Raw genomic sequence first — 144,179 nt, 5'->3', positions numbered from 1 at the left:
TTTATTTTTGTTTTGTTAGCACTGTACATTTAGTGCTTCTTGACAGTGTTTTAAGGTGTGCTACTTTCTCTGTCACCTAGCGCTTCAATGCACACGCTGTACATATCTACTGCCACTGTGTCTACTTTGGTTTATAACAATGATCTTGTTTTTTGTCTCTATCTCTAACATATGTTGATGTGGGCTCCACTATGTACTCTCAGTTGTTTGATCTTCATTTAAGCGCTGGAACGAGCTTGAATACTTATTCAGATTACTTTGGGTCACAAAAGAATTGGTTCCCTTGTCTTTCACCATTATTGGGGCATATTTACAAGGCCCTATCATCACAGGAACATCACTTTTTACTTCATTCTTGTGGCGATAGGGGCTGTACCATATTTACAAGGCAGTGTTAAGCCACTTAGCATGCTTAATGAAACCTTGTAAATGAGGCCCCCTTTAAAGCTATGCTTAGCGAGAAAAGGGAGGGCAATGAGTGTTGCGGTGGGCGTTCCGCCGCAACACCCATTGATTCTGATGCTGCCCCCTATTTACAAGGGAGGCATAAATATGAGTCAGCACCAGAATTAAGACCAGGGAAAACGTGGTCTTACCCTGGCACAATGAGGAGAAATATTTAATTTCTCCTAGTTTTTGCTGTTTTCATGTGTGCTGCGTTGTGCAGTACACATGGAAATAGCAAAAGGCCAATGAATGTTTATGTACAGGAAGTTCCCCCATCCTGTACATAAACAATCAGTTTAAAAAAATGCTATTTTACAACTTCTGGGTGTGCTTCAATAAGCAGCTCAGACAAAAGTTACAAATCAACATTTAAAGATGTTCTCCTGCACGCAGACACCCTTGCATTATATTGCAAGGGTTCCTGTGGTGGTGCTAGGCTACTAAGTGTAGCACCAGTGCAGGGGAAAATGCAGGGATACACCATTGTCCTGTAAATATGGTGCTGCCCTGCATTTATGAAGAGGCACAGTGAGGTGATAAGCCAGGAAGGCTAACGCCTCACTCCGCCACTTCCCTTGTAAATATGCCCCATTATGTTTTCACTATTGTGCGCCCAGTAAGATATTCTCACCTGCCATTTGTGATATTCACATTCGATGGTCTATAATAACAGAAAGTTCCCCCATCCTGTACATAAACAATCAGTTTAAAAAAATGCTATTTTACAACTTCTGGGTGTGCTTCAATAAGCAGCTCAGACAAAAGTTACAAATCAACATTTAAAGATGTTCTCCTGCACGCAGACACCCTTGCATTATATTGCAAGGGTCCCTGTGGTGGTGCTAGGCTACTAAGTGTAGCACCAGTGCAGGGGAAAATGCAGGGATACACCATTGTCCTGTAAATATGGTCCTGCCCTGCATTTATGAAGAGGCACAGTGAGGTGATAAGCCAGGAAGGCTAACGCCTCACTCCGCCACTTCCCTTGTAAATATGCCCCATTATGTTTTCACTATTGTGCGCCCAGTAAGATATTCTCACCTGCCATTTGTGATATTCACATTCGATGGTCTATAATAACAGAAAGTTCATGTAACATGTAAATGCGTTGAGTTCCGCCTCTTAATATCTTTGAAATGCACAATCTATATAGCAGTGTGGTCCTTGCCACTATATTAAATGTTTTCTGTGTTGCCTCTATTCCCTTCTTTGTGTTGGTGCTTCCTATTGCTCAGCTCATCTCTTAGGATGTGTTTCACATGCCTTGTCATGTAAAGAGTATTACACTAGTAATTTTTCACTTCAAGACTATAGTATTCTGTACTAAGTGGGGGGGGGGTCTGACTTGCTGTCCTGCTATAGAGGAGTGCTTGGTGACCCCGTGGGCTCGCACCCCGTGCTATGCTATTCAGTGATGCATTCTCCCCACTCAGTACCCAGAGTATGTCATTTATTTTGTGCAAAACCAATTCTTCATTCTGTGTACGTTCACGTACCTCACGTTGTACATCCATCCACATATCAAAAGCAAGGCGGCCATCTTCAGGTGAAGTGGGGTGTCTTTTTCCAGTTCAGTTTTTAACTCCTGAATATGCTGACAATAGGGATATTATATATGTATGCATACAGAAGAATTTCACGTTTCACCATGTTCATAGTTTCAAACATAGGAGCATATTTACAAGAGGCGTTACGCTAAACAAACATTTCTAACACCACATTTCTCCATTCTGAAAGTTCAGGGATGTGCCGTATGCACAAGAATACGGTGCACCCCTGGGTTTCCCCTAGCTGGAAAAGGCAAAAATTAGGAGAAATAAAGCATTTCACCATGTTTCGCCTGTTTAAAACCAGGTTTTCCTGGTCCTACGTTTGGCACTGCCTCCTATTTACGCCACTCTACAAAATCAATGGATGTTGCTGTGGAATGCCCACTGCAACACCCATTTCCTTCCCCTTTTACGCTCAGTACAGCATGAAAGGGTGCCTTATTTACAAGGAAGCATTAACCAACGTTAAGGGGCTTAATGCTGCCTTGTAAATAAGGTGACGCCCCCTTAAGCCAACACAACATCACTACAAGTGGCATTGTGGTGGCAACAAAGGCTTGTAAATATGCCCCTTAGATGGGTAGCTTGGATTGGACACTTCCAGGATTTTTGGCAGTTGTCCAGGGACCCAAGAGAGTCCAAGTATTTACACGGTCTCTGCTATCCAGGCCTCCCCCAGATTTTTTATATTTAGCTCCAAACTGCCAAAGTTTTTCTAAATGATGTTTAGGGTGCAATATTTATGTGAGATGATATTCTGACTATGATATTCTGATACATCGCATACATCACAAACCTGCTCCAAAGACTGGGCCTCATTTACAAGAAAGTGATGCAGCGCGGCGCCACAAGCCCAGCACTTTCAAAGCACAGGAATGCAACTTATTTACAATAATATGTCGCATTTGTTTGCTATGCCCTGTGCTGGCGCACAATGGGCTACCATGCGCAGACGCAGGCACCTGTGCACCATGGTGAAAGGATGTCTGCGTCAGGGGGCTTATTGTTCAAGTGCAAGAAGGATTCTCTTCCTGCACATATTCAATCTGAAATGGCTTTTTTCACCATCTATGTGTGCTGCATTAGCACACATAGAACTTGCAAAGTGTCATTTTTTTAATGAATGATTGTTTGTCCCTTCCTGTATATAAACAATCAGTAGAGGTGATATTATTTTTTCTATGTGTGCTGCTGAATGCAGCACGCCTAGAAAGAGGAAAGCAACTTGGAGAAATTAATACAGTTCTCCTCGTTGTGCCTCCCTACGCCCCCTCAGGGGAGGCATAGCATTCAGATGCATTTCCAGGTTTACAATTCCAGTAAATCTGGAAATGTGTCAGGTTCCATGGCCATTGTGTGGGAAGACCCATATCAACACCCATAGAACACCCCTTTCAGGTAGATGCATGAAAGGTGGTTTTTAAGGCAAAGATTCCCCCAACCCTGTTCTATGAGATTGGATCAATCCCTGTTAAGGATTGGAGTTTTTTAGATAGAATTGAAGGTCAAATACTACGTACAATAAGTAATTTTAACACGTCAGTTCCAACAGCAGCAATTAGACTGCAAAACCCTAGACCGTAAACTGTATCATCAGTTTCGGGTAGGTACTCTGCCTATCAACTCCTTTACTGCGAAGTGGGCGAAGAAAGCAAGTAATAAATATTTTTTTTGTCCTGACCAGGTAGAAAGCATTGGTCATCTGTTTTTTGCATGCCCAGCATATCGATCTCCTCGATTGAAATGGCTGATACCTATATGTATAACCTTGAATTGTGGGGGACATCGTGAAGCCCTGCTGAAATTACGTGATATACGAACGGAAACGTCTGTGATCTGCGTAGCCAAATTTCTGGGGTGGGTGTGGCTGATCCGTACAATGAAATTGAAAACCCTTTTAAATTAATTGTCATAAAATGTTTGTATGTTGATTGTTGATACATTCTTTTTCTAAAATTTGGGGGCATGCTTGTAGTAGCTTTTAAATATTATGTAATGTATGTCGTCTTTTATGAATTTTATTCGAAATAAAGACAAAATGAACTGAACTGACTGGAATTCAGCTTGACAAGCTCCTATATCCAAGGTCTAACTACGGTACTATGCTGGGGATATCAGTTAAAAGAGTCCTCATGTGTCATGAAATCTTCAATGTTAAGGCTGGTAATTACTCTTTTTATCATTATTTCCCATTTGCACTAACAATCTTTGGTATACAAGAAGAATCTGTGTTCCCACTCCCACCATTAGGATGTAAATCAATCCTAAAAACCTTAAGTGGAAAAATTAGCTTTAAATTTTTTTGTAATTCTAAAGAAATGTTAAAGCTAAGAGGCAGGACAAACTCACCGAGAATTGCACAAAAATGCTTTTTTGGGAATTTAGAACACAGAATTTGATGTTTGCTCATTTTATGTTGCATTAATCTTTTACCTCTAAACGACTTAATAGCAAACTGGCCCCAGAATTTGAATAATGGAAAAACTTGTAACTTGTGTAAGCTGAGCATTTAGACCCTGAACCATGGTTTGTTTGTTTGTCCAGTAATGGCTTGGAGTCGTCATCATTGGCTTCGGCCGAGGTTCTCACAAAATTGCGTTAAAAATATTGCATCAGCCCGAGATTAAAAAAGCATTTAAATTATTTTAAGCATTTTATGTATATATTTTACATCTTTTACATATCTTTTAATGGGGTAGTCAACCCCCTTGTTTGTCAACTTTTTACAACGTATTAGTATTAGTATTTCGTCCTTTCTCAAATTGCATTTTGCACACTGATTGGCTGCTATTCATTCTATTATGCACAATAGGGATGTGTTGCGTTTGTTTCCCACTATGTTCTTGTTGTTAATTTCAAAACTTAATCGAAGTGGGAATTCGGATGTATTTTGCATAACCCTGGGCGAAGGACTTCCCTACGCCCACAGAGTGGGCGTAGTGTTGCCTACTTCGCCCTTTGCAAAGTAGGCATAGCAGGCAACACTACGCCCACCCCGTGGGCCTAGCGAAGTTGCCTGCCACCCGCCTCCCTCAACCCTCCCCTTCATACCTAATTTTTAAAAATAATGAAAGAAAAGTAAATAAAAAGGCACTTACCTTGTGCGCTGCATCCCGGGGCTCCCTCTGCTCGTTCGCGCCGCCGTCGCCGATACCAATGCGCAGGCGCGGCAGCCCGCGCATGCGCATTTCTCGCAAGAAATGCACATGCGCGGGCGGCCGCGCATGTGCATTGGTATTCAAGATGGCGGCGACGGCGGCGCAAACGAGCAGAGGGAGCCCCGGGACGCAGGGCACCAGGTAAGTGCCTTTTTATTTACTTTTCTTTCAATATTTTCAAAAATTAGGTATGGGGGAGGGGGCAGGCGCGTAGTGGGGCTACGCGAAGTGCGAAGGGGGGCGTAGTTTCTCGCCCACTTTGTGTAGCTCCACGTAGCCCCACTACGCATACTACGCCCAGGGTTAATTTTGCATATGAACTAGCTGCTACTGAATTGCTTATTGCACAGGTTGGGATATACTTAGTTATTCCCTTTTCTTGCTGCTTATTCCAAATCAAGATTTTTAGCCGAAATTGAACTTTGGACTCTGTTTTGCATATGAACTGGCAGATACATACTGCCCTTTGCACATTTTAGGAGATGTTCTGTTATTCCCTTCTTCTTGCCACTAACTCCAAAGTGATCTTCTAGCCAAAACTGAACTTTGAATTTATTTTGTATATGAACTGGCAGCTACTGTACTGTTATGTTTTATTATGTGTAATAATATGCATCGATTTTTTAAGTGGACCTCCTTGGAGTTCCAAATCTTTAATAAAATATTTAATTGAAAACAACCACAGCAACACCCATGGAACCCTGGGATGCTTCAGCTCCTAGTGATGTGAACAACGGCTCTGCGGATCACTTATGGGTAACAACACCTCTCTCAGTGGCTGCTCTATGAATTAGATGGTATCACCTTTGTGCCATAAGCCTGCTCTCAAGGTGCGCCACTTGGATCTTCATCTGTAGTTGTGGGCAACAGCGATGTTGCATCTACCACTCAGAACCAATAAAACAAAATTTGCTTTTCCATGTGAGAAGACTTTGGCCTGTTTTTAAACAAAATAAACCAAAGCAGCTTTTGTTTTTCCTCTCTTCTAAGCCCCTGTGGCTTTCTAAGTGCTTGGTATTACAAATAGGATATTACCATTTAAGGCTATTAAGAAATATTTTTGAGGGAAGCTTGCTTTTAGATGGTTTTATACCAGTTTTAAGGTTTTTCTTTTTAGCTTACATATTATCATGGCTTGCAGACTTCTTGGAATGAATCTAGATAGTTTTTAAATGTTCTAAATGGTAGTTTTTAAAAAAATGTAAATTTCCTGCTGGCTTTATAGATTTTATGTATCAACCCTTAGTATGAGGAGTGGGTGTTGTATTCCCGTGTTAGGCCCATGTAACGAAGCAGCATATTTCATACATTGTCCTTTTTTTCAGCAGTTACCTTTTCCACATATTTGGTGTGCGACAATGTTGGATTAGTTTCCCTGAAACAAAACTTGTTAACACATCTAGCTTCGCACAACATTATCACAATACCCCGAACATCCTGTACAAGGTCTCTTTTCACACTATGTACAAATGCCATCTCTATCTTCATCCACCGGATGAGAGAGCTAGCTACATATCCATAACACCCCTAACCTATACCCACATTGCAAGGCTCCTTTTTATTATTAAAGATGAGCATCCAGATAGGTTAGCAGACGAGGCACTTCAGCTGACACCAGAGGTCCATGCATGCTGAGTATTCACCGCACAACAATCTGATATCTCGTGAGGGTGTCCAGTTTTTGACCTAGATGGGGTCCTTCATTCTCTTACACCCCACCAGGTAGTGGGGTAGGATCGTTCCATGGGGGGGGGGCTCTTGGCTCAACACCCACACACACTCTAAGTACAGTTAGAGTAGTGTTTGTGTAATGGGGTAACTTTTGATTACTGTCCTGTTTAATATGCCAGCATATATACCTTGTCTAAGCACCATGGTAGAACTATATTTTGTTATTCAGGCTTTTGTTGATTGTAATCACTTTTATCTGTTTCTCTCTCTTAATCATTGCAGCACATGTTTTCTATACAAGAATAACGATAACGATAATTCATTTGCTCCCTAGTAGATTTTGGGGGGCTTACGGTGGCTCTGTGAGCTAGCTGGTCTATAGGCCAACATATCCTGCTGAGGTGTCCGGAATCAGTCTTAGCACCACGCCCCTAGTTTCTGTTGTCTAAACAATGTGCAGATCCTACGGATTAGTAAGAACTACACAACAGTCCATGTGGCCTCATCCACCCATCCTCCCACAAGTGTTTGTGTTGCCCCCATCCACCTGCCCTCCCTCAGTTGTCCATGGTTCCCCTTTCCTCAGTTGTCTGTGTTGAACCATCCAAGCATTGTCCCTCCATTGTCCATGCTGCCCCATCCGATGTCCGTGTTGGCCCTCTCACCCAGCTTCCATCAGTTGCCTGTGTTGTATCCCACCCTGCATAACATTATGCACCATGGTGCAAACACCGCTGGCTGTTTCATAAGGTTTTCATCTGGCCTCCCCCCTATTTTCCTTGTTGTCCATACTGCTCCTCCCACACTCCATAGTAAAAAAAGTGATGTGACTACCTTATATGGAGAATCTTTCTTTTGTACACCTCCTGAACCACTATTTGTTTGTGCCTAGTGGCTTTTTCACTGAAGCCTGTGACTCTTCTCTCAGACACCCGCTGTGAAAAAGTTCACATTTTCGTATTGACCATGGTGGCTTCCAAAGGTATCACACATACCTTAGAGAGGTATGGTTAAAGCTTAAAGAATCATAGTTACCAAGCTGAGACAGGTACGTCCAATGCTGATCTCTCCTGCTTGCGCGATGCAGTGCAGTAAATGTGGATGCTGCACTGAGGTGCTCTATATTTTAGTAAACCTATGACAAAGGGGTTAGAGAGTATGGCAGGACCATATTTATTAAATATGTCCTTCTGATGATTTCTTCTGATGGTGCACAAATAGGCTGCCTATTCACAGTGGTGTAAAAGTGAGTGTGTGATATCTAATATAGGTTTTGTACTGGAAGTATACACGTCCAGTACAAAATCACAGGGCTAGACAATGTTAAATGTGTAAGATAACAAGGACAGCCCTATATGCCCACGGGGACTAGGGTAATAATATTTTATCAAGACAATTGCCCAGTGCAACTCATTACGATCATGGATTTTGGTGTAGCTCTAAAGTAATGTAATCAATCACTGTTGCTCTTTCTGATATGTAACATTCAGTTATGAAATGTCACAGCATGATGCTGCTTTTCTTTCTGATTCAGGTCAAATAATGTATCTGCCTCTGGGTTCATGCATTTGTAGATGTGCTAGAGTATGATAACACTCACTAGAAGTAGTTTCCTTGCACTACATGACTGTCCCTTGTCCCTCAACAGTTACAGGGTTGATACACTAGCACCCACTGGAATATGGTGCAAGCGTAATATAGCACACCCTGGATGCAGTATTTGAGTAACAAGTAATCACAGTTGACTAAATGATACTACATTGTGAATAATTTTAGAAGAGATTTGACAGCATGGACTCGGACATGTTACATATATCCTGGACCAGACTAGCAGACTTGTAATTTCATTGACAGGTCATTACAGTCGTTTTTGAAGCAAGAGATGATAATGAGCACGTATCTTGACTGAGTTCCATTTTCTCTTTGCTCTTTAGGTGCATGGGACAGATAATTAGGGGCACCATTACAATGGCAAGCGGACACCGTAACGGGGCCGCCCGCCAGCGGTGCGGCGATCCTGCTGTGCCGATTACGATGTGCCAGTCACACTGGCAGGTGCATCACGCATATTTTACATTGCGGTGAGCAGTGCTGCAAGCAGTACCTGACGCAATGTAAAAACTGCATGTGGTGCATTTGTATGCACAACGTGACAGACACTGCGTGGTGCCTGCCACCTTGTGCATACAAATGTCGGGGGTACCATGGGTACCCCCAAAGCAGCCACCCACTCACCCAACCCCCTGGGGGCCTGCAATGGGCCCCCAAAGAAAAGACTGCATGCCTTTCCATGGCGCAATCTCCGTCATGGAAAGGCAGTTCACCGCCATCATCCTAAGGCACCGCCACCATATTGCTGGCCTTTTCCGCCCGGTAGACAATTGGGCGGATTGCCTACCGACGGAAAACCAGCAGATGGTCTTTCTGTCTGCCTGGGTCCCCACCACCATCGTAATGTGGCGGGGGAAATGTTAGGCAGGCGGTGGAGAATGGCAGGCAGATCCCCACCGCCATACGGGCGGTGACGTTTGGCCCGCCATCCTAATGGGCCCCATGGTTTTGAAGATACTCAACAAATAGTCTTTGGTTGAAACGACAACACTCCCTCCCTTAGATGTGATGTAAAGGAATTGACTGAGAGAATATATATACACTGTGAGCTACAGTCTCCTTAAGACAATTGTTCATCTAAATTACAACCTTAAGCCTTGTACAGTATTAGTTTAATGTTTATATTTATATGTTCAACTATTGTAAGAGCACTGTATTGTCTGCACTATGTTTTTGCTATATGTATTGTACTGTTTGTGGATCAGATAAATTGGTATTCAGACAAAATATTGAGTTAAAATATTGAGGCACAAAAATATCGAGTTTTTAATATTGTGTTATACAAATATCATATGGAGGAATATAATTGACAAAAATATAGATTTTTAAGGTAAGTAATATAGATGTTAAAATATCTATGTTGTTAATATACTTCATAAAAAATTGTTGTGAGGAATATCATTTTTTAATTATCTTTATGTATTTTAGTGTATTTTTTACTTGTGTATGTTATAAATTGTTCATATAATTGCTATTAATGTTTATAAATATATGTTGTATATTGTAGTTGTTTTGAAAATAAATGATTTTGTAATGTTTTTGTGTTGTGGGGTTTTAAGTTGTAAATTAGGTTTGAGTTGTGGGATTTGGAAGGGTAAAGGGTGGGAAGTTAATTAATTTCAATATATTAACAATTAACCTGAATTATTATTATTGTTTAATTAATAACAAATTATGTAAATTGTGTAATTCATTTGTTTTTTTCTCAGATGTAATTTAGGTGCAGGTTTGTCTGATTTGTAGGGGTAAAGGGTGGGAAAATTATTAGCTGTAATTACTTAATAATTTTAATTAATATTCATTATTCATTTGATAATTATGTAATTTGTTTTTTAAAGTTTTAATTTAGGTGTGGGTTTTGAGGTTTGTCTGGGTACAGGGTGGGAATGTAATTATTTTAATTAATTGATAATATTTAACTAATATTAATTATTTCGTTGAAATTTATGTTAATTGTGGTATTGATTTGTTTTTTAAGATGTCATTGTAGGTGCTGGTTGTGTGATTTGCAGGGTGGGAAGTTAAATATTTTAATTAGTAAACATTTTTAAATTAGTATTAATTAGTAAACATTTTTAAATTAGTATTAATTATTTAATTGATAATTATGTTATTAAGATATTTGTAAAATTATATTTCAGGTGTGTGTAGGTGGGTATTTAGGAGTACAGGGTGGAGAGTTTATTAAGAAATAATTTATTGATAATTATTTGATTAATAATTATGTAAATTGTGAAATTATCATATTTGGGGTTCGTAGGGTTACAGGGTGGGCATCTATTTATTTTAATTAATTGATAACATTTAACTAATATTAATTATTTAGTTGAAAATTATGTTAATTGTGTAATGTATTTGTTTTTTAAGATGTCATTTTAGGTGCTGGTTGTGTGGTTTACAGGGTTGGAAGTTAAATAATGTTAATTAGGTAATCATTTTAAATTAGTATTCATTATTTAATTGATAATCATTTAAATTATGTTATTAAGATGTTTGAAAAATTATATTTCAGGTGTGGGTAGGTGGATATTTAGGGGTACAGGGTGGAGAGTTAAATAAGTAATAATTTATTGATAATTATTTGATAATTATGTAAATTTTGAAATTATCATATTTGTTAAGTTATATTTTAGGTCAGAGTTGTTTAGTTGTTAGAGGAATAGGGTGAGAAAATATTCAAGTAATAATGAATTCTAAAAGATTTATTAATTAATTAAAATGTGTTTTATTTATTACTTAATGTGTTAATTGTGTTACACCTTTTTATTTCAGTTGCATTTTTGTTGTTGGCTATTATGTTTGCGGAAGTCTAGGGGCCAATTACCATGACGGACGGATGCATGACCGCTGGGCTGGTAGCGGCGGAAAATGCACCTCATCGTCCGCCAGCAGCGGGCCTTCCATCCGCCATATTAGGAAGGGGAACTGGGCACACTTACCGTCCGCCGCGTATAAAGGTGAACCGCCGCGGGAACACACCAGACATCACGGTGGACAGAGCCAATCCAGGCTCACCACCATGCAGAATGACGTCCCGACTGTCCGCAATATTACGATGTCGCAAACAAACCAGAACACCGCAGCGGATACACCTCCATCTCATAGATGGCAGAAGCACCACAATGGAGAGGGAAAGCTTTGCCATGAGACCCACCACACGGACCCGACCGCCATGGACCCAGCCCTACACGCCTTCCTGGCCCTGTTCCTACTTCACTACCAGTAAGTCATGCACCGTCGTGGACGCCGCCGCAGGTACGCAAGCATGCAATACACACATACCACTCCACAGCATGCATGAACACTGGTACCTGTCCACACTAGACACCCTGGTGGCGACAGGAACACACACAAGTGCACCCACACCAGTCGCACCTCACCACAATTACCCCACGCATCAGGCATATGCCACCCACGCAACACCACAACCTGCCCAAGGACGGACTCCGCTGCTCTGTCGGCGGGTGGGCCTGTAACTGCAGCCACTCTGTCCGCTGTCAGCGGTCTTTGGAGACATCCGTCTGCCACAGTCGGGTTTTGCTGGAGGGGAATCCTAATAGCACAGATAGTTTCCCCACGGTGCGGTCGGACGTTCATTTCCCACGAGACTGGCGGCCTGGACGCTTTCCATCCGCCATCCTAATCGGCCCCATAGTGTGGTATTTAAACTTACTTAATACTATTATTCTTAATTTACAATCAATGTTTAAAAAATAAATATTTAATTTGCTTAATTTTTGTTAAAATTTTAAGATATTATTGTTACATTTTGAATTTTATATTTTTGTGTATTTAATAGACAAATTAAAATATGTTATTTCTACAGTTGCAGAGTCTGGAGTGGGAATAGTTCATTTTACCACTTTGCTGACAAGTGCTTACCCTATTGTTGCACTGAATGAATTAGTAATAGTATATTTTACCCCTCCTTAGTCCAACATGCTCCCTACTGTTGCACAGACTGAGGTGGAAATAGTAAATTATACCCTCTACTGAGACCAATACTTTCCTTACTGCTGCACAGACTGGAGTGGGAATAGTATATTGTACCCCTCCTGAGTCCAACGCTTTGTCTACTGTTTCACAGACAGGAGTGGGAATTGTAAATTGTGCACCTCCTGAGTCTGATGCCTTCAATACTGTTGCACAGCCTGGAGTGGGAATAGTACATTTTACCCCTCCTGAGTCCAACGTTTTCCCTACTGTTGAACAGAATGGAGTGGGATCAGTAAATGTCACCTCTCCTGAGTCCAAAGCTTTCCCCGCTGTTGCAAAGCATATGTGGGCATAGTAAATGGTACTCCTCCTGAGTCTAATGCTTTCTCTACTGTTGCACAGACTGAAGTGGAAATATTAATATTTCACCCCTATGAGTCCAATGCTTTCACTACTGTTTTACATATTGGAGGGGGAATAGTTTATTTATTATTCCTAGTGTTTAGTACTTTTGCTAAAATAGTTTAAGTACATATTATTATGTGCTTATGTATTTTATTGTATATTTTATATAAAGATGCATTTATGTAAATATTGGGATAGTTTTAGTAAAACATATTTTTGTTTATTGTTTTTCTGTATAATTGAATTGGCAATATTTACATTTTTTTGCATTTTATTTATTACATTTTGAATTTAGTTTGTGTGTGTTTGTAAATATATATCTTGAAACAGAATCCTTAGTGCAAATCACGGAAAGAACACCAGCACGTACTCCTTCATTTGTGGTGCAAAATTCTTCTTGTTTATTAAATTGTGCTGCCATGACGAGTTTCGGCCACGTCCTGTGGCCTTGATCACATGATCACGCTACGTTCTACATATTCTTTAATAGGCTTTCAAACACCATGTGACTAGTGACATCATCAAATTCACTAGAAAACATACTACATGTGTGCACATTGCAACCAAGATCACATTATCGTACTGCATTACATTCTAGGCTGTGCTGGGGAAATAGAATAGATCAACATTCTGATGCATAAATACCAAATAATAAATACGATACAAACATCAATAAAATCTGACATGTATTATATATGCACGCTTTTGCAATTTGATAAATATCAATCTAAGTGCAAATATCATTAAGAGCACCCTTTTAAATGCTTTTAAGAGAAAAGTAAAAATTGAGCACATGCTTAAATAGTCCCTGTTCTTAGAGAAAAAAGATACACCCTATTTCATATGTCATATTGGAAAATATATAAAAAGCAGTGAATGCAACTATCATTTCTATATGAATTGAAAGGAAGTCTCTTATCTGTAAACTGTGAGATACAGCATGCGCATACCGCTCAAACTTCTGTGGGACCAAGTACTCAAAAAGATAGTTGATATTTTTCCCAAATAGCGAAACTAAAATAACAGCAGTTAAAACCTCGCTAAAACTATCATACTTGGATTGGTAGACCGCCACAATCATATTTTTTAAATGTTGCCAACACTGTGAAGCAAATAAATAACAAACAGATACTATTATTAATTTATATACATGTACAAATACTGCCATATTTAAACATATTATAGTTAGTGCATTATTTGATATTTTCAAATAGTCTAAGCCTTTTAGCTAGTCCAACTAATCATAAGGGTGTATGGAAAATGACCCAAATCGAAAGTGAGGCAATTACGAAATACTGCCAATAAAGGTAATGCATTTTTATTTGGGTAATCAAGAAGTCTCCCTTATTTGTTATTTTAAAGTGCAGAATGATAGACCATGTCAAAAATGCTATTGTGCTTGAAGTGCAACCTGTGTAAAGTGCATAGCTCTAAAGTGCTTACAAGGTGTAATGCTATGGCGCCTATAATAAGGGGTCCAACATATTATAAATAGCAGGATAATAGATGAAAATAGGGAATGTAACAGCTAGGGAAATTATATATATATATACATATATATATATATACATATATATATATATATATATATATATATATATATATATATATATATATATATATATATATATATATATATATATATATATATATATATATATATATATATATATATATATATATATTACCTACTGGCGGTCGCCGGTAGGTATATATAGTTAGGATTTTTTTCCTATGGGATTTCTGAAAATTCTATGTCGAATAACTTTGGTGTTTGTGGATGGAATTGGCTGTAATTTTCAGGAAAATGGCACATTTTGTTTCTGACCCGCCCATAAAAATTTGGGGGGGTTTCGTCAAGGGGGGTTGAGAAAAAAGGGGGGTCCCAAAACGCGTTTTTCCCATTCATTTTTCCATAGGGCGGTTGGACTCACTTTTAGCTCGAACGGCTGAATGGATTTACACAAAACTTGGCAAAATTGTTTTTTAAAACGATAATTTCTCAAAATCCACTGGAGCACATATATTGAGACATAGCAAAGGCACGTCGGGCAAACCATATCTACAATTTTGCCAAGTTTTGTGTAAATCCATTCGGCCGTTCGAGCTAAAAGTGAGTCCAACCGCCCTATGGAAAACTCAATGTTAAAAACACGTTTTGGGACCCCCCTTTTTTCTCGGCCCCCGCTTGATGAAACCCCCCAAACTTTCAGAGAACGCTCAGAAACAAAATGTGCCATTTTCCTGAAAATTTCAGCCAATTCCGTCCACAAACGCCAAAGTTATTCCACATAGAATTTTCAGAAATCCCATAAGAAAAAAATCCTAACTATATATACCTACTGGCGACCGCCAGTAGGTAATATGGTACACAGACAAAATATCGATTTTTAAATATCGATATACAAAAATATCGAAGTTTAAATATCGATGGGACAAAATATCGAAGGTAAGTAATATCGACAGTCTTAATATCGATATTAGTATGATATCAGTAATATCGAAGTTGTAAATATCGATGTCAATAATATCGAAATTAATAACTTCGATGTTACTAATATCAATTTTTAAATAAATTTAGTGTATATTATATTGTATTTATTATGTTTTATTATTTATTTTTAATGTAATTTAATTAAATATTGTCTTTTACTACTGTAGCGGGTTGTGGGTTTATAGGGGAATAGGGTGGGAAGTAATTTAATTATGTTAAATTAATTATTAATTAGTAGGAATTATTAATTAATTAATTGAGAAATAATTTTTAATTATTTTTAATTAATTGATTAATTGATAAATATGTTCTGTAGTGGGTTTTGGGTTTATAGGGGAATAGGGTGGGAAGTAATTTAATAATAATTAATTAATTAATATATGTTTGTACATATTTTAATTAATAATTAATTGGTAATTAATTTTTATTGATTAGTTAATTAATTAATATAATTTTGTACATATTTATAATTATTAATTAGTTGGTAATTAATTAATATTAATTATCTAATTACATTAATTTTAGTAATTTTTATATATATTTTTTATTGTTATTCTTAATTAATTAATTGGGAAAAATAATATTAATTATTAAATTAAATTAATTATAGCAAATGTGCTAATATATTTACTTTATTGTTATTGTTAATTAATAATTAATTGGTAATTAAATAATATTAATTCATTTTGGATAAAGGAGTATTTTTAGGGTTCAGGGTCAGTTTTCAGTTTTTGGGTAAAGGGGTATTTTTAGGGTTCTGGGTCAGTTTTCAGTTTTTGGGTAAAGGGGTATTTTTAGGGTTCAGGGTCAGTTTTCAGTTCATGGGTAAAGGGGTATTTTTAGGGTTCAGGGTCAGTTTTCAGTTTTTGGGTAAAGGGGTATTTTTAGGGTTCAGGGTCAGTTTTCAGTTTTTGGGTAAAGGGGTATTTTTAGGGTTCTGGGTCAGTTTTCAGTTTTTGGGTAAAGGGGTATTTTTAGGGTTCTGGGTCAGTTTTCAGTTCATGGGTAAAGGGGTATTTTTAGGGTTCAGGCTCAGTTTTCAGTTTTTGGGTAAAAGGGTATTTTTAGGTTTCAGGGTCAGTTTTGGTTTTTTGGGGTACAGGGATATTTATAGGGTTCAGGGTCAGTTTTGGGTTTTTGGGGTACAGGCGTACAGGGTAAAAACAAAATAATATTACATTAAATCAAATAAATTACATGAAAAAAATTAAAATTACATTAAATTATTAAGTGTTTTATTTATTTTAAATGTATATGTATTAGTTTTAATTTTGTTTCAATATTTTTATTTAATATTTGTAAAATTATATGTATTTTAAAATTATTTTTACATTATTATTAATACATTTAAAAAAACGATATTTTTGATTCCGATATTTTTGTACTACGATATTATTTTTTCGATATTTTTGTACTTACCTTAATGAAGATAGGATTCCGATATTTTTGCTGTCGATATTTTTGCTCCGATATTTTTGCATTTCGATATTCTGTCTGTCGATATTATGTCAGACATTCAGGTAATATACATGTGATCAAGACAGTGGATACTGTCGAAACGCGTAATGGCGGGCATGCTGAGCAAAAACAAGCTTGAATAAACTCACTTTGTTTGGCACCAAGAAAACGGGTTCCTCTCTTCATCTTTCCAGTCCGGTGAAACGTGGCAGGGCTGGGATTGTTTGGCGAGTTCTTCATATATATATATATATATATATATATTCCTCCAGGTGCTCCAGAACATGAAGACGCCACTCCGCGAAGGATGGTTTACAAACCTTTATTGCAAACCACGAAAGGCAGCCCATCTATTTCCTGTCCCTGACGCGTTTCGGTGTTAACAAACACCTTAATCATAGGGGGAGGGGGAGCTTGGCAAGACACGGTAAAGTACTTCATACATATTTGTCCCAAAAGAGCAGTCACTTCCCAGTAAGTGGCATGCTGGGTGTTGAAGTTCAATTCAGCCTTCCAGTAGGTTCCGTTTTCCTGCCAAAATGTCGTGTCTTGCCAAGCTCCCCCTCCCCCTATGATTAAGGTGTTTGTTAACACCGAAACGTGTCAGGGACAGGAAATAGATGGGCTGCCTTTCGTGGTTTGCAATAAAGGTTTGTAAACCATCCTTCGCGGAGTGGCGTCTTCATGTTCTGGAGCACCTGGAGGAATGTAGCACGCGGCAGGCTCCACGCCGCGGAAGATGCACCACCTGAAAATGTCAGGACTGCGAGGCTGTGTACTTTCATCGCCTGCCAGCACGAGGGACGCATAAATTAAACCAGGAAAGCAGTCCACAAGCCCACTGGAGGGCTATGAAAAAGTGACTTTAAATTGGGGAATTAAAACATTTTGGCAGGAAAACGGAACCTACTGGAAGGCTGAATTGAACTTCAACACCCAGCATGCCACTTACTGGGAAGTGACTGCTCTTTTGGGACAAATATGTATGAAGTACTTTACCGTGTCTTGCCAAGCTCCCCCTCCCCCTATGATTAAGGTGTTTGTTAACACCGAAACGCGTCAGGGACAGGAAATAGATGGGCTGCCTTTCGTGGTTTGCAATAAAGGTTTGTAAACCATCCTTCGCGGAGTGGCGTCTTCATGTTCTGGAGCACCTGGAGGAATGTAGCACGCGGCAGGCTCCACGCCGCGGAAGATGCACCACCTGAAAATGTCAGGACTGCGAGGCTGTGTACTTTCATCGCCTGCCAGCACGAGGGACGCATAAATTAAACCAGGAAAGCAGTCCACAAGCCCACTGGAGGGCTATGAAAAAGTGACTTTAAATTGGGGAATTAAAACATTTTGGCAGGAAAACGGAACCTACTGGAAGGCTGAATTGAACTTCAACACCCAGCATGCCACTTACTGGGAAGTGACTGCTCTTTTGGGACAAATATGTATGAAGTACTTTACCGTGTCTTGCCAAGCTCCCCCTCCCCCTATGATTAAGGTGTTTGTTAACACCGAAACGCGTCAGGGACAGGAAATAGATGGGCTGCCTTTCGTGGTTTGCAATAAAGGTTTGTAAACCATCCTTCGCGGAGTGGCGTCTTCATGTTCTGGAGCACCTGGAGGAATATATATATATATATATATATATATATATATATATATATATATATATATATATATATATATAAAGAACTCTCAGGTAACTCCAACAAATTCCTCATACCACGAGAAAGAAAGAGCGCGGACCACAATAGCTTCTTTTAGCAAATTACTTTATTGCTGTGCGAGGTTTCTGTAGAAGCCAAGACGCGTTTTGTCCCTCCTGGGGGACTTGATCACATGACACGCTCATGGTAGCACAGTTGCTTTAAATATTTTTGACTTTTTTTCTGCAGGTACCATGTGATTACAACCATTAACCCCTTCCATGCTGGTGACGAACCCCAGCCGTCATGCACTACGGTGCTCGTGTGCTGATGACGGCTGGGGTTCGTCATGGCCCGCCCCTGTTCGTTTGTTTACCGCGCGGGGGCGGAAACGGGCCAGCAGGGAAGGGGTTAATGTGACAGTGCAAAAACAATTGTTTCAATGAAATTTAAAGTGCCAGTGCAATATATACAATTCTTACAATGATCCCCGAAAAATAGGTTGCAGTATTTACAACAAACTCATTACTGATGTTAGCAGACATCCATGCTTAAATGCAAGGTTGTACAGGCCTCCTCAAGTTGATTATTGCAGAAAGGGCTATATAGCTGGACACATACATATAATGTTTCTGTGAATGAATGAATGAATGAATTAATGAATGAATGAATGAATAACTTTTTATTGTTTGGTTACTCAAAACCATTACATTAAAACAAACGTATAAAAAAGGAATTACAAAAGTTAAAACAGGGAATGTGTTAGCGAAATAGTCTATGCATTTACTGAGTCTCTATTCATTTAAGCCCTGAGTGGCCATCAACTTAGACGGTGTCTCTTGGATGAACTTCCCAAATGAGGCCATGTCTTTTACTGTAGACAGTGTATATAATTGATGGACCGCCTCCTTTACAGTGCGGGTCCCCGCTTGTCTTAGAATGGGCCTAAGGTAGAGACTGCGTGCTGCACGCAGGGCCGGGCAGCAAAATAGCAGATGAGCGTGGGACTCACGTTTGTAATTGCAGAGCCTGCATTCCAATGCACAGAGCTCTGCCCGTTCAACAGCATATAGTTCTTTAAGGGGCAGAGGGGGTAGTCTGTAGGCTAGAATCTTATGGAGAGCTGTGCGGCCCACAGCCTGCGTGAGATGGTGCTTGGGATTGTACACAATATGCGGCAGGCATAGGGTCTCGTGTAGGTCTCTTATCGCTAGTGACTCCAAGTCCAATTTGCGGGAGCGAACCTGAACTTGTTTCTTGATTGCGTTTTTGATCGCCATGTAGTTGACTAGTTCGGGGTCCCAAAGCTCAGTGGCCAGATTGAGGCGTACTTTTGCCGCAGTAAGGGTAACTGACCAAGGATTCCCGGGTTCCATAAAGATATATTTCAAAACTGCCTTAAGTGTCTTATCTTTTGCCGTTGAAGCAAGGTAGTAGTATTTACTTAAGGCTGCCATCTCTTCCAGAATTTGTTGGTTGAGCGAGAATTCTAAGCGGATAAGGGTGTTTCTAGTGCACTTCGGTAAGTGAAATATTCTCTTGTATGCTCTGCAATGAATTTTTTCAAGTTCCTTGTTGAGTTTGCCCGGGTACGCTTGCTGAGCATAGTTGAGGGCCGCATTAGTTTAGCCTTTAATACTCTTCGAATGGCCATTGTAGTTGGACTATGTAAGGAAGCTTGTAATTTGCAGGGTGCATAAGTGATGGTTTTTCCTTTGCCTTGGATTTTCTTTAACTGGGCGCCGGAGAGACCTGACTCGTGGTAGCAGACTCCCAGGTAGGTATATCGTTGTGTGATTTCCAAGGAGAGATGACCAAGATTCCATTTTACTCGTTTTTTATGTGGGTAGTGCCCAAAAATAACTATTTTTGATTTAGAAGGATTTGCCACCAGCCTGTTTTCGTTGTTATATGTTGCCAGGGTAGTTAGCATCTTTTGTAGTCCTATTTTAGTGTGATCCAGGAGTACCAAGTCGTCAGCGTACTGCATAAACTGGATTTTGAACCACCCAATCCTTGGGGTTGCTAGGGCTGCCCCCAACAGGGCTGACTCCATATCTGCTGTGTACAAATTGAACAGCAGTGGCGCTAACACGCACCCTTGCTTTAGGCCTTGGTCCGTGTTGATCTTCTCAGATGCTGAAACACTCGAGAGTTTAATTCTAACCCAAGTTTTTTGATAGAGTGACTGAATTGCTCTTAGCAGAGTCGGATTGATGTTCCATTGTGCCAGCTTTCTCCATAAAATTGCGCGATCTACCCCATCGAAAGTGCCAGAGTAATCGATGAAGCAGGCGAATAGAGGGAGGGTTTTACGTAATCGTGCTTGATAGGCCAAAAAGGAGAGTGCAGTGATGTTGTCCACGGTCGAAGACCCGGGTCTGAAACCAGTTTGACAGAAAGGCAAAAGACCTTCTTCACGTGCCCAATCTGCGAGGTCCGTCAGTATTGCACTGGCATAGGCTTTGCCCTCGATGTCCAAGAGGGCAATCAGTCTGTAGTTGGACTGCTCTGATTTAGGCCCCTCCTTATGGATTGGGTGTAAAAGCGAGCCTATCCAGGAATCAGGCACATCCCCCAAGAGCCAGCATTCGTCATATAGATGGGACAGATTTTCGGACCAGAATTCGATGTTCGCTTTAAACAATTGGCCAGGAAGGCCATTTGGGCCTGGTGCGCCATTTTTCCTGATTTGTTTTAGGATTTTTGAGACTAGCAATTTACAAGGCGAGGCCTTCTTGTCGGTGGTGGAGTATGGCTCGTCTCTTACTATCAGTCCGTTATTTTCCGGGGAGAACGGTTTGCCTTCGTTGTATAGAGATTTTACGTGGGCTACCCAGGTTGAGGCCTCAAGGGAGTTTTCTCTGTGATTAGTGCCTCGGCCAAGATTACTTAGGTAGCTCCAGAACTCTTGCGTTTTCCCGGGGCTCAGCAGGTCAAAAATCTTCAGCCATTGTCCATCGCAATATTTGCGTTTTGCAGCCCATACTTTCTTGGAATGGTTTTTTACAGCCTCTTGTAGTTGTTTTTTGTCTGAGGCTGTGCCATTTTTACAAAAAGCTTTTCGTTTCATGTTCAGGTGTTTAGCACTATTTTTGATTACCTGGTTGAATCCCAATGCAGCTGGTAGATCCCAGTGGGGAGTCCTGTTTGAGTCCTCTCGAAGTATCGCTGCTAATGTCCCAGTGATGCCATGCCATGTTGTTATAGCGCCCTTCTTCTGTTCACACGATGGCCAGCCCGCCCACGAGTTTATCCAGTTATTAAATTTGGAGGTCGCTACGTGCCCCCATTTAATTCTTCTAGGGAGCTTCATCAGTTCATCTCCGTTAGCAGCCCCCATGCATTGCAGCCTGTGACACGTTTCTGCTGTCAAGTTCAGAGTGATTGTTATGGCGGCGTGGTCGCTGTCACTGCGCGGATGGACTGTGTAATCTGACATTAGGGGTTGCAATTTGTCGCTTAAAATTATATAATCGATTGTCGTCTGGTTATTTTACGCGGGGGAGACAAAAACCCCTGGATTGTTCTTTATATGGATTGAATGTGCTGAGGCCAGTTTGTACGATTTTAGTAGTTCGTTCATTGCCTTTAGTAGCACCAGACTTGTGGTTTGTGTACTCAAGACCCCTATATTATGAATGTTGAGGTCTCCAAGGATAATGCAATCTAATGCTGGGAATTGTAGCAACAAAGACTCTAGATGGTTTATTAGCATGGGCAGGTTTGCTGTGTGCCCATGCTGGTTATGGTAGATGTTTATTACTAGGATTGAAGTTGTTCCATGTGACGGGTAGAAGCCTTTCAAGATACCCGCCTGGAGCATGTTTGGTAGGTTGTTTATTTCCGTAAATTCTAGTTTAAGCGTGTGCTTTATATAGATACATGGCCCACCTGATGGTCTTCCTAATATGTTGGTCTTTGTTGGTGCTTTGCCGTATTCTGCGTATCCTCTTAATGAGAGTGGGTTAATCAGCCAAGATTCTTGTATGCAGATTATATCCGCCTCCTCCAAAAAAGTCACCGCAGCTTGGTTATGTAACAGCTTTTTGAAACCTGCAATGCTCCAAGTCATGATTTTCAGGGTGTTTATGGTTCCTGCTTTGTTTAAGAAATTCACCTGCTCGTTGGACGTGCGTTGGTGTGCATGACCTGTGTCTTCAGGGAGGTGCCTGTTAGGAGCGGGGGTTTAATATTAGTGGCAGCCAGGACCAGTCCTTGTTCGTACAACCCCTCGATACGCATGAGTGTTTTCCTTGACTCAGGTTTGCAGTTATCTTGATTGGAGTGCCATTGATTAGGCCTGTGTTCGTACAGCCCTTGGGCCCTTGAAGAATTGATGCTGCATCTTGGGCTTGGGCAGGGGTAGTGTTCGAGCGTGGATGCCCCCCAGTGTGCTGTTCATAAGTTTCCAAGTAGCAGAGTGAATGATGAGCTTTTAATATTGAGGGGTAGTTTTGTACTGGCTGCAGCTTTATTTTTATGCCCCAGTTTTCCAATAGCGTTTGTTTGCTCTTTAGTGTCTCCACCTGTCAGAACCGTAAAGGATACACTGGTTCGGCCCCCTCAGGAACAGAAGCTTATTCCTCAGTCCCCCTCAAGCCAAGACTAGAGACCGCTTAGATATTACAGTCTCTAGTCCTAACCCGACAGGGAAAGGGGAAGTGGACAGACAAAACAAGAGAGACTTCTTCCTCGTCTGGTCTGCTTCGGAAGCCCTCAGATTGGACTCGCTGAAAAGGAAAAAACAATTCTTTAGCCCTCTCTACTTAACATTTTAAGTTACTCTGCTCTAAACTATTTTCTATGGACTCTATGCCTTACCTAAGCAGACTAGGAAGATTGCCACTCTCTTATAGGTAATGTCTGGAGTGTTACTACTGGTTCACTGGAAGAACACTCTTTGGTCTTTGGAATTTTCTTGACTAGATTTGACGCTTCGAACACTCTCTGACCTGTGATACTCAAAGTCTTAAACTCAGAATTGCAATGTCTCTTAACTCTGGGACTCTTCCGAAAACTCCTTGAGGAGTAGATCTCTCACAACAATTCTTATCTGGACATTCTCTGAAGCTTCAAAGTTTTTGATCAAAGTTTCTCCACAAGGGTCTCTGACAGGCTCTAGACGCAAACGCTCTTCAGCTTCCTTGCCAAAGTGAGTCCACTGCGTCTTTAGTTCATTGCCTTGAGACTTCTCTTTGATAACCCAAATTCAACACGCTTACTTGAAAGTCTTTGAGGGAACTACTCTTGACTGAAGTATTCCCAAACTCCAACTCCTCCACACGGCAACTTCTCTTGGCTCCGACGACGTGATACTTCCAGGTCATTAAGATACTGAGGGAAAAAAGGCGAATTAGGAAATGTATTTTTCTTATTCTACAAATCGTAACTTGTTACTTTCCTTAAGGTTTCAGTTCGGAAGCCTTTTCTGACTAAACTCTGGTCGCAAGAACTTTCTCTGAGGAGAGCGTGAAGGAAACACACTTCTCCGGTAATTTCTTCAGTTGAAGTGCGCAGCACGATTTGTGCGCGTGCGCGAAATACAGACACTCTAGGATCAACTGCAAAGTAAACCGCCACGCAGGAAACGGAATTACTTCCGCATTCCCAAGATGGCGGACCTCCGCAGCGCTGTCACTAGCAATCGCAATGAAGTTTTCCAGCAAGGGTTTCTTAGCTTGCACCTTCTTCTTGGTCCACCCTTCTGGCGAGGAGATGGACGGATCCTGACACCACCATATGTGGGCTGATGAAAGTTATCTCCGTGGTTTCATTTTTTTCCTCCGGGTCTGGCGGAAGGAAGGAGATGGACTCAATGTCTGTGGTTTTTGTCCCTTCCAGCCCTGGGATATTTGCGCAGAGTATCAAGAAGTTGCTGCAGTTAAGAATATCCCATTTGCCCTGAGAGGCATAATCGGGATACAGCCTTATTTTCCGATCTTGAGTTGTTATTTGAGTTGAGTGGAGTACAGGGTCCACGTCCTTCTGCTTCTTAGCCTGAATGCGAGTAAATGATGACTGAACCATGCCGGGCCAATGAAGGGTTGCCTGGTTTAATGGCCTTGTGGTTTGCTGGGCTACAGCCTCGCGGGATGGGGGCTAAGCGGCTTGTTGTTGAATAGCCTGTTCTCTGCATGGTCGAGCGTGGGGGCCAAAGTCCCATTAGAAGGGCGCTGGGAAGTTTCCGTGATTGCAATAGTCATTCTGGGTTTTTTGGCATCTGGTGACACTTGGGTCACTCTGCTCAATATGGCCTTTGTGTAAGTGGATTGCTGAAGGCTTGCTGGGCAGGGATCGTGGTCGCTTAAAAGGGGCATGATTTACTTCCCCATTAATATGACCTTGCAGCTCGATTACTTGGTTTTCTGTTTTCAGTGCAGGAGTATGCTGGAGTGCTGCCAATTGAACCGGCGTCATCAGATCTGTTGCTGCGTTGGTTGTATACTGAGCTTCTGAGACTGTCGCCTTTTTTTCTTCTATTTTAGTGATAGCTACCAGTTGGGTTGTTTCCTGGATCTCAGTGTGACCGGGAGTCTGTGTGTCAGGACATAGCCAATGCCTAACAGAGCAGGTAGCAAGTGATTTGTTCTTGTTCATCTTGTTGAGTTTTCTTAGCTTTTTTTTGTTCTTCCGGGATAGATTTTGACATGCTGGGCTATTCAGTTTAGAAATATGTTGAGTAAGGGTGGGCGTAGTTCGCGAAGTAGCGCTACGCGAAGCTACGCGAAGTGCACTTCGCACTACGCGATCTTCACGTAGCACTACGCGAGCTGCGTAGTTTCATGTTCGCACTGTGCAAGATGCGATTTCAATGATTGCACAGTGCAAACAAGCATCCGGCACTGTGCAATCATTGAAAACGGCATCTTGCACAGTGCGAGCTGTAGTTTTCTGCTGCTCGAGTAGATTTTTACTCGAACGGCAGCTTTCTCAACGCGAACTGGTAGTTTCTAATCGCAAGCGGTTGCGAGCATGCACAACCACTAGCAATGAGAAACCTGACCTCCTCGCATTGAGAATCTCGCCGGGATGGCATTTTGCTTGCTCACGGTCGCAAACATGACGTTGAGGACAAGCAAAAAATGACAGCTGCACTACGCTACGCTAACTATGCGTGTTCGCACTGTGCTACGCGCAGCTCGCGTAGTGCGAAGTTGCGCAAACTTTGCAAACTACGCGAGCTTAGCGTAGTGCTTTGCCCAGGGTTAATGTTGAGGGTCATGATTTTTTTCCCGATCCGTGCTAGCATTTGTTCCGCTCTCAGGGAACATCGCTGGGGGCACCGTGCAGGCGGTTTTTTCACTTTTGTAGGATTCCGTGCTACAAATTTGATGTGTTGTAATACCTTTTATTTTTGAAGGTGCCTGGATGGTGTCCTGTGCGAGTGGTTTCTGATGCTTGCTTGCTTTGTTCTTTAGATCCTCGACTAATGTGGTCATGATCTTTGGTAAATTTTCTAGACTGTGCAGGATTGGGCTGCAACCACAAGGCTCTAATTTTTAAGTTTGTTCTATTCTGTGCTCTTCGAATCAGTGAATTCAAATTGTCCAATTTAGAATCTATCCCGGCTATCAAACTTGCAACAATTTGCAGAATGTTGATCTGGGCGTCAAGCTTGTCTGCGTGCATTATGGCTGCGCCTGTCATTGAAATGAGGGTCTCATTGATCAGTGATAGATGATTAGAGATCACTGGTATCTTCTCCCCCTTATCCGCGCAGCTGCTCGCGGACATTGGAGACTGGACCGTTTTGTTGTGTTCTGGGGTGCTCCATCGTAACAAGTTCAAGGGCTGTTTTGTATTAGGCCAGGTGAATTTGGATTTCCTCCTTCGATTGCCGTGTAGATGCTATCAGGCACATCGGATATGATTGCTCTGTTTGCTGAGGGTCTTCCTTCTCTGGCAGCATGTGTGCTATCAAGCTCATCAGTTGTAGGTACTCCGTTTGGGGTAGGGCACAGCTGAAGGCCCTCCAGTTGTTGATGGGTCAGGACTGTGGTAATTGTATGGGTAGGCTTAAGTAAAGCTGTGTTCAAAACTGCTGATTTGGAGAGTGTTCCGCTTCGAACGTGGTTATTATTGGTGAAAGAGGGATGCCAAGTGCCCGAGAGGCTGTAGGTTTTAAAGGCTGCCCGTCCTCTGTTGCCCTATCGGAGGGTGGGCTATTTGGAGTCCGGTGGGATTCTGCAGGGTTGGATGGTTTAAGGTTGAGAAAATCTTTTATGTCTCTATTGCCTGCGGTCCCATTAGGAGTGTCTTTCACACTGGGACCGGGCTTGTGAACAGGTGGCTTAGGAGTACTCCATGGTGAGGCTGTTAGGCCCGGAACTGAGAGTTCTCACAGTGCACCCGGGGACGTGGGCGTAGCTCTGGTTGCTCCGGCTATGCCTGTATATACCCGGTCCAGGGGCCCTGGCCCTAACCCTTGTTAGGAGCTCCCTGTTCCTGGGGGGTAGAATAGCTTTGCCTTCTGTCTCCTGGCTGATCTGTGGGGACGGGGCCTATCCTGCAGTTGTACTAAATTAGAGTTTCTGGTCCTCATGGTTTGCCAAGTTGATTGACTTGCCCAATTCAGCTGGGCGCAATGCCTTCTACTTAGTGTGGTGGGGCAGTGGGAGCAGTGGTGTGGTAATGAGGCCTAAATAATCAAGTTAATCTCCCCTCCAGTGGTGCCAAGGTCTGAGTGTTTCTCCTTGCTGCGACCAGCGCTGGTGGGCAAGGGGAGGGGGAAGGGGGAAGGGGTCTCACTCTGCGTGAGTGATAGAACTTTCGCACCCCTCCTGTAACTTGCCTGACGCTGCTGCTGCTGCCGCTGCTGGTATGCTGGTGTCAATGTTGTTCTCTCCTATGGATGGGCAGGATGTAATATCTCCAGAGTTTTGCCTGCGTTAATTGTCTTGCCCCTGCTCACAAATCCCTATGAAGGTGTATCTTATTTTAGTGAAAGTGAAGTTGGCGATCAGCTCCTGCCGTCAAATTGCCCCATGCCTCCACAATGGGTTGTCTTTGTTGCCTTGGTGCCAGGTACCAGCAGCTCCGGACCACTGCTGGAAGTAACTGGTGATTTCACTTTATCCTTGCTTTTGTCCTCTAATTCTTTTAATTCTTTTGTACTGTAGGCTACCACTGCAGCCTTCTGCCGCTACAGCTCCCCTCGCTTAAACCGGGCTTAAGCAATCCGATGCATTCCGCTGCAGCGCCCGGGGCCCTTTTCCCAGAAGTAGGCAGTGGGCAGTGGTGCCGGCCCTCCGAGCTCCCCAGATCCTCCGAGCCCCAAAACCGCGGGACACCTCTGCCTCTGCCTCTGCCTCTGGAAAGCAGTCAAGTGCGGCAGAGTGCAGCCGGGAGCCGGGCAAAAACGTGGCAGTTGTTCGTTTATTTGATTTAATTACTCAGCCCTCCCCGCCTTCTCCGCCGTTGCCACCGTACCATCAAAGGCCGAGTTCTCCTCACCTGCGATCCAGGGAATCGAGATGCAGCAGGGAGGGGTGACCGGCCGGACGAAGGCTGTAAAAGTTCTCCTCGTCACAGGGCTCACAGGGCTCACAGGGCTCACAGGGCTCCCAGGACTCGCAGCAGCCCAGTTGATGGTCTCGGGGGTCTCGGCTGGCTGGCTTGGCACAGCTCAGCTCAGATGGCTCGTGTTATGGCTCATTGTGGTTCTCAAGCAGAGAGCCGGCAGCCTGTGTCTGTAGTTACCAGCTTGTAATGGAGTCTCAGGCGCTCTGGCGGTCTGGCGTGCTGGAGCTCTAGCGACCTCTAATGTGTGTATATGTATTCTCCTGCCCCCATATCAACTATTTTTGAGTGACCCTTTGAAATTCTGCCCAATAATATACCATTAATAATGCAATTTCATACTCCAAGGATTCATCATATTCACATGTAATGCAAGTGGTATGTTAACATCTCAACTGTGTAAAACCCAATAAAAACAGAGCGATACATGTAGCAGCTGAACGGGCAATTTTTGGGTTCAAAAATTCTTGTTGTCACATTCTTGAGGAAGAGAGAAGGAGAACATAAAAAATTAATATAAATATAAACTAATTTTTGTATATATCTACAAAGTATTGACCTCATTTGAGGTGGAGGTTTCTAGGATTGTAGGCGTAGGGAAAGAATGAGGGCATGTGCAAACTGTGCAATCGTATAGATATATATATATAAATATATAAATACAATCATTAATATGAATATGAACATAAATATGAATGTGAATATAACTATAAATATAAATACATGTAAAATCCAAGTGGTTAATATAAAATATAAATATATTAAATATAATCAATACGGATTATAGCCCAATAAATATCTAAAATCTAACACCTATACACAAAATAGAAATCAAATCTTCCTGCCCTGACTAGTAGTTACCATTTTTCCAACCTTGTCTATTCAATCAAAAAATTAGCAGAATCAATATCTCCAAAACAGTATGTTGCTATTGTGCTTCAAGACTCGACCAAAGTTCCTCGGTTGCATTGAGGCCCCCCGGGGATTTGGTGTCTAGGTTTAGAATGTACAGCATTTCGAGTTTGCTCAGAGCCTTTGTACGGTCCCCTCACCTTTTGGAGTTTGGGACAGTATCTACCAAATAATATTTCAGCTCCTCTGGATCCCCTTTATGTTTTTTATTAAAGTGGCGTGCCACCGGATAGGAGGGGTCATTGTTTTTGATGGCTCTAATGTGCTGTAGCACTCTTTTGTGGCCCTGTAGCACAGTGCTCCCAACATATCTCAGTTTGCAAGGACATTCCAATATGTAAATCACATGATCAGTTTTACAATTTAGAACATTATCAATGACCCACTCTTTTTCGCTGAATGGGGTTTTATATTTGGTCATTGATACCCCGTGTTGACAAGCCTTGCAAGTCTTACACTTGAGGAAGCCTTTCTGCTGGGATAACCATGTGCCCTTTGTTACTGGTCCACTTGGATCATTTTTTACCAGTGTATCTTTCATAGACTTCCCTCGGTGGTATGTCATTGCCGGTTGTTTGGACACTAGTTTCCCAATAATGGGATCCTGTTTAATGAGATGTAAATTTCTCTTAATAATCTTTCGGACTGCACCTTCATGTTGGTTATATCGTAAGATAAACCTGAATTTGTCTCTATTCTGGCTTTTAGTGGGAACCTCTGTTTGGTTTTTACTAGGATTTCCCTGGTCATTGAATTACTCTTGTTATGGGCTTCATCAAGACACTTTTGACTATAGCCTCTTTCTAGAAATCTTGTTATACGCTGTCCTTGAGCTGTCACTAGGTCCTGTTCATTACTGCAAATGCGCTTTAGACGTAAAAGTTCCCCATAGGGGGTACTGTGAATTAAATATATATATATATGCTTGCTATATTATTACATTTACATTTTTTCTAAATCATAATATAAATTAAAAATAATAGATTTTTAAAATGGTTTTATATGATATATGTGTATATAAACATACATACATAGATATATATGCGTGTGTTTGTTTAAAATACATATTTTGACATTATATTAATATATATATATTACCTACTGGCGGTCGCCAGTAGGTATATATAGTTAGGATTTTTTCCCTATGGGATTTCTGAAAATTCTATGTCTAATAACTTTGGCGTTTGTGGACGGAATTGGCTGAAATTTTCAGGAAAATGGCACATTTTGTTTCTGAGCAGCCCTTGAAAATTTGGGGGGGTTTCATCAAGGGGGGGCCGAGAAAAAAGGGGGGTCCCAAAACGCGTTTTTCCCATGTTAATTTCCATAGGGCGGTTGGACTCACTTTTAGCCCGAACGGCTGAATGGATTTGCACGAAACTTGGCAAAATTGTAGGGACTGTTAGGCCGATGTGCCTTTGCTAGGTCTCAATATATGTGCTTCAGTGGATTTTGAGAAATTAACGTTTAAATCAAGATATATATCTGTAACAGCGGTCCGGGCAGCGATCCGGTTCGCGTACTTTTCGCTTATCGGAACTTTGCGCACGGAAAGCTGATTGGCTCTTCGGTGTTTGTCAACATTCTAAACAGTCCGGTGCAGCCGCCATCTTCTCTCTCGGTAGGATCGAGAGACAAGAGGAGGCCAAAACAAAGAGGGAAATTTCCATAAGGGGGCATAGTAGATCCTCCCTGACCCCCTAGGTTTTATGTGGTGTTTTTAAAAGGGCCCAGCAGGGTCCAAAAAAATATATTTTTTTTTTTTTTTCGCGATGAGCGTCTAGTACGCGAACCGGAAAGCGTTCTGGGCAGCGTACTATAAGGATAATAGAATGATACACTTTTCAAAGACTGTATGTTAATTGTTTGGTTTTTTTTCTTTTTTTTTTTTGTTGTCTTTATTTTTAAAGTTATTTTTGTTATTTTCATTGTTTTTCATACTTTATTAAATTTTCTAACATTTCATTGTCAGAAATGTCATAATTTATTATAGGGTGTAATTGTTTTTCATTTTCAAGCAAGTTGTCTACTGCTTCAACACATTGTAGAAGTTCGTGGTCTCTACTGTCATCCATAAAGTCATCAAGTTTGTCTTGGCTGCTCTCCTTCAGTTCAATCGAAAATGAAATTTGTTGTTCGCCTTCCATTTTGCCTGAAATTTTGAATAAGAAAATATATATTAGTAGAGATAGGGCACTGTTGGGATTAATTTTAGATAGTCATTTTTTATCAGTGAATTTATCTTTTGGCAGTGTATAGTATCAGAGTGGAAATAGGACTATAAAAAAGTGTATGTGATTTAACCAAGACAAGCCTAACTCCATTCATAACTATAACAGAGAAGTCTATCTAAATACATTACTACTACAGAGGGATAGTGTATACGTAGCAGAAAAATTCTATTATATTAAGTTATAGTGCACAATATATTTCGTTTTTAAAAATTATATCTTACCTTCACAAAGAAGTTGAAGTTTTTGGAAGCTATTAAAAGGTGTTGTACAACAAGAAGTAGTAGTCAAAATGGCTGTGTTTTCTTCTCTTCCTTTATATATATTCAAGTATATAACCAATCAAATGTCAGGTAATAAAAGTAGAAAATGAAAGTAACATTTTCATTGGTTGTCAATTCCAACAGTTCAGATGTGTTTTGTGAAGTAATTTACCTCACGGTATTTGGAGAGGTCTAAAGGCTAAATGGCTAAATGAAATTTCAATCAAATTTGTGAGAATGAAAGGGATTGTTATGTAGTATGAGCTAATTTATATTTGGTGAGAGTGTCTCTAGTCGTTTTTCTGTAAATTATTTTCCCGCCTTTTTTTTGGATCGCTTCCCGGATAGCGGTCCGGTCCGCGTACTTGGAGCGTAACGGGAGTCCACCATTTTGTGTTACGGTCGAATCAAGGAATAAAATGGAGGGTAAATAATGTTCTGAATGGGTAGAAGGGGGCATGGTACAAGTATTTTGCCCCCCTACGTTTTCTGAGGGTGGCTGAGGAGGACTATATTTGCGAAGAAAAAACTTTTTTTTGAAATTTTGCGCGGTTAGCTTCCAGTTCGCGTACCGGATAGCGCTCTTTAAGCGTAGTTTGTTGAAAATTACAGAAAAAAGTTAGAAAAAAAATAATAAAAGTGTGTGATCAGATGAAGGGTAGCTCTGAGAAGAGCTTTTGGGTTTATGGTACATTTAGGTACTTATAAGTAGGTACCAATGCACAGTCTTAAATTCAGAATGAAAATTCTGTTGCCCTCATCTGAGAAGTGAACTCCATCTCCTCTGTAGATATCTTGCATGTAGTAACGCAAGTTATTGTTGTACAGAGAGCCCATTCCATGGTCTCTCATGAAAGCTGACACAGATTTGTTTACATGCTTCCTCGCTTTCTCAATTTGTGGACAAAATTGGTTGGACCACCTCCATTTCTGTCTTTGGCATATATTGGAATATACCAAGGCAGTTTGAGGAAAAAGTGCCATTAATTGCTCAAAGGTGTCCTTTAAAAGCATTTCCAGACCTACCCCTGTCAAAGTGCCCAAATCATTACCTCCACAGTGCACTATTAACAGGTCAGGTTTTGGCAAATGCATAAAGGTTTTCACCAATGGTATCAATTGGTGACATTTTAATCCTCTTTGGCCCAACCACTTAATTTCCACATCTTGTAAATTGAGGTTAGGTAAATTTCTGCTCTCAGCATACCTTTGAGCCCAGTGGATGTAACTATGTCCAACAATCCAGACGTTAAACATGGTGGCTGAAGGTTGTTCTGCAGTCAGATGAAGTGTGGTAATGAAAGGGCAGTTGAAACAGTAGGAGTTTCTAAAGAAAAAAAACTGTGGATTTACAATGCTAATGATTCATTAGCAGTGATTGGTGCATTTACATTTCTGAAAACAGAAAGTTAGGGTGCATGGATGTGTTCTTTGAAAGATGTAATTTGAATGGTCAAGGAAGAAACATTTAATGAAAGATTGCACTGGATACGCAGGTGCACTGAGAGTTCAGAGTTCAATTGAAACATTGTTGTGTGAATTTGCAAACATGAGAGGTCTTCCAGGAGGTGGTTGCTATGGATACAAGGCAGACAGGGCAGAGGGGGGAAGGATTTTGATTTGAAAAAAGTGAGGGAAGAGGTATGATTGGCTAATATGAGAGATATGTGGAAAGAATATCTGTATTTCTGTGCTTTCAATAGCTGCAGCCTTTGGAGTGCATCCTTTTTCTTCTGCTGAAGACAATTTGGTGTATTTCTGAGACTGTTTTCAAAACTCAAAAAATATTTGCTAAGGTGAGAAAAGATTTATTTAATTTAGATAGAGAATAGTATGATTTAAGGAGAAAATGATGAAGAAAGCTGTGTTTTTAAAATGTGGTTTTGTCTCTAGTGATATACTAATAGAATTAGTTTCAAAGAGAAATTATAATTGCATATTTGGTGTAACATTCTGGCATGCAGTTACACAAGATATTGTAATACATGGAGGCCATTTCATGGTCTGTTATGTAAGCTGAAACAGATATGTTGCTTTTAAAAACGATTTAAGAAATCAATTACATTTCTAGATATGTACTGCTAGAGCTTCATAGGTTGTTTTGGGCCATATTTATAAGGTATTTGAGTGTCTAAGATGTTGTGTTCGCCTTTTAAAATGTAAAGTGTTCCTCATGGGACAAGTGTCTTGTAAATACGCTCCCACTTGTGCTTGGCAAATTTAGATTTTGATTATGGGAGTTACCTAGCCATGTTAATAGTGTCCCAAAAATGGTGCTAGGGCATTCCAGAAAACACTTTCATGTGTCTCAAGGACATTTTTAGTCATTTCTTCATGAATGCAGGTATACAATTGATTTATATGCTGTGTTTAAAAACGAATTTTGAAATGAATTAAATTTCAGGATATGTACTGTTAGAGCTTCATAGGTTGTTTGGGGTCATATTTAGAAGGCATTTTAGTGTCTTTGAAGTTATTTTTCCCTTTTTAAATGGAAAGCGTTCCTCATGGGGCCCTGAGCAGTTCTTAGCCATGTTATTTAATAGGAAGTGGATAACATGGCTAAGAGCATTTGCTGGGAAATGCATGAATATCGTTGATTTTTCTGCTATATTCATGCATTGTGGCCGTTTTTTTTCACATTGCTTCATAGGTTGTTTGGGTTCATATTTAGAAGGCATTTTAGTGTCTTTGATGTTATTTTTCCCTTTTTAAATGGAAAGCGTTCATCATGGGGCCCTGAGCAGTTCTTAGCCATGTTATTTAATAGGAAGTGGATAACATGGCTAAGAGCATTTGCTGGGAAATGCATGAATATCGCTGATTTTTTTGCTATATTCATGCATTGTGGCCGTTTTTTTTCACATTGCTTCATAGGTTGTTTGGGTTCATATTTAGAAGGCATTTTAGTGTCTTTGATGTTATTTTTCCCTTTTTAAATGGAAAGCGTTCCTCATGGGGCCCTGAGCAGTTCTTAGCCATGTTATTTAATAGGAAGTGGATCACATGGCTAAGAGCATTTGCTGGAAAATGCATGAATATCGCTGATTTTTCTGCTATATTCATGCATTGTGGCCGTTTTTTTCACATTGCTTCATAGGTTGTTTGGGTTCATATTTAGAAGGCATTTTAGTGTCTTTGATGTTATTTTTCCCTTTTTAAATGGAAAGCGTTCCTCATGGGGCCCTGAGCAGTTCTTAGCCATGTTATTTAATTGGAAGTGGATAACATGGCTAAGAGCATTTGCTGGGAAATGCATGAATATCGCTGATTTTTCTGCTATATTCATGCATTGCGGCAGTTTTTTTTCACATTGCTTCATAGGTTGTTTGGGTTCATATTTAGAAGGCATTTTAGTGTCTTTGATGTTATTTTTCCCTTTTTAAATGGAAAGCGTTCCTCATGGTGCCCTGAGCAGTTCTTAGCCATGTTATTTAATAGGAAGTGGATAACATGGCTAAGAGCATTTGTTGGAAAATGCATGAATATCGCTGATTTTTCTGCGTTATTCATGCATTGCAGGCCTTTTTTTATCACATTTGCAAGCACTTCTTAGCCATGTTATCCAATGGGAGGTGGATAACATGGCTAAGAGCATTTGCTTCAAAGGTTGTTTGGGGTTATATACCATTTTTGGGAAATTATTAACATGCCTATCTAACTCCCATAATCAAAATCTAAATTTGCCAACCGCAGGTGGGAGCGTATTTACAATAAATTTGCACCATGAAGAATGTAAAATAGCATACTAGATACTCAAATAACTTATAAATATGATCCAAAACATCTTATGAAGCACTAGTAGTGCATATTTCTAGAAATGTATTGGTTTTCATTTAATGATTTACTTCATTGGTAGGCCTTCACATGTTTTTTTACCTTGGTTTTTTTTCAGTGAAAATCTTATCTGCAACCATGTGTTGGCCTCACCTCAAATAAACAAAACAGGTGATGGACTGAATGTGGATCAATGACACACATTCACCCCAGTCCAAAGATCTGGGCCTAAACAAACCTTTAGATAGGCTACATCTTATCGTCATCCTGAATTAATGATTTAAAATATTAGGGAGTGATTTATGAGTGTTGTATGCCTGTTTTGTACCATTGAGTGTCATTTTTGTGATGCAGTGCTGGTGGAAAATATTTGCTATGTTAAATAATTAGTACGGCATTAAGTTTTAGATGACTGTCATTTATTTACTGTTTGGTAATAGTGGTTAATAACATTTTATATTATATTTTTTCACAGATTCAACTGCAGATTCTTTCATAGTTTGGAAAATGCCTTCCAGAAGTCGAATACGAAAGGCTAGAAAACGTCAAAGACAGCAGGATGATGTTTTATTGCAGCAGTCCTCTTCCCCAAATACTTGTCAAAACACCAAGAAAGGTCCGGGTAAGAGCATGAAATCATTCTTAAGAAATATTTGTAGTAAAAAAAATTTTGCTCAAAAAAATGTGTCTCTTAACAAAAAGAGAAGTAATTTAAATGGAAAGGAGAGACCCATCACAAATGTTACTGGTAGAGGAAGAGATAACTCTGTGCATGATAGTAGAAGGAAACAACAGTTTAGGGACATTCGACAACGAATGTTCCGTAATAGGATATTAGTTAATTTATTGAAAAATATTAAAAAGAAAGGCCAACAGAAAGCGGCATTTTATAGGAGGAAGAAAAATGTAGAGAAAATTATTGATCATGCTTTTGAAATCAAGCGAAAGTTGTTTATTTTGGTAATCAATAGAATTAGGAAACTAAGCAAGGTAATTTCTGATTTCAAAACAAAAAGTAGATGGAAGAGAGTAGTAAATCGTACTAACTTTTGTGAAGTTTTTTCTGGAGAATGGATGCATAGTTCAAGTTCTGAGGCATTTTTTAATGAGGAGAGTTATTTTCAGGATAATGATTTGGTGCATGCAGTTGACATCAGTGGTCGAGCTTATGAAGTGAAGGATGGTTGTCCAGTTGAAAAAGAACAACTTGTGACAACAGAGACAGAAGAGGCGCTAAGTGATGAGGTTTTAGGAAGACGTCCTAAGGGTCCTGTGTACATTTGGAAGTGTAGTTCTATTTGCAGTGTGCGACAGGTTTCCATCAATTTGCTATGTGATTTTATACGGACATTTAATAAGAAAAGTTTGAAGCAGAAAATGAAGTTGTTGCAAGATTTAGATCCTTGCAGAGTGAGACAAATGACAGGTTTGCGTGGTCATTCACTGGCTTGTCTTTCCAGGAGAGTATGCCAGAGTGTTTTTCATCATTTCAGGATGCTAGCAGTGCATCATAATAAAGTGAGAAAATTAGTGAGAATGTTGTATTATGCTAAGAGTCCAGCAATTATGCTTAAACAGTTATGTGCTGCTCTTTTGCATGGTTCTGAAATAGATGTGAAGAATCTTTGTGAAGAAATTGAGTTTTGTTACTTTGGTAGTAAAGATGAGAATGTTCAAATTGACCCTGAAGTAGAGGGTAATGTGGAAGATAATGTACAGGTTTCCAGTACAGATAATTTTCAGAAGGAAATTGCCACGTTTCAGATGAAATCAAGTGAGAGGCCTAATTTCACTTGTGTATGTTGTCGACGCACTTATTATAAGAATCAGACTAAGGTAGTGGATTTATATGCAAAAAGTGAAAGGGAAAATAATAGTGAATGGAAGGATTTAGCCACATACTTGATGGTAGAAAATTATTTTGATTTGGGATCGGATCAACGTGTGTGTACTTATTGTTGTAATAAATTAAACCAAAACCAGATGCCTGCTAGGGCAGTTCATAATAATCTGGAATTGGTTGAGATTCCTTCTGAATTGAAGGATTTAAATACTTATGAATCTATTTTGATTCAAAGTATCCATCCCTTTCAGGCTATTGTAAGAATGGAGCCAAAGACAGGGAAATTGCCTCCAGCAGATTTACAGAGAGGATTAAAGGGAAGAGTTGTTTATTTGCCTCTAGATTTGAACAAAAACATTAACACAATTGGAATAGAAAAAGTGGAAGAGGAACCTCTGGTTATCTTGGTTAATGGGGTTCCGACAAAGAATAAGAAAATATGGCAAGATTTAGTGGATGTTAGGAAAGTCAAAAAGGCAACAGTGTATTTGAAGAAAAATAATAAGTACTATAAGAATGTATATGTTGCAGAAGAGGAAGTAAGTGATGAAGAGGATAGCGATTTGTGTGCTGGCCAAATTGAGAAAGTAGAGGCCTCTAAAAGTGAAGAAATATATGAACATTATAGTGTTCATCCTTTGCATTCGAAGGAAGTGATGGGGGATGCTATTGAGTTGTTTCAAATGAAACAAGCCAAAGGGAGTCCCATTAGTGTTTGGGAGGAAAGTTTGGAAGCTCGGTGTTTCCCACAGCTATTTCCCACAGGTCAAGGAGGAAGATATGATGAGCGACCTCGTGAAATTCCTGCGTCTGAATACCGGACTTTACGATTGTATGCAGAAGATCCTAGGTTTCGGCAATGCATTCCCTATTTGTTTCATCTCCTGTTTGAAAGCGATCTGTCTGGACTGTCATATGCAGTGAACCACATCTTAAAAAGTGGTATACAGATGCGAAACATCTCGGCAAGTGACTTTATGCATAAAGTCAATGTCCAAGACAGTATTTTGGATTCTCACTTAATTAATCTCATGGCGTGTCAGCGTGGTACTAATGAGTACTGGTACCGTCGTCATGGTGACTTAAAATGTATGCTGAGGAACTTAGGAACTCCGACATGGTTCCTCACTCTGAGCTGTGCCGAGTATGGCTGGGATGACTTACTTGAATTTCTACGAGAGGCAAATGGAAATATTGAAAACATTGAATTCAAGACACCTGGAGAACTGTGTTCTTTGGATCCTGTGAATGTATGCAGGTACTTCAATCATAGATTTGAAGCTATGATGTCTTTCATCACAAATAAAAAGAATCCACCTCTTGGAGAGGTGTTGGATTTCTTCTGGAGAAAGGAGTACCAAGCAAGAGGTGCCCCTCATATACATATGTTGCTGTGGATCAAGGATGCACCTAAATTTGGAACAGATCCGGATGACTTAGTGATGAATTTCATCGAACAGTATTCTACGTGTGCTGTTCCAAACGCAACGGAGAAGAAAAGTCTAAGAGAACAAGTTCTACGTTTCCAAAGCCATCGTTGTGGAAAGTACTGTCGTCGTAAATTCAGAAACAAGGACAAGTTCTACACCAAATGTCGTTTCAACTTTCCACGACCGGTGATTTCTAAAGGAAGAGTGAACAGTTTGATGTCTTCGCTGCGACATAATGTGACGAGGAAATCACCCAAGAATACATACAATTTGAAAAGGAACGAAGAGTCCAAGTACATCAATGACTACAACCCAGTGATTTTGTCCATGTGGAATGCCAACATGGATATACAGTTTGTGGCTGACAACTGTATGGCTGTGGCTCGGTATGTGACATCTTACATCACCAAAAAAGAAAAGACCGAACTGAAGGATATGTGGGAGGACATTTCCCATGAAAAGAGCCTCAGCAAGAAGTTGTACAGTTTCAGTCTGAAGATGTTGTCGCATCGAGAAATCGGAGCTTACGAATGTTCTGATCGATTGTCTTCAGCAAGTCTCTATGCCAAATCCAGGAGTCTCGTTTGGGCGAGTCTTGGTCTTGCTGCAACGCGAAATCGAGTTCTAAAACCTGTTCGGGAAATTGAGTATTTGGCAGAAAAGGAACCAAACAGTACCGACATTTTGAAGACCAACATGTTGGATACATATTATCCAAATCGAAGCAGTCACCTTGAGAATGTTTGTCTATATGAGGTTCTCCAAAATTATATATTCAAGAGGAACATCAAAGAAGATATTGAGAAAGGAGTGTATGCTGTAATTGGAAGTGAGGGATGCCTGGTCAAGCAAAGAAAATGCCAATTAGTAAACCATCGAAAATTAAGTGGCGAATCTCCAGAAAAAAAGGAGTTTTTCTATTTAGCACTTTTGCAACTTTTCAAGCCTTGGCGTGCAGAAGAGGAACTGCTTGGAGATTTCCTCTGTTACGAAGACTCTTTCAATGCAGCCAAGGAGTCCATAGAATGTCCTGCTTTTTCTAAATATCAAGAAATGCTAACTTTGGAAATTGAGCAGGAAGCAACGATTGCAGCCGAGATTGCCAGAGACAGTTCTCAGGACAGTCAGAGTTCTGTTTCATTGAGTCAAGATCCACTTGGAGGACCTATTATCGAAAATGAAGCTGCCACTGCTATGAATGAAGTAGAAAGAGCCATGGCACATGCTCAGGAGGATTCAGTTAACTTACAAGACTTGGAAAAACAACTCAACGTTGAGCAGAGGAAAATATATGATGAAGTTACCAAGGAAATTGAGCACGGATTAAGTCATGAGAAGAAAGAGTGCTCGTGTACGTCGTTGAAGCCTGTCCGACTGTACGTGAGTGGAGAAGCGGGAACTGGAAAAAGTTTCCTCATTAAAGCAATCTCTTGTTATTTGCAGGAAAGGACTGAGTCATCGCTGTCTTGTGTTGTCACCGCTCCTACTGGACTGGCAGCACATAATATTAAAGGTATTACTTTGCATCGTCTATTGATGCTGCCGGTGGAGCATGACAACAAATTACAATACAACAAGTTATCTGGAGATGCTTGCTGTGAAGTTTCAAGAGTCTTGAGGAAAATGAAACTACTTATCATTGACGAAGTAAGCATGGTTTCCAATGTCATGCTTGCCTTTGTGCATTTGAGAATGCAAGAAGTACTTAAAACTGAATATGATGTGTTATTTGGTGGGAAACACATCATTGTTTTCGGAGATCTTCTGCAGCTGACACCAGTAAAAGGTCAACCTGTGTTCAAAATACTCACGCATGAAGATACCAGGAAGTGCCTAGGGAGCATTGGCAACGTCAATATATGGTTAAACTTCAATTATGCAGAACTGCATCAAAATATGCGTCAGGCAAAGGATGAAGATTACAAGAATATTCTACAAGATATTAGAATTGGAAAAGTGACCGAGCATGGGAAAGAAGCTTTAAATGCACGATTACTGTCAAAATTATATCCCAAACAAGAGATTGTGCCTGAGAATATTTTTCGGAAAATTACTGAGAAGAAATCCGGGATATGTCTCATGCCAACTCTTGCAGAATGTGCCATCTTTAACAACAAAATGTTGAATTTAGAAAAGCAAGAGATTGTGAAACTTGAAGCTATCGACAAATTAGAGCATATGGGATCAACAATTATTTTGTCAGACAATTTGAAATCAAAATTGGATTCATTAGAGAAGACTATATCTAAAACAGCGGGTTTTGAAAAGACTTTGAATGTGTGTTTAAATTGCCGAATTATTTTGAGAAGGAATTTACATGTAGAAAGAGGTCTGGTAAATGGATCAATGGGTAATGTTGTTGATTTTGAGAAATACAGAAATAGAGATGGAATAGAATTTTTAAAAATTAAATTTGATGGCATTGAGGAAGTACAGCAAATTGGTCGTTGTTCTGCTAGGTTTTTGCTTGTTAAAGATTTATATGTTCGCCGTAAACAGTTTCCTGTTTGCTTGGCATATGCGGTGACAATCCATAAATCGCAAGGTTTAAGTGTAGACTGTGCATTGGTGAATATTGGCAGTTCTGTGTTCAAGGAGGGTATGGCATATGTGGCATTGTCACGAGTTAGAACTTTATCGGGATTGTACTTGATTGACTGTGATGTCACAAACATTTGTGCGGATCTAGATTGTGTTAAGGAATACAATAGGTTAAGAAGAGAGTATGCGCCACATTTGCCTCAATATCCTTTGTTTGAGAAACGTGTGGTAGGCCGCAAACGTAGAAATAGCAGTAATAGTAGGGAGGTTGTTGCAAAAAGACTAAAAGTCAATGAACCGAAAATTGTTAGCAGAAAGAAAGTGGATTCTGTTGAAGATGTTGTCGGTTTTCAATTTGAAAACAGTTCTGGTGTCAACTGCTATGCAAATGTAGTGGTTAATGTTCTCTTTTCACTAGAGAGTTTAAAAGAACAGATTCTGTTGAATTCTGAACAAATTTTATGCTGTTTGTTGAATTCTGTTTTCGAGAAATGTAGCACTGATCGAACAAAAGTAGAAAGTGTGTCTGAAGTTCGTTATCTGTTAGATGAATGTTCAGGTCAAACAGACTTCTCTGAAAATAATCAGCAAGATTGTCAGGAGTTTTTAATGTATATGCTTGATATATTGCAAGTTGAGGGTGTAGATGTAGATCACCTGTTTGGGCTTTCTTATCAATGGCAGCATGACTGCGAGAACTGTATGGTATCAAGTACTACTAGTGTAGACTCAGAAAGATTTATATATTTAACTTTGCCAGACAGTAAATCAGTCTCCTTTAATAAGCTAGTAAATGCAGCGGATCACAACATGGAGTGTAGCCAATGTAAATGTGATATGATGTCAACATTATTTATACGTAGATATGGCCAGTATGTCATTTTAATGATCCAACGTTGTAGGCCTGATGGATCAAAATTGTCAACTTTAATAAAAAATTTTGTGGCTTCTCAGCTGTCAATATCAGGGAGGACTTTTGTTACTGTAGCAATTATCTATCACGATGGTCCATCAACAACATCAGGACATTATACAGCTTACTTAAAGTCTGGAAACGGCTGGTCATTCTGTAATGATTCCGTTGTAACGTTCAAAAAAAAATTGCCGTTTGACCTTAAAAATTCTTACCTGGTGTTTTTAAAACCAAAATTTTAAGTAGAGGGAATGTAAGTCTGCAATGCTGTCTAGATTAAAAATCCAACTATATAAACCTAATGCAAGTAAGTCTGCTTCATAGTAAGCAGTATCAGTGTCATAGGAAAAGGAGAACATGAGTGACAAAGAAGAGTAAGTTATTAGTAGTCCAGGATTGTGAAAATAATCTCAAATATTTTATTTTTGAAAGTTGCGAAAATAGAAAATGTCGGGATTTGATTGGAAGAATAACAAGACTTGCGAATCGCGGCAACATGATTTGGCCTAGTGGAAACATGTGATATAATGAGAGAAGTCTTTTTTTCTATGTAACATATTTCACGTATCGATGGAGGTTTTCTTTCAGAAAGTGGCGGGCTGAAAATATTTGTAGCACAACAGAGTGGATGCTGTTCATAGGAGATCGTTCGACGTCATTGAAAGTAAGTTAATTTTAAGGAGTTTTGAAATCAGATTTCGAAGGTTGTATGGGTTTTTTAAACACAATCATTTTGATTGTGTTTTTTTTTTCCCGCTGTTACATGATGAATACCTTCAAGTCACTGATTTAAGTGAAATTTGATACATTCTGAGAACAGCAAAAATAAACCATTTAACATGTATAATTAATGTTATGCTTTTTGAAATTATGATATATATTTAGAAATGTGAGGTAGATATGGAGAAGCAGAGTCTTCTGTAAGTGTCAATTTTAATGCTTACAGTGCTGTACTTCTAGGTATTGTTTTTTTTTAAAAAAAAGAAATAGGCCTCACCTCAAAGAAAGCTCTTGAAAGCACACATCTTATTTGCATCCTAAAACAATCATTTAAAATGTTTGACACAATTTTATGATGGCTTTACATCTTTTTTGCGCTGTTATTGCATCACTATTGTGAGACATAAGCAATGCAAAAGAAGCATCATGTTTCAAAATAGGCCTCATTTCATCAGCATGAAGATACTGTTTTTTTAAAATAAATATCTTTAGGATTGTGTAGGGGTCGTAGGGAAGTAGAGGTTTCTGTAAATGTCAAAGTTGTTTAAAAACTGTTTCTTCTTGAACCTTTTCCCTTCTTTTTTCTAATTTATAAATACATGTTTTAATATTTTTGGAAATGTTTGTTCTCTCTTTTACAGATTGAATGTATGAAAAATTTGCTTGAAAAGTTAACATGAATTATAAGGTAAATGTTTTCTACTTTTTTAACCTACATTCCACTACTGATGATGTTACTGACTATGTTATGATTGATGTAATAAATGGGCATGTTTTACTGCAATGGTAGGTCTTCACATCTATTATCTCGTCTGTATTCTTCAACAAGCATAAATTTGATATGCAACCCAGAGTACGGTTCACCTTAAACAAACTTTTAGAGAGGACACACCTTATCGTCACCCTCACTCAATCATTTAATCTATCACATTTAACATCTATTAGTTCTACTGCTTCATTTCTTTAATCTTTACTTTCCTGTGTTTGCTACTTCTCTCCTTCCTTTCTCTATTACTTAATTTTTCTATTCCTTCCAGTATTTTTCTCAGTCCCTCTCTTCTCATACTTCTTCATTATTATTCACTAATTCTGTCTCTATTAATGTTACTGTTTCTGAATGATCTCCAAAAATTTTAAAAACAAGAACAGTAAGTATAAGGATAGGAAAAGACATTTATGTTACAAGAAAGACAACTATAGGAAGTAAACAGAAAAAACTGTTACTCGCAATCCACTGCTGATGATCTCACTGACCATGTAAAAAATTATGTAATATATGACATGATCAGAAGTGAATTGCGGGTAACAGTATCTTTTCTTTACTCCCTATAGCTGTCTTTTTTTGTAACATAACTGTCTGTTTCCTTTCCTTATACTTACTGTTCCTTTTTTTAAAAAAATTTTTTTGGTACGCTCAAAGTACGCGTACCGGAGTGCGAACTGGTAGCGAACTAATAGAAATAGAGCTTGGCAGAGTTCAAAGAATTCTACCAATTTTTTTAATAATGGGGAGGTAGTTCTGAAAAGAACTGTTTTTTTTTGTTTTTGTTGTTTTAAATTTTTTTTATTAGTTTTCTGAACATTTTTTATATTTTTTTGTTTTTTTCTGAACATTTTGTATTTTTTTTTATTTTTGGGGGGGAGGGGGGAAACAAAAATGATTCATCGAAGACGGCTCAACAGGAGCAACAAAAAAAAAAAGAATTTACTTTTTGGGGCGTTTTGGGCACACATGATTGGTGATGGCTCTCATTATCAGGGTAATGCTACTTTCGCGGTAGCAAAGTGTCTGGTTGCACCACACACAGACTTGCTTCACTTCTCCCATGTTGATTTGGATGTTCGGGATCACCTCCCTCGCCTCCGGTCCCGATACCTCCTGAACAACAGATCTTCTTGCCATTTCTGGCGGATTTTGTTGTTGGTCGCGAAGTTGTGCATTGCTGTAATTGTTAGGGTGCCATCGACTCATGTGCCTGTGCATTGTATGATTGCCAAAACTGTACTTTTTGTCTGTGCCCCTTGAAAGACGATCGCCGCAAATGCGACAAAAGACGTATCTGGCATTTACTTTCTTTTGGTCAGCAGGAAATTTAAAAAATTGCCAGATATAATTTTCTTTTCTATTATATCTTCTGGGCTCCTCTGGCAAAAACTCGTCATTTTCTTGCTGTTCTTCCTCTTCTTGATTTTCCTCCTCTTCTATAATTAGTGAAGCAGGTAGTCTTTTCTTCCCATGAGGAGGTGGAGGAGGTGGTGGGGGCACACTGGCAGAAGCAACCATTGAAGCCATTGCTGATGAATCAAAAAAGGTCTTTCTCTCACCAAGATGAAAGTCAGAGTGAGGAAAGAAGGAGGGGTTTTCATCATTTGGGAGAAGGAAAAATTCTAAACCAATGAAAAGTGTTAATTTTATATCACATGACCAAGTATTACATCATTAGGAAACCAAAAGTGAAATGAACCAATGAAAAGTGTTATTTTCGAGTCACATGACCTGCTGTGTTTACGTTTCGCGCTTTGCTCCGCTTTCCGGTACACTTCCGGGTCCGCTAACTTGGCGCGTCCAACGACGTATTACGCGATAACGCAAAACGTCATGCAAACGTAACAGTTACGCTAAAGGAACGTTGACCGGTTCGCGTACTAAGCCGCGGCTTTAAATTGAGCTAACGGGAAGCAGTCCGGTTCGCGGACTGGGAGCGGAACAAAAAAAAATGTTTTAAAAAAATTGTCTAAAGAACATGAAAAATATATTTCAAAATTTAAAGAACAATACATTGTACAGCTATAGATATTAGCTTTTAAAAAACCATTGAAATTCAATGAAAAAACCATAGGTTATACTCCATATATAGTTAGGAATTAGCATTTACAAAACCTTATTTTACTCGCATAAAACCATTGAAATTCCATATATAGTTAGATGCGCTAACTATATATCGCGCACCCGCAATCCACTGCTGATGATGTCACATATTACATCATTCATGACATGGTCAGTGACATCACTGATGACATCACTGATGACAACATCCAGTGACTGTATGTTTCTGTAAAGTTAAAATATGTCTTACATATTGAAGAATGAGTGGATGTATAAGTGTCTGGATGAAGGATTTAGTAGGTGCATGAGTGACTGTATGAGTGAGTGATTAAATGTGTCTCACTGAGTGCATGGGTTAGTGACTAAACTGTCTTAATTTGTGCATCATTATGTCTGTTGTTCTGTAAACTGTTGCATGTGTGGATAAGTAGCTATATGAGTAACTATATGGGTTATTGATTGGTTGCCCAAGTATTTGTATGGGAGACTGAGTGTGTGTGTGGGTGGCTGGGAGGTGTATGACTCTGTGCATAGATGTGTGAGCAGTTGATTCACTAGATGTATGAGTTCAAAAGTGCATGTGGAAACAGCTGTTTGGGCGGTTGACTGTGTGCATGAGTGTATTGGTGAGTGAATGGATATCTCAGTGCTACATGTCAAAGTAAGTACATATGTAAAACACAGTACATGTGAGAGTTGAGATATATAAATAACTGAACATAAGAGCCAGTGAATGTGTGAGTGGCTGTATGGATCATTGTGAACTTGTATCAGGGATTGTATAAGAGAGTAAATATGTGTTAGTATATGTTTGAATAAGTAAAGTTTGTATAACTGTATAGTTGAGGAAATGGAGGTGTGATTGATTCTTTGCATGACTGACTAGGTGTGTGAGTAACTCCATGGATGAGTGACAGTCTGTGAGTGTCTGTTTACACTGATTGTATCTAAGGTTATATTAGAGTCTGAAGAGGTTCATCGTATTATCACATGAATGATATCATCAGTGATGTGATCAGTAATGTCAAATGAGATGTCATCAGTGATGTCATCAGTGATGTCATTTGAGATGTCATCAGTAATGTCAAATGAGATGTCATCAGTGATGTCATCAGTGATGTCACTGACCATGTCATGAATGATGTAATATGTGACATCATCAGCAGTGGATTGCGGGTGCGCGATATATAGTTAGCGCATCTAACTATATATGGAATTTCAATGGTTTTATGCGAGTAAAATAAGGTTTTGTAAATGCTAATTCCTAACTATATATGGAGTATAACCTATGGTTTTTTCATTGAATATATATATATATATATATATATATATATATATATATATATATATATATATATATATATGTTAAAAAACTTATGTATGACTATATTTTTGCGATATTATTGTAAAATAATATTTTTTGCAATATTTTTGTGCTTATCTGTATATGTATAGCAAAACTATTTTCTTGTGGCATGATATTTCTGGTTTCGATATTATGTCAGTGAACTGATAAGTTACCAAATCTGAAACAGAGAAAAAAAGGTGTTGTTTAGGCTATTCAGGGTCCATTTGTAAAGTCACCAACGCTGTCAAATCCTCCTGGGTAGATGCTGGCACATTGCATGATGGGATCAATTAAAGGGGGAAGGTGCTATGATTCATGCAACCCAAATATTTGGGTCACCAGCTAAATTCCATCCTCCTACTTGACTTTTAGTATATTTTTCATTGGTTGGTTATGGGTCTCACTTCAATGGTGGTACTTAAGCTATCAGGTGACTTTCAAGATGGGGCTTCTGGGCCAAGGCTCATAGGCGAGGTCACTTACAGCTCAGGACTTCCATGTCACAATCAATGAGTGGCAATGTTTATGGGTCATGGTGTGCGAGTGATGGTACTTCCGGGGCAGGTTGTGGAAAAAGGGTGTGACACTTGCCACATTATTGAAACCACAGCACTTTTTCGTTTGAAGAAAGGTCTTCATTTTTATGACTATTGTCAACTGTTGAATATGACAGCTTTCCTGAAGACTCCACTTATCTAAATGATGTTTCTTTTCCTGTCCCTAATTTTCCATGCACATCAAAAAGAGGGAGATTTCGTAAACAGTCAAAGTGTCTGTAGGAAAGTTGATACAAAAACTAAGCAGACATTGACATCTTGGATTAAAGAGAAAACTATCATCTGTACAACAGGAGTCAACATTTTGTCGAACTCCATTTCCCTTTCCACAAATTATTGCTGTGTCTTTTGTCTCTCACAGCTGAGCCCACAGTGGTGTTTGTCCGTAAGTCCTATTGCTTGACCACATTCTCTAAAACCTCTCAATCGATACATTTCGGAATACTGTTGTGCCTTTATTCATTTAATCGATCTCGCGTGTTTGTTGACAGTGTCACTGTGTGTTTACCATTCTCTTTGTATTATGATGTCCCAGCATGAGCAACATGGCCTACCTTCTACACTGAAGTCAGTTCAGATCTTAGTGCAGCATTGCTAGTTCACAATTGAAACGGAGTAAGATTCCAGCTGCTGAGCAGGTCATTTCAAATATATTTTTCATGAATCTGACATTCAGAATTACCTGTGGTGGTGACCCATTGGTACGTTTCTCTAGACACAATTTAATTGCTGAATCCCACCCAGCGACATGTTGCACTTCATTTATAACTAAACACGTTTTTTATGTTTTATGGATGTGTGTCTAAATAGACGAGTATGACTGCTGTGTCTCAAAGCCAGGCATATAAAAAAGAGAACACCATGGTGCAACCCAGCTGTAGCAGCCGAGCTTCTTGTCAATAAACGTGTTTACTTGGGCAAAGCGTATTCCTGTATACCTTCTTTGTCAACTTAACATACACAGAAAGAAAGCCTGGCACCTCAGGCAGGTATCAGTAAAGGTTTTGGCTGGGAGCTGACATTGCATCAAATGTTCTTTTTGCACAAAAGCACAGTGGGAAAAAGATCGAAACAAGTCAAAAGACGAAAATATTAGGTAGCAGTGATAAAAAGAAAAAATCAATCAAGAAATCAAAGGTGCTGTGCACTCTTCGCCTCTTCCACCCTCTCCCTTTGCAACAAAATATTTTGTGTGTTCTGAGGAACTCCTGCCCTATTTTTCACATGTCTTTATTGACAAGTATTACCAATAAAAAAATAAAAAATCATAATATTAGGATGCATGGATTTCCTCATCAGTAAGCATAACATGCCCTGGAAAACTGACCCCCAACTAGTCCTCTTGTCCAAAATGATAAAGAAATAACATGTTGTGTTTATTATTTTTTTACCTATAGCCTTAATTATTTAAGGGTACCTTGGTCGTGCAGCACTGTCTCTAAAGCTGGAACTCATCACAAGACTGTCACCTCACCATCAATAGTGATGGCACCCTGGCAGAGCCTCTTTACAGGCCTCCTCCCACAATAAATGATTATGAAACCAATGGGCAAGAATTTAGCATTCAATGTCTCGTCACATCTCCACTCCCTGCAGCCATTTTAGGGTTATGATGAGAACTCTCTCTCTAGGTTTAGTAAGATAAATCACCTAGCAACTCTAGAAATGTGTTATCCATCAAATACAAAGCCTCGCTGAGAAGGTTACTTAGTTAAATATTGCCCAAGTCAGATTCAGGCCACAGATGTTCACTGACTTTGTAGTATCATCTGCAGTGGGTGTGTTAGGCTGATAGTGGATTGTGACGATGTTAGCATAGTGATTTTATTGGACCTTTCTGCTGCATTTCACAAACTCTGCCACACACTTTTTATAGAATTTCTAGAAGGTCAATGTATTCAGTGTTTTAGGGGCTCATTAGGATGGGGGGCGGAGGCACAACTGCGGTGCTGGCGGAAAATGACCTTTTCCGCACTCCAGCAGCAGTCTTCGCGGCTGCCACATTACAATGGGCAAACATAGCCCATTTTCCATCCACCGCGGAGCAAAATGAATCGCCAGATATTTGCACCCGCCATTGCGGCGGAATGAGCCAATAGAGATCCACTGCCATGCAGAATGACGTCCCGGCCACCGTACAAATCACGATGCCCCAAACAGCCCATCACACCGCAAAGGAGAAACCACCCACCCAGAGACGGTGGAAGCACAACAGCAGAGCAGGGATTCCCTAAACCCTGAGGATATCGACGGACCTTCTGCTTTGGGAGAGAGGAGAGAGCTGAGGGTGCTTACTGCTGCCTGCGTCGCCTGTTGCCTGCTCCCGCCGCTGCCCCTCGCCGGACCCGCTTCGCGGGTCCCGCTTCGCGGCCAGGAGTGTGCTTAAGGCTGCAAGGGTTTGCTCACCGACCGGCAGGGCTGCGAGCCAGAGGCGGGGGACTCCAAGTTCCAGGAGCCCCAGCGCGCCCGTGGTCATCTGGGCAGCTCTCCCTGCCGGCTCCGCCCCCACCTGGACGGTCAAAGCGGCGTCCCTCAACACTTTCTGTGGATTCCCTAAACCCTGAGGATATCGACGGACCTTCTGCTTTGGGAGAGAGGAGAGAGCTGAGGGTGCTTACTGCTGCCTGCGTCGCCTGTTGCCTGCTCCCGCCGCTGCCCCTCGCCGGACCCGCTTCGCGGGTCCCGCTTCGCGGCCAGGAGTGTGCTTAAGGCTGCAAGGGTTTGCTCACCGACCGGCAGGGCTGCGAGCCAGAGGCGGGGGACTCCAAGTTCCAGGAGCCCCCGCGCGCCCGTGGTCATCTGGGCTGCTCTCCCTGCCGGCTCCGCCCCTAGAGACCAATCAGCCAGTAATAAAAGAGGAGTACCATCCCCGCTGCGCGGGAGCGTGCGGGAGGGCGCCGGGAGAAGCCCGGGACAAGGGCGGGACCGTCTGTGGCCGTCCGGGGCCGAAGGAGGCCGGGCAGGGCCATCCCCCTTGATCGTGTGATACGCCACCTAACTTAGTAAGTGACACAGATTCCTTTGTATTACCTTGTATTTATTATGGCGACTGCTACTAATACTAGTCCTACAACCAGTCACTTGATGTCTCTTCCAATGGAGTCTGGCCCTTTGGCCATTGGTCCCTTAGATAAATTCTTTTTCAATCGCTCACTGGCAATAGATAAAGAACTAACTTTGGCAGAGAAGCGCGCCGAGCGTAGACTATCCATCGAAATACTTAAGAACTCTATGGACAAGTCTTCAAATGTTGTCTACCCCACTTTGGTAACCCCTCTTTCATCAGTGAGCCTTCCAGTTACAAACGAAGGCTCTGAGGCCCTGGGTGACAACACAATCAAGACTGCCGCGACGGATTCAAACACTACTTGTGGTAGTACATCTCACCCATTATCGCTCTCTGATTTGGGCCACCAAGTTATACCTGCCAATTCCAAAACTGGGGCTAAAAGGAAACGTCCAGCTGCTGTAAAAAACTGCAAAAAAATGGCTCGACCACCATCAAAAAGTAGGAAGTTACATACATCTTTGAACATTGGGAATACAGTTAATGAGCCAGTACAAAGAACAGGATGTGTAATACCAACCACTTCTACTTCTCAGGATAATGAAGACAAAGTGGACGATTCTTGTTCCGTTCCAAAAGTACCAAGTAAAGACAATGATGTATTATTTGCAAATGTGCTTCCTGAACTGGAAAAAATGTTTAGACTGGTACTCACTCCCATAGAGGACAGAATTGCTAAACTCATTGATAGGTTAAACCACTTTGAGCAAAAAACTTTAGACAATTTCTATTCTACAAAATCCCTGATCAAAGCAAGCAGGGTGGAAACAAACTCAAACCCCCAGGTCGTGAATACCCCCCACACTCAGGACAAGGGTAGAAATCCTAGAAATGGCTCCCCTTTACCTTCCAAACAAAACAAACCCCCAACAAAAGTCACTGCAAAACCTACACCTAGGGCCGATAAAGCGACATCGGGTTCTGAACCTTCACAGTCGAATCTGACACATCCCATACAGTCCTCATTACCCCAGCCACAAAAACAACTGGCCAACGTAAACGTTGTGGCTAACTTGTGCAAACAAGTGGGTAAAGCACCAACATCTGCAAGCGCCACTACCAACACACGTATACCCCCAAACACCAAGGGGGTAGGAAATAAGGTTAATGTTGATCAGCCGGCTGTTAAAGCCCCAACAGCGCCCCTAGCTAATAGCAAACAGGTGCAGAAACCTGCCCTTCAACCTGTTCCCCAAGTTCCCAAATCAATCCCAACGCCCTTGCCAAAGCCACCTCATAGAAAACCCCCAATCAATCTAACTCCAGACTCCTTCCCCTATGTGGCAGTTCTCATCAATGTACCACCTTTACCCCCAGGACAGAGAGAAAACTTCCAGATGCTCAAAAACAAGACCATGCACTGGTTAAAGGAAAATCGTCCTCTGCCGGGTGGTATAGATGGGCTAATAATAGGGGCTAGGAGAATTGACTGGATGGGCTACACACCAAAAACCCTGGGGGGGGAATGTATAGTGGTTAACTTTCAAGATCCTAGGGTGGTGGGATGGATAACAAGGCAGGGATGGGGAACAAATAAGGGCGGTATTGGTATTGTGGACCTCACCTTCTTTTACCCCAGACCAACAAGTGTAGCTACAAGCCTACTAAACGAGCCCATAATCCCCCCCATTGCGCAATGGCCAGTTGTTTCTTTACCACCTTCCCATGCTAGTTTTAATTATACTTCACATACACACAACAATCCCCACGTAGGATGGCAGGACTCGGGCTGGGGATATTGACACACTGGTACTGACAGCATGGGCGGAATTTCAAAAGAAGTAGAGGCGTTGGGTGATGTCTGTGGTAATATCATTGCTACAAATATAAAGGAGAACAACATCGAGGCTGGGTGTGTGGCCGAAGAAGGTGGCTTTAGACTAGGAACATCAAATTCAAATGCCTTATACCCTGTAATGGACGACTCAGTTGTGGGCTTAATGGATGACTCAGATAGGCTGGCTAGTTTAGTGGGAATTTCTATGTCATCCCACGAATCTCCGCTTGCCAGCTTGGGAGGGAACAAATGCAGATATTGGCACCCTTTTGTCTTGGAATATCGCAGGGTTGGCCAGCAAGTTGGACTCCCAGCTTTGGGTAGATTTTATAAGTGGCTTTGACATTTGTTGTTTCCAAGAAACCTGGGCTTGCGATCCACTCTTTTGCTTAGGTTACTTGAATTATTATATACCAGCCATCAAAGGGGTAAGAGGGCGGCCAAAGGGTGGCCTAACAGTGTGGGTCAGACTGGGTTTGCATATTGACATAAAAATCCTTGACCTGGGAAATAGTGATTTACAAGCCCTTAGAATCTCTGTCGCAAAAGGCCAACCAATAGATCTATATAATATCTATGTGAGAGGTGGCAAAGTAACAAATCTATCCACCATCGAGTTGTTGTCTGATGTTATGGAGGCCAATTCCCAGGGAAATGCAAAGATAATAGCAGGGGATTTAAACAGGACCTTCGAACCCTTGAACTGTACAAACGACCTTAATGAGTGTGAAGAGGATAATCTCTGGGGAGTACCATCTTTAAACTTACAACCTGTGAAGCGATGGACAAAAGAGATTTTACTGTTAAATGGAATATGTTTGGAATATGGTATAAGAGCCCTCAATGGTAGGACATCTGGTGATAGGGAGGGCAGTTTCACTTTCGACAATGGTATTAATAGGAGCCGAATTGACTACATATTGTGTAGTCTCCAGCTGTGGAATGGGGTTGTAGACATGGCAGTTAGACCCCGGGTTGAAAGTGACCACAACCCCCTATGTGTGTCACATAAGTGGTGGAATGCAGGTTTAGGAAACCCTATTGAGACACACGATGAAACCCCTCATTTAAGTAACGATGAGCGAAGGCTAAAATGGCCCAAGGTGTTAGCAAACGAAGTCACTATGACATATATCATTAATAAGGTTGATGGTGCAATTTCCGAGATTGAACCTGCCGTCCCAGTGGCTCCCGGGGACAATGTTATCACTGAAATCCACAATAAGTTATTCTCCTCTTTAAGACCATGTTTTTTTATAAAGAAAAGAAAAGGGAAGAAAACTAAAGAAGTGGGTAGGTGGTTCGATAATCATTGCAGAGCAGCACGTCTAGATCTGGGGCAGGCAATAAGGAACAGGGATCGTGCTGCAGTGATTAAGCATAGGAAATTGTACAAAGCAGCCATCTATCGTGCAAAAAAGAAATGGGACGAAGACCATTGGGCCCAATTAAAAGAAGCCTCCGATAATAAAGATTCACTGTTATTTTGGAAAATCATCAAGTGGGGTAGTGGTGCGGGCCCAGCAAAACCTGATAATAATGTACCAGTGGATTCCTGGGTCGATTATTTCGGGCCCCAGTACGCGGAAAGTAATATATCCGTGACAGCTGAAGATATAATCCCGGCCTATGCAATCGAAGATCTATTCTCCCTCAGTGAAGCAGAAATTGCCATCAGTTCTGCTAAATGTGGGAGGGCGCCTGGCCCAGATGGTATCCCCCCTGATATTTTTAAACATGATGTGGCTAGATGGGCGAGATACATCCTACTTGTAGCAAATGCCCTAGCAAAGGGGGCAGTGGTTCCAGATATTTGGAAAGGTGCAACCATTATCCCCATCCACAAGAAGGGCGATCGCTCACTGCCTGCAAATTATAGGCCCATAAGCTTAATAGCCACTGTACAGAAAATAGTCGGAAGAATGGTAACAAACCAGCTAATGGACTGGGTAGAAGACAACAGCGCCCTCTCCCCATATCAAGCGGGATTTAGGCGAGCTACTAGTACCATTGACCAGGTCTTTCGCTTCACAATATTGAGGTGGAAAACCGTTGAGCTGGGAAGGGGCAGCCTGTACGTCGCGTTTGTCGATCTGCGGGCTGCGTTCGATCTAGTCCCCAGGTACAAGCTATGGTCGGTGCTCCAAAAGCTGGGGATTCCTGCAGAACTGCTAACATTAATTATGCGACTGCACGAATCCAACTTTGCCAGAGTCCAATGGGGAGGAAGTAGCGAGACAACAGTGGACTTCCCTGTGGAAAGGGGTGTTAGGCAAGGCTGTTCTATGGCCCCTCTACTTTTCTCGTTATTTATTAACGGGATAGTTGAGAGAATGCTGAGGGCTAGTGTCGATGCCCCTTTGTTGGCGGACACCAGGGTTCCGATCCTGATGTTCGCTGACGACACTCTTATTTTGTCCAAGACTCCCATGGGGCTGCAGCGTGCAATAAGCATTTTTGATGCTTTTTGCACGGAGCACGGGCTAGAGGTAAACGTAGGGAAAACTAAACTAATGGCCTTCTCTGCTGGAAGCAGAAGCTATCCTAAGATAACCCTAAATAACAGCAGGCTCGACATAGTCAATGAATTTACATACTTGGGAGTGCAGATTGCGGGGGGGACTGGCTGGACGCATCACGTGAACAAAGTAGTCCTAAAGCACCAGCAGCTATCAGGTGCCTTAAGGGGGGAACACCGTAAATCAAAAACAAAACCTATAAAACCCGCACTGACAGTGTATGATGCGAAGGTTTTGGGTGCCACCTTATATGGCGCTGAACTATGGGCTTGGAATAGTCTGATGGCTCTTCAGACCTCCGAGAACAAGTTCATGCGCGGGATTACTGGACTTCCGCAGAGCACCCCTCTGATCCCATTGTTTATGGAGCTTGGTAGACGCACGATCACCGACAGAGCTCGATTGCGACCAGTTCTTTACTGGAGACGCCTCTGGACGACTCCAGAAATAAGACAGTACGCGGAGGGCTTTTCGTGGATAATCAAGGAAGATATCTTCCATAAGATAAAATGGTTAAAACATCTGAAGACCATGTTGGTAAATCTAGGGTTTTCCAATCTTTGGAATAACCCTGAGGGAGAAACCTTCCCAAGCAAAGAAGCCCTCAAAGAGCAATACTGGGATTGGGTGGGAGGCAAGATGCTGAATGACACTAAGCATGAGCGGATTTTGCGGATTGGCAATCCGCGAATTTGCGGATTTGCAAACTCGCAATCCGCAAAATCCGCGAATTCCCGCGAATTTGCGGATTTTTTTTTTTTTTTGTGTTCGCCCGTGTTTCTGCCAGTTCGCGAGGGTTTTTACAATTTCGCAATTTGCGAACTTACCTGTCGGGTCGCAAGTTTTGCGAACTTGTTGTTTCTACGTGTCCAACCTGTTTGGGACACTCTTCTTCATCACTGCCACTCTCTGTCACCACTGCCACTCTCTGACTACTCATGCCACCCTCTGGCCCACCCATGCCACCCTCTGTTTCATCACCACACCCTCTGGTTGTCCAGTGTACATTATTTTTGCAAAGCAAAGCACACCTTCCCTGCCTCAAGTGACCTGAATTAATTTGGGGCTGATTAATGTGTCACAGAATATTTTTTTAGCTGGCACCTGCTTCCTTAGTGCGCCCTGATTAGTGATCTTTTGCACTTGCTAAGTGCTTTCATTGTTGCAAAATTAGTTACAACACCTGCCCTGCCCCAACTGACAATAATGAATTAGGGGCTGATTAATGGATTTTAACTTCCAGCCTGGCTCCTGCTTGTCTCCCTTAGCTGTAATTCAGGACCTTTGTGGCATATGTGTAACTATTCTGAGGTTCAGAGCAGGGTCACATAATAGTTGCAACTGGCAACTGAACTCTGGAGGGGCCCCTCAGGAAGCACTACAGGAAATGGCTACTAATGATGAGCCTGAACTTTTGAACCTGGTAAGTAGTTACTTTCAGTTTTGCTAAAATCGTATTTCTGCAATTTCGCACTTATTCGCGGGGCGCGAACTCACGCGAACAGTGCGAGCAGTGCGAGCAAAATCCGCTGCTCGCGGATTTGCGGATTTTTCAGGAAATTCGCAAATCTCGCGGATTGCGGATTTCCCGAAAATCCGCAAAATCCGCGAGCGGAACGGATTTTCCGCCCATGCCTAAATGACACCAGGGCAGATTCAATGTCTGGTCGTTTCCTGGAGACAAAAATTTTACCTGTCCTAGAAAATTATTGGGATAACATCACGGTACCAATGGACAGGAAACTCATTTTCCAGTTAAGGTCAGAATCTATCCCCCTTAAGAAATTGACATCTGGTTGGCACAGACCCACTAATAGCCTATGTCCTGCCTGTGAAAATGCCGAGGAGAGCCTAGGACATTTTCTCTTTTCATGTGAAGCCTATGTGAATCCAAGGAGGAAATGGCTCTCGCCGGTATGCAAAAACTTGGGGACACGCGATAGTTCCGTGGCCCTAAGAATCCTATGCACAACATATCAGGATTCGATAGTCATGGGTGTCGCCAAATACATGGGTTGGGCTTGGGCGATAAGACGACGGTCCTTAGGGGATTGCAGGTAATTTAGGGATTCCTTTTAATAAATTAATAAACTTTTATGTATTGGTATAAATTGTTTTATCTGTAATGTTGTATGAGCTGCACTGTGTTTAATGAATTTTTACTCTGTATTATGTATTTTGTGTAACTGTTCTGATTTTATGTGCTTTTATGAGAATTGTCTCGAATAAAGCTTATACAAACAAACAAACAGCAGAGCGATAAACCAGACTCCCGGTCCCCTCCACCCTGTCCTGACCACAATGGATCCAGCTCTTCAAGCCTTTCTGGTGCTATACCTCATCCACTTCCAGCAAATAATGCACCATTGTGGATAACGCCCCATGTACGCAATAACACAACCCAGCACACAACCACAAGACACAACTCCAGGGGTGATATATGGTTCCTGTCCAAATCAGACAGTCTGGTGGTGACAGGAACATATCCTCTAGCATACCCACAAATGTCCTACCTGTCAGAAAATCACCCCTCGGCATCCGGGCCACACATCAACTGCAAAATCACTGCAATCTCACAGAAGCTCTGGGGTTGGATAACCCTCCTCCTCACACCTACCTTCCACTCATGTGAAGCAAACTAAGTATAATCACAAAATATAGACTCACACTGCACATGAACATCCAATGAACAGTTCACAGTGCCTGTCAAGTCACCCACAAACACCCCACACCGACACTGTGCCACATACTCATACCATAGGTCATCAGCAAAGGAGGATAATGATTGGGCCAGACAAAAGAGAGGTGGACACTGCTGGAAAACCATGGAGCAGGCTACATTGCGTGTGTACATCACATGCTAGAGAAGTAACATATCACACCACCCTTAGGCAATCAAATCAAACATGGGTTGCACAGTGAGTGAAATCAAACGAAAGTGACCTCTGTGCAACAACTCAGGGAGACAGCAAGGCAAGGCATGCATAGGCACAGGGATGACAGGAAGTGTCTGAAGTCAAACTGTGACAAGCCACACATTTGTGCCAACTTACTTGACAAGTGTATGGTATCAGCACTACACATATGACTCAATGTCACACTCCATAACTTTCAAACACAAGTAGGACCTTCACACATACTCCTCCTCCACCCACCACACACCTGCAACACTCAACACCAGTGTTAAACACACAGAATGGTGAAAATGATGTCCTTTGAGTTCACTAACAACCAATCACACTCCCTGGGATGCATTCACAAACATCACACTCAGACTCAGGGATGCGTGAACCAATGCTGACACAAAAACAATAGCCAAACCAAAGCTCACAAACATCATACACATAATTCCAACAGGCCCGCACATGGCCAGCCAAACAGTGGAAAGGCAATGGGACCCCAGACAGAACATGAGTACACAACATTGCCACTCAGGGCCAATGCACAGACGCCATACCTCAACACAAACAAGAATTGCATAATCAAAAATGATGCATGAACACTAACTGGGATCAATGGGACAATCAGCTAACACAGACAGAGACACCACACCACCCATCAAGCCAACATGGTGTCATAGTGTACCACAAGCATGCACATGCACAATCCTGACAAGTGTCATCTTAAAAACAGGAGGACACACCACCAATGTGCACCCAAAACGAGATCAGGAGCAAGAATCCACCTTGCTGGATGTGACAGATACACAGGTAATGCACACTACACTTGCAACACACATCATAATATATCACAATGCACAAACTACCCACACACAATGTCATGCAAATAGAACATCACACACACAGATCATCTGTCAGTTGAAAGAGCCAACACAGGCCAAACACTGCATACATCCACAACAAATAAACAACAGGTGCACAGACCAATCCATCACATTGCAAACTCAGCTGGACATCAGGGGAATGCACAACAAGCAAGTGCAAGGCCACATACACTGCCAACACTGCATGCACAACAAGCAGTGTGTGCACACCAACTAAATCAGTAGCACCAACATCTGAGTGCCACACCATGTACTCACACAACACAAATCATCACAGCACACAGAGAACATCACACTCAGGAAGGGTAGTTGTACCTCAGCAAACACACAAACAGCTCAGCCATCACCCACAGATGCACAACTCAGGGACCCCCAGGTGCAAACAACATGACCAGAGGACTGTGCTACACAAACATTTGCACTGCACATGAGCAACCATGACTGCAAACCAGTACAAGAAAATAACACATAACCAATTGGAAAACTGTCCTAAGTAGCACATTAGTCCTGTGCACTGATCAGCACCACAAAACATATTGTAACAAATGAAGTGGTGGGGAGGCACACAAACTGACAAGCCAAGGGGTGGGAGACATGAAATTGAGGTGGTGTGTACTCTGTAGTGGACAGGTGAGTAGTGTACTGTACACAAACGCATGGAGGAGTCACTCACAATGTGTATGCATCAGAAGCACAGAGAGGAGATGGTATGACTCCACATCCCACATCCCATACTGGAGTCAAATATGGTTCAAGTGGCAGCAGTGCATGAGAAAAATCAGAAATATTTTCAGTGCGGTTGAGTAGGTCTGCACAGTGGGCACAGACTGTAACAAGACACATGGCTGATCAAAAAAACACAACACAGACTTGGCAGTCACACACTCTTCATACTCACAACTGGCTGAAACAACAAGTAGGTGCCCTCCAGGGGCACACCAACATACAGCCCAGTGCTCAATCCACAACTCCTACATGTGCCCACAATCAGAAGCACATGGTTGACAATTCAAACAAACAGGCACTCATTTATTGGATCATACATGTGTGCAGTTGGCATTGCAGGGGCATACTCACATCAACACAACTGACCAAGTCACCCCCTTTACACTTCATGACCACTCAAGTGCAGACATACAAATGTACACATGTGACTAGGAATACAGGCCATCACTAGATGACCACCCATCAACACTGCTGTTCACATATCAAGTATGATCACACAGATCTGATGGACCCTGGCCACCACACAAGTTATCCCGTGGATAGAATTCAACCCTGCTCTGTTTGTGCATCCTAACATGACATGTGTACAATTTAGCAAACCTGACCATAGAGTGATTAGGATAATAGTGGATCATCACAAACACCCATCATTGCACTCTCAAGTCTCAGAGTCAAGAAGAACCTAAGTGCCTGTCACCTCTGGCAAACCCTGAAAAATCGAAACAAGCAATTGGCTTTGTTAAAGTGGCATACAGAGCATGTGTCACATGAAACCATACCCAAACAGACAACTTTTTATTTAGCAAGGACATTGACAAAGCAGACAACAGGAGTAACTGTTTGTATTACATAATACACAGATAGGCCTCACAAGTAGACAAGAGCAAGGCCAGTGGCCAGTCCATAGTTCAAAGGAGGTACATGTATGCATGAGAACCTGCACAGGGAATGGGCACTCAAAGTTACAAACAGCAAGGGCAGTGGTCAGTCCATAGTTCAAAGGAGGTACATGTGTGCATGAGAACCTGCACAGGGAAAGGGCACCCAAAGTTAAAAACAGAAAGGCCAGTGCCCACTCCATAGTTCAAAGGAGACACATGTGTGCATGAGAACATGCACAGGGAATGGGCACACAAAGTTAAAAACAGCAAGGCCAGTGGCCAGTTCATAGTTCAAAGGAGGCACATGAGAACATGCACAGGGAATGGGCACCCACAGTTACAAAAAGCAAGGACAGTGGCCAGTCCATAGTTCAAAGGAGGTATATGTGTGCATGAGAACATGCACAGGGACTGGGCACCCAAAGGTACAAACAGCAAGGCCAGTGGCCAGTCCATAGTTCAAAGGAGGCACATGTTTGCATGGGAACCTGCACAGAGACTGGGCACCCAAAGTTACAAACAGCAAGGGCAGTGGCCAGCCCGTAGCTCAAAGGAGGTACATGTGTGCATGAGAACCTGCAAAGGGAATGGGTGACACTGTACACTGCCATGGTAAGCAACACAGCAAGTGGGATAACATTGGGCAGTCTGGGCACCGCTGTGGGAGAGACAGGTTTGGGAGGGGGACTTTGCTTCAGACCTGGCTTTCAGACAAACTGGGAGGTGCTGATTGTCTGGGCCAGTTGGTGGACTGGACCTGGGAGAGAGAGGACCAGCTGAAGTAGAGGCATCGGTGGCTTTGGAAGCCAGGGGGCTTCTTGGACAGGGTAGCGTGGTGGCACGGGGAGGTGGAGACATGCTGCTGTGAGACACAGTGTGTGAGGGTAAATATGGAGGGCTGCCTCTCCTCTTCTTGGGGATTTGATAGCCCAGAACCATCTTGGGCGGAGTCAGAAGTAGTGCGGGCACAACAAGCACACTCTCCATCAAAGGTGCATCAGGGGAAGGTGGTGGCCCTCCCTCTGGGGATCCGTTGGATCTGGATGTATGCAAGGTCCTGGCCTTGCCTTTTCTCCTCAATCCCCTGTTGACGAGGTGAACTCCCCACAGTGCCCTCCTGTCCTAGCTTCACAGGGGATGTGGGTGGGAGTTGAGGTTCAGGTTGAATCTGCCTTAGAGTGCTTTTCCTGTGGAGTCTTTGGAGGCACCAGCTTCACAGCAGGCACAGCAACTGTTTCTCTGTCTTTGGGATCCACTTTTGGGATGGGAGTGTCCTGGGATGGGGCTGATTTTGAGGCAGGTGAGCCTGAGGCCTGCTTCTTGGCTTGATGTCCCTGAGTGTCATCTGAAGGGCTTCTGCCATTGCGCTCCTGTGTTACTTTTGTTTGTTTGGGGGATGGTGTCTCGCTCTGTGCCGCTTGGGGTGCTGCTGTTATGTGCTGCTTGTGGAGTACCTGGAGCCTGAGGGCTGCGGTGTGTGGTCACTCTCATCCGATGTTGCCACTGGCAGGGAGGTTGCCAAAGGGACTGGAGCAGGACTCTAGGCCTGTGACAGCCGAATGGCTGCTGTCACTGTGAAGGACAAAGACTGGACAGTTCTGTTTAGCCCACCCTCGTCAGAATGAATCTCCTCCATGAAGGCAACTACCTGTGCCAACTTCTTGCCATGGTCTTGGAAGGCATTCAGGAGAGTTGTCATAGTCACACACAGCTGGCACAAAAGGTCCACAGCCTCAACACTGAGGGCAGCAGGGGAGACAGGGGCAGCCATGCCTGGGTGGAAGGACTTTCTAGTACATCTCCTACTTTTCTATATAGATTGCACCCTGCCCATAGGACTGCCTAGGGCCTAATGTAGGAGTTACATGTATGTAGTAAAAGGGATGGTTTAGGGCTGGTAAGAAGGTTACTACAATTAACAAGGAAGGGAGGTAGAGTACAAAAGTAGGATTCCTACTCCACGGGCACTGATAAATAAACAAGAAGAATCCTACTACCAGTGTGCATCACAGGGAGGGGGAACACTCAGTGTTGTGTAAAATACCCCTCACACACCAACAGGCCCCTTGGTGTCATGCTTCATCATCGGGGTCTTCGCATCCCGCTAAGGGGATGCGGCACGCTGCGACCTGCGACTACGCGGGAGCGTTGACAAGTTGGACTATGTGTGGTGTGTGTTGAGTGCAGGTGAAGGGATTTATGTGAGTGAAGGGTGTGGTGAAAAGTTAAAAAGTACCTGGCTAGTGGGTGGTGTGAAAAAAACTTTATTTCGTACCCCTAGCTGGTGCTATTAAAAAGGTGTGCAAAAGAGCGAGGTTTTATTGTCTTAATTAGGGACAGAACCTCTGGTGTGCGTCGACATGTTTCGGTACTGGTGTACCTTCTTCAGGACGGGGCACAACTTCCCAACCCTACTCACGTTTTTCTATAAAAAATGTTATCTTAATTCCCTAAAAAGTGATAACAATTTAAAGGAGGCTACAGTGTGCCTACAGCGGTTCTTTTGGATCATGCAGTTGCATGCCCTGCAAAAAAAAGAAAAAATCCATAAGGTTTGGTTGCCATATAGGATTGGCTCAGACAGGTGCAGTCACCTGGAGCCCCAAACAGTTAAATAAACCTGTAAAAAAAGGGGACACACAAGACACACAACATATAAGACACACTTAAGGTTTTTTGTTTATACTCATTTTCTTAGGACATACTCATGGTCTTTGTGGTATGTTGCCTCATGAGCAAATCCTGGGCATCAAGGTAGGTAGGTGGATCCACAATCTAAGTAGGGAGATAAGTGGATTCAGTGTTGTTCCTTTTACTCACTGTTTAACTCCACGCTACACCTGGACAAACTGGAGTTGCGTTTTCTGTAATATACTCACGAGATCCGCCTAAATTGGCCTCCTTCTACCACCCTGTGCTGCTCCGCTGTGAATACATTGGGAAACAGCTAGGCGGTATATATAGAGGATGAGGGTGTAAGCTCATTGGTTAATTGGTGGTAATTGAAGGCGACCTTGTAAGGAACATCCGTGTTACCGGCTCTCGTATACATGTGTTTTGACCACATGTAACATGTATCCCTCTTTCATTCGTTAATTACCGGGTTTTTTGGTTGTCCAAATATGGACTATCCGCTTTCCAGCCACTCACGGGCTCGGGCTCCGACTCCCGTTGTCAGAGGAACCTTCTGCGCAGGTTCGGCTCGCGTGTCTCTCTGGCGCGCGTGCGCACAAGTATCTTTACCGCGTCTCCCTCAAATGATTCACGGCGCATGCGTGATCATGTCTCTGGGTAGCGCTGGTCACTGGGGCTGTATAGTCCAACAGTTTATCCTAAGAGATCGCTTTGGTATTCCATTGTCACTCAGGGTGTGCCTGGGTGTGAATTGTTAATCCGTTTTTCTTTTGAACAGAGGCATAGAGACAATTATTAAATACACAATATCCTCATCCTTTACAGTGTTAGTCTTTGACTACAAGGATTTTATACACTTCATTGCAAACCCTGTTTGGAGAAAAGACCATCCAGATTTATTCAGTGTTTTTTTGTTTTTCACATAGGAAAATCTTTTGTTGTAGACGTACTCATATCCCAAGCATGGTTTAGGTGATTTGGCTCCATGGGATGTCGTCGTTGAGACCTGTGATATGGGTTCCTAAGCGGAACACCCATCGTTGTTCCTTCTGGAACAAGCCTGTTTCAGAGGGTAGACGTTCGATGACCGTCCAGCGTAAATCATTGATGCAATGCTGGTGTGTCAAAAAATGTGATGCCATCTTAGTCGTTGTTTTCTTGCAGCGTATATTGCTTTTATGCTCCCCTATCCTTACTTTCACGGGTCGGGTGGTCATACCTATATATTCCAGTCCACATGGGCATGTTATCATATAGACCACGTTTCTTGTATTACAATTGGAAAATTGGCGTTGTTCCCATGATGTGCCATTCCTAAAGGTTAGGGTTTTGCTTTTTTGAGTTTGGTGACAGCAGCTGCAATCCCCACAAGGGAAGTGACCTTGCACACCTGTATTATTTTGTCTTGCAGTGGGGTTTTCACGTGGTCTAGTGTGTACCACAATGCCTTTTATGTTTTTACCCCTCCGATGTGCATGCATTGGTTTCTCAAAATCGAGGTCTCCACAGTTCAATATCCCCCAGTGCTTGTTAATGACTTTTGATACCTGGTTTGATATGGAAGTGTAAGTTGTCACACAGATTGGTCTTTTGTTTGTTTCTTTATCTTTTGAGTTATTCTCTATGAGTGCCTCCCTGTGATTGTTTTTTGCGCGTTTCATCGCTTTGTCGATGGTTTTGACAGGATATTGTCTTTGTATAAGTTTAGATTTTAAGTCTTTTGCCTGTTTGCTGAATTCGCTCAGTTCTGTACAGTTCCTTCGGAGTCTTAAAAATTGACCATACAGCATATTCTCCCTTAGGTGTCTGGGATGAAAACTGTCGTAGCGCAATAGACAGTTCCTGGAGGTGGGTTTGAAGTGGGTCGTGCTTTTTAGCCTTCCATCCTCAGTGTAAATATTCAAATCCAAGAAAACCATTGATCTGTTTGAAATGGTGCTGGTAAACTTCAGATACGCATTCTGGTTATTTAACCAGGCTACGAAATTCGTGGCGCTGGTGACATCCCCGTTCCAAATGATGAAAATATCATCTATGTACCGTTTCCAGGTGTCAATCTGGGAACGGTATGGGTTACTTTCATGTAGGATTTTGTGTTCCTCCAAATGGTGGACATATAGTCCCGCTAGACTTGGGGCAAAAGTACTACCCATGCTCGTTCCATGGGTCTGTAGGTATAGTATCTCCTTGTACTTGAAGAAGTTGTCTTTCAAAGCCATGGTGATACATTCAAGGACCAAGTTCCTTGGTGTCTGATACTTCCATGCATTACTGAAGAGCACTTCCTCTATGATCTGTAGAGTCTCTTCATGAGGCAGGTTCGTATATAAGCTCTCCACGTCGAGGCTTACAAGGAGTTGTGCAGCTGGGTCAAATACCTTTTCTTCCAAAAGTTGTAGGACTGATTTGGTGTCCTTCAGGTATGTGCTTGTTGCTTGTACCATTGGTCTGAGGAATGCATCAGAGAACTTCGATAGAGGCTCCAAAATTGACCCAATCCCTGAAACAATGGGTCTTCACGGTGGATTTTCGATGTTCTTATGTATCTTCGGGATACAGTAGAAGTATGGTATTTTCGGAGTGGGTTGTTGTAGGAAATCCGCTTCCTTTTTACTGAGCCAGTCATGGGCTAGGCCTTCCTCAACCAAGCCGCCGATCCGGGTCCGAAGTCTTTCCGTTGGATCTCTCTCCAACACTTTGTAGTTCCGTTCATCCGATAGTAGACGTTGGCACTCTTTGTCATATGCCTCAAGGGTTTGCAACACTATGGCTCCCCCTTTGTCTGCTGGTTTTATAACAAGCTCGCTGTTGGCCGTCAGTTCTCGCAGGGCTTGTTGTTCCTCACCACTCGTATTAAAGAAGACGTTTCTCCCTTGTGTATTCAACTTGTTGACCTCTGTGATCACCGCTTTTTCAAAGGTAAGGATTTCTACGGGAATGGTAGAGTCGGTTGGGGTGAAGGTAGATTTTAACCTCAAACCCGTATCTGTCTTCCAAAATCACCACCAAATCAGTCCTACAACTTTTGGAAGAAAAGGTATTTGACCCAGCTGCACAACTCCTTGTAAGCCTCGACGTGGAGAGCTTATATACGAGCCTGCCTCATGAAGAGACTCTACAGATCATAGAGGAAGTGCTCTTCAGTAATGCATGGAAGTATCAGACACCAAGGAACTTGGTCCTTGAATGTATCACCATGGCTTTGAAAGACAACTTCTTCAAGTACAAGGAGATACTATACCTACAGACCCATGGAACGAGCATGGGTAGTACTTTTGCCCCAAGTCTAGCGGGACTATATGTCCACCATTTGGAGGAACACAAAATCCTACATGAAAGTAACCCATACCGTTCCCAGATTGACACCTGGAAACGGTACATAGATGATATTTTCATCATTTGGAACGGGGATGTCACCAGCGCCACGAATTTCGTAGCCTGGTTAAATAACCAGAATGCGTATCTGAAGTTTACCAGCACCATTTCAAACAGATCAATGGTTTTCTTGGATTTGAATATTTACACTGAGGATGGAAGGCTAAAAAGCACGACCCACTTCAAACCCACCTCCAGGAACTGTCTATTGCGCTACGACAGTTTTCATCCCAGACACCTAAGGGAGAATATGCCGTATGGTCAATTTTTAAGACTCCGAAGGAACTGTACAGAACTGAGCGAATTCAGCAAACAGGCAAAAGACTTAAAATCTAAACTTATACAAAGACAATATCCTGTCAAAACCATCGACAAAGCGATGAAACGCGCAAAAAACAATCACAGGGAGGCACTCATAGAGAATAACTCAAAAGATAAAGAAACAAACAAAAGACCAATCTGTGTGACAACTTACACTTCCATATCAAACCAGGTATCAAAAGTCATTAACAAGCACTGGGGGATATTGAACTGTGGAGACCTCGATTTTGAGAAACCAATGCATGCACATCGGAGGGGTAAAAACATAAAAGACATTGTGGTACACACTAGACCACGTGAAAACCCCACTGCAAGACAAAATAATACAGGTGTGCAAGGTCACTTCCCTTGTGGGGATTGCAGCTGCTGTCACCAAACTCAAAAAAGCAAAACCCTAACCTTTAGGAATGGCACATCATGGGAACAACGCCAATTTTCCAATTGTAATACAAGAAACGTGGTCTATATGATAACATGCCCATGTGGACTGGAATATATAGGTATGACCACCCGACCCGTGAAAGTAAGGATAGGGGAGCATAAAAGCAATATACGCTGCAAGAAAACAACGACTAAGATGGCATCACATTTTTTGACACACCAGCATTGCATCAATGATTTACGCTGGACGGTCATCGAACGTCTACCCTCTGAAACAGGCTTGTTCCAGAAGGAACAACGATGGGTGTTCCGCTTAGGAACCCATATCACAGGTCTCAACGACGACATCCCATGGAGCCAAATCACCTAAACCATGCTTGGGATATGAGTACGTCTACAACAAAAGATTTTCCTATGTGAAAAACAAAAAAACACTGAATAAATCTGGATGGTCTTTTCTCCAAACAGGGTTTGCAATGAAGTGTATAAAATCCTTGTAGTCAAAGACTAACACTGTAAAGGATGAGGATATTGTGTATTTAATAATTGTCTCTATGCCTCTGTTCAAAAGAAAAACGGATTAACAATTCACACCCAGGCACACCCTGAGTGACAATGGAATACCAAAGCGATCTCTTAGGATAAACTGTTGGACTATACAGCCCCAGTGACCAGCGCTACCCAGAGACATGATCACGCATGCGCCGTGAATCATTTGAGGGAGACGCGGTAAAGATACTTGTGCGCACACGCGCCAGAGAGACACGCGAGCCGAACCTGCGCAGAAGGTTCCTCTGACAACGGGAGTCGGAGCCCGAGCCCGTGAGTGGCTGGAAAGCGGATAGTCCCTATTTGGACAACCAAAAAACCCGGTAATTAACGAATGAAAGAGGGATACATGTTACATGTGGTCAAAACACATGTATACGAGAGGCGGTAACACGGATGTTCCTTACAAGGTCGCCTTCAATTACCACCAATTAACCAATGAGCTTACACCCTCATCCTCTATATATACCGCCTAGCTGTTTCCCAATGTATTCACAGCGGAGCAGCACAGGGTGGTAGAAGGAGGCCAATTTAGGCGGATCTCGTGAGTATATTACAGAAAACGCAACTCCAGTTTGTCCAGGTGTAGCGTGGAGTTAAACAGTGAGTAAAAGGAACAACACTGAATCCACTTATCTCCCTACTTAGATTGTGGATCCACCTACCTACCTTGATGCCCAGGATTTGCTCATGAGGCAACATACCACAAAGACCATGAGTATGTCCTAAGAAAATGAGTATAAACAAAAAACCTTAAGTGTGTCTTATATGTTGTGTGTCTTGTGTGTCCCCTTTTTTTACAGGTTTATTTAACTGTTTGGGGCTCCAGGTGACTGCACCTGTCTGAGCCAATCCTATATGGCAACCAAACCTTATGGATTTTTTCTTTTTTTTGCAGGGCATGCAACTGCATGATCCAAAAGAACCGCTGTAGGCACACTGTAGCCTCCTTTAAATTGTTATCACTTTTTAGGGAATTAAGATAACATTTTTTATAGAAAAACGTGAGTAGGGTTGGGAAGTTGTGCCCCGTCCTGAAGAAGGTACACCAGTACCGAAACATGTCGACGCACACCAGAGGTTCTGTCCCTAATTAAGACAATAAAACCTCGCTCTTTTGCACACCTTTTTAATAGCACCAGCTAGGGGTACGAAATAAAGTTTTTTTCACACCACCCACTAGCAAGGTACTTTTTAACTTTTCACCACACCCTTCACTCACATAAACCCCTTCACCTGCACTCAACACACACCACACATAGTCCAACTTGTCAACGCTCCCGCGTAGTCGCAGGTCGCAGCGTGCCGCATCCCCTTAGCGGGATGCGAAGACCCCGATGATGAAGCATGACACCAAGGGGCCTGTTGGTGTGTGAGGGGTATTTTACACAACACTGAGTGTTCCCCCTCCCTGTGATGCACACTGGTAGTAGGATTCTTCTGGTAAGAAGGTTAGCCTGCCAGGTCAAAATGGCAGTTTAACTCCGCACATAGGCTCTGCAGTGGCAGGTCTGAGCCATGTTTAAAGGGCTACTGAAGTCGGTTGCACAATCAGTGCTGCAGGCCTACTAGTAGCATTTAATTTACAGGCCCTAGCACACTTTACTACGGACTTATAAGTAAATCATATATGCCAATTGTAGATAAGTTAATGTTACCTGTTTTGAGAACAGAGAATATGCACTTTAGCACTGGTTGGCAGTGGTAAAGTCCTCAGAATCCTAAAGCCAGAAAATAAGAAGTGAGCAAAGCAGGAGGTCAGAAGGCAAAAAGTCTGGGGAACCAAAGCAGGATGCCAGGTCTAACACTCATTAAACTGGAATTCATTGAGTGAGCTGTTGTATTATCTTACTTTAACCCCTTCAGTGTGGGGGTAATTCCCCCGCTGTGCTCGGGCGCCCGCATGCTCATGACGAGCAGGTGCACCGGCTCCCGTGGAACGCTCAGCACAGCAGGGGAATTATCCCCGCACCTGACCGTTCCACGTCTCATGTCGAGCTGAGCTTGTCATGAGCACCGGAGCACCGTGCCTCATGACGAGCACAGCTCATCATGAGCATGGAAAGTGTTAAGGAGTTTCTGACATTTCACTACACCACCACACTGTTTCCAACACAAAAAATCTTTATCTGGCTTTGATGTGAACAAAGACATCCTTATGGCAAGAGCTTCTACATGTAAATTCTAATCTGACACTGACCAGGGCTGACCAACAACCTGTCATTGACAAGCTGATGAGTTTGTCTGCCTCAGAGGCACAAGGAAAGCCATTCTGGTGCCAGTCTAATGAATAAGCTTCTACGTCTGTCAAACTTACTACATGATTCCCCTTTGAAGAAATGGAGTTCGAAAAATAATTGGCAAAACTTTTCCTTCAAGGAAATGAGCACTGCCATATCAGAGGAAGCAGCAACATGTGAGATTTCAATAGTATGGAACCCGCTTTTTGGTGACGTCACCTTGTAGGAAAGCTGAATGTAGAGTCATGTAGAGACTGCAGGGCATCCACCAAAAAACCTATGCATGTCATGTATGCCAATCTCGTGGTACCCAACACACATTTTAAAATAGTGGGAGCTGCAGGACTCCCTACAGCAGAGCCTCGCCTGGCTCCATGACCATAAAGACTTAACCTGACCGCCTTTCCCCCTCTAGCTTACCCAGTCAAAGTTACGGTCGCCTCACCATCAGCCTTTTCCCTGCCCTGGTGCAGAGAAAACTTAAAATGGCCCAAAGTGCAGCGAGAAAACTCCATGTGAGTCAGTGCCATTGTGAGGATTTTCTTTTTGACTGAAACAATCATGCATTTGGAAAAGTATATTTCACTCCTATATCAAATATATCAGTGGGCATATTTGATGATGCCCCTGTCAAATGAATGTCAAAATACGGAGCTGGTAGTGCAACTTATGAGATCGGCGCTTCAGGTATAAGCATTTGTATTATTGAGCTGTGTATTATTTAATTTGGCAGGGCACTTGTTTTGACACTTTTAAACACTGGAACTCAAATGTATTAGAAGGGATGCTTTTTAAAAATGCCTGGATGACTAATGGTTGTTTTTCTGATTCATGATCATAAAGAACCATTACCTGGAGTCTGCTGAGTAAATTAGTGTCGTTGTCAAGGAACGGGAGGTGTAAATGAAGATTTATTTTCAATGGAATTAGAACAGGAGTTTAAAGTACTGTGGTGAAAACAGTGTTGACGATCCAGCCTTTGTCTCATTTGCATGTCCTCTGTGTGCCAACAGATTGCACAGGAGCAGTGTAGTTCATAATTGCCATTAGTGATCCCCAATTGAACCCATCTCTACTCGACAAAAATCTCATACATGAGAATGAAGCTGTAAACATTCTCAATGAGAAGGACAGACAAGGATTACAGTTTAAAAGTTTACTTATAGAAGGTAAGTACGGAAATATGAAAGTGTGACTATCAATCAATTAAGAATACAAGCATAATAATCATAAGATTAAGAATCTCAGAAAAAGGTTCTACAGAAAAATCCAGTTTACGTTCTCTTTTTAAGAAAGGTAAGAGGTGATCCTGCTAACATAGAGAAATCACGTCCTTTTATAAGACTTTAGACAAATGATTGCATACATTTAAAACACAGGGTATGCACCAATGATGAACAAGCAAGAAGAAACATTGTGCTGCAGTATACATTCAAGGATTTTCTGACGATTCTACTACATAAGACTCAGGCGCTCTCAGAGCTTATTTACATGACATGACTATGTTATTTGCCCTGAGACAGTTAGGTTGTCCTTTATTAGGTAATTTGTGTTTCGTATGACTGGAAAAGTTTTTATCCAGTATTGGGGTATCTTTCATAGATTCACATGCCGGAATCATTCCCCGTCGCTGAGGCAGGAGTCCCACGGTAAATAAAAAAGCAGTGCCAAAGGTAAATAACAGTAGTAGGCCCAAAAGAAAAGGCCTGAGGCCTAGATCTTAGTAGCCTATCTTCATCATTATGCTAAAAGAACCAACATTTTGGTCACAACCAATTAGCTATCAGCACCCTCTAGAACCCTCTCTGCAGAGCCAGTTCTCCTCAGATTTTCACCGCACGTCGTGTGTGAAGGGAGTCTCCCTGAGCTCTGCTCAGTTTCTTCTTTTTGGATCATGCAAGATCATACTTCTTTCCTCTGACCCTATTAAAGCAGTAATATGGCAGATTGGCAGAAAACAAGGTAATAGACTACGAAATATGTCTAACCTTTTCCTCAATAACTCTCACGTTTCTGAGATATGAGACTATTATTGGGACTACAGAAACTTTTATCTGCCACTTCTGATGAGGACAACGAGGATTCTGTCACCTCATAGGAGAGGTCAAAGGGAGAAGTCGCGCCAGGAGCCTCCAGAGGGCGCGCATAATAGCCTTAAAGACTCACCTTGAGTACTTATAAGGCACTTCTCACAGAGAGAGGCAATTTGAAAAAACTTCCTCATAGGCCGATCCTACAACTCCCTTTTCATCCCTGACACTACATTAGGGAAGTCCTCTTAACCTGACATTAGGAGTCTAAAACAAAACTCTGTGTCTACTATTACTGCCTCATCTACGATGGTCTCGTCTACGATGGTCTCCTATGACGGTCGTCTACTATGGTAGTCTATGAAGGCGTCATCTACGACGGTCGTCGACGACGGCCTTATCTATGACGGTCGTCGACGACTGCCTCATCTATGATGGTCGTCAACGACGGCCTCATCTACGACGGTCTTCGATGACGTTTTTTCTATGACGGTCGTCGACGATGGCCTCATCTACGATGGTCATCGACGACAGCCTCATCTACGACGGTCGTCGACGACGGCTTCGTCTACGACGGTCGTCTACGATGGCCTCATCTACAATGGTCTTCGACGACGGTCGTCGTCGACGATCTCGTCTATAACCGTCTCATCTAGGGCTGTCGTCGACGACGGTCTCGTCTACGATGGTCGTCGATGACGGTCTCATCTACGACGGCCTCGTCTATGATGGTCTCATCTACGACGGTCGTAGACGACGGCCTCGTCTATGATGGTCTCATCTACAGTGGCATTGCCTAGGACCTCCTCAGCTCGAAGACAAGCTCATCTACTATGGTCATCTAGGACGGTTGTCTATGACAGCCTTATCAATGAAACCTCATCTACTTATGGCCTTATCTATGTAGAGCCTCATGTACGGATGGCCAGAACTACAAAATGGCCCCATCCATGAGTGGCCTCATTCACGGATGGCCATCATACGATAGCCTCATCTATGATTGCCTCCTCTACGTATGGCATCACCTATAATTGCCTCATCTATGATGGTATTATCTATGATAATCGCCTGACGGCCTCATCATCTATGTATGGCTTCCTCTACCAATGGCCTTCTCCACGAATGGCCTCATCCACAAATGGCCTCATACACGAATGCCCCCATCTACGAATGGCCCCATGCACGAGTGGCCTCATCCATGAATGGCCTCATCCACAAATGGCCTCATCCACGGATAGCTATCATAGGACTGCCTCATCTATAATTGCCTCATCTACGGATGGCCTCACCTGTGATTGCCTCATCTTTGATGGCATTGTCTATGACTGTCGTCTATGACAGCCTCATCTATGGCGGTTGTTCATGACAGTTATCTATGACGATGGTCTTGTCAGCAATGACCTCGCCTACACAACCATGTCTATGACAGCACAGTATACGTTGAGATCGTCTACGATGGCCTCATCTATGACAGCATCCTGTACACAATTTAATGCAGCAGGCAGCAGCTTCGATTTCAACTGCCAGTTACAGTCGAACAGACAAAATATTTCTTTTATGATTTCAAGGAAGAATCCAGGAAGATCACGAGAGTAGTACCTATAATAGACTACGTCTATTCCAGCAGTGCTTCCGCGCATAGAAAAGAAATGCTGTACACCTTCTAACAGCCCATCCGGTCTGATAGGCCACCCTTCGCCCATATTCAGTAATTTCACAGGCCGCCCAACAACAATCTAAAATCCTGCAACGCCTATTACCACACCGCCTGACAAGAAAGGATGTCATCTAGACCTTATAGGCACTAAATAAATAAATACATTTCTCTACTTTGGCAGCGGCCTCTATTAGCACTGCCAATCCTCTAGTCATAATCAGCTGTTATGACCGTCAAATGTGGTCTGACATGACATGTCTAATTGACCTCGTTCCTGAGGACCGAAGGCAGGAAGCAAGAAAGATTATGTTGGAAGGAGAACGTGCCGCATCTGAAACTATAGATTGCGCCCTGGACATTAGTTAACTAGCAGGGACTGCAATCCTTTAACGCCAGGGACGGCTTAAAGCCACTACTTTCAGACCTGAGATGCAAACAAAGATTCTAGACATGTCCTATGATGGAGTGTTTTTGGTTTGGTAAACATATTGATGAAGCCCTCTGAGCTATAAAACTGACACGGTTACTGCACGATCATTAGGCACCCTACAATACTGGCGCGGATCTTTCAGAGGAGCGAGAGGACGTGATTTTTCATCAAGAGGAGGATACCAAAACCTACAAAATAAGCATTGATTTCCACAGGGCGGCAACCATTTTACCCTCCTTACCCAGGGGCTCGAAGATTTCAGCTTTTGTTCACAAGTGGCAGGATAATACATTAGACCATGGGTTCTAGACCTAGTAACCAATGGCCACATCCGGGATTTCATTAAACAGACATCTACTACTCCCACCAGGGCTCCCCCAACCCCTCGGCTTCAAAAGATTTTGAGTGTTTAAACAAAGGAGATTTTATGGCTTCTCTGGATATGGAAGATGCGTATTTCCACATACCAGTCCACCCCAAAAAAGCGCAAATATCTTCGCTTTCAAGTGGCAGGTGCCCATTATAAGTTCAAAGTGTTCCCGTTTGGGCTGAAATAGGCACCCAGAACCATCACGAAGTGCTTTGCACCTGTGGCAGCAGTATTGAGATCTTGAGCAATATATATAGTATTCCCTTATCTAGACGAGTGCTGCTCAAAGGTCCTTCAGAGCACGAAACCTTGATTGCCACAGCAGAATGTGCCCATCTCTTCTCTTCGGCTGATTCTCAACAACAGCAAATCAGTTGCGTCCTCTTCAAGTCATGTCTTTTCTCGGAGAAAGGTTAGGCACGGTCCAGTGCAACACATTCTGGTCACACGGCCGCCAGCTGCGTCTTTAAAAAATTGGCAAGGTTAATTTAAAAAGATGGTCAGTCTCAGTCCGAATGTTTTCTTCGTTCCTGAGGATGTGCTCTTCAGCGACACATCTCATACCCTTGGCACGGCTGAAAGTGAGACCTCGTCAGGAAGAACTGCAACTTCAATGGCAACAAGCCATGGGTTCGTTCGACGACACCATCAAGGTAACGCCGCGCATGATAAGTTCTCTGCATTTATAGTTCCAGACAAAGAATCTACCCAGGGTCTCACGTTCCTACAGACCATTCCAAATTTCGTTTTGATGACTGATGCGTCCATGGAATGTTGGGGAGGTCATCTGCAGGATTTGCAGATTCAAGGAAGAGGGTCTCAAAGACAAAAACAACGACAGATCGACAGGCTGAAGCTCCGCGCCACTTTTTCTGTCTCCCCAAGCATTCTTTCCGAGGATTGCGGGTTCCTCTGTGCCAGTCCGGACCGACAATACCATCAGCATGTATTATATCAATAAACAAGGAGGAACTAAATCAGCTACGTGTAGCATTCTCTATTGGAATTGTTATGGTACATTCTTGCTGTAACATTCTCTATGTGGTCAGTGTAACTGTTATAACCTGTCTTCTGCTGGAGGTGGTTGTTTAAGCTGTCTCTCTACAATAAACTTCCTACCAACTACCCTGTCTGCTTATTTGGATTACAACATAAATTTGGCGATGATCGGGATCAAGAAGATCTGAGAAAGAACCCACGTATTTCTTCAAAATATTTTTTTTCTTTCAAAACTTTATGGAAGAAGTTGGGAGACAGCGTTCGCCTTTACAGCTAAAGAAAATAAAAGGTATTATCTCTTTTATTCATTCCTTTATGTGTAGATTGCACCAGCGGCAGTTTCCTTTGCTTTATGTGCTTTGATTGCACCAGCGGGAGTTGAATGTTCGTTTTAGCCTTGTTTTCCTTTTACGTACAAGAGATTTTATAGCCCTAACGGAGACGCTTTTGCTTTTGTGTGTGAAGCTGTGTTTGGACTTTGTTTTTCGACATATTTTTCATTTATTCTAAATTACTGCTCATTTGCCTCAAAGCGCATTATTTAAAACTTACCGAAGCATGGAACATGTACTGTTTTCTTTCTTCGTGTTCTTGAGTCTTCAACGCTAACCAACAGTGTCATCACACGCGTCTCCTCACAACGCTACTACCCAACAGCGTCATTACACGCACTACGTCTTTACGTGCATTTTGACGTGTGCGTTCCAGCGGCGATTTTAATTTTCCGGAGACATTCGCTTCTATGGTACCTGCTACGATTGAACATCGGTAACTTTTGTTTTTACTTCGTTTTCTTCCTTTTCCTTGGAAATTGCAATAACGAAGTTCTGGAACACTATTTACTTAATACTTCTTTTTCTGAACATCACTGACATTGGATATTATCTACATCCCCTTTTCCACATCACAGACTTCGGTGATTACTTTTATTATTTTATGAAATTATAATGTTACTTCCTTCTCTATGTTAAATGTAATTTTTAATCCTAAAAGTTTTGCTGTGAATTATAATTCATTTTTACCGTACAAATGTCAAATAATATTCTTTCACCCGCACATATTTTGCCCATAGCTGGTGATCCTAAAATGGAATGGGATCTTTGGTATCCAACTTTTCTAGTCTATGTAGATGTGATAGAAGAAGATGGATGTTCTCCAAAAAGGAAATAAGCTTTATTAAAGAATTGTTTAGGAGGTGCAGGACTTAAAGAATTTGAAAACTTGCCTCCTATTGAAAATGTAGGTGCTGGAGACTTGAACATTTTTGAAATTGTTATAAAGCAATTAAGTATTAGATTTGGAAGAAAGATCAATACTGACATGGAAAGATTTAAATTTTATTCTAGAGTACAAAAAGAGGATGAGTCTATCGAAAACTATGTAGCTGCATGCGCACTTTAGCAGGTTCTTGTTCTTTCGAAACTATACATTTTGAACAGGTCTTGAGGGATCAGATTATGATGCGCACAAAAGTAAAAAAATTCAAGAACGTCTTTGGATGGGTACTGAGTCTTCCCTCAGTGCTGTGTTAAACATTGCTAAGGGTATTGAGCAATCTGAATTGTTTGTAAGTGAAATTAGAGGTCAAGAAGTCAAAAACAAAGTAGTAATTCCGTAAGTTTCTTTAGTTAAATTTTTTTTCTAATTATAAGAAACCTTCATTTCCTCCTAAAAAAGAGACTTTTGGGAAAGAAAATAAAATCTTTGTTAAAAAATCCCAAATTATATGTTACAGATGTGGAGCCAACGATCATGTAGGAAGCTACAGAGGTTGTCCAGCTTGGAACAAGATATGTATAAAGTGTAAGAGACCAGGTCATTTTAGCAAAATGTGTAAGTCATCACAAAAAGTAAATTTATTGTCTTATGAAGAATGTGAAGATCTCGAGCAGCCTTGGAGATTCTAAATGCAAGGGTTTTCCTACTGATATCATTATTATCAATGGGGAAGAAATACCAATGCTTATTGATTCCTGTGCTTGGTATACTATTATAGGCAAAAATGTTTTCAACAGATATTGGGGTTCAACAAAATTGTTACCACCTGATGTACATCCTGGTGGGTATTCAGGAAAAAAAATTGACCTTGAGGGGTACATGTGGGCTGATATTAAGTTTAAATACAGAACAACTAGAGGGAAAGTGTATATTGCTACTAAAGGTGCATCTATATTATGTTCATCAACACGATTTAGGCATTAAACATGACCCTAATGCTTCTCCACCAGTATATGTGGTTCCACCTGAAAATGATTTTATTGTTCAATTGAAGAACACATTTTCATCCATTTTCACTGATGACTTGGGAGTTTTTGTTAATTTTAAACACCGCATTATTCTTAAAGAATCAGCCATTCCCATTCGACATAAAGTCAGAAACGTACCTTTGGCTTATCGTGACAAATTGAAAGTGATTTTGTCCGATATTGTTGCCAAAAAACTAATTGAACCTGTTGAATCATCACCATGGGTTTCGCCAGTAGTTTTATCCCTTAAGAGCAATGGCGAACTTCGTTTATGTTTCGATCTTCAGAGTTTAAACAAGGAGATCTGGATTGACAGGCATCCCTTACCTCATATTCATGAGCTTATTTCTACTCTCTCAGGTGCATGCGTATTCTTAACACTAGATCTAGCTAGTGCTTATCATCAAGTAGTTTTACACGAAGAATCAAAATTTTTAACCACGTTCATTACACCTGAAGGTATGTTCCAATATCGCAGAATGCCTTTCGGTTTAGCCAGTGCAGCATCTGTATTTCAAAGGCTCATGAAAACTGTGTTGGAGGGTTGTGAGGGTGCAATTGCCTTTCAGGATGATATCCTGATTTATGGGAAAAATTTTGAAGACCATGATAAGAACCTTGAAAAAGTTTTAAAACGTGTTCAGGAAATGGGTTTGACATTAAAATTGTCCAAATGCAAATTTAGACAAAGCAAAGTTGAATATCTTGGCCATGAAATTTCCTCTCAGAGTATTAAACCCAAACTTAATCATATTCAAACATATCAAAAGCACCAGCACCATCGAGTAAGGAACAATTGGTGTCATTTTTGGGTCTCACTGAATTTTACAGTAAATTTGTTCAGGATTATGCCTCAAAAGTACATCCTCTAAGAGCTTTGTTAAAAAAAGATGTAAAATTTGTATGGAACAATGATCAACAATCTGCTTTTGATTTATTGAAACAAGAGGTCATTAATGCTCCTCTTTTAAGACCATTCGAGCTGGGTAAAGAATGCATAGTATGTGTAGATGCAAGCAATGTAGGTTTGGGTTCTGTGTTAATGCAGAAAGACAAAGGTGAAGAATATGTGGTTTCGTATACTTCCCAGAACTTTGCGGGGCGCTGAATACAACTATTCTACCATTGAGAAAGAATTATTGGCGTGCACCTGGGCTTCTGAACATTTCAGACAATTTATTTGGGGAACAAGGTTTCGGCTAAGAACTGACCACAAGCCTTTGATTAACATGTTGGCAGCTGGTGGTGGTAGGACTTTAACTGCGCGTTTAGCTCAGTTGGCTGCAAAATTGCAGGAATTCCAGTGCATAGTTGAGTATGTACCTGGTCGTTTGAATGTACATGCTGACTGCATGTCCAGGTTACCTTTAGTCAATTTCATCAGTATTGACAAGTTGGGAAGTGATTCAGATGTAGTTTTTAACATTGATGATGTTAATGGTTGTAATGTTACAGGTCTGTCTAATGGCATATCTGAGATCAATTGGAGAGAAGCAATGGGTAATGATACCAGTTTATCTTGTGTAGTAGATTATTTACAACACGGTTGGCCTCAAGAAAGATATTTGTCTGGTGATATTCTATCCTTTTATAAGGTAAAAGATGAACTTATGTTCGATCAAGGTTTCATAATTAGGTGTGACAAAATTATTCCTCCGGTTGCATTGAGAGAAAAAATCATTTCTATGGCTCATGAAGGCCATATGGGAATGTCTAGTACCAAGAGACGTATTCGTGAGTTCTACTGGTGGCCTGGAATTGATAAAATGGTTGATAATTGGGTCAGTTCATGTTCTCCTTGTGCTAAAAGTGACAAAACTGTCAAACCGTTGTCTGTGGACATTTCTCCTATTGAGTTTGTCACATGTCCCTGGAAAAAGTTAGGAATTGATATCATTGGACCTCTTGATTTGTCCACTCACAATGATGTGTTTGCATTAGTACTTATCGATTACTTTTCAAAATGGCCAGAACTAAAGATTATTGACAGGATTGGTTCTACTCAGGTGATTCAATTTCTAGATTACGTTTTTTGCAGGGAGGGGATTGCGGATGAAATTGTGTCTGACAATGGTCCGCAGTTTGTCAGTAAAGAATTTGTGTCCTTTCTTGAAAGGTGTGGTATTGTGCACAAAAGAGTGTCAAATTACAATCCCCAGGCTAATGGTCAAACGGAACGCTTTAATAGGGTTATTTAGGAATCCATCCAGTTGGCCATTAAAAGTAATTTGGATTGGAGAACTTTGCGTGCCACTTTGTTGTCTTTTCGAATCTCGCCCAATTCTGTTACGGGTTTATTTCCATTTGAGAACACTTTTTCCTTGGTGGATGAAAGTTAAGCTTCCTTGTGAAGTTTCTTTTGACTGTGACAAGGTAAAGTACAGGCTTTTGAAATACCAGGAAAAGATGAAAAGCAGCTACTTATCCTTAAACAACCATTGTAGGAAGATCAGGGTTCTGAGATTTTGTGCGAGTTAAGTTTGGCAGGTCTGTTGGGAATAAATGGAACAAGTGGTCTGATCCATGTAAGGTAACTGAAATTTTTTCTAAAGCAGTCGTGTTGAGGGGGGTAAGGTATGGCATTTTAGAAGAGTTTCTTTATGTAAAGGTTTGAATTTGGAAGGGGACCAACATTCAGCTTCATCTTCTAGTAATAATGATTCCTTTGGGGGTCATTCTGATAACATGTTAAAGAATTCTATCATGAAAGATGATGTGTCTTACTCTGCCATGCTAGATACCTTTGGATGTGAGAATCAAAATTTGGATTGTCCTATTCCTGTTATGGATAATCCCTCTCTAGATGTTTCCCCTAGAGTTGTTAATGATGGAAAGATTGACAATTCTGTTTTACAAAATACTGATATTACTGACTTAGTTTTAAGGAAAAGTTCTCGTGTTAAGCAGATTCCTGTAAAGTTGCATGATTACTTTTGTTGAGTTTTTTTTTCTTTTCTTTTTGTTTTTTTGTTGTTGTTTTTTTTAAAAGGGGGAAGGTGTGTAGCATTCTCTATTGGAATTGTTATGGCACATTCTTGCTGTAACATTCTCTATGTGGTCTGTGTAACTGTTATAACCTGTCTTCTGCTGGAGGTGGTTGTTTAAGATGCCTCTCTACAATAAACTTCCTACCAACTACCCTGTCTGCTTATTTGGATTACAACACTACGCTCTCGCAAGAGGCTCAGGAATTGTTAGAAGTGGTCACATTCCACATGATGCCCTGTGAGCCGAACATGTCAGGGGTCTACACAATACCATGGCAGACACGCTGAGCACGTCTCAGTCAGACTGTCACAAGTGGAAGATGGAAAAGGAACAGGCGAACCCAGTATTCCAAGCTTGGGTCAAACCAGCACGGGTTCTATTCGCAGAGAACAAGGAATGCCGATATTATGCCAGCAGATTCCCTCAACAGGGATCAAGAGGGATGCGATGGTCAGGGATTTGTGTGTACGCTTTTCCCACAATACCATTGATCCCGAAGCTGCTCCGCAACATGAAGCAGGAAGTTTGCCATCTAATTCTAATAGCACCCCGTTAGCCAAGACAATATTGGTTCCAGGAACTTCTACTATTGTCTCCAGACAAGCCCATTTGCCTACTGTGACGCCTACGATGTTATCAAGGGACGGAGGCCAAGTGGTTCATCCAAACCCACAGTCACTGCACTTGCACGCACAGCTTCTCATTTTGTAGAGTTCAAGGATCTCAACATTTCAAAGGACTTTTGTGAAATATTGGTCAAATCTTGTGCCCAAAGCACAGTCAAGATTTATCGTCTCAAATGGAAGCAATTTTGCTGTTGGTGTGAGGCGAATAATATTCACTCAATTACAGCTTCTGCAGAATAAGTTCTCCATTATCTGCTTTTTCTAGCCAAGTCTGGGCTTACTTTTTCATTGGTCAAAGTGCATCTTGCTGCTCTTTATAGATTCAGGAAATGCTCAAAATGTCCTTTTCTCTACTCTTTTCCACTTGCCAAACAATTTATGAAAGGATTTTTCCGAGGCTTCCCTCCAGTGCGAGCACCCCTCAAGAGTGGGAACTCAACAGTGCTAGCACAGTTAATGAAGGGTCCATTTGAGCCGATCCATAAAGCTGATCTCAAATTCCTTACTTGGAAGGTTGCCCATTTACTGGCTCCTACCTCGGCAAAAAAAAAGAAAAAAAAGGGTTAGTGAAATCAAGCTTTCACGATAAAGGAACCCCGTTTTACATTTTGCTCGGGACTATGTAACCCTTTGAACATATCCCAGGCTCATTTCTAGGGTACCAACACAATTTCACTTGAACGAACCAGTAAGATTAAAAACATTCTTTCCGGATCCATCTACTCCAGCTGAAAAGGCCAATACGCTCACTGGATGTTGAACACTGTTTTAAAAAAGTTTACCTACAGAAAACTAAGGATATCAGACGATCCAGCCAGCTGTTCGTGGCTTATGGCCAAGCAACTCGTGGAAATGCTGAAACAAAGGCAACAATAGTCAGAAGGCTGGCATCTGCTATTCATTTCTGCCATGATAAGGATAACAAACCTTGCAGAGGAAAGTCAAGGCTCATTCGTCAAGAGCAGTATCAACGTCGACAGCTTTGTTTGCTGGAGTAACTCCGGAAAATATGTTGTGCTGCGACATGGAAAAATGTCCACACTTTCACGAGACATTACTGCCTTCAGTCTACATATCAAGAGGATTCGGCAGTTGGACAGACTGTCCTTCGCCACCTTTTTCTTTGACACCAGTTTCAGGTACCCTTTAGCTTTTAAAATATTGTCTATGATGATCACACGTTCTTTATATTTATATTTACTTTCGTATATATAATGTGTATAAGGCTTACATATCCATGTAAGGACATTACTATGCATGTCTCTTTCATTCTTATAACTCATGTTTTAACTTTTAAGGTTAGCATTTTCAAGCCTCTGTTAACAAATAAGGGCTGCAACCGGGAGTTTATCAGCACAAGTCTCTCACCATTCGCAACCGACTGTATACTTGGTATCCTGCTTGCTACTCTGATTCAGGCATGTGAATCTATGAAAGATACCCCAATACTGGATAAGAAAACAAGTTACTTACCTGTAAATACGGTTATCCAGTATCGGTATCTTTCATAGATTCACATGCACCCACCCTCCTCCCCGGAGAGTCAGTTCTCTGTTTTGGGATTTTTTTCCCACTTGTGCTAACGAAAATCTGAGGAGAACTGGCTCTGCAGAGAGGGTTCTAGAGGGTGCTGATAGCTGATTGGTAGTGACCAAAATGTTAGTTCTTTTAGCATAATGATGTAGATAGGCTACTAAGATCTAGGCATCAGGCCTTTTCATTTGGGCCTACTACTGTTATTTACCTTTGGCACTGCTTTTTTATTTACAGTGGGACTCCCGCCTCGGTGACGGGGAATGATTCAGGCATGTGAATCTATGAAAGATACCAATACTGGATAACCGTAGTTACAGGTAAATAACTTGTTTTCTTCATGTCTAAGTCCAAATTTCTTACAACGGGAAAACAATGAAAACAGTGATCACGTGATGGGCTACAATATCACATCGAAATGGAAGGAAACTTAAAGTTTCCTTAAGTTAGCGGAAGCTTGCGTTCTCGTATGTTAAAACATTACAGATTAGAAAGAAAGATCCCACAACTCCCCTCCAATGAATTCTAAATCATTGCATTCATATATTTATTGCAGCACACTTGTCATCAGTCTAGGAATCTTCTGGTGAGATCCATCCATAAAGTTTAACTCTGCATCTGTTCTACATTTACATTGACTCTCTTTCTCTTTCTTCTTCTCATTGCTGACAGCTTCTTTATCCCCCATTTCAACCTACCATTCAATGAAATCTTTTTCCACAGTTTTAGAAAACAATGCACACATGCAAGCAGATTATTATGACCCAAAAATGGGTCAAAAGCAATGTTAGTATTCTTTCACCTTGATTTGATTTGATTTTATAAAGCGCAGCTGTCACCTGAGGGAATCAAGGCGCTAGAGACCAGCCGTCCATACCCAGGAATTTAGAGCAGGCCAAACGCTCCCGCCAGATGCTAGACCATAAAGAGACAAGTGTTAAGAGCCGTTCTAAAGGGGATCAGAAGGGGGATGGATCTAAGAGCAAAGGGGAGGGAGTTCCAGAGCTTACTAGCTGCCACTGAGAGTGCTCTGTCCCCCCATTTCTTCTTAGTTCTAGGTACCACCAGTTGCACTTGAAGCGAGGAGCACAAAGGTCTGGTAGAGGAATGCCACTTGAACATAGTTGTCAATCTCGACAGATAGGAAGCATGCAGGACTTAGGGACCATACAGAGTGATTTGAAGCTAATGCGTTGTTCAATGGGGAGCAAGTGCAGGACCTCCAGTCCCTTCCTGGCAGATTGTTTCCTAGGAATGTCCAAAATGAGCCTTGCCAATGCATTCTGCATCACCCGTAGTTTCTGTTGCAGGTTCTTGTTAGCGGACAGGTATAATGCATTACCATTATCCAGTCTGGACATTACCAAGGCCAGTGCAACCTAGATCCTGGATCTGAGCTGGTCGTTAGATTAAAGGAAAGATTTTTTTTAACATCCTTATAAGCCAGGAGCATGTTGTGATGGTACGATTCATTTGGATGTTGAAGTTAAGTTCAGTATCCAACAGGACTCCGAGGTTCTTAGCCTTTATGCTCAGGGAAGGACAGCATCCCAGGGACTGAAGCCAGCAAATACTATTCCACTTGGATGACCATGATCTGAATATCATCACTTCGGTTTTATCCCCATTAAGCTTCAAAAAATTAGTCAACATCCATTCTGCTACCCTGGTAATACATCCAAGAATATTTTCTGATGACGCACTTGGCCCTGTAAGGATAGTTACCATAATCTGCGTGTCATCTGCATATGACACCACCTCCAATCCAAATGAGTGCATCACTGATGCTAGGGGTACCACATACAGATTAAAGAGAGTGGGACTCAGGGAAGATCCCTGCTAAACTCCCCAGGGTAGAACATAGGAGTCTGAATGGAAAGATTTTAAATTCACACTTTGGGATCTCCCTGTCAGGAATGAGGCCAGGAGGGCTAGTGCTTGATGTGAGATCCCAAGATTCTGTTGTCTGTCCAGAAGCAGAGTGGGTGAAATTGTGTCAAATGCTGCTGACAGATCCAAAAGGATCAGCACCACCCCCTTCCTTCATCCACTGTGCGGCAGATGTAGTCGGTGGCTGATATTTATGCCGTTTCTGTTCCATGATGCCTCCTAAAACCAAACTGAGAATCATGGAGCCAAGCTTGATGTTCTGCAGTTTCCATGAGCTGCTTATTGAGATGTAGCTTGAGGATCTTAGCTGGGACAGGAAGCAGGGAATTGGGACGGTAGTTTTGTGCAGTCCCCAGTGTCTAAGTTAGGTTTTTTCAGAAGTGGTCTTCTAATGGACTGTTTCCAGGTTTGGGGATAGATTACAGAGTGAATGATATTATTCAATAGTTTGCAGAGGGGTTTCACAATAGTATCAGCAGCCATATGAAGTATTGCAGGTGGACATGCTTCCATAGGCGAGCCCGCATGTGTTCCTAGAAGAAATTGTGCGAGAAGAAGTGGCGTGAGGTCAGGAAATTTAGCAAGACCTTTATTCTCACTCCCAGGTCCCAGGGGAGCATTTTCGACATGACTACTGATTGCTGATTTTAAGTTAGGTGTTTCAGGAAATGATTTAAAGACTGTGTATATGTCCGTGATTTTCGTTTGAAAGAAGGTAGCCAATTGATTACAAAATGTTTGTGATGCTTCTGGTTCTACTGGGGGTTGGGAAATGAGAGCCGTTGTACCAACTTGAATATTTTTTTAGTGGATGTAGAGTTTTCAATTGTGTGAGTGCAATATATTGATTTTTCTTCCACTAATGCATTTTTATATTCCTTAACTCTAGCTTTGTATAATGTGCTATCCTGCTCCTCTACGGTTAGTTTCCAAGCTCGCTCAGCGAGACAAAAACTTCCTAACCATTCTCATATCTTGCCAACTCCTTTTCCAGTAGATCCAAATACAGAACATATTTCTTCCCAAGTGCCTGTTTCTTCTAATTCAGTTAGTTCTGAGAAAGAGGTGTTTGAATAACAAAGAATATGGCACTGATTATATTGAAATGTGCAGAAATAATGCACAAGCTTTGATGAAAATAATGTGTTTAGAATGCACAAAAATGTAAGCTAATCCATTTACTCAAAATAGGCCTAAAAATGACTAAAGCAACACTGCTTGAAAAACAAACTTTAATATGAAAAATGCTAAAGACACATTAAAAGTTTGATGCTTGATCTCTCCATGAACATGTTGCTTCATAATAATTAATAAGTTACTTATATAGTTTCAAGTATTTCTGCAGAATGTTTCTGCTTGTACAAAGACCACTGGTTATGTATGACACATTTCGTCATTTAGTGAGGTAATGAAGAGTACATCTATTTTATGACACTTTTTATGTTTGTATTGTGTCTTTTATGATTGAAAATATTGAATAAAGACTAACTTGAACCTGAGTACATACATTGAAATGCAGAGCTTAAAATGCGAGCCTGGCTTTCTAGCCTACTTGTTTTCCACATCAGTTTTGAGTCTGCAAAATGTTTTCTCTTTCATTAATACTGATGTTTCAACTTTTACCTACATTATTGTTAGAAACCTGATATTAATTTACAGATGTAGTGTATATGTGGAAAAGTAAGTCTGAATGAGGCAAACTCCAAAAGAGCACATGATCATTCAAGTTTAGCTGCAAATGTAACATTGCTTTCTGAGGACTATTATATTTGTGTGAGATAATGAGGAGTGATTCTGTCCCCAGGAGATCATCAGAGGCTGATTGGCTGTTGGGAGACAAGAAGAACAACATGTTGCAAAAGTTTAGCGAAATGTGATTTCTATAATAGTGCATGTTCCTACAGTAGTTTATTACACTTTTTGCTTCTTCTTTTTGTCCCACTAGCCATTGAGACTTTCCAAGCCCAGACTTTATGTCACATTGTTTTGAGAATCTACTGAGTATCCGGAAGCTCTCTTTATGGGAAGTTATGCTTTAATATTTAGATATTTTTGAACTGATTTAAATGCCGAAGCTTTATGCTTTTTCGTCACACTTTCGGACTAGAACTGTTTACGAGTTCTTATTAACTCGATGTTCACCTTATTTTTAGAATAGGGGTACTTTACTTTATGTAACCTGCTTCAACGCATTTATGACATAATTTGAGTAACCAATATTTAATTTATATTTCTGTCATATTGGTTATTGAGAATAATCAACATTTAACTTGTGGTTTGCAATAAAAATGGTCTTCTAAAAGATTTGATTAATAAAATCCTTTTAAGGTAAAATGAACACTCTTTTTTGATAAAATTAGACTAATGATTGTGATTATAATTTATCTGATGTATTTCTGTCTTCTTCTCTAAAACAACTGCAAAGATCCATACAACCAGAGGCCAAAAAAAGAGTGGGAATTAGCCTATGTGATAGTAGTCAAGTCAAGTCAAAAATAAGTTTATTATGACCGATTGGTCTTTAAACTACACACATCATCATAACACAGATAGAAGTACAACTATAAAATGTTTTTCTTTTCTTAAAAGAACCTGAAACCAAATTTCATTATCTTCTCATAAAAGCTTGTTTTTGTAATAATATACTATAAGACAAGACCACCTACTTAAAAATTCAATACATAAAATATTTTGCCTCTGATTATTCCTCCTTGATCATCCCTTCCCCTTTCCTTTTCCTTATTGCATGAGAAGTCGTTTTGCTTCTTGTACAAACTTCGCCAATGCAATTACAATGTCAAGGAACTGCATGTCCATAAGGAGCTTAATTTCTTGCGTCCTTGTGCTTATTCCATATTTTAAAAAGAGTGGCCCTAAAAATTTCCGATGTACCGGTAGCAATTTTTGACAATCCATTACAAAATGGACACTGGAACATTTTCAATCTAACCCGCATGTACATTTACCACAGTCATCCATTAATACATTTTTTATTCTTTCATTTGAGCGGGCGGGATAAATCTCTATTCTGACTTTCAATAATTCCAATCTCAACGCAGAATTCGGTACAGTATCTAGATAAGGATACCAATTGTCATTACTCCAGGTATTTAGCATAATATACACAGACTCCTTTTGGTTCAAGTAATCCACATCAATCTGCCTAGTTTTTTCATTTCCCAGGATTTTTAAAATATTCTTTCGTTCATCAATACATAATGACTCTGGGTCAATATTTACTTTTGAAGTTTCACAGATGGAGAACAATTTATTTCTGGTAGCTTTTGCCCACTTCAATTCACTCAGTTGGATCTCCCTCCTACACCAACATGCCACTTTCTTCTCCTCTCCTGATCCCAATTGTTTCCCAAATCTACACAGGTTTACCCGAACTTGTATGTTCCATGCTGGCCAATCTAGTTCTAACCTAATGGCCTGTAACATTGCAGAGCTGGGTAAGGAGAGAAGAGTTTTTAGACATTCCCCTTCCTCCTTATCCCATGAACATTTTCCCCCCAAGCACAAAATTTCTGCCCCATACTGCATCTGAGGTGGGATGATAGCCTTAAATGCTTTCAGCACTGGTCTATGTGACATTTCTCCATAGGTACTATTACATTTTTTCAACCCACAGATTCCTGCTAGGCCTTTTGTTTTCTGGGCCTGTACATGCATACCCCAGTTTAATGCTCTGTCAAACCATACTCCCAAGTATTTATATTCATTAACAACTTCTAATTTTGTCTGACCCAGAAACCATCTGTATTTATATTTATTATTTTTTCCAAAACACAGTATTTTAGTTTTATCCATATTTACTAATAAGTGTTTGGATAAACAATATGTGTCAAAAACATTTACCTTTCTTTGCAACCCTAATTCCGTTTGGTCAAAGATGACTAAGTCATCAGCATATAATAGGCAAGACAAATGCTTTCCATTTATTTTTGGGCTTGCTCCTCCTTCAGTTATTATTTGGCTTCAGTAATTCTGCAAGAAAAATTGAAAATAGAAAAGGAGCCAATACACATCCCTGTCTTAACCCGTTATTGATTTTTATTTCTTGGGTTAAACCTCCTGCTGTATCTTTAATAACTTGTGCCCAATTTTCGCTATGCAGTCCTTGAAAAACCTCTAACAGGGCCTTGGGATATTATATCTTTTTAGCGTCTCCCATAGGCACTCTCTATCTACCAGATAGAATGCTGCCCAGAAGTCGACAAAACAGCAGTATAATCTCCCCTGCTGTTCTACAGACTTCCTAGCCACAGCCCACAAGGCAAAACAATGATCGAGTGTTGAATGCCCCCCTTTAAACCATCCCTGTTCTACCGGGACAATTGCATTTAATTTAACCCACTCTTTCAGTTTTCCCAGTATTATTTGCGAGAACACTTTCACACCGATATATAATAGATTAATTAATGTATAATTCTTTGGATCTTTTCTATCTCCTTTTTTATGCAAAGGTCTAATCACGGCTCCCCTCCAAGACTTTGGAATTGAACCTGTGGTTAATACTGCTATAAACATTTTTGAGAAAAGTTGGGCCCACCATTTTAACTCTATTTTGATTATAACTTCAGGTAGATTATAAGGCCCTGCCGCTCTGGTTAGATTTAATCTTTTAATGGTATTCTTTACATTTTCAAATGAGAATAAGGGAACCAGATTTTTTGCTACGTGTTGCCTCCAGGTTTTCTCTCCATTAATTTCTGGTCCATTGCTAGACTTATATAAATGATTTAGGTGCTCCTCCCTGGAAGCCCCATCGACTTCACAATTCATGGTTCCCGGGGATCGATCCGCTGCATCTTGGATCAACCTCCAAAACCCTTTAATATTTTTACTTTCTATGGTTTCCAGTAAAGAGACCCAGCTTTTTTCTTTGAAGCTTCTTTTCTTATTTCTCACCATCATTTTGTATTCCTTCCTCAGTTTTAGTAAATTGTTGTAACCCTCCTGCTCATATCTTAACTTCGACTTTCTTTCTTCTCTCCTCAATAGCCTTTTTTTTCTCGACATTCAGAGTCAAACCAATCCATTTGCTGTCTGCCTCCCACTAGCCGATCTTTGTCCCCCTTTTTTAAAATCTTTTTTACATTGGCGGATAGACGTAGTGCAGCCTACTTGATTTTATCTTCAAACCATACAACACTCGGACTCCCTGCTATCTCGGAGTCTAAGATTTGTTGGAAACTAGATAATTTTGCAATATATTCCTCTGTCAATTTTGCGGATAGTCTTTTTGGGTAATCCATAGGTTGTAATAAAACTTTTTCACAGACTCTTGGGGGATCTCTCTCTATTCCACAGTACCGTGGATAATGGTCACTTCCTTTGTGTTTAATTACCTTAAATATTTTTACTAGGCCAAAGTTCCAGGCATGTACAAAGAGATAGTCTATGGGGTACAATTGATTGCCCCTTCGAAATGTTTGTTCTGCCGGTCTGTCGAGTTCTGATCTGTCATTCAAACTAACTAGTCCATGCGACCCTAGAAATTTCCCTACCTATTCATCTTTTCTATTCTTTTTACCACTGGGAAAAAGGGCTGAGGCTATCTCATATGCATCTAAGATTTCCTTCATCCCGGGGTCCAATTTTTCAGGATCTAATTTATGGTTAAAATCTCCTGTGATAATTAGAAAATCCTTCCCATATTTATCATTTAAGGATATCAAGTCTATTTTAAAAAATCCCATTTCTTTTAAATAATCTTCTTGGGTACACCACTGCACTTATATGTTGACCACAATAACATATTCATTTTGCCTTCCCTGTTCCTGTAGGCGTACCTCGCTGCCCAACAACCATTTACAAGAGGTGTTTATCAAGGACGCCTTATTTATTGTTTATGTGGAGATTAGAGTCATGATTCCGCCAGATGGGCGGCCTAAACTGGCTCCCATAGCCGCTTTAGAGATCTGAGTAAAGCCTTCAACTATTGGAGTCCTGTCGCATAGCCAAGTCTCTTGCAGACAAATAATGTCTGCCTGTTGTGAAATATTTTTTACACATTCCATCTTTGTTAGCTCTTTTAATCCATTAATATTCCAAGAAATTATTCTTAGACTATGCGACAACCCAATTCCCTAGTCAATTTCGCTAAGATGGCCAGACTCATCCACTGCCCACCAAGAATCATTTAGTTCTCTGTCCTCGGTACTCCAGTTTCCCCAGTTCTTATCCAACTCACGGTTTTCAACAATGATTTTAATTTCCTCTCTTATTCCACATCCCCTGTTATAATTCTAGCTTGTCTTTTCCCCAGTACTGCCCGACAATTCAGGAAAGTACTGTCTGGTTGGCTTGCTTTTTCTATTTCCACCTCTGTGATTAATCCTATTCCTTCCTTTAATATCTCTTTTTTGGCATTAATTATTGCAGATTTAATCATCCCTGAATATACTTCAACTTTAGTCAATTCCTTCCCTTTACTACTAGATAAAAATTCAACCTGCCTGAAATCCCTTGATTCAATTTTACATAGGCTTGGGCACTTTGCAAAGGAAAATAATAGTTGCGAGCGATTCAATGGTGTAATTTTCATTAGTTTTTTCCTGCCCATCGGTATAACCACTTTTTATCACTTGATTCTATAACTCTCGGATCACTAATTTTTTCTACACTTATGTCCCTCTTTATATTTGGGACTGATATCTTAGCACCCACTTTCCCTATACCTTTCGGGTTCCATTTCACATCTTTTATGTTTGCCTTTTTTTCAGTTTTTCCTCCTCCCTTACTTCCTCCCGGGATGTTTTTTGTCGGAACATTTTTTCCCTTATTTATTTCCATCTTACTTCTTGAGCACTCTCTGGCGAGTTCCCTTTCTTCTTCTCCCTTTCCTCCTTGGTAGCTATTGAAAGATCTCTACATACTATTCTCACCTGTGGTGCCAGTGGATTATCTTCTTTACACTTTACTTTTTTACTGCCTGTTTGCTTCCTTTTAACATTTCCTGGGTATTGGGTAAATTTCCTTGCAGGGTATCTAAACTTTTGCCACCTATAGCTCCATTGTTCATTCCTTCTCCTAATTAGCATAGGTTGTTTTGATATGTACACATCCTGGTCCTGCTTTGATAGAGCCAATGCCTTGGTGCCTCCTGTGCCCCCTCCAGTAGGAGTGTCCGGCACCGGTCTAACCGCCGATGGCATTAAGCCCCTAATACCCTGTAGTACACCCACCATAAGCTTTAGACTCTTTACTTGTTCCTTTAATATTTTATTATTTGAAAGCGTAACTTCTAACAGGCCCTGCAGGATCTTTTGTAACCTTAAAATAATGTCCAACATTGAAGCTGATGGAGTTGCCGTCAAGTCTAAGGGCCAGATGTAGGAGCCCTAATACCGGTCGGTAACGGCCGAATTCGGCCGTTACCGACCGGTATTAGGGTTTTCAGATGTAGGGGGCCTATATTTTACCGATTCTGTAAAGTTACAGAATCGGTAAATTTACAGAATCGGTAAAATACCGAATCGGTATATTTACCGAGTCGGAAAAACCACATGTAGGTGGCACTCCTAAGAGTGCCACAGGCACTTAAAAATCTGTATTTTACCACCCAATCCTATTGGGTGGTAAAATACCGAATTCAGGTGTGCATGCACATCTGTGCATGCACACCTGTGCAATGTGACACACAGACATGCCCTTAGGGCATGTCTGTGTGCCACATTGCACACAAGTCCAGAATTGGGGTGCTAGAGGGTGTCAAAGTGACACCCCCTGCACCCTTGCAGGATTCGGTATTTACCGATTCTGTAAATACCGAATCTGTGTTTCACATTGATTCCTATGGGCTTCAAGGCCCATAGGAATCAATGGGAATTACAGGTTCGGTATTTACAGAATATGTAAATACCGACTCTGACAGAATCGGTAATTTTTTACCTACATCTGCCTCCTTCCAATTTACCGATTTTTAAATACCGAATCGGTATGACTCGGTATTTAAAAGTCGGTAAATCGGATTTACCTACATCTGGCCCTAAGTTCTCAGTGTTATTATATAACATATCTTCCATAGACTTTGAGACACCATTTTTCCATTGGCCCAAACTTTTATCCGTAATTGATCTTTCCTCCCATACACTGCTAACATTCTGAGCTTGGCACTCTTTTGAAGACTTCTCCTCGTACTCTCTTTCTCCAGTATTATTTATAGAGCAGATCTTGGGCGAAAATGAGAGTTTAGGTTCCAAATAATGTTTATCTGGCTTAAATCACAGTGCATAGAAAATGAATCTTCTATACATTTAACAACTTTCTCATTTATTTCCTGGGGTAAGGCTAAGTCCTTCTCTACGTCTTGAACTTTGTTGGGGGTAGATTTCTCGATAAAGTGTTTTCCCACATAGTCTTTTATTGATCTAGATACTGGGTTACTTCCTTTCGTGCTCCAGTGCGGTGTGTTCGATATGTTTGGCGTATTTTTCTTCATTAATCCTTTAGTTTGCCCCCTCCTCTCATTCACTTCCTCCAAAATCACCCCAGGGGTGACTCACTTGTCTCGTTATTTGTAGACTGGGTGACTTTTCCTATTTTATTATTTCTTGTCCTATTAGGGGCCATTATACAGTTACGACCAAGTCCGATATATCTTTAAACTTTGAGCTTTTAGATTCTGGTTTTGAAAAATTAGGACCTACACGACTACTAAAACTATAAAATATTATCTAAAACATCTACGAAGAAGGGTCCAGATTAGCCCAGCTTAAGTCCAGCACTCGTAATACCATACAATGATCAGTTCAGTTTTCAGTTTTGAAATTGCCAAAACCTCTTTCTCTTACCTCTTCTGTATTAGGGTGTGGTACTTCTGGCTTGCCTTGATAATTGATCCTCTTCGTTATACTCTGCTTTATTCCTGCGGAGGAAACCTTTCTTGGACCGATTCTAGACCAATCAGGATACTCCACCCCCCTTTGGCTTCTGCCCTCCCCTCCGGGGGTGCGATGGTCGACTGGCAACTCAAGCCAAAGTACCAAGCTCTGGCACCACTCCTCACTTATGCGCACTCTTATGCACCTTTTATTTTCCCTTTATCTGGGCAGTCTTCTAAGTATTATATCGCGGAATCCTCTGAATCCTCTACACCATTGCACCCGCTCGTAATTCAAACTCCTCCGAGTGAGCACTCTTGTTCCAAGACCTCCGTACAGCGTCAGAGTCCTCCCAACAGCTCCCCCGCCTCAGCGCTACACCGCGGGACTGCAGACCGGAAATGACACGTCTCCTCACGTCGCGTTGCGGTGCACGGCAGCCGGAAACCACGGTCTCAGCCAAACACAGCAGAAGCCTATTTGATAGTAAACCAAGATACTTTAAAAAATTTGACCTGATTCCCTCTCCAGCAAATTTGGTAGCAGGAGGACGGTTTACGTTATGAGAAGAAGAGATATACAAACTTTCCTCAAGTCAGAGTAAAACCCAATTGCCATAGCCTAAGCCCATAATCTGAAGACTGACAAGGTGCAGTTTTGAAGGCAGTTGATGTATTGGAGGTGTGGTATTTTTGACAATCAACGTTATTGATTTTATGGAACAGAGACAAAGTTACATTGGCAGCACAGAGCACAAGTTCACATGTTTGACAATATAAAGCAGTAGAAAATAAAGTCACTTGGTGAGCCCATTGGACAGCATTTGGCACGGCGAGCGGGGAACAGAGTAGTAAGAGCCAGCACCCCTTCTCTCGGCCCCTTTAACCCATCTGGTCCGCCCATTTGCCCCACACACATTGGTATTTGGTGGGACAGCCCCTGACTTCAAAGAATGTTTTTTCCTGAGCGCACGCCAGTCCACCCCCGGCGCCATTGAGCGATCATGGGGGGTTCCGGTCGCACCCAGGCCATGGTAATGTCTCGTTTAGCCACCACAATGGCCGTGCCCAGGAATAATTTGTCTGCTTGGGACCCATCTAGACCATCAGTAATGCCTAGGAGGAGACGCAAGGGGTCATGGGGTACTTGCCAGCCCAAAATGTGTGTAAGTTCTGTCTGTATTTTATCCCAATACCTTGCGAGGCGGGGGCACAACCATACCATGTGGAAGAGGTCTGCTGGGTGGTGCTTGCATTGAGTGCAATCAGGTGAGGCCCGCAGACCTGCTTTGTACAGCCGGTCCGGAGTGAGGTAAGCATTGTGAAGGAAGAAGGTCTGAACCAGGCGGAGCCTGGCTGAAGTGGTGATCAGCTTGGCGATCATCAGACCATCGCACCAGTCCTCCTCCTCAAGGGGACTCAGCCAACCCTCTCAGCGAGCCCTAAGTGGGTCCAGAGATGTAGGGCTGTTATTTATGAGAGTGCGGTTAATTCACATTATGCTTCCCTTCCAGAGACTCCCCATCATGACCTGTGCCTCCGGGGGGGGGGGAGCTAAACTCAGGAAGTGTGGTCCCTGCAGGGATATCTGAATTGAGGGTATGCTGTAAGTTTGTTGAATTGTGAGGTGTGGAGGGAGAAGCAACTCTGTAAGTCTTGAAAAGATTGCATGTGATCCCCTTGTTGTAAATTAGCATAAATGGGTTAGCGTTAGCAGAAGCCATATATGCATTTAGAAGTTATCTTATCCGTTTTTAGAAGCCATTTTAGTTTCTGGAGGCCATCTTGGCTACCATGTGCTGCCATGTGCTCACTATCTGTATTGTCCTACCTTCCTTTTAGCTGCGCCTGAAGTCTGCCTAGTAACAGGATATATTTAGCCTCCTCCACTTCCACGCATGCTCAGAAATGCCTGGTAGAGTCTGCATCTGTTACTGATTAAGTTTTACATAGGAATGTGTTCACTACGTTCTGAAACTGTTAGCTCCTCCCACTTGGTTCCACATGTCCTTATTAGGTATTCCTTGTGTGCTCACAGGAATACAAGACTGCCCCCTTTTATGTATGCTTACTGTGTAAGTCTGAAAATGTATATAAGGCGTCAGCCTTCTGACTTCCTCAGACTGCCTCATTCATTTGCCATGGCCTTTGGACGACGCAGCCTCACTTCATGTAATAAACTGTCCTTTGATATTTCAGAGTTCTGTGCCAGCCTCTTATTGCTTTTAAAGGACTCCAAGGTTTTTGTATTCCACAATTGGCGACCGCGACGAAGGGACTCATCAGAGAGGTGACAATCTGGAGGAGTGATCAACTTGCCAGGAGGCAGAAAACTGCTGAGCAGCATGGGACTGGTTTCTGCAAGGAGGTATGCTGTGCACGGCGCGCTTCTGCTGATTTCTTGTGTCTGCAGCTCGGTGTGTTTTCTGCCCTTCCCGACCTCTGGTCCTCCCAAGGATGTCACCCCCCTGACTGAGAACACTTTTGGCGTGAGTATTAAAATGTAACATAAAAAGATAGACTGTTAGATAAGACTTGGCAGTTAGAATTTGGACAGCTTATGTTTGGTAAAAGTAATTTTGCGGCGCCTGTTCTACGTTTTGAATGCCTTTGTATGGTAAGGTAGTCTTAGGAACGCTTACTGTGGCATATTTTGAATTTGTGATAGACTTGTCTACTTTGAATTGTGTGTGATCTTCGAAGAATATGATATGAATATGATTTGATGTGATTTGATTTGATATGTATGTGTTGCAACTCATATAGGCAGGTAATGCGAGGATATTTCCTGCACCTTTGATAGTAATGTATACTCTGCACTATTTTTTGGCATGCCTGTTGTCCTTGGTTAAGCTCACATGTTAAAATGTGTTGCTTCTGTGAAAGGTACCATAATGTGATGTGAAGTAAATGAGCCGGCTTCCCTTAGAAGGGATACCTAAATAGGTTTAGGTGTGAAAACATATTTCTTCCTTGGTGATATTGTATCCTCAGGGAACTAAAATATGGCCATAATACATGTAAGGATCCTTTTGTTCTGTGCACTTTTATGAATCGGGAATGCAGAGCGATTCTTTGGTGCTCTGCCAGTTAAAACTTGTGAATTGAAACATCATTGCCAAACATTCCTTGTAAATATGACGTTCAACTAGCATTTACAAATTGGTTTGGTTTACGATTTGTTTGTGGCTTGTTTTTTGTTTCAGTCCTATGTATTGATCTGTGGGTTCAATGTGTGTTTAAATGTGGGGTTTCTGTTCTTGTTAGTGTAATTTCTGCTTGTGAATAGCGTTGGCGCGAATTTATGAAATACATGCCTTAAGCGCTGTATTGTGTGTCCTGTATGTTTGAAATATTTCTGTTTCTGTGTGAAATGAGCTCAATGCGTGATTGTGGATTTCTTGATGTTTTCAGTCTGTTAAGGAAAATGTTGCATTAATTGATATTAGGTGAAAATTAAATAAGAATGCAGTAATTTGCCATGTTACCTGCAAAAAATCGCTATATGTTGCTTTTTAAATTATAGACTAAACAAAGGCACATATGTGCAAACTGTTGAAATGCTTAAATTAGATAAAGTTAAAATTTACATTCACTAGGAAAATGAAAAGCCTCAAAATTAAATTGTGTGTTCTGTAGGGAAAAACGAATTTGAAGCCCTCCTTTGCTTACATGCATTTTCATACATGTAAAATGTTAAAGTTTCAGCTAACAGTGAATTTTTGCTACGTTTAAATGTATTTTGTGGCACACACTTTTCTAAAAAAAAATGTCTGTTTCCTAGGGTCAGCTTCGTGCAGGCCATTTCCTGCCTTGAGAACAGCATGTGTTGTTTTTGAAAGGCAATAAAACACACTGGAATGTTTATTCAGGCCAGAGATTAGTTTTAACACGGGCTGAATTTAGGAACTCAGAATAAGAGCTTTAAAGGGTTACAAAAGTAAGTTGCATTATTTTATATTAAAGGAAGACATTTCAAGTGTGGGTCTCCTCTCTTTTAATAAGTTTCTCAAACTATATTCTTGGGTTGTTGCTCAAATGTCCTCTTTTGAAATTCTGGCGCGAAAATATGTCTTGTTCTAAGTTAGGTTTTTGCGCATAGGCTCCTACATGACTGCATCTAAATTGATAGGCAAAAAGATGCAGTTTGGGTTTTAAATGTGGTTTTAGCAATTCAGATTGGGTTTGAGAAAAAAAAATAATAAAGAAATGAAAAAAATTCTTAAACATGGAAAAATTATTTGAAAAAAAATATGTGTTTTTCAAAATCGTTTTTGGATATTCAAAAAGCTTAATACTCATACTATGACCTCCTAAAATTAAAATTTGATTAAAGTAATGTGTGACTGCATAAATAGGCCATTTGCGTGTTAGGGTTTTACTTGGCGCACGCGTAACAGCTCATTTTTCTAAGGCATTACATGCCTTTGCCTCATGTTTGCTCTTTGCAGCATGTAAAGCACATTCTAAGGATGATTAATATGAAATGCAAGTGTAGGATTTTCATTTTTAAGTGCCCCAAAGTCAAAAGTCGAAAATCAGTTAAAATTGACTTTTTTTACATAGCACTCTTGTGATTTACCATAGCCTTGCAGAGTTTCTGGCTTTCAGAGAATGCATGTTTGTATCTATTACAAAACGTGTGGGTTGTTATTATTTGAGGTTGTTCTTCATAGCTCAGTGAGTCACTGTGCCCGGAAAAGAGGTTTATGTTTAATATCAGGATTGATAATTCAAATTTCGGCAGGGCCTATTCTGTCTTTTATCTTTTTAGAGATGATAACTGGGTACCACTGAATAGGGTGGTAGAAAAAATGTAATATAATGCTGGTATGCTCTGTTGTCATGTTCTGCAAATTGTTCACAGTAAATGTTTTACTAAATGCATGTGTTTTTTAACAGGGTTGATCTTGTAGCTTAGAATGAGTGGGGAATGGTTACTGGCTTTGTAAGTTTAAGGGAGGGAGTTTAAGGGAGGAAATAGGATCTAGGGCATGAGAGGACCGCACGATACGCCTGGCAGAATTTGACCTTAAGGTCAGTGAGAAGGGGGTTTAGGAGTAAGTAAGTGAACAGATGGAGCAACGACTGCTTGGTGAAAAGCTTCTCTGATTAGCAGAATTTCAAGCCTGCACATTAGATGGGTTACATGAGGGTTTTTGTTTTTGAGAAGTGCATTCTTGACCAGCCTTAAAGGAAGGAAAACAGCAGGCCCTCAGGGGCTTTGGGGAGAGGGGGGACCATGAGGGGCTCGCAGGCTCCCAGGGCTATGAAGGGCCGCAGGCTCCCAGGGCCATGAGGGGCCGCAGGCTCTCAGGGCTTGAGGGCAGGGGGTCTGAAGGGGCCACATGGAAAGGCTGGTGCAAGGGATGCAGTGTGTCTGTGAAAAAGTTTTACAGTCAATACGAAAGTGGGTTAGCATGTTTTAAAAGAAGGACGGGTGGTTAACAGTTGAGATTTACTCTGTTATGCGCTGTGTTAGTAGTATGTTGAAAAGAGATGGGTTTTTTATTATGATTTCTTTGAAATGAAATGTGTGTTTTTTTCATGATTTTACAATTTTTCCCTTATGAATGGTTCTTGCTCATCCTATGGGTCACAAGCGAAACTGTAAGTTGTATTTGCCAGTTTTGATAACCAGCAACTGGTGATAACCTGGCAAAAAGCGGGGTGTGAGTAAAATGAAAGCGTAATTTTGGTGTAATTTTTGATTTTGACAAATTAAGCTGGCCTGGATTCTGGGTTGCATGCATGCACGCGTTTCTGCTTGATTACAAGTACCATTGTGCTTTGTTTATGCTTTTTGCGCTTATTATACTGCATGTATATTTGATGGCTTGATCATGATGTTGTTTTGTTTTATTAGCTGCTTTTTGATATTATTACAAATTTGCCTGTGTTGTGAAGAGACATGTATGACGGTATGTGTCGCTCTACACCACGTGGTTAATATCTGCGTTTATACTAAATTTCACAGATATGATATTTGCATACTGTGATCATGAGAATACATTCGCCTCACCAGTGGATGTTATAATTTGACCATAATAGTATTGAAGTAAAATAAAAGAGATATACAGGAAGCCACAATACAGATACTGCCCTTTCTCCCTTAAGGAACAGGCAGGCCTAGATTTATATACATATCCTTGATTGGACCTAAGGATGCAATTATAGATTCGTGGCTCTTGTTAAAAGGTGACCTAACTTTTTCATTTTTTCTACATTTTTCATTTTTTCCCTTGAAGGAGGAACTGGACAATTAACTGAGATTACTGTCTATGGTGTAGCGCTTCTCCCCAGATGTTGCATTGTGTCCAGACTGCAGAGATGTAATAGGAACAACAACATTATGCATAATTCCCTTTAGTATGACCTGACCAGACTGTTTCTTTCTCTTTAGACTTTTTCTTTAGGCCTATATTTTTGATGCTTTCCAGTCTGACTGTCAGCTTAGTGATAGACTGGTTAACTGATTTAATAATATAATAAGGAAAGTTTTCTCATCTCAATAGGAGACACTGTATGTTCATTCTTGAATGTGGGAAAAATGTAATGCCCATTCTAATTAGGTTCTCAGCTCTTTCAGCTGCTGTTTTAATGTTTGATGGACCACATGTGTTCTAATAATGGAAACATTAGGAGTTTGTACTCTTGTTTTTTCTCTGTTTTCACATTTTTGATAAATTAGCCATTGTCTGAATGCCCCTGACCATCTCTTATGTGATTTCGTTTTTGAAATGTTTTAGGTGAGGGATTTAGGAACACTTAGATTTTCTCATTTAGGAAAATGTTTACCCATTAGATGATGCCCCTATATGTAAGGACTTCCACTCAGATAAAATGTTTATGTAATTGTCTACCCTTAGATGATAGAAGACATGCTCTCATATGGAAGCACAATTGAAGAGGCTAGAGTCATTGTTTTGCCTTCTATGAGAATGATAGTGTATTTTAGATTATGATAGTCTCATGGTGTATGACCCCTCTCTTGAAGATTGTAGGGTAACTGATTGCAATCCCCTTGTTAAATATTGAATTGTTTTTGTACAACAATTGAAGGAAACTAACAATTGTGTCATATCTTCTACATTGATAGGTTCTGCAGGATTCTCCAGAGTCAAAGGGAGAGTGACACCTGCAGAACGAATGACAAAGATGAATTCGAATTCCTATCCTTGACAGCCATAGATAAAAGCAGGAAGTTTTGGTTTATAGTCCCAGCACCCAGTAAGGAATCTGCACGCCATCAATGGTATACCCTAGTTCTTTGTTCACTCTACTGCCCAGCGTTCCACGACAGAAGAAAAGGAGTCTCTTTGGTCTTGCAACTGAATTTGAATTGAAAACAAAAGCAAAAAGGTACCTGTTATGTACTGGCAACCTCTGACAGTGTACAGTCCCTTGAGCCCTTGGCCTAAGTTTTGGCCTGAACCCCTTGAGTCCTTTGGTCTGCGTATTGGCCTGAGCCTTGGTCTAAGTTGGCCACACCGTTCCCTTTTTCACCTTTGCTCCAACGAAAAAGAAATGAAATGGAGAATTCGAGATTGGCGAGAGGCACTATCTTATGGTGCCCATGAACGAGCAGCTTGAGCGTCCTCTGACACCGAACAAGGAGTGTTGGAGTTTGAAAGTGCTGCTGATTTGCTAAAGGAGTTTTCTTGACAGTGCTTGGATCTGCACGAGATGCTTTGTGCCCTTGATCACGAAGAGCACGTCATTTGTAGTGTCTGCCGTAGTGTCTGCCGCAGATGAGAGACACTGGTGCACTGCCCTTGTGAACTTGAGACTTTTGACTGAACTATGAGTGTTTGCCAAAAAGGGCACTCCAACGGATGCTGAGATACATTTCTATGGAAGGCCTGAAATGATGAGGCCCTTGCAGCGATGGATGAAGAGATTCGATGAGCAATAAAAGTCTGCCAGAGAGACTTGGAATTGGACTCTGGGCATAAGTCGTGGTTATAGAAGTAATTCCTGAAAAGTAAAGACACTGGGTGTTGTGGAATTAATTTTTTATTATTTTGCCTGCAGTATTTTATGTTTAAAGTATTTTATTGAAGCAGGGTGGGGTAGGACACAAGGGGGCAAGGAACAAGTAAACCACAGGAACCGCACAGCAATGCGCATTGTACAGCAAGTACAGTAATGCAGTTACAAGTTTGCAAGAGGCCCCATCCGACTCGGGAGCATAGCTTTCGCACCTGTGGTCACATACAAACAACGAGGGGGGGGGGGGGAGAAAGGGAGGGAGGGACGGGATGGGGGGGAGGAAAGAAAATCAGGGGGGGGGACCAAGAAAGAACGGAAGAGAAAAAAAAAAAAAAAGAAAAGGAAAAGAAAAAAGGGGGGGGGGAGGGGAAGAGGGGAAGGGAAAAAAGGGAGGGGTGAAGGGAGGGGAAGCAACCCCGCTCCAAGAACCTACCTAACCAAACAGAACCCCCCAACTACCTAACCCTAACCCACCCCCTGTACTGTGCCAATATCTAGAGTCTCCGCTACATGCAACTCTCCGAAAATCCCCGCTATACAGTACCTACCCCGCCCAATCAAGCAGGCGGGTCCGGTGGCGGTGTCAGCCTTAACAACCTAAGGTATCTAGGGCAGGTGATCTCCCGAAACTCGGAACATAACAGGCTGTGAAAGGGCTCCCACAGTTCCTCAAAGGTATCAGTATCCCCCAAGGCCACTAAGGACATCTTCTCCATTCCAAGGACATGCCATAATCTGTGCAGCCAACCAACTACAGAGGGAAGTGTGGTAGTGCGCCAGTGTATGAGAATATTCTGCACCGCTGACCCCAGCGCAATTGCGATCTGTCTACCTCTCTTAGATCTAAGGGGATACATCAGCCCATTCGGCAACCCTAGCAGAACATAGGCCGGGAATCTAGGCAGTTCTATCCCAAAGCATTTGTCTACCTCGCCCAAAACCTCTTCCCAGTAAGGAGCCAGCAGGGGACAGTCCCATAGTATGTGTGTTAGAGTACCAGTATCGCCACAGTTGCGCCAGCACGTCCCTGGTATTGCCCTGTCCATCTCGTGCAGTTTCTCCGGAGTACGGTACCAGTAGGTCGAGATTTTAGTGAAGGTCTCCGTAAGACCCGTGTGATAGGCCGAGTGACGTGCGCGGAAGGAGATGTGTTCCCATTCTTTATGGCTCAACACGCGCCCGAGCTCACGCTCCCAACGTTCCCGACCGGGGTTGTGAACATGAAAGGAGGGGGGCTGCAGCATTTTATACAGGTCCGAGATCAGTTTAGCGTCCGACGTGCGAGTAATTAACCAACGCTCATACGCCGTGATTTCCCGGTGTGCCGCGTCGCGCACTTGGGGTTGTAATGCCCAGTGGCGCGCCTGCATGTATCGCATGCGCTCCGTTTCCGGGAGGCCATAATCCCTCCTCAGGTCCGGGAAGGGGACAACCCCCTCAGGGCAGTACAAGTGATACAGAGTGCAGCAGCGGGCCACCCGCCAGCGCTCGTAAGCGCCCTGCTCCATCCCGGGGCCGAAGTCCGGGTTGCCAATGAGCGGCGTAAAGGGAGAGGGGAAGGTGGTAAGCTCGCACCTGGCAGCCACCGAGTCCCACGTCCGGAGCGGGACCCGCGTTACCAGAGACGCATAGAGATTGGGGGGTCGATGGGCCCGCTTCAAGAATGGTACTTCCTGCAGCGTCCTACCCGCCACCGCCTGGTCTTGGAACAGCCAGTGCTTATCAGACTCCCACCGGCTCCATTCCACTAGATAGCGGAGCTGAGCGGCCTGGAAATATTTCCGCAAGTCCGGTATCCCCAGCCCCCCGGATTCCGGTGACAGCATAGCGATGCTTCTCTTAATCCTCGGCCTGCGACCCTGCCACACGAACCGCGCGATGGCAGTCTGTGTCTCCGCAAGCCACCCCGCGGGGGGCTGGAGCGGCAACGCTCTGAAGAGGTAAAGCACCTGAGGCAGGAGGGTCATCTTCACCGCGGCCACCCTACCCAGTAACGACAGCGTGCCCTTATCCCACCGGCCTAGTTCCTCCCTGATTTTCGCGCCCAGAGCCGCGTAATTGGCCGTGACCATCTCCGGGAGGGAAGGCGCCAATAGGATCCCCAAGTACGGGATCCGGTCCCTGGACCAGCTCAGAGGGTAAAGCCTCTGTAGTTCCGCTCTAGTGGCGTTAGTAAGCGAAATGTCAAGGGCGGCCGACTTCCCCAAGTTCACCTTGAAGCCCGCCACGTCGGCGAATAAGTTCAGTTCCTCTACACAGGCCGGCAGCGATCTCCGCGGGTCATCCAGCGTCAGAATGACATCATCCGCGTACAGGCTGATCGCATGATGGAATTCACCCATCTTGACACCAACAATGTCGGGGTTCTGCCTGACCCTCTGAGCAAAAGGCTCCATGTAAAGGGCAAAGAGCAGAGGGGAGAGAGGGCACCCCTGTCTCGTACCCCGCTCAATGGGGAAGGGTCGAGAGCTGCCGCCGTTCACCCGGACTACCGCAGAGGGGAACCGGTAACAATTGAAGATCAGATGACGGAACTTCTCCCTAATTCCGAATTTGCCCAGGACCTTCTCTAGGTAGGGCCAGTGCACCCTGTCGAAAGCCTTCTCCGCGTCTATGGACAGGAGCATCCTCTCCCCAGGGATCCTGGAAGCCTTCTCGAGGATGTGCGTCACCCTCTTCGTGTTATCTACTGTTTGCCTACCGGGCACGAAGCCCGCTTGGTCCGAGTCAACCATGCCCGGGAGGTGCAACGCCAGGCGTGCAGCTAATATACTGGTGAACACTTTCAAATCTGTGTTCAGTAGCGAAATGGGACGGTAGGACCCACAGGCGGTCCTGTCCTTACCCGGCTTCGGAATCACGGAAACCGTGGCCTGGAGAAACTGGGAGGGGATGGCTCCTGGCTCTGCGAAGGAGTTAAAAAGGCGAGTCAGTAGAGGCGCCAGTTCCTGACAGAAGGTTTTATAGAACAGCGGGATAAAGCCATCCGGTCCCGGGGCCTTGCCCAATTTAAGCCGGGATATCGCCGTGATCACCTCCTCGAGACGGATGTCACGCTCCAGATACAGAGCCTGCTCCTGAGACAACGACGGGAGCAGGACCGAGTCCAGATAGGCCATCTCAGCCCGGGCCGAAGGGGCCTCCCCGGTGTAGAGGTCAGCATAAAAGCTGCGAAAGACGTCTGCTATTTGCTCATCAGCCGTGACCCTACCACCGGTCGGGTCCACCAGTTCCTTCACTCGGTGCTGCTGGTGTTGCACCCTAAGTTTATTAGCCAGGAGCCGCCCACACCGATCGCCCCCTGTATAATATTTGTGTCTCAGGCGAAGCATCGCATACTCCGCCCGGTCCGTGTCAAGGGCCGCCAGGAGTTTCCGTGCCGCCTTCAGCTGCCTCCACACCCTGGGGGCCCCTGTCCTGTGATGAACCTGCTCCAGCTCCCTCACCTGCTGGGTGAGCTCATCTCTCTTGAGCTGTCGGTCCCTATTCTCGGCCGAGGAAATCGCTATAAATTCGCCTCGGAGCACCGCCTTCAGGGCTGCCCACTGTGTCGCACGAGAAGTATCCCCAGTATCATTTATGGTCTGAAAATCCAAAATGGCCGCCCGGATCTGATCCACCACCGACCGCCTGTGCAAAAGCGTGTCCCGGAGCCGCCAGACCCCTCTCGGCCGAACCACCGGGGGCAGAGTGAAAGCGCCCTCCACCGGGGCGTGGTCAGAAAGAGAGAGGACCCCCATGTCTACACTCGAAGCCAAAGGGAGCATTGGGCCCGACACAAGGAGATGATCTAACCACGCATAAGATCTATGGGCATGTGAGAAGTAAGAGTATGCGCGGGTGGTGGGGTGGAGGTGGCGCCACATGTCATGCAGATCCAGCTCCTCAAGTCGAGCTCGAATCGAGCCCGAAAGCTCACCCAACTGGTGGCGCCGCTGCACAGACCTGTCCATCGCCGCGTCGAAAACCAGGTTCAAATCACCCCCCAACACTATGTGCCTATCAGAGGTGGATGCAACGTCCTCCAAAGCCCTGTGTAAGAATTGGTCCTGGTGATCATTGGGGCAGTAGACGGTGCCAACAGTCAGTGCTAAACCCCCCATCCTGATCCTATACACTAGAAGTCTCCCTTTCTGTTCTGCTACCTTGCACACGACCTCTCCCCTGAACCCCCTAGAAAACAAGATCGCCACCCCTGCCATCTTGGAGGAGCTAGAGGAGAACAGCTGCGTGGGGAACTTAGGGGAACGCATCCTCGAGCAGTCCTTAGCCAGCAAATGGGTCTCCTGCAACAGACAGACATCCGCTTGTGAGTTTTCTAACAAGGATAACACTGCCCGCCTTTTAACCGGATTATTCAGCCCTTTCACATTGAGAGTAAGCACCTTAAGAGCCATCAAGGAGGGGGATCAATGGAGCACATGTCAAGAGGCAAAGCCCCGCAGGCAAACACAGAAGGCACCACTCGAGGCCTCAAAACAGAGCAACTTTGAACCGACCACTGGCACAGTACAGTCCCCGAACCCCAACACCCCACAACTAGAAAACCCCCCCTCGTCCCCACACAACCAAATCTACACCATCCCCCGCAGCTGGCCCCCCCTCTAGGCCCCAGAATCAAAACATCTGCCCGCCAGTCCCAACCCCATTCCCTGCTACTCAAACTTTTCAAAAAATACATTGTCCCAGTCCGGCCCGTAACGGGCAGGGCCGTGGTAAATCAGTCTAGTGGACGTCCAGCCACCTCCTCCAGCACTCGCCATTCCTCCCAGCCCACCCCCCGGATCCCCGCACCTGCAAGAGGAATAAGCTAGAGTAGACTCCCCCCGGAGTGAGTTCAGGCCGTCAGGGCCACTTCGCCGTTCGCCGCCACTCTGGAGGCCTCCTGGATGGCGGCCGCCATGTCCGCCCTGATCACGGGCGAGCCCGGACACTCCGACGGAGGAGAGGTCCCCCCTCCAGCTTGCTGCCATCCGTCACGAGTGCTTCGCCTCCGCCGCGGAGCCGGGGTATCTGTATCCGATGCCGTGAGGCCCAACACCGCGCAGACATCCTGGAGGGACCGGAGCTGATGCAAAACACCGTTCCATCGAAATATCAGACGGAAGGGGTGCCCCCAAGAGTACTGTGTCCCTTGCTCACGGAGGAAGTCAGTGGCGATCTTGAATGATTTCCTCTTCTGCAGCGTGACTGTAGATAAGTCCTGAAACAGGGTCACAGGGTGGTCCCGGAATCGGAAAGATTGCTGCCCTCGTGCTTCTCGGAGGATCCGCTCCTTCAAGGGAAAGTCCGGGAGGAAGGCCAGAATGTCCGGGGCGGGCGCCGTAGCTCTGCGGGGGCGGCCCACCCGATGAGCTCGGTCTATGCGGATCCGAAAGTCCTCCGACTCTCCCAGGATCGCACGAAAGAGGGCCACCAGATATGCAGTCACGTCTTCACCCTCCTCACCGGACGGCACACCGCGGACCTGTATGTTGTTCCGCCTGGACCGATTTTCAAGGTCCTCGGCGTGGGCCTGTAGCTCAATCTGCTGCTCCCGCAGCCGCAGGACCTCCTGCTGCAGATGGGTGATCTCTTCATCCCTGGAGTGACCCGCTTCCTCCACTGTGTTCACACGTTCCCCCAGGGAGTCCATCTCTCTCCTTACTTCTCGGACCTCCCCGGCCACCTCACGCTTGAGCGTTTGAAAGTCCTCCCGAAGGGAGCTAAAGAGCGATTCGAGAAATGATCTCGTCACCGGGGGTTCTCCGCCATCTGCTCCCCTGGTCGGGGCCGGGGAGGTCGTGGCGGGTTGGGTTCCACCGCTGCGTAGGGTGCCGCGACCCAGCATGTCCGGCAAGGTTCGGTCGCCCCGTCGCTGTCCTCTAGCGTTCGACATCGCAGCTGAGTAGAGGACGTTGAGGGCAAAGAAAGCAGCTATATGCCAGCCGGGGCCAGCGCCACACAAAGAGCACCAGGAAGGCCGAGCTGCCCGGCCGGAGACCACAAAATGGCCGCTCTGTGATGTCGAGGGGCCAACGCCCAAGATGGAGAACCCCTCTCCGTCTCTGATCCGGGACCCAAAAATCCGGCCAGTGGGCAAAGTCACGGTGCGAAGGTCGCCGGGGCCCGTAGCCTCAGGGGGAGATCTGCCCCGGGAGCCCCGTTCCTCCGCTCCGCTCAGACAACCGGCCGGAGCGGCCTCTCCCAGCGGGCCTCTTCAATCCATGGGCTGGCGTAGTGAGGTGATGTCGACTCCGCCTCCGCTCTTCACCTCCGCTCTGCTCCGCTCCGTACAACCGCCGTCGGACAACTCCGAGCCGTTCGCGAAGCCGCTGCTGACTCCCACTCCGACAGTTCATGCACCGCTGCGGGCTTCACACACAGGCGGCTGGGCGCTCCGTCACGCTCCAAGGGCCGGGAGACTCGCGGCTTCCGGCTCGCACACGGGCCATGCAGCGGGCCCCGACCCGGGCTTCACCGGCCAGGATCTCACCCCCGACGGCGCAAACCGGGCCCAGCAGTCGCTCCACACCTCCACCGTGGGCACCAGGCTCAGTCGCCGCGTGATCCGGGGGGGAATCAGCGGTTACAAGCGGTGCAGGGATTCAGGGGTCCGGGAGCTCTCGGCAAGTGCGACCTCTCAGCCCGCCATCTTGGCCACCGCCTGCAGTATTTTAGAGTAGTATTCTTTTTAGCACAGGTAGAATAGAAGTTCATTCTCTGTGAAGAATATCCTTATCCCATTTGAGAGCATTGAAGGATTGCATTGCCACCATTTTTCATGAGTATATAGTGTTTTCTGAAAGATTTTAGGATTTGCTATTGCTTAGGGTTGTGAAAATGCTAATTTTCTCTGTGATAGTGGTCATTATTTCCTCCTACTGTTTGTATGTATGCTTATGACCTAATGTCCTGTTCTTTAGTATTCCTGGTCATACCTTTGCTGAAATGTTTAGAATGGAAATGGTTATCTAGCAATGAATTAGAAAATTGACGAAATTATGTTCAAATTAATGAGCACCTGTTTTCCATGTTCCTACTGAATAATACGAATGTCTTCAGCAAACGCTAAAACGGCCGTCTGTTGTAAATTAGCATAAATGGGTTAGCGTTAGCAGAAGCCATTTATGCATTTAGAAGTTATCTTATCCGTTTTTAGAAGCCATTTTAGTTTCTGGAGGCCATCTTGGCTACCATGTGCTGCCATGTGCTCACTAACTGTATTGTCCTACCTTCCTTTTAGCTGCGCCTGAAGTCTGCCTAGTAACAGGATATATTTAGCCTCCTCCACTTCCACGCATGCTCAGAAATGCCTGGTAGAGTCTGCATCTGTTACTGATTAAGTTTTACATAGGAATGTGTTCACTACGTTCTGAAACTGTTAGCTCCTCCCACTTGGTTCCACATGTCCTTATTAGGTATTCCTTGTGTGCTCACAGGAATACAAGACTGCCCCCTTTTATGTATGCTTACTGTGTAAGTCTGAAAATGTATATAAGGCGTCAGCCTTCTCACTTCCTCAGACTGCCTCATTCATTTGCCATGGCCTTTGGACGACGCAGCCTCACTTCATGTAATAAACTGTCCTTTGATATTTCAGAGTTCTGTGCCAGCCTCTTATTGCTTTTAAAGGACTCCAAGGTTTTTGTATTCCACACCCTATGCACACTTCACCCAGTAGGGAGATTCCAATGTGGTCCCAGTGCATAAACCCCTGTAATGTTGCCATCTCTCTGAGCCATGCCCCCTGCCAAAGCGGTATTTGCAGAGTCAATTTAGCTTTCCAGCGTGTATGACACAAGGCCAAACGCCAGGCCAGAAAAACTGTTCAGGTCACTGCTGGGAGAGTCTGGGGGACAGGGGAGCAGTAAAGGAGGGCTTGGATTTGAGGAAAGTCCATGTCTCGGAGTTCAGTTTGATAAGCTGGGTCAGACCATCCCCCTATGAACCAGTCGTGGAGGACAAGCAGGCTAGTCGCCAGGTAGTCTAAGTTTAGGTCAGTCATGCCCAGTCTGGAATGGGGCAACGGTCATGCGTGGTCTGCCAGCACCCCATAAGAATCGCATGATCAGTGAGTCGAGCTCTTGGAACCAGCTACGAGGATATTGGAAGGGGGTGTTGTGAATAATATTTAAGAATCGAGGTAGGATCATCATTTTAAATATTGCCCCCCATCCGAGTGGGTTGAGTGGTAGGGCGTGCCAGCGACTGAGATCGCTCCTGGTCCGCTTGACCAGTGGGGTGACGTTCAGTACCCATTCCAATTCAGGGAATCGGGCAACCCATATGCTGAGGTATTTAAACGAATGCCACCTAATAGGTATAGTAGACTGTCAGTCGAAGCACTCCCTGGAGGGATGGAGAGGTACGAGAGTGGACTTGGCTGGGTTCAATCGGAGGCCTGAGACGTCCTCAAAGCGCTGTAGGGATTAGAGACATCTGGGGCCTTAGTGGGCCAGGTCAAGAAGGAATCGCAACACGTCATCTGAGTACAATGCGATTTTGTCTACGTGGTGCTCCCCAAGACCAGCCTTGTATTAATTTGTCGGCGCAGATTAGGCACGCCAGGGAGCCCATCGCTAGAACAAAAAGGAGGATGGAGAGGGGGCAGCCCTACCGGATGCCCCTCCAGATTGGGAATGCTTCGGAGAGAGAGCTGTTGACCAACACCCTAGGTTGGGGATTAGAGTTGAGAACATGGATGAAACAGCGGCACTGTGGACCCATGCGAGTACCTCATCGAGATAGCGCCAGTCCACCGTATCGAAGGCCTTCTCGAAGTCTACAAGATGGAGCGATAAGTAGGAGGTGAGCACCTGATGGTTGGCGAGAACCAAGTGGAGCTGCCGTATGCAGTGTCTGGTGGCATTTATGAGCATGAAGCCGCATTGGTCCGGGTGGATCAGTGTGGCAAGAAGCAGGCGTAGGCACTGAGCTAAAACCGTGGCATAACTTTTAAGTTCAGTGTTGACCAGGGAAATTGGTTGCTAGTCCACTCAGGACAACAAGGGTGGCTGAGTTTTAGGTATGACCACAATGGTGGCTATGTGTGTCTCTGCAGGAAAAGCCCCGACCTCCACCACATGATGGAACAAGGCCGTGAGGAGGATGACCAATTGATCGTGGTAGGATGCATAATACTCCTGAGGAAACCCATCAGGGCCCGGAGTTTTCCAAGACACCAATAGGGAGATCACCGCTCCAATCTCCTCTGGGGAGAAGGGGTGGTTTAAACTGGCGGCTTCCAACAGTGACAGGCAGGGAATGTGGGGTCGCAGGGGACTAAGGAAGTCTGTAAGATTGTCATTCAGCTGGCGCACCGGGGTATAATTGGGAGTAGAAACCGGCAAAAGCATGTGCAATCTCCAGGAAAGTACGGCAGATGGTTCCTGATTGGTCTCAGATCTCGGGATTATCTGAGAAGCAAAGGGTAGGAGGCCAGCCTGTGGAGGAGTCTCCCTTTTTTGTCTCCCCATACATAGACATGGGCAACAGATGAGTGCCACAGCAATTTGGCCAACTCCAGTGCGGAGTGCTTAATCTTGTTCCGCACAATGGCCAAACGCCGCTCTTTGGGCCTGCCCGGGGGTCCAGTCAGGTCAGTTTCCAGTCGGCCAGCCTGTGCCTCGAGGAGTGCAAGATGACAATCCCGGGCCCGCTGCTGCACCCGGAGGTGGCTTCTTGCAGCTTCCCGGATCGTAGCTTTGCCAGCCTCCCAAAGTGTACTAGGTGAGGTCACCAAACCCAGATTTGTAAGGAAGCATTGTTTAAGTTCTTCTCCCACAGCCTTGTGGAATTCTTCCTTTTGAAGTAACAAGGCATTCAGATGCCATATAGGACGTAGCCCAACGGGAAAGTGGCCTAGGTGCACGAGTAGTGCTGAGTGATCTGAGATTCCTCGAGGAAGAATGGAGGCACTGGTCTCGCGGTGGCAGTCCGGGGCCGGCAGAAAGATCATGTCGATTTGGGCGCGGGAGTGGTGGGCCGCTAAGTTGTGTGTGTAGTGAGGGATACGTCACTTAGGCTGAAGTTGGCCGCCCAGTCAGACAGTTTCTTGGTATGGAGCAACCAGATAGGGGAGGGGGATACCTGTGGAGTCAAGAGTAGGCTGCATAACTGCCTTAAAGTACCCTTCAAGGATCATCTCACCTTCGGGTAATTTGAAATGTTATTAGTGAGTTGTTGTAGTGTTGAGGCTAGTGTCATGGGAGGGACGTAGATGGAAAGGAGGTGAAGGACACCTCCACCCAGCGTCCCCGAGGGAATCACTAAGCGCCCCTGTGGGTCTACAGAAACCTGGGAGGGGATAAATGTGAAGGTCTTACTGAGTAGGATTGCGACTCCTCGAGAGCCCCTGTTAAAGCTGGTGTGCCACACTCTATCGAAGCCACAGCGTACTAGAAAGGCACAGCGTGATCCCATGAGGTGAGTTTTTGGAGCAGGAGAATGTCAGGAGAGTGGCTCTGAGCATATTTCAGGACTGCTGTACTCTTGATACGGTCAAGCAGTCCATTTACATTCCAGGACATGACCCAGAGAGAGTGGTGTTCTTGGGGAGTATGCATCAAGTAAGGGGAGAAATACAGCGGACCCTTTGAGTTGAGCCCAACAGCGGGCCCGGGGGAGAAATGCGCACAGCGCAACAAGTGGCACCCAATGTGCGGGATCACCATGTGTTTGCGATGCGGTATCATGAAAGTGCAGTGTGCTGAATGGGATGGAACAAACAGTGCAAAACTGAAAGCGAAACAAGGGACAACGGTCCCGAAACCCCCCTCCTCCCCCTGCCTATATTTCCAGAACCGAAGCATCTGTCGCCCTGTAACGTGGTAAAAATTAACTAAACAGTAGTGTTTAGCTCAGGAGATGCATAGTGGACCCCTCCACGTATGTTGGATGCGAATACAGCATTGGCAGTGTTACATGGACCAATATCCGTATGTGGTGGCGATACTCCATGTCGTCTACGCCGCCCCTTCAGGGAATTCTCAGATTACTGGGCTGCGGTATAGGTCGGAATCTGAGATCACTCAATCTGGAGCACCCCGGGGGCTCGTTCTCTGGAGGAGTCATCAGCTGAAATCTTTCTTTGCGTGGAACGAGAAGCAGAAGGGAGGACCTGGTGCCACTTCTGGTCTGGCTGAACGATCTGGGCGCGTCAGTTCAACCTCCCTGTCATCTATGACATTGCATGCGCCTACTGGGTTGTTTAGGGGACAATGGCCAGGGAGTTTGCGGACCCAAGTGGGTAGGCAAGGGGAGTGGTTGGGGCCCCATGGGGCGTTCCTCCGTCAGCCAAGTCCAAGTGGCCTGGGAGAAGTCAAAGAATTGGGTCTTGCCTTTGAAGATGACCTGAAGGCGGGCGGAGAAGAGGAGTCTATACTGGAGGCCAAGGTTTCTCAGTTTCTGTTTAACCTCCAGGTATGAGCGCAGCTGGGTCTGCACTTCCTTGGTGTAGTCCGAGAAGATCAGGATGGTATAGTTCTGGAACTTAAGGGGGCCCAAAGCCTGACCTTTGTGTAGGATAGCATCACAATCCTTGAAATTGAACACTCATGCTATTATAGGGCAATGAGGGACTCCAGGTGGTGGCTTGGGGGCGAGCGACCAGTGGGCTCATTCAATCGCGAACCAGGGAGAGAGTGTGCCTTTAGGTAACCAAGATGATATCCAGGTTTCGATGAAGGTGGCCATCTGACCCAGTGCGCTGTCCTCCGGAAAGCCCACCAAGCTGGAAGTCTTATGGAGGTCTGCGGTGTGGGATCGTGGGGTGGCCACCTGTTCCTGCAATTGATGGACGACGTTCTCCACTGTGGAGAGGCGAGACTCGGCTTCTGAAATGCGGGCAGTAGCATTATGTAATTCTTGCCCGATGAGGAACACATCCACTCGGACTTCCCCGATCTTCTCCTCTACTGACATGCGGGACGTGTCTATGGCTTGGAGGATGGCGGCCAGGCCATTGTTCGGGAGGGACCATGGCCCATGGTCCCTTCTGGGGGGTATTGTTCCACTGTAGTGAATCGGTCCATCTTAGTTTGCACATGGGTGATGGAGGGTTTCGGCCCACAATCTCTCCCCATGCTTGGTCAAAGAAGGGTGCATTAAGTCCTGGTCAATTGGACCTTGGGCTAGAGCAGGTCACCAGGGCGTTCAGGTCCAGTGCTTTTATGGTGGGGCTGGGGCCAGCCAGGTCTTGGAGGGGGCAACAGAGCTCCAGTGCTCCGAAAGCGCAAGGTTGTGGGTCAGTGTCAGGCTCAGGTCACAATGTGGGGAAGCGTGAGGCACCGGGCCGAGTCCCCACCGGCTAAGAGGTTAGGTGGGCCAGAGGGCACAGTGGAGGATGTAAGCGTCCCTGATGGCTCTGTTATGTTTGGAGTTGTGGGTGGTGGGTGTGCAGATCACAGTAGGTAAGGCCCCCACCCGAAGTCCACCATGACAGCTGATGTTGCTCATTTCCCAGGCAAACCCCACTTCAGCAAATATCTTCGGGGCTTAGCTGTAGTGGGACCGGTCCCAGCTGGCCTGAAAGGCCTCCCCTTGGATGCACCCCCCCAGCCATTGGCTGAATCTCAGGGGGGGCCTGTTCTGGTAGGAGGTGCGGGACCAGACCTTGCAGGAAGTCTAGGGCCCAAGGAGGCCGCAAGCAGCAACGGGCGAGTGGGAGGAGCGGAGAGGGCAGAGTCACCGCAGCCAATCCTCCGCATGGGAGCGCGAGGAGTTCAGGCCTGAGGCCCGGTCATCGGAGCTGGTTTGAGGTGGGTGGAGGATGTGGGTACAGGCCTATGGCACAGCTTGTCTCACCCAAGGCAGCCAGAGGTATCTTGGAGGTGGGGACGGTCCAGCACGTGGGCCACTACCACTCGAGCACTTCAACGGAGGGGGGAGAAGAAGCGAGTGGTGGAGGCCTCCTCTTCTGACCCCCTACTGCTTGAACGGTGCAGCCGACACCCTCAATCCCAGCCCCACTGCAGCACCACTTCAAAGCTGATGGCAGCCGGGGCCCCACGTCGGACAGCTCCTCGCTCCCTGCCTCACCCTTTGATACACACACTCACTCAGGGTTCAGTCCTTGGTTGGGAGCAGGTGCGCGTAGCCGTTGGCTCCAGGGGTAGCGGCAGAGACCACCATTGGGTGCAGATACGGCGCTCCGGGACCAGCTCAGGAGAATCTCCCAGACTCAGGAGAGTTGTAGGGTGACCCCGTGGGCAGAGGGTCCCCTTTGCCACTCGATTCAGCAGTCGATCCCCTATTGCCTTCGAGTTCAATTGTGGAGGTTCCGGGGTTCCGTGGTCCCGCGGCAAACCCAGGAATGCAGGATGCGGTCGGGCAAAGGAGGCCCTAGACTGGGCTGCACCACCAGGCAGCTCACCTCGGGTCTCCCGAAGTTGGAAGCAGCACCGGGCCTCCCAGTCTACTCACACCGCAGCCAGGCCACTCCCCCGACCAGCCGGTCATCCAACAGAGCCCGATGGTCTTAGGCAGGACGGCCCCACTTCAGCACTGGAATCGCGCTCTGAGGCCCAGGAAATGGTGCACCACCTCAGGCGAGGTGAGGTGGAAGGCCAGTCAGTAGGTCTGCACAGCGGACAGTTCATGGCAGGCATTACCGCGTATGGATGCCGCAGGTTGCTGGAAGGCAGAAGGTGTAAAATAGAAAGTCCCATTGCTTTTGATATCAGCAGATCATGGCGCAGATGATGGAGTGGTCCGGAGCACTCTTAGAATGCGACCGACATCTTGACGCGCCAAGCGATGCCCCTGGTGGTTTTAGTAATACTAGGGTTATGTATTGTAGTTGTAGTTATTGTTACTGATACTATGAATTACTACATTGGGATGGATTCTTGATGGTAATGTGCTTACTGTGAAGAAGTTAAAAAGGTTATCAGGCTTGACATTGCCTAAGATCCCAGGATATTGAGAAACAAGTAGAATAAACATTCTCTGGTTTTCTTGTCTGCTAGAGATTTATGGTGTAGGTCGTGGCACACTTCAACTACAAAACTGGGATAGGGATTATAACTAACTGTTGTGGTCATAATAATATTGATTGATGTTGGCAGAACCTAATTGCGCAAAAGGTGAAGCTACATTGATTAAGGTGATTTCCTGCTGGTTAAGATTTCATTTCTGTAAGTGTGAAATAATTTTTGAGTGAAAACTTTGAGAGCGGAAAAAACTTAATATTCTGATTGTTGAATTACTTTTTGTTTTCTTTAGTGGAGCAGACAAGAATGATTTATTTGTGCTTGCTTAAAGTTGCAGAAATTTTGTGTATAAAATAAATTTTAAAGGGGGGTGAGACTCCTCAATGAGTGAAATCCTCTTTCATGTTGTGCTATGCTGTGATTGGTTGGGTGGCATTCTGTTGCACCGCTATTGTTTGATGACGATAGCGAGTGTTGCGTTCCTATAGTTAAATTATTGTGTAAGTGCTGCATTCAGATTGGCTACTGAGTCTCCAAGTATGAAAATCAGGAGTAGAATCAAAAAAAAATTGAAGTCAAATTTCATTGTTTGCTAATTGTTGAATGATCCGATATCATGGAATATTACAAAGATTTTAAGAGTCTTGAGAGACGAGATGCTACAATTCCGGTACGGGAAGGTGAAGTGGCGCCTCCCAAGGGAACATACATGTTTATGACTTCATTAATGGTGCAAGATTATGTAGAAGGAAGGTCCTTTGAGTTTTCCAAGATATGGTATGCTTGATCTAAGATGAATTGAAAGGTTGAGAAAAAGTCCTCTGAGATGAGGCCACCAGCATTAAACATATGCAGTAAATGCTAAAAAAATACGAAATTATAAAATAAAACTGAAATAACAATGTGTAGTTATACAGATGCTCAATGGGATAAGCAACAACAGGGAAGGAGAAAAGCTATAGTCGAAGTGGCATGGCTTGATACAGCCATTACTCATGATTAGCCTGAGAAGCCTAAAAAGAATAAGGCACAGGGAAACGATGATAAGGGAGCTGAAAAGAAATCAGATTATGAGAGGGATTCAGGGGATAACATTTTGAATGCATTGTTAGCCACATGTCCACAACCTTATGTAGCCCCTGTAGCAAATGCTGAGGGTACTTCGACATCTAATGTAACATTGTATGCAGTCCCTGTTGTCCCAAATACAATTCAAATTGAAAGACCATTACAGATGATACATGCCTGTTGTACAACCTGTTATATCAAATGTTGTGCCTACAAGAATTGAGAATGCTCCTACCATGATCTCTCCAGGTGTTACTGCTTTCATTGTAGCTATACCTACACTGTTACTAGGGTTTTGACAGCATGGGCATTGGAGATTCACACAATTACTACTCCAATTAATATAATTCTAAGTGCAGTAGCTCAAGGAGCTGTGGGTAAAGCACCTGCAACAGGGTTTATCCCAAAATCACAAAAATAACAGATTGTTGCTTGGACACCACCCCAAGCAGTTCAACCATTAAGAGGAGGGAGAAGCATTGTCTTTACAGCACCAACAATACAGGGTGAGGCTACATTATGTGAGGATCGGATTTTTCTCCCATGGTTTAAAGAACTGTCCTAGAATAAAAAGACAGAGACTCGGGTTACCACTACATAGCAACCAGAGAAGAAGAGATGATTGTATGTCCTGAGATTAAAAAAAGAATTAGAAGAAATTATCAGAGGATGTTTAGATCTTGGGCATGTTAATCAGTACCAAGGAAGGAGTTGATATATTTCTGTAAAGAAATTACCAGAAGTGCAGCAGTTACTCATGAGATATTGACAGAATTAGCCAGAAAAAAACGAAGTTGATATTTTAAAAAGTGTCCCATTTCAGAAAACTTTGAAGTTGCAATTGGATGATGAAGCTTTTGAGACAAATATTTCTTCCGAAATGAGATTACACATTACTTAGTTAGTAAAGTGTCTTTGTAAATGCCATAAATGTGATAAATTTGAGAGCAAACAGGCAAATAAGAATGAAAAGAAAAAGAAAAAGAAACAGCCAGAGGCAGATGAAACAAATAATAAACGACCAACAAGTCCCCAGATAATGGAGAAGCGTCACCTTATTCACTAAGAGAAATACCAAGAGGAGCATATGTTCAAGTACCATGGAGTAGGGGAGATCTTGACGCAAGTACAAACTATTTTCCAAAATCGAAAGACAAGCCTTTACAATAATACATACAAGTTTTCAGATTTACTGTAATGCTGAATGATTTGTGGGCTGAATTTAAAGTTGCTGTACATTGGCTGCATGCAGAGCCAACAAGAGATGCTCGCTTTAATGCAACATATCCTGTAGTCATTGGAAAATATGAGCCAGTGATTACATACCTGAAAGGCAAAGTTCCTCCAAAGAATATTTATCGGGAAAAGGTTAAAAGAACCTCACAAGAGCCAAAAGAATCAGTGCATGATCACTATGAGTGGTTGCTTCAAGTGTTTCAAAAACACAATGGAAGTGATATGGGATTTTTGTGTGTAAGTTTGTGATTGGTTTGAGACTAGAGATCATTATGCACACACAACAGAGTGAGATTTGATTGCAGACAAAATCCTTGGATTATATTTTAAAGTATGCAAAGTATTGTCGCGATGAACAAGACATGAAGCAGAGAAAAATGTATGTTGGCTCAGATGAACTTTGCTCAGAAAGGGTTTCAGAATCGGTCATTTGAAGGAAATCAGGGTGGAATGCAAAGTTTTGAAATGCAGACCCAAGAAGTTCATGGAGGATTTGGTGTTTCACAGGGTCAAGATGTTCCAGTTGATCTGAATTTTGGTGTAGATGTTGCAACACCGAACACAATGACCCCTTGTCACCTTTGTAATAAAATCGGGCATTGGATGAGTGATTGTAGACTTAATCTAGGTAGAATGAGTGGAAATGGTCACATGCAAGGAGAAAATCAAAATCAAATACAGATGGAGAACGTACAGGTTCAGCAGATGCAAGTGGCAATGTAGAAACAGGTTCCAGTGATGCAGGTTCAAAAATTCCACAGGGTCCCACAAAGCATGAAAAACCATAGATTTAATATATTTAACATGAATCAGATACCAAAAGCAAACCCCATTATAACAGTTCCCAATGTTAGACAATGACAGTTTTGACTCCGTCAATTCCCAATTATGGTGCCTGAGGCAGGAGGAAGATTGTGTGCTTGGCACAATTTTGCAGGTAGGCCAAAGTAAGCCATTTGTAGATGGTTCAGTGACAAAATATTGAAGTTAAAACTATAGAAATAAAAAATATTGATGTAAAAATATAGAATGCAAAAATATCGACTCCCTATACTTAAACAGGTAAGTACAAAAATATAGATAAAAAATATCGATGTAAAAAGTATAGTTGTACAAAATATTAATTTTGACATATATATATAAAATAAAGTAATACATATTAAATACGTTAAATAATAAAATAATATAAAAAGTGGATTTAACATAAATTTAAAAATATATATTAAATAAACGTAATTAAAAAAATGTAAACACACATACATAATAGTTCATATATATTTCCCTTAAAACAATTGAAAACTATTAATTGTAATTTATTTTATCATTTTTTAATTATATACAAATGTACAAACACATACACAGACACACACACACACATATATATATATATATATGCTGCAAATGTGGGCAGAAAACAGTGCTAAATCGTCAGACAATATGTTGAAAATACTGATAAAATTAGCAGCAAGCGACAGGGCTAAAATGATCACACGGATTGAGGAAATATTTAAGGAACTAGATTCTAAAGAAAACAAAGATGAAATTGTAGAAAAAATGAAAGAAATCCAAACAAGATTAATTAAACATGAGGCGGAAATCAAAGAAAGAAAAGCGATCAAATTCCAGAGGGACAGGAATGACTATCTTAATGGAAGAATATATACGTTTGCAAAAAAATTCGATCAGATAAGAAAGCAACCCCTACAGAAAACTCAAAATGATCAAACAGGGGCCGCTGAACAAAGTGAGAATGAAATCAGTTCCGAGTATGACACAGACAATGAAAACAATCTAGGCGCAGAAGGTCCAGCACCAACTCCAGCACAGGAATTTGCTTTTTTACGCCTGCAACGCCTCAGAACACTGCGCCCAAGAAACACACTAAACCAGGGAGCAGGGCCAGGCACGAACAGTCAGACCCAAAAGCAAAAACAAAAAGCAGGAGAAGAAAAGACAGGAGATGGGGGACAACAAGTACAAAAGGAAGAAAAACAAAAACAAAAACAAAAATACAGATACAACAGGCGCCGATGACTGACACAGAAAATGATAATACAGTCATAAACCTAACTAATATGGAGCTAACAAAAGAGGAATTGGAAATTCTATCACTAGGCCTGACCTACTGCAGTGATACAAACTTTGACTATACGCAAACAAGGATTGATTTATTTTTATATGTAAGAAAACTTAAACTGCAAAAATATTTCTTCAATGTGAAAGCGAGCACCACTGATACATTAGTGAGCAAGGAAACTACCAGAATGCTTAATGTTGAACATATGGAAGCACTACAAAACCTAATTGACTTGGAAATGGAGAATGAAAGTGCAGATGAGGGAATCACACCGAGTGGAGCAGCCCTGAGGTCAGATATAAACATTGGGCAAACAGTGAAAACAGGTTTTAAACCGAAATCAATATTTATGCCAGCGATGCCTAAAGATGGTCTGGATCTTTTTGCAGAATATGTAACAAAAGATTTGAAAGAACTCTCCATTCTGAGCACGAATCAGAGATACAAACAGAATGAGGATCACAACAGGAAGTACAAGGCACTGATGGAAAAAATCAAAGCCAGGCCGGACATCGTAGTAAGATGGTCCGACAAAGGAGGTAACATTGTGCTCTGGCCGCTGGAGATGTATAACACAGAGGCACTTGGTCAGTTACAAGACAGAGAGTGTTATGCAAGGATAAACCCAACCCACTTAGTAGGCATCCAAGAAAGATACCATAACGAACTGTACAAATGGAGAGGGAAGGGCTTGCTAAGCAAAAGTGAATTTGAATTTCTTAAAACAGATTATCCGGTGACGGCACAACTGTATTTAATCCCAAAGATACACAAGAACGACAAAGTGCCACCAGGGAGACCGATAATCTCAGCAATAGGAAGCCTTTTCGAAAACACAAGTGTGTTTATTGATCACTTTCTCCAACCTGAGGTCAGGAATCTACCAGCATACATAAAGGACACAGGAGATTTCCTGAAAAAGGTATATGATGTAAGCTGGAAAGAGAACTATGTATTCTTGACATTAGATGTCCAAGGACTGTATACCAGCATTAGGCATAAAGATGGACTTAATGCCATAAAACATTTTTTGGGAAAAAGACCGATCGACCAGTACGAACATACCAAAATGCTTCTGGAGATGACGGAGTGGTGCCTCACAAATAACACCTTTATTTTTGATAAACTGTTTTATAAGCAAATCCAAGGTTCAGCAATGGGCACTTGCTTCTCCCCCAGCTATGCGAATCTGCATATGGGCTGGTGGGAGGAGCGTGTGCTGATGACCCAACACCAAGAGACAATGGAAAGGAATGTTATTGTTTATAAACGTTTTATTGACGATATCTTTATTTTGTGGGAGGGTAGTGTGGAAAGTGCTAACAGCTTCACAGACCAGTTAAATGAAAATTCACTTAATTTAAAATTTACTTGCAATGCTAGCAGGGAGAGTATTCAATTTCTGGATGTGGAGCTATTTGTAGAAGATGATAAAATACAAACACGCACGTACCGTAAGCCCACTGCGGGCAATACAATCCTCCACGCTAACAGTTTTCACCCCACACCACTGAAACAATCCATCCCATATGCAGAATGTCTCAGGATGACTCGCAACTGCAGTACAAACGAGGGGTTATCAAAAGCCAAAACTAATCTCTTCACGAGATTAAAACAAAGAGGATACTCTGAAAAAACATGCAAGGCTGCAGAGGTAAAGTGTAGTTCTAAAACCCGCCTTGAATTACTATTTCCAAAAGAACCGGAGTCTGGGGCCTCCGCATCAGAAAGACAACCACCCAGGTTAATCACAGGTTTCAATCGCCACCAAGCCAACCTTCGTAAAATACTTAGAAGGCACTGGCCGCTTGTGAAAAATGACACAACCATAGGAAACATGGTGGGTGAAAGACCACTAGTGTCTTTTAGGAAAGCAAAATCCATGCGGCAGCAATTAGTCTGTAATGCCCCAGCTATACCTAAGCAAAAAGTCTGGTTCCAGTCACAAAAAGGCTTTAGAAAATGCACAAAATGTAAGGCCTGCAGTCATGGCAAAAACACTACGAGCATTACAGTATCCTTTCGCAAGCAACCCTACCACCTGCGGGATCACTACACATGCAAAACAGACCATGCGGTATACATGCTAACATGTGTATGTGGTAAAATATATGTAGGGTCGACTATTCACCCAGTGCATGTTAGGGTATTGCAACACCTAAGGGCAATAGCAAACAAGGACCCAGCTTACCCTGTAGCGAGGCACATCCATGAAGTACATGGTGGCGATGCCAAAGGTCTAACTTACTGTGTCCTAGACAATGTCCCAAAAAATGTGAGGGGTGGCAATCGCAAACTTGCATTGCGCCGTCTGGAATCCAGATACATTATTCTGCTGAATTCCAAGATCCCCATAGGGCTGAATGCCGACGAAGCCCTGAGTGTACATATCTAGAGCAGCTCCCCTCTTCTTTCCCTAGTACCCTGTAACATCCCATACAAGTGTACGAGATAAAAATGAAATTAATCACATTTTCTGTCACATGGTCACATAGCACCCTGAGTAGATGTTATACACCCAATAGGTTTCTTGGCACACCTTGTACTCTATACGTGAGAAACCCTTTTCCCATGTAGGAGAGTCATTGCGCACTAGCGCGGGATCGCATCTCTCCGTGTGGTTCAATAGTAACGATATAGGCTATAATTGCCTATGGAGGCTCACCTTGACAAACAGTGCGTTAACGTACCGGCTGCACGAGGACGAGTGGAACAACTGCAACATGTTCTGCATCTGCCACTAGGCCAGCAAACCGATGTCCGATGTAACGGAGCCTATTTGTGTGAACCTTGGTCCGTGAAACCAATCACGGGCAGGGGTTTAACACACCTCCCACTTGATACGCCGGATCCTCTATGACGTAGGTTAACATGCAGGGTGTCACGTAATACGGGGGTTTTTTCAGCCAATGTATAAACTTACAAATTAATGATGTATATAAAATACAAGGTTAAGAAACGCAAGAATATGTATATGAACATGATGTAAATGTTTAAGTAATACATGCCAAGCAACGTGACATATAGAATGTAATATGAACGCCAAAGTATGACAGAAGCTAGTTAAACAGTCACGTAATTGTGTGGGTGTAACTCGTAGTCACCATGGCAACAAACCAATGCCAATTAGGGATGACAACTATGACTCATGTGAAATTTTGAACTTGTATAAAAAGCGTTACTTTGTCTGGTCAGATGTTAGTGAGCAAGGCGGAGGTTGCCGCCGAAATGCGTCTGAGCAGAAGTTGATGTAAAATAAACACCCTTGAACTAAGATACACGGAGTCAGCGCCTTCTTGGATGGTGAAGTTTGGTTTGGTATCAATATATATATATATATATATATATATATATATATATATATATATATATCAAACACAAAGTTCCGGTAGTAAGCCAGTGCCCGCTCACGAGTGGGTCGTTGTTAGGGTCCCGGGGGCCCAATATCTGTATCCAAGGATTCTCCCATATGAAGAAATGTACAACGACACGCCAGGAGTTGCTGTGCTTCAAAGATTTAACCCCTTAAGTGCTGCGTCGGTGCGTTGGCCGACGGCAGCACTACCTCCCCAGTGCTGCGCACGTCCATTGGACATTCATTCAGCACTAGTTCGAATGGACAGCGCAGCACTGGGGAGGGAATTGCACCACAGCTAAGGTGTTAATCGGCAGCAAAAAACAAACAACGCGTTTCACCTCACGGCTTGCTCACGTTTGTTGTGAACTCAAAACAATAGTCCTTTTACATTCTCAATGAATAGTCATAAACGAAGGACTTCCTGTGCACACCCCCAAGTGAAATAAGTGCAGCGGACATATTGGAAAAGAGATTTTGACATTACGTTTTAGTCCATTGCTAGATGTTAATGATTATAATCATACTGTGGCAACAATTTACAACCATCTGTAGTATTCTAATGCTATGTATGCCAAGATAACATTTAAAATACACTTTTTTCATGATCTTTATCATCAATTGGTCTGGTAGTATTTTAGACAATTTCTCTGAGAGAACCAAGCGCGTTAGTCTCGATGCCACTTTAACTGTATTAAGTTCATGTTACATAGAGCCTGGCATTATATACATATTAAATACATGTTAACTATCTTCTTGCCATCCTGCCCAAGTGATTATAAACAAACAATGGTCCTGAACCTATAAATTACAATATTTGATCAAATCAAAAGATGAATCAATGTTCAAATCAAGAGCAACAATGATCAGTCTGGTATCTGTAACTCAAAGACTATATTATCTTTGAAAGGAACCTTACACCACGGTTAAAGAAAATATATTCCTGTTTAATTTTTCTCTGTATTCATTTTTTACATTATTTTTTGTCGATAAAAACACATAGGTTGCCCCAAGACAGGAGCGTGCAAAAGAAAAGATGTGATCCAGAAAGTGAAAACAAGTGAAGAGGAGAAAAGGAATTACACAGTAGTGATTAAGAGATAGTTTGCATAATTTTACAATCAATACTGGACACAAAATTCGCCGTATTGAACACCTGGCCAACAACGTAGTTCATATTATTGTGATCAACAACATTGTGGTACATAAGCATAAATATCCTCAGTCTTGCACTGAATACAATGTTGGCAAACAAATGGTCCTAGGTATATATATTGAAAGTGTCGACGTTTCGACTTGACTTATTCCCAACCGGTGATTTGCACCTGGGGATTGCGAGTCTTCATCAGGACAAAGAGCAAAAGAGGCAACCAGGGGATATTGAATAACCCCTTCGTAATAGAGAAAACGATGTAGGGAGATCCGAGTTTACCACATCTCAACAGGTGTCCTTGAATTCATATCTTGGTCCATGTCAGAGTGACGCTATTTCATATGTGACATGGTGGGCAGTACCTTATTGCTGGGAAATCAATCAATGCACCAAGTCGGTAATTTGCGAACTTCCACTCCGGAATTCAAAGAACACTGAATTAAAATATACTGTTTTTCAGGTAAGCAATGGCAGTAGTATTCCGATTCATTTTGGAAGGAGCCGCTATATTGGTGATATCGGCGTATACATCCAAGCCTCACGGTGCTTCCGGATGTCCAGGCATCTTAATGTAAAGGATGCTCCTACTCGATTTGGGAAGCCGCTCTTCCGTACGAAAAAATCGTCTACATCCGAGCCTCACAGTGCTGCAGGATGCCGTCGGACTTTATCCTGCCCAAGTGGGCGTTAATTTAATGCATAATATGAGACTAGATAGTATTCTCGAAATTACCAATGCATGTAAGTTCCGCAGAAAGACAATTTCATTCCACTTTCTTCTATATCAGTTGACGCCTCCCCTATTTTTGGATATTGAGTACCAGCGTCATATACATGTTTATTGATGAATTTTAGGAAATTAGTTATCCTATTTCTTGGCTCAGGGCTCTGAAGCCAATTTATTTTGTATGTGAATTTTGAAATAACCTGTGTTCACATTCAACTTTTTTTGCACATTCCCTTTCCTTTTACACGTTATCACGCTACCCTTTCCTTCTTTTCCATGGGGCACTATGATGAATATGTCACTAATATTGTCTCCTAATGTATTGTGGATTTATCTCATTGTGATTGATTAGCAATGCGCTCTGATGAGTGTATGTATTTAATGTTATTGTGAATAAATGTGTTTAATATATAACGGTTCACTGGGACCCCTCTTTTTGTATACTACTTGACACCCAGGTCCCCAGTGACTTATTTGGGTAAACCCCCTATATTTATCTGCAGTTAGAACTAGGCAAAAAAGTCTCAGCGGGTGAGATTTCCGAAATCTATTATGGTAGTAGGAGGGTTATTACCGATTCTGCAGGTATTCAGGAAGCCTTTAGGCTTTTTTACCGTCAGTTATATTCCAGGGATGCAGGGTGGCGTTGGAGGACATTTGCGAGTATCTAGATAGAATACTGATTCAGAGGGTAGACTGCATTGATAGGGAAGAATTGGTGAAGCCATTCTCTCAAGACGAAATAATGGGTGCGTTGCAAGATCTGCCTTCTGGAAAAGCTGTTGGCCCCGACCAGATCCCACTAGAATTGTATAAAATCTTCAAAGATGACATTGGCCCCTATTTAATAGAGGTGATGACACTGGCACAAAAAGGTGAGCCTGCTCCTGAATCATGGGCAGGGGCAGACGTTGTGATCTTGAAAAAAAAAACAGCTAGGAAGCCGGGTTCATATCGCCCAATTACGTTACTGAATAGTGTCGTCAAGGTGTTTTCTAAAGTGTTGGCCACACGTTTAAATAGAATATTATAAAAAACTATTTACCCTTGTAAACATGGGTTTATTATTGGACGGGGGACAACACAGCATATACGAAGGGTGATTACGCTTTTTGATGCAATGGAGATCTCAGGAGACCCTATGGCCGTTCTGCTTTTAGATGCGTAGAAAGCATTTGATAGGGTCTCCTGGGATTTCCTTTGGGAAGCAATGAGATGGTTTAGCCTCGGTGAGGGGTTTATACAATCTGTACAAGTGTTATATAGGGCCCCCACTGCTAGAATAAAGATAAATGGCAACTACACTCCGTTTGTTATACAGAGGGGGGAATGACAGGGTTGTCATTCATCCATTTTACTATTTGCCATTTATATGGACCCTCTAATTTGATTGTTTTTGGCTACTAGCAGAATCTTTCCAGTAGTCAGTCAAGGGATTGAAACTAAAGTCCTTGCATACGCGGACGATGTGGCCATAGTCTCTTCAGATCCTAAATTAGCTATGGAAGTGGTTGTGTCTTTAGCCTCAGAGTTTGGCATATACTCTGGGTATGCACTTAATGAATCAAAGACTCAAAAATCGCTAATCGTTTAATTAATTTTGTGGATCCCCGTGTTACTAACACGGCGGTATATCTTGGTATACAGATTACTTCAGATCTTGAAACATTAGTGGCTAAAAACATAGAACCAGTAATTAGAAAGGCTAGACTGGATTTAGAGAGGCTGAATAATGTTCATTTATTGCTGGTGGGGAGTTGCAACGTTATCAAAATGGTTTTCTTACCATGATTTTTATACTTATTTAGAGCAATCCCGTTGGAGTTTCAAAATTTTTGGTTTATTATGTTAGAAGGCTTATTTAATAGGTTTCTCTGGGCACACGGTAAAATGAGGCGGGCACTACGGTTTATGTCTTTACCACGGGAAAGGAGGGCTTCTCGGTCCCTAATTTTAGAAGCTATTATTGGGCCACCGCTCTACAATATATGGAGATACTTACAGGGGAGTGTCCCCTGGATATGGAAGGGGGAAAATTAACTACCGGAAATGTATTTCTTGCTAATGGGCGAAAATGCGGAAGGTGGTTTTTAAAATTTTCAGAGCTCAGTTACTACAAAAAAACTAAATTTAAGACCCTGAATGCTGCTTTTAGGATATGGGGGCCTCTAAAGAAGAAGATATGTCTGGGTAGAATTAACTATTATACGGTGTTATATAAAAACCCTGCATTTACCGCAATCTTTTCTGATGAAATTATGGCAGGTTGGGATGCCAAGGGTGTCCAAGATTGCAAAAAACACAGTTGATGGACAGAATGTAGAACAATGTCATACATTCACCCCAGTACAAGAATCTAGGCCTAAATCCATCGTTTTTTTGCACTCCACACCACCCTGGGTTCGACACTGGCTATATGCAAATCAGCTCTGACCCTGCGCCTCATGGGAACAGTCCAGTCCGAACTACCAAGCCATGTCTTTCCCAGACTGGAATCAAGCATCCAAGGACCGGTTTCTGGCTAGCAGCCTTCATCAGCCTGGATAGCTTTACTCCAGTGGTGTGGAGAGCCTGGGACTCACTTCTGAGTATACCCAGCACACTCGGGGTGAAAATTGCATAAAAAACGTTGATGGACAGAATGTAGAACAATGTCATACATTCACCCCAGTACAAGGATCTGGGCCTAAATCCATCGTTTTTTTGCACTCCACACCACCCTGGGTTAGACACTGGCTATATGCAAATCAGCTCTGACCCTGCGCCTCATGGGAACAGTCCAGTCCGAACTACCTAGCCATTTCTTTCCCAGACCGGAATCAAGCATCCAAGGACCGGTTTCTGGCTATCAGCCTTCATCAGCCTGGATAGCTTGACTCCAGTGGTGTCCAAGAGGCTGGGGACTTGTTTGGAATAGATGGCGTTCGCCAATTTAGTGATATAAAGATGGAGTTTTCGTTGGAGAATTGTAACTTTTTCAAGTATTTACAAATCTGCAGCTCTTTTGTTAAGAAAACGGGGGGGATTGCAGGTTTGAGAGTAATGTTATTGTTGATATTATGCAAGGAAGGAATAAGGGGGATATCAAGTTGATATATACAGAATTAATAAGGCTAAAGCAAGATGATCTACATAAACAGGAGGCTAAGTGGACTGAGCAAATGGTAATTGCTCCTGGTGTACTCTTGAGGTCTATAGAGCTGGGTCAGTCGGTTTTATGCTCTGCTGGGCTTCAGGCACAGCATTATAGAACTGTATTTTCATTGTACTACACGCCGGCCAGAATTGCTCAGTGAAATGGGACGTCCAGGATAACCTGTCCCAGGTGTGGGGGGTGGATGCGGATCTGGTTCATATGTTTGCATTCTGCCCCCGCCTGCAAGACCTACTGAAACTAATTTAGGAATGTCTAGATCAGTCACTCAGCGTTAAAATACAGCTAACCTATGAATTAATTTTGTTAGGAGTACGCAGTGTGACCCAAGAGAAGAATTCATATTGGTTTCTCTTTGTTGCTATGGCTGTGTTAAGGATTAAAATTGATTCTGCCTGGCGATAACCCTTACCCTTTACCTTTCAGCAAGGGATGGCTTACCTACTCTCTATATATACAATAGAGAGAGCAATGTATGATAGAAAGGGTAGGAAATCAAAGTTACTGGGACAATGTATTTGTGCTCCACTAATAAAATGGAAAGTAAAGAATAATTAATTTAGGGAGAGTTCTAATGTTGTCAACACCGCTCAAATGCCGTTTATTCTTTTCTTCCTTTTTCTGTCCGTTTAGTTTATTTTTTCTTTTTCTTGTTTTTGTTTTATGTTGGAAATATAACTCTGTGCTTTATGGATTAGATGGAAGATTGTTTCTTTTTTTATTATGATTATCTAAACTGGCTCTTTCTTCACTTTGTCTGACTTACTTATATACTGATATGCTTGCAGAAAAAATATGAAAATCTTAATAGAGATATTTTAAAAAAAAAGAATCATTAAAAGTACGATACTCCAGCTAAGTACTTGAACTAATTCAATGAGTAGATATCTGCACAAAGTTAGGAAATTAAGCACCTAGACATGAAGTCATCATACAGTGTGTACTTTCTGTTTTATGTCATGCACTGTCTTGTTTGCCGATTTTTACGCATATGTGATAAGTGCACTTTTGGCAATGTCACAAACAGTAGAAAAGTATATCACGTTCCTTCACCAGATTGTGTTACGGTTCACTAATGTTTAAAGTGTTGGTAAGTTAACCCATGTTTTGTGTGCTTCTTTCATTCCAGATTGAATTAAGACAACTTACCAAATAGGTAATATTAAGTCAACACATCAACTGGGTATTGTATGAACACATGTAAAAACCTTGAATAGACACTGTAAATATATCGGTAACAATTCAGGAGTGGTAACAAGGGATCACTACAGTTAATCCTGACAAAAAACAACAGGCTTCAAACATGTAGACCTGGAGCAAACACATACATTTTATTGTCCACTCCAAACACCCCCTTTTTTAACAATACCAATCACAGGTGTGTATAAAATTGTGGATCCTTGTGGTAGGTATTTTTTAGAATTTTTCCCACAAATCTCACTGACTCTTACACTCCTATTTTTATTAATTTATCCCACACCTTCCAAAAACTGCTCCCACGTCTCCGCCGGTCGCAGCACACACCGTCCTGCAGTGGGGCGGGAAGAACCAAATGATGAAGCATGCATCCAGGGGGCCTTTTGGTGGGTGAGGGTTATTTAAAGAAAAAGGAATTCCTTCCCCTCAGGGAATAATGTTATATCTGGGATGTTATCAGTTTGTACTCTCTGGTGGATTTCTCTTGATTGTTCTAGCAAGAAAGACAAAACAGACAAAGAGAGGGGTATATTGATAGGCAAGGGAAACATTGAGGGAGAGATGTGTTTGGTGGGCTCGATATACACTCCCAATATGGGCCAGGCGATTATTGTTCACTCCTTACTATCCCTACTTGGTGGATTTGCAAAGGGGGTAATTTTGATGGGAGATTTCATTCTTACCTGGGATTCTGTCTTGGATAGCTCTCACTCACATAGAACTCAAACTGGGAACAACTATAAGGCCCTGAAGCAGTAAATCCTACACATAGACTTGATAGAAGCCTGGAGAACGTCTCCCCTACAGCCTGAGATTATACTTTTTTTCTCACTCTCACCACATGTACTCTCAGCTTGATTATGTTTCATGATTAAATCCTTACAACTTGCTATTGCGGATGTCAGATTTCACCCTATAAAGCTGCCAGATCATGCTCCTGTGTAGATCAGACTGAAGTGGATAACTCTGAAATCCAGATTTTGCCTATGGTTCTTAAATATGCTTCTCATATGGGACAGTCTCGTCTGAGATAAACTCTGTAAGCTATCAAGGATTATTTTAAACTGAACAATCCTCACAACACTGACCTCTCCACTAGCTGTGGCACCTTTAAAGTGGTAATTAGAGGACAATGTATCTCATTGATATCTACTATATCACTGGAGGCTTTTGATAGGTTAGAACTTGAGGCTGAGCTCCAGTTAGCTGAGCAAGCCCACAAAGACTCCCCCACTCATGGTATGTAAGCCCAGAATCAATAGAATGTAGAGCATTGCTCTGAATGGTCAACCTGTTGCAGTGATTATGGAGTTTCCATATTTGTGGGTAGTTAGGGATTACAGGTCTTATTGGGGACTGTGCAATGCTAAGGTGTGGCTGAAATTTGTCAGCTCGTGGGTTGTATCTTCAACTTGTAAAAACCTGTAGCCCCTTTAATGGAGGTTCATAAGAGGAAATGCCTCCCGATCCATACTGATCATGCTGGAATCTTGGGCCCTTATTTATGAACAGCTTGCGCCGAAGATGCGTCAAAAATAATGACGCATCTTCGGCGCACCGCATGCGCCATATTAATGAAGTGACGCATCTCCAGCGATGCGTCACTTTTACCTCACTGCGCCACAAAACCCACTGCGTCAGAATGCCCTGCGACGCGCAAATAATAATGTATGCAATGTGGGCGTAACCGCGGAAAAATTTGCGCAAAAGTGACGCATCCGCATTTACTAACTTTCCCGCTTTTGACGCATCCGCGACGGAAATGGCGCAGCGTTGCGGATGCGTCGGAATTGGTGCGCCTACAAAACGGACGCGCAGGAAATGACGCATCGGCACATAGCGAGAGGAGAGGAGAGAGGAGAGGAGGCCATTGAACTTTGCTGCAACCATACCCACACCATGGAGGTCGTTATGCTGAGAGTAGCTGCCAGACGGAGACAACTAGCTGCAGGAATACCACCACAACCCCCTGCACCACAAAATCCACCCCCACCCCCAAGGCAACGCCGCAGAAAGGAGCGGTTATTCCGTCCAAGGAGCGTCCTGAGAGGCATCAGGGATGAGGAGGTCATAACTCTATTCCGCCTGAAGAAGGAGACCATTGAACATCTACTGGGACTCATTGGACCAAGGCTAGAGGTAGGAAGCAACAGGCCTACAAACATACCGCCACAGGCAAAGCTCCTGGCTGTGTTGCACATGCTGGCGTCGGGCTCCTTTCAGACAACAGTCGCCAAACTGGCAGGAATATCCCAGCCAGCTTTTTCATCATTCCTGCCAACTGTCCTGGATGCCATCATCCATCTCACACCCCGCTACCTCCATTTTCCCAACAATGCACAAGAGCAGATGGAGATAAAGCAAGGATTTTATGCCATAGCAGGCTTACCCCATGTGCTGGGTGCCATGGACTGTACGCATGTGCAATTAGTTCCTCCGGCAGCAACTGCACATTTGTACATCAATCGGAAACACACCTATTCAATTATTGTACAGGCCATCGTGGATCACCGTGGACTATTTACTAATGTGCTGGAAAAATACCCTGGCAGTGTCCATGATGCGTTCATCTTCAAGAACTGCATCATAAATGATCGTTTCAAGAATGGCCAGTATGGAAATGGACTACTTGTAGGTAAGCAAAAGAGTATGATACAATGCACCATCCATGCTACCATGCTGCTAATATTGCTGTAATGATGCATAAATGAGGTTGAGGATGTAATAATGTTGTACTAGCACACAGGTACCCATAGTACGGCTGGCGGGCCGTCAGCGGCCCGGCAAGCCTTCCACTGCGGTCCGGCAAGCCTTCCTGTGCGGACCGCAGACCTTGCAGACATGTACCTCTGTTAAATTTAAATTCATTCAAAAGTGTCTGCAAACACCACCGGTTGTTGATTTATGGGGGCCGGGTGATTTCAGGCATAGGGTGGAGATGCAGGGGCGCTAAGAAGAGATCAAAATCAACAAGGCCTCATTAACAATTAAATGGTCTTGCAAAGAGCCGTGAAATACTCCGCTGACTGGCGCCAAGGGGGCGTTGGCCTCACTGCTGGGGGTGCCATGATGTGACAAGTGGTGGGACACAGACCCTACAAAGCAGCAAATTCTGAAAGAAAACTAGCTGGCTTGTACATTACAGGGGGGGAGGCTGTCTCTGGGCTGGTGACGGGGACGTGTACACACAGTATGTGTGCACTACCCGAGAGACAGAAGGGGCAGAGACAGACAGGGGCAGAGGCAGACAGGGGCAGGGGCAGACAGGGGCAGGGGCAGACAGGGGCAGACAGGGGCAGAGTGTCAGAGACAGATAGAGGCAGAGGCAGATAGAGGGAGGGGCAGATAGGGGCAGGGCTAGAGAAAGGCAGAGACAGGGACAGACTGACAGAGGCAGAGACAGATAGGGGCAGAGACAGATAGGGGCAGAGACACATGGGGGCAGAGACACATGGGTGCAGAGACATATTGGGGCAGAGACAGAAGGGGGCAGAGACAGAAGGGGGCAGAGACAGATGGGGGCAGAGACAGATGGGGGCAGAAACAGACATACATAGACAGATAGCGGCAGAGACAGACAGAGATAGACACAAGGACAGAGAGACAGAGGGAGGGGGAGGAGGGCCAGACAGAGACAGGCCCAGCCCCAGACACAGACAGGGACAGACAGAGAGAAGGAGACAGAGAGGAGGAGACAGAGAGAGACATAGAGGGAGGGAGACAGAAAGGGAAGGAGACAGAGAGGGAGAGTGACAGAGAGGGAGGCAGACAGAGGGAGAGACACAGAGGTCGAGAGAGGGAGGGAGAGAGACAGACAGAGTGAGACAGATGGAGAGAGAGGAGGGAGGGAGACAGACAGACAGACAGAGTGGGAGAGAGGGAGAGAGAGGGAGGGAGACGGACAGACAGAGGGACACAGAGGGAGAGAGAGGGAGGGAGACATACAGAGGGAGAGAGAGGGAGGGAGACAGACAGAGGGAGAGAGAGGAAGGGAAACAGACAGAGTGAGTGAGTGAGTGAGTGAGTGAGTGAGTGAGTGAGTGAGTGAGTGAGTGAGTGAGTGAGTGAGTGAGTGAGTGAGTGAGTGTGAGAGAGTGAGTGTGAGAGATGTGTATGCCAGGTCTGGTCGCTCAGTAGACAAAGGCGTCTGTCGGTCTGTCGCTGCGGCCTGTGTCCAACCTCATGGTCAGTTTGTATTTTTGGCTCTAGCCCAGGCCACCCCCCCACTGACCCCGGCCCCACCACTGCGGCCCTCGGCCACAAGCCACACTGTAAATTTGGCCCCGATATAAAGTTTGTGAGTACCCATGTAATAGCATATACATAGACATTAATAGAAGGGCCATAATTAATGACGGTCATGCACTGCTGGTGCCTCAAAAACTAAAATGGCAAAAGGTCACGCACCAGTGGTGCAAGTCCCTCATAAATGAGGCCCACGGTCATGTAGAGGCATATAGGGAGTCAATGCATGTCCTTCCAAATTTGAGAAAATACAAAAGGATGTGGGTGGTGCACAGCGGTAGTAAAAGAAGTATGTAGAATCTTGTTCAGCTGAGGGTGCTCCCAAGGGTGGTGCTTCCGTCAAAGCAACAAAAGTGCAAGACAGGCAGTGTACACAAACCACTGCAAATACATTCCCTTGGCGAGGCACTCCGTACATGATCATGAAAATGATTCAAAGAAGTTGTAATACAAGTTCTGTTTTCAATTCACAAGTATTCAAGTGAATGGGTTATCGATGATATCAACAGCATATCAATCCATAGCAAAAATACTTTTCTACAAGCCCCTTTGTCAAGAAGCGTTCATAGCAACGCGTAGCAAGGACTGCTACTTGGCTGTTCCAAGACCAGCATAACAGAACACCGGTCTTAGAACAGCCGAGTAACGGTCCTTGCAATGCGTGGATATGAACGCTCCATGACAAAGGGCCTCCTGGCCAAAATGCATAGGAGGACTTCATACTTATCTACTTTAAGAAATAAATTTATGTTATGGAATGATATGCTGTTAATATCAGTGGTTTGCCTACACTACCTGTCTCTTCCAAATATGTGTCCATTGCACAGCAGAACTATGTTGCAAAGGTGTCTTGCATGTGAGTCCCTGGGTGTGTTATCTGCAACATCCATGCCCAATGGACACTGACAAATGAAATATTACCCACAACATATGGCCTCTACTTTACCCCAACCATATCAAACTTATCACGGACTGTGTGCTACCTGCGTGTGGAGCGCGGCGGACCAGCTGCTTTGCGGACCTTTCCCTCCACCCTTCTTCACCCACGACTCGCCGGACCCGCTTCGCGGGTCCCGCAGCGCGTCGTCCTTTTGAAGGCTGCACTGAGGACCTAAGGAGGAGCGCGGGGTCAGGCAAGTGATCCAGCGGGGCTGCGAGCAAGGCAGGGGACTCCAGTGACCAGGAGCCCCAGCGCGCCCAACCAGCAACACCTGGGCTGCTCTCCCCGCTGGCCACGCCCCCCCGCCAACGGAGCTAAAAGCTGCCTTAACCCCAGCGCCTGTGGGACACCTTATCACGGACTGTGTGCTACCTGCGTGTGGAGCGCGGCGGACCAGCTGCTTTGCGGACCTTTCCCTCCACCCTTCTTCACCCACGACTCGCCGGACCCGCTTCGCGGGTCCCGCAGCGCGTCGTCCTTTTGAAGGCTGCACTGAGGACCTAAGGAGGAGCGCGGGGTCAGGCAAGTGATCCAGCGGGGCTGCGAGCAAGGCAGGGGACTCCAGTGACCAGGAGCCCCTGCGCGCCCAACCAGCAACACCTGGGCTGCTCTCCCCGCTGGCCACGCCCCCCCGCCAACGGAGCTAAAAGCTGCCTTAACCCCAGCGCCTGTGGGACACCTTATCACGGACTGTGTGCTACCTGCGTGTGGAGCGCGGCGGACCAGCTGCTTTGCGGACCTTTCCCTCCACCCTTCTTCACCCACGACTCGCCGGACCCGCTTCGCGGGTCCCGCAGCGCGTCGTCCTTTTGAAGGCTGCACTGAGGACCTAAGGAGGAGCGCGGGGTCAGGCAAGTGATCCAGCGGGGCTGCGAGCAAGGCAGGGGACTCCAGTGACCAGGAGCCCCTGCGCGCCCAACCAGCAACACCTGGGCTGCTCTCCCCGCTGGCCACGCCCCCCCGCCTATCACCAAAGGAATTCACAGCTGTAGTATAAGAGGAGTGCAGTACTTCCGCTTCGCGGGAGCGACCGGGAGAAGCCCGGGACAAGGGCGGGACCGTCTTAGGCCGTCAGTGGCCGAAGGAGGCTGGGCTGGGCCCTCTCTCTTGATTCCCCTCTGTGCTATAATCAAGGCAATGCCCTCACCTCCACCTCGGGAAACCCCCTCAAGGGACGGTGCCTCCAGCTCTGGGACTTTGGATAACTACTTCAAACCCAATAAAGGAGAGGTGGATACGGAAGGTTCACTTGAGAAACGCAGGGTGGAGCGCAGGCGCTCCATTGAATCTATGAAAACTAGGCCTTTGCTTGACATCAGCCCCTATCCCACCACTCAAGAGGTAGGCGTGCTACCCAGCAGTCTAAATAACTCGACACTAGAGGATTTCCCTGTCTTACTAAGGGAAATCCCCTCCACTCCAGGGATAGCGCTTGTACAAAACATAGAGCCAGCCCCCCTAGAGATTTCCCATACGCCTGTTAACCTGGTAACCCAAATCCCACCTATCCAATTGGCTAATAAGAGCAAGCCCAAATTAAATGTAGTGGTGGAGTTACATAGGCCCCCACCCAGTAAACGTGCTCGGAAAACAACGGGGGGGCGGGGGAAATCCAAAATATCACATCTGGATTTTGGCAAGAAACGGCCAAATATCGTTCTACCGGGGAAGCATACGGAGATAGTGCCACCTCCTAAGCTCTCAAACCCCTGTATCACTGCTACCACTAAAGAACAAGAGGTTATTACGCCGAATCCAAACAACCCACTCTCTGCTAAGGGGAGCATTGAATTTCTACTCCGCTCCCTTCTACAGCCCATCACCGACAGCTTAAAAAAAGTCGAGATTAGGCTCACCTTACTAGAAACTTCTCTTACCACCCTGAACACTCTAGTAAGTAAGCAGACAAAGCCAGTGGAAACCCACCCCTTGGCTGGGGAACCTTCCAAAGTAGAAGCCGCAACCAATGCCAATAAAGCCCCCCCCAGAAGCATGCCATCTGCTCCCCCTCTGCAACCCCTTATGGCCATTCAACTCCAGGCACGGCACAACAATCAAAGCACCAGACCTACTCATCCAGTGGATTTAACCCCACATAGCTCACAAATAGAGTCCTCTGGAATACATCAAGACCAGGTCAATGCCCCTCCACTCACGCCCGTCTGTCCAACTCCCAGACCACGGAGGCCAGACCTTCCACCTGAGGCTAATAGATTAATGGTGGTTTTAGCTGGTGCCCCCCACTTAAGATCAGGGGAAAATGAGGATTACCAATCCCTTAAGAAAAAGGTAATCAAATGGCTCAACTGGAACCGACCCTTGCCACCCCATTATAATAACGAAATCATCATGGTGAGAAGAGTTCCATGGCTAGGGAAGACCAGGAAAACCATAGTGGGGGATTGTATCATGGTAACCTTTAAGGATCCAGGTACGGTTCGACACATTTGTAGAGGAATGAACCGATCCCTTGATTCCACCATACAGACCCTCCCAGTATCTTTTTTCTTTCCCCCGATTCCTAGGCACCAGGTCCCAATATACGATGACTGGACAAGGGTGGAACATAGACGCAATCACAAAGGCTCTGTACAACGCCCGTACTTTCAACCACCGGACACACCTTTTTGTGAATTTAATCGCTTCAACTGTCTGGACGGTTTGGATGGGGTCGACTGACTTACTGCCTGTAAGACAGTGCCAGGGGTCTTGGGTTCCCGTGGCCCACTGGACCACCCCATTTTGTCCTCCGGTTCAATTTCTGGCCCATTGAATGATCCATCTGCCTTAGACCACGGCAGAATCGAATTCTCCCACCTAGCCACTGATGGAGTAGTTGCTGCTGAGGAGATAACTTTGGTTCCCTTCCTTGTGGGCGAGGGGGAGCGGGGATCCCTGGTGCCACATGCAACCTTTGCTCCCCCCGCTACAGGCCCTGCAACACAAGTGGAGCCCGGACCCACCTCTTCCAACCCTCATGCTTTGACATCTCCCACTTCCGAACATCTGAGGATAATCTCCTGGAACATCGCGAGATTAGCAAACAAATTGGAAGAGCCGACCTGGGAAAAGTATATAGAAACTGGTGACATATGCATGTTCCAGGAAACCTGGGCTAGAGAGGACCATGGACATCAAGGCTACACATCATTCTTTATTCCAGCTAGGTGGGAAGGCAAAGGCCGCCCATCAGGGGGCCTTGCGACATGGGTTGCTGCTCACCTGGGCTGTGTGGCAACACGGCTCCCATGCAACTCTGATGACATCCTGGCGGTCTCATTAACATGGCCAAACAAAGCTAACCTCCTGCTGGTTAACATCTATTCCAGGCCGATGGGAAAGGCAAAAGAATCACCGACTTTTAATGAACTCTCGAACTTTTTATCTGAACTGTCGACCGATTCATACTATGTGGTGGGTGGGGACTTTAACTCTCACTTTGAGCCACTCCCGGCCTCCAGGAAGGGTTCTTATCAGAAGAAGAAGCTAGGTGGGCAGTACCAGGGGTTGATGTCCCATCTCCGAAAGCTTGTACCCCACTAGCGTTGCAAATTACTGCCCTTACCTTAAGGTATGGACTCAGAGCGTGTAATGGGAGAGTTAACTCCGACACACCAGGTAAAAATACTTACAATCGCCGGGGAAGAGAGTCACACTTGGACTACGTTCTGGTCCAATTAGCGAGGTGGTCAACAATACAGGATTTTAGGGTAATAGACAGGCTGGATAGTGACCACAATGCCCTTGAGTTAGACCTTGTTCATCCAGCACCTCAGGGCCTAGTGACTCAGGAAGAAGGGAATCACCCCACGCTCCTCATAGATAACAGCAGGAGAAGAATTAGGTGGGAGCATTTGGTCACAAACAAGGACAAACTCCCACTGCTCTATGCAGAGATTACCCCCATCCTGGAAATTGTTGGGGACCTCGATAGTGTGGCAAATAAAATAGATATAAGTAGTAAACTCTCTGATGCCCATAAGGAACTTATAAAAGTTGCGGCACCCCACTTCACACGTAATGTAAGAAAGCCAAGAGAGAGGTGCCAAGGCAAAACTCAATGGTACAATGTAGCCTGTAGACGGGCCAAATCAGAACTCCTCGGAGTAATAAAGGAGGGCAAAGGAGGGGAACGCCTTAAGCAATGTAGGCAAGCCTATAAGAAGCTTCTTGCCCAGGCTAAAATAGAATGGGAGGAAAACCAGTGGGAAGAACTCACAAAGGCCCTAGCAGTGCAAGATCAACGCCTGTTCTGGAGAATGGTGAACGGGGGAGCAGGGAGCTTACATTCGGCAGTGGAGCCTAACATAGCTCCTGGAGTGTGGCAGGCCCACTTCCAGTCCTTATATAGCGCTGAGTCCGGAGAACTTCCTGTGCCAATTGAACCAGAGAGGCAGGGCTCTCAGGTGGAACAAATAACACTGAGCGAGGTCACTGCTGCCATTTCAGGCCTGGCTTCGGGGAAGGCGCCTGGGCTGGATGGGCTACCGGGAGACCTGTACAAGCAGGAGCCCACCGTCTGGGCGCCTTACCTCGCTGCTCTTTTTAATGGTATCCTCGGTGGGATGGAAATCCCCAGTACTTGGCTGGGGGCTGAGGTGGTCCCGATTTTTAAAAAGGGATCCCCCCTCCTCCCAGCCAACTACAGACCGATTAGCCTGATAGATGTAGCGCAGAAGTTGTTCGGCAGGGTTCTCCTGAATAGGCTCCAGGAATGGATCGAGGAGGCAGGCGCCCTCAGTCCATATCAGGCAGGCTTTAGGAAAGGGGTATCGACTGTGGACCAGGTCTTCAGATTGAATCTGGTCTACTGGAGGACAGTGAGGTTCGAGGGTGGCAGTTTGTACACGATTTTCGTGGACCTACGAGCCGCCTTCGACCTCGTGCCCAGGGGAAAACTCTGGGTCATTCTGGCAGGGATGGGCGTACCACCAGATATTTTATTGACCTTGCAGAGGCTGCACCATAACAATTATGCCCAGGTGAGGTGTGGGAGGTCGGGGGGGCTGACTGATAGATTCCCCGTGGGCAGAGGGGTAAGACAGGGCTGTGTGTTGGCGCCGACCCTGTTTTGCCTCTTTGTCAACGGGGTAATCGCTCATCTGAACGCCACCGACTACACAGATGCCCCCAAATTAAATGGCAACAGTGTGCCCGCAATAATGTTTGCGGACGACACACTGTTGGTATCTAAAACACCCATGGGCATCCAAAGGATACTTGATGCCTTTGTGGCCTTCTGTCAGGATAGAGGGCTGGAAATCAATGCTACAAAAACCAAATATATGGTATTGAATCCAAGCCCCAAACAGCGCCCGAACCCCCTACTGGGAGCAGCGCGGCTGGAAAGAGTAGCCACGTTTGAATATCTCGGCGTGACACTCAACGAAAATATGACCTGGGGGACCCATCAAACTAGGGCTAACCTTAAATTAGTACAAATTACCGGGGGTATTTCCCGGATGATGACCGGTTCGACCTATCGCCCATTGGGGGCCCTAATTCAGATATATAAGGCACAGGCCAGGGGGGCGATCTTGTACGGGGCTGAATTGTGGGGCCACACTCCATGTCGGAACCTGTCTTCCACGGAAAATAGGTTCATAAGACAAATTACCGCACTTCCCCATAGCACTCCACTTCTCCCTTTGAGGCTTGATTTAGGGCTACGGCCTCTCGCCGACGAGATAAGTCTAAGACCCATTGCCTTCTGGCGCAGGCTATGGAGCGGTGACGATCTCGCCGATTATAGGGCGGAACTGGTCGAATTATTAAAACACCCCAAGGCGCTCAGTATTCCCTGGGTCCAAAATATCCAGTCAATATGCACAGATCTGGGGCTCCCCGAACTGTGGACCAAACCAGCAGATACAGCACCAAGAATCTCCAAGAGATCTTTGGCGAATCTGTATCACGAACACAAAAGGGTAAGGGCCCTAGCTACCCAGACAGAGGGGTCCCTTTCTTCCAAATTCCTGCAAACTAAGGATCTCTACAAATTTGAAAAGGCTTTTGATCCCATATATCCCGTACTCACTAGAAAGTTATTTCTCCAGTGGAGATATGGTACATTGCCTTTCTGCTCCTTTTCTAGCACCTGGTCACAAGTCCCTTCCACCAAGTACTGTCCCCTTTGCGCCGACAAAGAGGAAAATGATTTGCATGTGATCTTTTTCTGCCCAGCATACAAGGCAGCCAGAAAGTACTGGCTGCTGCCCTTGATTAAGAATTTGGGTGGCAGGGAATATACACCTATGTACAGGATTTTAAAATGTGATGTTTCCGGCCCAATTGTTTTTGCGCTTTCCAAATTCTTTACAAATGTTTGGTATACGCGTAATCGTCTTTTAAAAAATGCTGCGTAGACTGTAGAATCGCTTTAATTTTTAATATTGTTAATATTGTCTTAAAATCATGCACTGATGTTTTATCAAATGTGACAGAATCTACGTGATTTTAATGTATGTGTATCTTTTATGACCAAATGGTCGAAATAAAGATTGAAAAATGAAATATCAAACTTTTCATTGTACCTTCTCATTTATTCTATTACAGCTGACCAGGGGTATGGCATTCAGCCGTGGGTGATGACACCGTATGGAAATCCGCAGACACCACAGGAAGTTGCATACAATCAAGCACATAGCCGGACCAGGAACATTGTGGAAAGAACATTTGGCCTGCTCAAGGCCAGGTTTCGGCGCCTGGACAAGTCTGGTGGACGCATGCTCTATTCACCAGAGACAGTGTGCAAAATTATTTTGGCCTGTGCAATACTGCACAATATTTGTGTTCTCACACGTGTTCCCTGGGACGATGATCCAGATTTGAATGCAGAAATGCCACAGGATGACCAGGAGGATGGCCATGCTCCTGTAAATACAAGCACAGCAGCAGGCATCCGGAGACGTGCTCAGATAGTGCGCAATTTTTTTTAAGAATGTCACTAATAACATCCGCATCATGCATCTACATTTGTGTTTGCACAAATAAAAATACTTCACACAACCTTATGTACCTTGTGCATGATTATTTGACAATAATTCACACTGCAATTTGCATGACAATCTCATATGTGGAGTTCATACATTACACTTACTCTCATGTCTGGAGGCTGACATCAGACATACATCAGCCCACACATCCATTTACATTGTACTGGCTTGCAATTTCACCTGCAATGCGGACACTCACCAGTGTCTGGCCAACACAGGTACCCTGGCACCATAGTGCATGTGTCTCGGTGTGCAGGGTATAAATGCACATGTGTATGAAGGTGACCCTTCCTGTACAAAAGTATTCCTCCATGCAACACAGCAAACATACTGCAGGTATGCAGGCCGCCCATTGCGCGTCAGCACACATCAAAAGCACATGAATCTCCCATATGTCATAGACACACCACCTTCACACCCTATTTGCTTGCTGTAGGGAAGTGCCGCAGGAATGCATGCAGTAATATTATACGCAAATACGTCATAAATTAGGTTGTACATTCACAATTGTCAAAAAGCAACATTTAGCATCCATATGTTGTGGTGCAGACATTTAATAAAGCACTGGTGAAGAGGAGTCCACATAATGAAATCACACAGCAGGAAAAATAACAACAAAGTACTTGTATGTTGTAAAGTCATGATGAAAGTAAATAAGTAATATGTCAAAAATTACAATCATCAACATGTTACACAGTGGGTGTGCGTCAAAATCTGACCATCCATCAAAAAGTAGCCTTCAGTGCTCACACAAGTTTGCACAAATAAACAAATGTGGTAGGCACATAAATGAAGTTAGTGTATCATACTCCAGAACCTCATTCATGATTCAACACACAAAAGTGACGTTGGGTCTGCCTACCTCAGTATCTGACCCATGCATTCCTGACTCCACGCACATAAGTGACGATAGGTCTGACAACGTCAGAATCTGAGCCATGCATTCCTGACTCAAAGCAGAAAAGCAACGTTATCTGATGTAACCTTCTCATAGGTGAAATTCATAGAGTGCACAGAGACCATAGGCTTGCTGGCGCCATAAGACAGAGTGAGTGAGGAAGGAAGCGTGAGTGGCCGAGAGTTAGCACATGGAAGGGAAAATGTGTGTTGGAAGCGATTACCACAAGTCCAGAAGGGAAGGGGAGGATTTGAAGGAGAGAGAAAGGAGATCCCAAAGCCCAGGAGGCAGATGACAAAATGTGCAACCACCAAAATTCTGGGTTTTAGTATTGGGCGTGACTACCAGATGACGGTGAGCTGATATGAGTGTTTGTGTTGTGCGGTGAGGGCAGATAAGATAATTGAGAAACGTGGAGCGGGACCAGTGGAGGGCTTAGAATGTGAGACAGGTCACCTTAAAAGATGCCCTCTGGTCTATTGTGAGCCAGTGAAGACTGTGGAGTAGAGGTTTGGCTGATTGCCATCTGGGTGTAATGTGAATTAGACGGGCTGCTTGAATCTGGACAACTTGGAGGCGGTGTGGCAGGGATCGTGGGAGACCGTACATGATGGACTCACAGAAGTCCAGGCGTGAGAGCACGAGTGAGAACACCACTTGGGTAAGTGCGGTGGGAGGGAGTAAGTGACTGACTGTAACGATCTTCCGGACCTGGTACATAGAGGAAGAAAGTAGCGCACCCACTTGTGGCCTGAGGGAGAGTTCAGCCTCAATGATGACTCCCAGACCCTTGACTGATTTTACCAGGGCTGGGGGGGAACCTAGCTCTGAGGGCAGAACTGAGGGCCACAGTGGCCATGACTGAGTCCACGGAGGAGGAGCTCTGTTTTAACGGGGTCAAGCTTCAATAGGTACTGGTACATCCATAATTGGATGTGGATCATGACAGCGTGGAACGTCTTGATGGCAGGAGGTGAATTGAGCGGGAGGATGATCTGTAAGTCGTCAGCGTAGTAATACACAATAAGGTCCCATTTCTGTACAGAATGGATCAGCGCCCAAAGGTATAGATTGAACAGGAGTGTTGAATGGGAGGAGCCCTGTGGGACTCCACAGGACGTGGGGGTATTTGTTACACTATAGGGTCCCAGGCGGACCATTTCAGTCCTTCCAGTTAGGAAGGACTCGACACACTCAAGAGTGGGTCCCTGGATGCCTGCATGTCTTCCAAGGTGGAGAAGGATGTTATGGTCCACCGTGTTGAATGCGGACGACAGGTCCAGGAGTAAGAGGGCTTGGGGGGACCCTGCGTCTGCGTTGCCCCTGAGTGTGTACAAGAGTGGCAAGATAACTGCTTCTGTTGAGTGGGCAGGTCTGAAGCCGCCTTGATTGAGCTCCATGTGACAGGAGGATTCGATGTAGTGTGATAGACATCAGGTAACATGGTCCTACATTAATGTTGAGAAAGGAGGGAGATGGGAGACGTTAGGTCTGCATAAGTCTGAAACTGACCCATGCTTTGCTGACTCTAGGCACAAAAGTGACATAACACAAGGCCCAAAAGTGACTATGGTCAACATATGTCTTAGTCTGACTCAGCTGAATATTGAAACACACTTTTTCTGCAGGCTAACATGGTTTGTCCCTGTTGAGACACTTCCATGCTAAGCGTAAGCATGCATCTTTTGCCCAACATCAAAAAAACAGCAGCTAATATATGCAACAACATTGACAGATAAAAAAATGCAATGCCCCATTACTGAATATTGTGACACATGACAATAATGTTGCATCTAGTCAAAGTGGTCACACCTTGAGGAGAAAATATATCATCACTCAGCCATGCTTCAAATTTACAATGCCACGTAATAATGATTTGGTCACATGACAATAATGCGGCTTTGACGATAACTGCTCGCACCGTAGGGGGAAATATGTCATCACTGTACCCTGCGTCTAATCAGCGATGCAACATAAATAGGTTTCAGTCGCATGCCAATAGTGACGCTTCTACTGCAACTGGTCGCACCTTCATGGAAAAATATGGCATCAGTCACCCATGCTTCAAATAACGATGCGACACAATAATGATTTGGTCGCATCACAATAATGACGCTCCCAC

The sequence above is a fragment of the Lissotriton vulgaris genome, chromosome 9 (assembly GCF_964263255.1).
Source record: "Lissotriton vulgaris chromosome 9, aLisVul1.2, whole genome shotgun sequence".
Classification (NCBI taxonomy): Eukaryota; Metazoa; Chordata; class Amphibia; order Caudata; family Salamandridae; genus Lissotriton; species Lissotriton vulgaris.
The sequence above is the reverse complement of the archived record's forward strand: the minus strand, read 5'-3'. Positions refer to the sequence as shown.